Here is a 144,179-nt window from a genome sequence, read left to right on the forward strand (position 1 = left end):
ATTGCCGAAATGCACTCCAAACCTAAAAAATGACCAAAATATCCCTGAAACATAAAAAAAATGACCAAAACACCCCCAAAACCTAAAATATGACCAAAATACCCCCGAAAACTAAAAATTACCAAAATACCCCATAAACCTAAAAAATGACCAAAAGACCACTGAAACCTAAAAATTACCAAAATACCCTCTAAACCTAAAAAATGACCGAAATACCCTCAAAATATAAAAAATTACCGAAATACTCTCTAAACCTAAAAAATGACCGAAATACCTCCGAAACTTAAAAATTAGCAAAAAACCCCCGAAACATTAAAAAAAATGATTGAAACACCCATGAAACCTAAAAATGACCAAAATACCCCCGAAACTAAAAATTACCAAAATAACCCCTAAACCTAAAAAATGACTGAAAGGCCACTGAAACCTAAAAAATGACCAAAATACCCCCCGAAATGAGAAGCTTCAACCAATATAATTTGGTCCTTTCAATTATAACCGGTTACTTTTTTGTTATTTATAATGAGAAGCTTCAACCAATATAATTTATTGCTTTTTAATTTATATGTGGCAGAAATTTAAGAGATCTTTTTTCCTAACGTGGCAGCACCTCCTTTAGGCTGTGTTTGGTTGGGAGGATTATAGGGAGGATGGAAAACTTTGGATGGAAAATGGGATGGAAAACAGTGTTTTCCACTGTTTGGGAAGCAAAGGAAAACTGGGACGGATGGAAAATGGGATGGATTATTTTTCACCCGGACCCACAATTATTTTCCTCCCAAATCGGGAGGAAAACTGTGGAGAGAAAACGTTCTCACTGTGCAATTACTGGACTGCCCTCTCCCAACGTCTACAAATTCATCAACAGCACACCCATATTCATCAACAGCACACCCATATCAAACCCAGAAAATCAACAGCACACCCATATTCATCAAACCCATATAAAAATTCATCAAACCCATATACAAATTCATATAAATAATCAATCCGAAATTGAAAAAGAAGAAGAAAGAAAGAAGAAGATGCTGAAGAAAATGCCAAAATCACCATTTTCTCCACCCAAAATTTTTTCTACACTATTGGTCCCTTATTTTGGTATTAATAGGTTATGATGTGTAAAATAATTTTTGTAATTTTTTTTATTAAAAAATGACACATCATTAAAAAAATTACAAGTCATTTTTTTCGTTAGTCACATAAGTAATACCATTAATAGTAGTTAATAGAAGGATTAATATTACTCATTTTTAAAACTTGAGGGATTAATAGCATTCATTTGAAATTTAAGGGACCAATTGTACTTACAAGGTAAACTTTAAAGACCAATAATGTAGTTTCGCCTAATAAAACTTTAGTACTCACACAATCACGTAACATACTTGAAACCTCATTTTGATAATTTAATTGTCAAAATAGGGAGGTGGCATTCAAATTTTGGATGTTTTCGAAACTTCAAGAGATGCCAAACATTTGATCTACAAGACTCTTGGCTCCTTCTTGAAGCCTCTTAGTTCTCATATATCTTGGAACATAGGTTCATTCGATAAGTATATAAAATGCATCTGTGAGTTCTAGAATACATAAATAGGGATACTCATTTCTCCTTCAACTCATTATTTTCTATTTTCCTTGTTCTCTTAAAGCTAATGTCTAACTTTTCTTAAGCTGTGAGAGCTCTATCTAGCATTTTTTTTTTTTTGTCACATTGGTTGCATGATTGAAAAAGACACCATTAGCCTTCCTCATCCCTTGTGTGGATGCAAGTAGTGGATTTGACTCCCCAAACTTAATTCAGGGCCATTAAAAAAAGTTTATTAATTTGTAATGTGTGAAGCATAAAAGACTTCAAACACTAACCATTTTATTTACGAGTGTCATATGAGCACGCGTTAATGAATAATAAATTTTCAATATTTAATTATAGTGCATATTTTCTTTTTAAATGCCAATAATTCTTTTTTCAAAAACAAAAAAAGGGTCAAAAATTCATTGGCTTGCACGCCCAAATTAATTGCGGTTGTTTTTGTTTTTATTTTTATTTTTTATTTTAACTTTATTTTTTAGAAAATGATAAAAAGCCTATTTAATTGAACATTAAAAAAAAAAAAAAAAAAAGAGTAAAAGAAAAAGGAGGAGTAGAGAGTACCCTAGAAAGTAGAAACGGCCGGTAAATTTTAGGAAGGCGGCCACCCAAACGGAGCTGCCAAAAAAGCATCGATATTTCATATTGATGGGTGAATTCTCTCCTCCATTACCTTAGCAAAATTAAGGTAATTTTTCATTATAAGTAGTCTGTATGTATTAAGCTGTGCTCATAAATTTTAACACAGTCCAGTGCTTTTGGGTCCTAAATTTGCCTTTTCATGATTGTACTTTTTCATTTTTTTTCAGCTACAATTATGGGTACCTGAGAATTCAAGATTACGCCAAAAAATCTCATTGCAGAGATTATTTTTTATCATAATGGGTTCTTTTTATTGTTTATGTTTCTGATTCTGTTAACAGTATATGAGGGTTTTGATTTGATATGCATTTATTTATCATGCAATTTATGCTCACTAGTTTTGACTTAACCAGTTTTCCATACCCCCTATTTGTTGTTATTCTTCTCTGGTGCACTCAACTTTCACTCTTGGAGCTTCTATTAGAGAGCATTAATGTCTTTGATGTGCTGTTATTATTGGGCTGGAGCTAAGTAGATGTTTTGGTCTATGGTTTGGCTTTTGAAATAAGTCCAATCTTGTATTTTCTACAGCAGCTTATTAGTTCTTTGTTTCCTTTTTTATTTATTATATAATTTTTTTAAAGTGATGCTAAAGATACTACAAATTTGACTTTAACTTATAAATTCTAATGCTGTTGAAGTTAACAATCATGTTCATTGCAGTTTTATAGTAAACTTGGTAGTAATTCTAGCATTACCTTTTAAAATATTTGTTGGAAACTAATTGGTTGAAGCATGTCTAGATCAAGGTGTTTTCCTGATCTTTATGCAGTTATGCTTACCTTCAATGTTCACCATGCCATAAAGAAGTAAAACTTCGTGTTTATTTTTGTCAGGCATTCTCTTGCTAATCTCTAGTTATCTGCAAAGAATTCTTACTTTCTTAGATGGTGAACTAAACCAACCTCACCATCCTCCCGTTTCTGTAGAAGAAGGAATTGCAATTTGAGCTAGAGCTCATGCGGTAGTGTGGGGGAAATTGTATATCTTTGTATATTAGGGGAATAAAACTTTGTTGCAATGGAAATTATCTTATAAAGGTAATTTTGGTGTATATTTTTCTAATTTTTATATGTATTCTTATGTCATGTTTACTTTGCTCCTTACTGAGGAATTATGGAAAAATACCATTGATATTATGTATATGGTTGCAATTGTGAAAAAAGGTTTTATTTCTCGTCAAAAACCCAATCTTTAGCTCTGAGACAAGTAGTGTCTCTCAAGTTCTGAAATGACTTTCTGGAAAGGTTACTAGTTGATGCATCATACTCTGGTTTCTTTATGATGAAATGATTGGTCATTGTCATTTAAAATTTTGCTGGGTTTAACTTTTGATTCTCTTTTGAAGTGTTATCAGTTAATAGGAAATTAATCTCAAGACTTTAGCTGACTTGTTGCAACAATGTGATTTCAGGCAGATCATATTTCATCATTTTCTATCCTGGCCTTTTATTCTCTCTCTCCTATAGGATGGATTAATCTGTGAACTAACCAAATTTCATCTATTGTGTTGAGAATTAAGAACTATATGATTGCTTACTTATTGAAAAAAAAGCTATACGATTGCTTAAATGTCTCATCTTTTTGGTTCCATTGCCCATTTTAAAGTATATCAAGTCTAGTTAAGATGCTTTTTAGACTCCAAATCTCCACAGGTTTCAGTGATACTCCTATATGTTTTGATTTCCATTATTTCCATAGCAGAAAATACCTTCTCCTAGCTTCTTAATCTTAAGTAATTTTTATGTGATGAAAATGTGGGGCCTTACTTGAAAATTTGATGTCTTATTCATTCTATATTTGACTAAATATGAAGCATTAAGCAATTCTCGTGCTGCATTATTTATTGCTGTTGGTTATATCCAAATTTTCACATTCATTATGAATCCTAATTTCCAGGATTGATAACTGGAGCACTGGATGTACTTATCTCCTATTGGACCTAGATGTAAAGTTGGTTTTTAGTAACTAATATCTATTGTGTGGAGCCATGTGCTTGATACTTTTTATTTTTTATTTTTCATCTAGGATTTAATTTCTATGTGGCGAAAGGAAAACAGAATACAAATTCAGGTCTCCAAGTTATGTTCTGTATATGTAAGTAAAAATTATGGTGCTACTTTTCTGTTAGCCTTACTTTTGCTTTTATATCATCATGCGAATGGCAGACCATGAGGAAACAAAGTGGCAGATCGTTGTCTCATGACTGCCCAGCTTACTGCTGCAGGTGGTTATGTGGCTGTATATGATGTTTGCCTTACTCATCTGAGTGTCTTCCTTGCTAGATCTTTATCCATTTCAGTTATTGTAAATTGGAGAAATTGGATAAAATTGTTTTTACTTGTACCATAACCTTAAAAATTCGTTAGATTATATTTATATGTATATAGGATATGATATTGGATGCAATGTCAGTATGGAAATAAGATGTGGGGTTTATGAGATTAGGTTTAGCATCATTGTATGCGGTAAAAACTGCATTATGAGTTTTTTGTTGTATTGATAGTTGCTAATGATGAATATAGATAACTGACTCATCATAAGAATTGAGTTGGAATGTGATCTGCCCCTGTTGTTTTTGTAAGGAATGTAGACTATGCAGTCAATTCAAGATGACCAATTTTCAAGAACGAAGAAGGAAACAGAAATTTATGGGAACTGAAAATCAAATTCAAATCAGCCGTAACAGTTGTCTGGATAGATAGGATAACAATTATCCTTCCTAAATGCTAAGCTAAATTCAAATAACAATAGACGATAAAAGATAACAATTAACCAATCTCCTAGCTAAAAGGGCCCTCCACTCGGATGCCTCAGCAGTAAGGGAGAGTGTCTGGACTAACTATAAACCTAGAAGTCTATGGTTTGACTCCTAATTGATGCATTTTGTGATTTACCTAATTTATCATATTCTACTTTATTCTTCCTCCTTTTCTCTCCATCCAAACGGACCACTAGACTTTTGGTCTATCAACCGGTGGTAGTAATTCTGTCCTGGGACACATCAGAATGCTTCACGTTCGTCTCTTTATGAGCACTCACAGATGGTACCACAATCGCAACTAAAAGTCATAATATCCTGCTCCAATAATGCCCCACTGTACTAAGTACTAACCCACGTTTGTGTCCCTTGGATATGATTATCTGTAGAGCGAAAGGGACATGTGGTTGTAATATTTCCTCAGTCATACAAAGATCTTTCTCTCTCCTCTTCTGTGCTGCACGCTGGTTTTCATCTAGATAGGATGAAATATATTTGATTTTTTTTTTTTTTACTCTAAACGGATTTAAAAATATTCATTGTGAAAAAAAAAACATTAGACATATAACGGTAGTTTCAATTTTCAAACCGGCAACTGCCCCTAAAACCTATTTTCTTCATATTAAGAATAAGATTTTTTCAGGAAAAATTCATAGCAGCGGTTAGCAAAAGTGCCAATATAGCCCAATCACCAAAAAATAAATAAATAAATTTGTCACTTGAAAGGTGGTTCTACTAATCGCTAGCATAGTCCAATTGGCTCCATACCAACGTTTTTGGGTGCTGTAGCATAGCCAACATTTATAACGCTGGTATAGTTCAAATTTTTTATGGCAATTAGCAGGAATACGACATTATTTTACTCCCAAAATATTATATAATTACTCTTCGTATAACAATGCCAGATATAATAATGCTAAGAAATCATATATAGTTTTGACTTTTGAAACAAAATAGTACGGACAATGCACTTATTAGAGCATCCACAACAGTGGAGCTAAAAATTTAGCTATTTAGCTCTACCAAAAGTTGTTTTATCTATTTTACCTACACATATGCTACAGTAGTAATTCAATTTTAGCTTTTAACACAATAAAATAATATAAACATCACAATAAAATAATATATCTACTACAATAAAATAATCCATCTCACTACAATAAAATAATATATTCACTACATACAACCATCACAACCACAACCACAACCACAACCACCACCACCACCACCACAGCCCACAACAAAGAAAGAAAAAAAAAAAATTCAACCAAGCCCACACCCACCACCACGAAACCCACCCGAGCCACCACCACGAATACACTGATCTACCCACAAACCCACCCACAGCCCAGCCACCCATCGACGCCAATCTACCCACACAACCACAACCACCGACGCCGATCTACTTCATTCCTTACTAGGTAATATATCCACTGATGTTGATGAACCCAGCCACCCACTGACGCCAATCTACCCACACAATCACAACCACCACCACACCACAGCCCACAACAGGAAAAAAAAAAAAAAGTTAGGGTGAAATGGGTTGGCAGTGTGGATCGGCGGCGTGGGTTTGCAGCATAGATCGGCGGCGTGGGTTTGCAGCGTGGATCGGCGGCATGGGTTTGCGGCGTGTTGGTGGCATGGGTTAGCAGCGTGGGGGTGGGCTGGCAGCGGTGCAGCAGATCGGCGAAGCAGAGAATAGATGAGGGAGAGAAAAAAAAAATGAAGGAAAAAGGAAGAAAGAAGAGAAGCTGGAGAGAGAAAAAGAAAGAAAGAGAAAATATTTTTTAAATGAAAGAGGAGAGAGAAATTTAATAAAATAAATATATATATATATATATATATATATATATATATATTTTAGCTTTCAGTTACAGTGCACATCTATCTATAGATGTGCATTGTAGCAATGAAACTAAAAAAAATAGTTATAGCTCCACTGCTGTGAGTGCTCTTAGAAGTGAATAATGAGTTGTTAGAGTTGACTAATGTAATGAGTTGAAATTTTTGCCGTCTCTCTTTTTGAGCGCTCATAGGTATCATAAGAGTATTTTAGGATTACAACTTTTGCTATTGTCTTTTCCTCCAACTATCATATAAGGTAGATTATTACTAAATATTTGACACTTTCATATAAATCCACTACTTTTTTTTTAGGACTTAAATCACAATCAACTAGATAGGATGATTGTGACAAAAGATGTGTAAAAGTTTGTGGGCTCAGAATTTTTGGTACCACAATCTCCTCCACTATCTCACATCACTAGAGCAAGATCAACATGTGGTTGTACTATTTCTTCACTCATATAATGATCTCTCTCCCCCTCTCTCTTTCACTCTCTCTCTCTCTCTCCTTGCAGCACCTTGGCTTCGTCTTATAAATTTTCAACCTGCCATTCAAGTTTGTCCAATTGGTTGTGCTAAATTTTTGGAGCTGTCACAGTAATTATTGGCCTTTTGGGACACTGGAATTTGCACTGTACAATACCGCCAGCATTCCTCAACAGCTAAGTCACTCTTGCATCTAATTAATTTCGTCTCTTTGATTCTATGATTTGTTCCAAAGCCTAGTGTGGTTATTTATTTGCTTTGATGAAAGAAAATTAGCACCAAGTATTGTACTACATATCCAACTTTATATCAAACAAACTTCATATAGCTCCATTACTCCAACTTAGATGGGAACACCTGCAGTGATCATCATAGGCGTCTTGGCAGGGACTCTAGTAGTGTATCTATTTGCTTGTATTTTCTTTAGAAAAAGAAAAATAAGGGAGAAGGAAACTAATCATTCCACTGCCAAGAGAGATGTGAGTGCTGCTTCCCAGCAACTAGATTTTACTAATGCAGCAGGAAGTGGTGGAAAAGACGGTGGGATGGTTGTTTTGGGGGGAGCTGCTGTTGCTACAGCTGCAGTTGTAGCTAGTACATATGGTGCTGGTGATGATGGCCATCACGGTGGTGGAGGGTGTGGTGGTGGTGGAGGGGGTTGTGGAACTTCATAAGAAGACATTAATATAGAAGTCTTCTCTTGTATCTAGTTATGTTACTACCAGCAGTTGAAATTAACTGGTACCTTTCCTATTTTATTCTACCTCATTTTAGATAAATCCCATTTGTCTTCTGCTGGGCTTTGAATAAAATAAGAGTGAATTGTAAGTTGTTATAAAGCATGTGAATTTGTTAGTTGTTAATAGAAGATTGTATTTCTTTTTTTAATTTGGAAATCTATTTTTGGGTTTGATGTTGGAAATGTATTAGTGGTTCTATGAAATAACAAAAATTTCACCTTAGTTATTATAATTCTTTATTACCAAAAGTGTTATTAATGGATAAAAGTTACCATGATTAGTGGATTTTGTAACGTACCTCTGTGTTAAAATTTCATTCTCTCTCAATGTGTGTTTATTTCTCACAAAAAAAGAAAAAAAAAAGTAGCTTATATATGGAGTGCTGCTTCCAAACATAGAATGGCTTCTCATTTTCTTTTTTCTTTTTTTTAATTTTATATTTCATTGTCATTTAGAAAAGAAATTTTTTGAGGGAAAAAAAAGGAGAGAATTTTTGTGTAATAATACTGAAAAAAAGAGACAATTAGCAGACATGTGCTCAAGGAACTAATAGCAAAAAGCTTTCATAAACTTAAAAGAGAAATTTCAAACTTATCATTATGGATAAACAAAGTTAAGCAAAACCAGAAAAATAGACAAGGGGTCATGAATTCTGAAGTCATTCCACCATTAAGGATTGTTTGCTCTTACTCCCAACTACACGGTGATATAATTTTGGGATATAAACACAATTGATTACTATTTTCTTGGTGTAGTTTTAAAATTTTGGATGTTATTAACGCCACATTTTAATTCAGGACTGAAACTCAGGGTGAAGACAGAAATCCGATTTTCATCTTCTTGTATGTATGCAAACACACATGCATATATAGATAGTATTTTCATCCTTGTTGAAGGATACAGATTACAGAGGTCCTTGTGTGAGGTCAGGCTCCAACTGATCCACTAGGAAGGTCCTGAGATCTAGATGAAATGCTGAGGCTAATGGTGTTGTAGCTATATAGTTAAAAACCTGCTACCTTTTCAGTCTCCATTTTTACACTCTGAAGCAGGAAACAGATAAAAGTTTCAGGTGTCCAAGAAGCTTTGTTTGTTCTAATTTTCAACTCTACTGCATGTTGTGTGTTTTTTTTTCCTAATTGCATTCCAAGTTTCTCAATAAGTAAAATTTTCATTTTCAACCAGCACTAACTGATGAACTATGATCTGAATGTCAACTAAAGCCTTTGATCTGGCCGGCATCCAGTTCCTATGCTGTTCCTGAATGACACTTGACACTCTAGTACACAAACTGCTTCCAGCATTGTTTATTGAATCCAAAAGTTTATCCACCAGAAGGATAATGTGTTCATTCAATCACACGTGATGAAGTTATTATCAATTTGGGATATTGGTAAAAAAGATCTCCATAGTTAAAATTAAGTTAAACTAAAAGCTTAATATATCCAAAATTTGGCTCAACACAGAGTATGCCCTAACCTCTATACATATTCAGTTACTTTTATCACAAAATTGTTAGAACTATTTCCATTTTTGCATCTCTAATATTAAAAATGCTAGTCTGAACCAGGTCCAACCACTAATTTTCTATCCTTTCCCAATTTGATAGAAGCTTACTATATCCAAAATTCATCTATTTTCCTACGATTTCTTGGTAACCAAACAGATTCTGAATGAATGAAAGAAATATAATCAGGCTCAAATTCTAGCAAAAGTTAACAATTTAATTGGCGCTAGAAATTTAAGCAATGAAAAAAAACAACACTAAAAAGTTTGAATGAAGAAAAAAATCCCAGATAAAACAGATTCATTCCAAACTCATATTTTCCTAGGATTTCTTGGCAACCAAACATATTCTTAATGAGTCCAAAGAAATGTAATCGAGTTCAACTTCCAGCACAAGTTTAACCATTTGAGCTAGAATTTCAAACAGTTGAAAATAATAACTACCAGAAAATAAATAAAGTTCAAATTAGAAGTAAAAGAAGCATATAGAGTGAATTACAAAACATATAAATCACATTTACTAGCATCTAGCTAATAAAGATTAACAAAAACCCTCATGTACACAAACGGATTCAACAAAAGCTAAAACCAACAAAGATCTATCTAGTGCTTCAAAAAACGAATAAAAAACACGGATAGCAAATTTTTTGTTTGGAAAGCCAAGTATTTCAATCCAATTCTCCACCATTAATGTCACAGACATACTCGTGTAGATAAAGAAAGAGCGAGACACGGAGTACCAGAGAAATGTGCAGAGAGTAATCTGCAAAATAGTGTAGCTCAGACTACACTCTCTATTTAAAAAAGTGAAGGATTTATATGTAAGAGAGAGAACGTAATACATATGTGTGTGAAATAATGGACGTAACCAGAGTTAAAGAATATTTAGCCAAAACAAAAATTTCAAACTCTTTTACTGGGCTGATGCCGACTCCTTTTTGAGCAAAAGGTGGAGTTGCAGAAACTTCTAATCGTGGTGGCCCAATAACATGCACCCCACTATACCAACACAAGTTAGATATTTTTGCTCCTATATCTGTTTGTTTCTTTTGGATAAGTATCTCTAAAGAACAGGATCATGGGGTTGTAAAATTTTCCACAAGTCATAAAAAGATCTGTGTGTCTCTCCTATTGTATGTGCTAAACCTTGGAATTGTCACAACAAGTGCACTGACACTGAGAGCTATTGATGATTCTTTCAAAGACAATGTCACCAGCATTCATTATATATAACAGCTAAGTGATTCTTGCATCTAAATTCTAAATTTCGTTTCTGTGCTTTTATTTGCTTTGATGATAGACAGTTAGCACCAAGTATTTGTACTCTTTATATCAGACAAAAATTTATATAGCTCCATTTCTCCAACGTGGATGGGAACACCTTTGGAAATCGTCTTGGCCGTCTATCTAGTTTCTTGTATTTTCTTTAGAACAAGAAATAAGAAGAAGGAGGAAACTCAGCATTCCACTTATGATAATACAGCTGCAGTAGTAGCTAGTGCAGGTGGTGGTGGAGGAGGTGGTGGTGATGGTGGCCATCACGGTGGTGGAGGGTGTGGTGGTGGCGGTGGCCATCTTGGTGGTGGTGGTGGTGATGGTGGCCATCACGGTGGTGGAGGGTGTGGTGGTGGCGGTGGCCATCTTGGTGGTGGTGGTGGGTGTGGTGGAACTTAATAAGAAGATATCAATATAGAAGGCTTCTCTTGCATCTAGTTATGTTACTACCAGCAGTTGACATCAACTCAATTGGTAGCTTGCCTCTTTATTCTAGTGCTTTAAATAAATCCATTTGCTTTCTGTTGGGCTTTGAATAAAATCTGAGTGATATGTAAGTTGGAAATCTATTTTCTGGGTTTTGGGTATGGTGTTGGTCCTGTTTGATAATTGCATGGATTAATGTACCATCGGTTCAATAAAATAACAAAATTCACTAGTTATTATAATTCTTTATTCCCAGAAGTCTTACAAACATTACAAACTACCCACAGCTAATATAGAATGCTAAGTCATTTTCTCTCTTCTTTTTTTATTTTATTTTATTTATTTATTTCATTCTCATGAAGAAAAGAAAATTGCTAACCAAAAAAAAAAAAAAAAAAAAAACCCTGAAAAAAAGAAAAAACAATCTAATGTTGAGGAAATGACACGGCGAAGGGATTCATAGGTCTTCTTGTAAGCCCCAACCCATATCAAGTTTTTGAACATCTTAGCTATGTTTTTCTACATTCTGCGATGCTTTAGAGTATAAAATGCATGATTGCCCACAAGAACGTCTATCTAAGATTCTCTTGTGGTGGAGTCAAAATGACAATCATGACTCACGAACACAAGCGACGAGCCACAATGAATGTATTTTTTTACTAATCCTTTAAAGCTTGTATAGGGTTGGAAACTTGGGTGGTGACGTTATCATATTTAAAGGTAAGAAAGAGATAACAAGATATCAAATTTAAAGGGTATTATATTAATTAACAGACATTCAAAAATTAATAGTAATCTTCAAGAGAAACCCTACACTCACAAAGCCATTGAACCAAAAAGAAAATCGAAGAACACATTTGTCAAAAGAAAAATTCTACCATTACATGATCTGAGTCTAGATCCAACTAAGAAGATCTTGTGATGCCTTCAATTGCTCTTTAAGGCGATATAAAGTTCATATGCTTGGATAAGAGCTTTTATTACCTCAGTTCCCTGTTCAATGGAATTCGTACTTTCAATGTAAGAAGCATTAGAAGCTGTAAATTCCTCTATTTCAAGTTCCATCCTCTTACACTCCTTCTTGAGAGCCTCAGCCTCCTCTTGGAGTTGTTTTAATTTAATCTACGTTGTAAAAAAGTACAAAATAAGAAACCAAATAAGAATAGGAAACGAATATTGAATAATTTGTGCAAGATATATAAACTTACATCTAGTTCATGCTCTTCAATCTCATCAAGCTCATAATCATCATCAGACTCAATCTCAACATCGGACAATTTTTTTCCTGTTGCCATTGAGCGTTTGCTTTCACCGTTGGATCCTTGGAAGAAATAAGGGTAACTTTTATATATAATGATATATGAATATAATTACAGAACACATGAAATTGTTTTTTCAAAAAAATGGCTTCAAATGACAACAAATTATTTTATATGTTCCAAAGACAATATCAAGAAGTTCTTTGTGGTAGTTATCTAATACGTACACACATGTACTAAATTGCATCTACGTAGAGAAGTGTGTGATTTCCCATGTTATGTCTTCCATGCCCTTTTCCCTTTTTATTTTTTTATTATTCTTAAATCAACTAAAAAAAAAAAAAAAAAAAAACAAAGTGAAGTAAATTTTATAAACAACACAAATTTATTTAAATGATAAGCAAAATCAACAAGTACTTCCTTTATTTCAACCATGGCAATTAGCGTTGAGTAGGGATAGATGAGATTAGTTAATTAAGATCTCAATGTTCAAATTTTGCCTAAAACAAAAACACCCGCAAGTACTATTTTGATTTTCAGTGCAATTAGTTTAGAGATGAGAGAAATGATTAGACATAATGATCATTTAGGAGAGTTTGTCTTCTACTCACATGTTGGCGATTCCATCTATAGATATAGTGCACACAATTTACCATGTGAAAGCTTATAGAAAGACATGTATGACTTGTGTTAAAAAGAATAAAAGGTGTTCGGAAATACGAAACTTAACCTAAGATTTTTGAAATGCGAAGAGCATAAATGTCAAATACAAAGCATAGACATACAAAGACATATACCCATAAGCAAAACATTAAATATTGTAAATCTAATGAGCACAGATGACAAGAGTACCCGTTTTATAAACTAATATTTTAGCATGATACCCAAGGAAGTACCCAATTTATAGCAACATTCACAAATCTTTTTAATTTTATGATTTAAATATCATTAATTTGTTATGAAAAAAAAATCCATTAAATTTTCAGCCAAACTCACGCTAAATTTACTTTAATGAAACACATGTATTTGTCTTATCTTCAATGGTTGACATGAGATAATTGAAAATCAAAACATGAGGAAGCTATCTAATAATGCGATGATCTAGACCTTCAACAAATTTGAAAACCTAATTAATTCCATGACCTAGCTACAAACATGTCTTAGGGCATATTGTAAAATTAACATAACTTAGATTTCAAACATAAGCCAATTTAGAGCCGCACAAAATAAAAGAACAAAAATAACTTATATCTAATTTAACATTAATTCATGATGTCCCTTCAAAATTAAGACCCACCAAAGGTCAATGTTTTTATCCAATGAAGGTATGAAAGGAAAGGAAACCCCTGGTGAAAGCAATTGAAATATCTTTGCTACTAAACTAATATTGTTTTTATGTGAATATGAATTTTTGTACCACAAAAACAAAGGCTTGTTGCTCTCAAAAGAACGTAAGAATACAAAAGATAGAAAAACAGGAACTCACAACCGAACTAGTTTACAATAAATTTTATAGTAATTAAAACGCTATACAGGCAAATTAAATTAAAAAAAAAAAGAAAAAAGAAAAAAAAAAAAACTACCTTAAATCAAGTATGCTGCTTCCACAGCAAAGAAGATCTCATAGGAAAACAAATAAATACATAAAAACTGTGGTTTATGAGAAATTGAAGAGTTTGTAATACTAGGAAAGCATCATTGTGAAAAAGAAATAAGGAAAAGAATGAGACATGTTGAATTATGTGCTTTACACACACACACACAAAATCCAAGTCCGAGACCACCAATAATTAATCTGAGAATTAATAGAACTGTTTTAAGTTGAAGATGAAGAAAACCTTTGGGCTTTGGCCTTGCTATGATCTGATTGCTGGGTTTGTGAGAAAGAGAGCCATGGTTTGAGACTTGTTATATAGAAAAACCTTTCTTTAACTACAAGGCAACTAGGTCGGTGTTTCTCAGTCGAACCAAAACCGCCTTTAAGTCATTAATTCCACGGTGGGATTAAGTCACATTGTTATCTTTCACAATAATTATATCTCTGTGGATCCAACGTAGGATTAAGTCACATCGCTATCTTACATTAAATTAATCCTTAGTCAAACCGGTAGTTATTATCCTCCTTTTTTATTATTATTTTTTTTTCAAAGAATACTCATGGAATTAGCTTGCGTCCATTATTGAATTCAAAGTTTTAATTATGATATTATTTTTTGTTTAAAATAAATGATAAATGTGGATTTTTTTTGACAAATGAAAGTGTTCAGACTTCTTTGAGTATCTCATTATTCCCCTCGGGTGTATACAGTCCCCCTATCCTACACACCGGGTTATTATAGGGAAGAATCCTATGGAGTGGCCCCAAGATGCTGGCAAGAGGTTTTAAATTTAGGATCTTATGAATATTATGAAACATTAGGAACCACTAAACTAAAGGGTTAAATGTGGATTTAAATATGTAAATGAATTTCAAAACATCTTTCATTTCTAAATTTGACATATCAAGATTGTATCTGAATAGCCCCGGATGTTGACATTTGGTATCATAGAAAAAAAAAGGTGGAAATATCAATCCTAGTTCTCATATTTCATAAATAATTTCTTTCTTCTCTTTATTGTTTTAAGATTCACACTTTCTCCCATAAAAAATGAAAAGAAAAAAAAAAAAAAAAGACTCACACATTCTCTATTTGTTTTTGTTTTGATAAGAGTATATACAAGGATATGAACCAAAAAATAAGAAAAAAAAAAATTGTTGCACATGGATGAGGAAATCATGTCCATGAATCATTTAGGGTCCGTTTGGTTGGGATGAAAATGGGTAGAAAAAATAATTAAAAAAAGAGTTTTTTGGATTGTTTGGTTAAGGTGGAAAATTTGAGAGATTTTGGTGGGGGCCAGTCATTTTCTCCCTAGCCCACCAAAATTTTATTTTCCCAATTTGGGGTGATTTGAGGAGAGAAAACTGGGAGGCGGGTAGATGAGAAAACACTGAATATGTTGCTCCCTCCAATATATATATAATGTGTTTTCTTTCTTTTAATCAAATATTGGCTTTTGTTTCTGGTTCTTTTTGTTTTTGTTTTTTATAAAATCAAACGTTGGCTTTCACCTGTAATTGTTATATACAAATACAAATTTATAATAATAATAATAACAACAAAGAAAAAAAAAAAATATATATATATATATATTTTTTTTTTTTTGATAAACACACATAGATATATTATTAGGATATTAATATCCACATACATCTTGGATAAGAGCTTGCTGAATACAACAAGGAGTCTCCTCAATCCAAATTACATCATTAACACGGCTTAGAGCTTATCTTGCTAGAATGTGGGCCGGCTGATTGCCATTTCTTCTCACATGAAAATAATGGACAACACCAAGAATTGATCCTAAAGCATGAATTCCTTCCATAACAGCAGCGACCGAGGTAGGAGGTTTTGTAACTCGCTTAAGGGCATTGGAAATAATCAAAGAATCCCCTTCAAACACCCCATTCATTAGCCCCAAATGTCTTGCCAATAACACACGAGCTTCGTAGGCTTTTGCTTCAACTTCAAGAACCCCTAATTGAGCTCTAATTTTTCTGCATAATGCAGCCAATATTCGGCCTCTATGATCTCTAATTACTACCCCAATTCTAGCCAACTTCTTTGTGCAAGAAAGGGCCCCATCTACATTGATTTTACATAAACCCAATGAAGGAGGAACCCAGGCCGAAGGCATAGCAACATCTCTGTCAACTGGCTACTGCATTAAATTTGAACTAGCAACTGCTACTCTTTCCACGGGCTGCTGCAACATATTAGAAACAACATCTTTGTCAACAGGCTACTGCATTAAATCCGAACCAGCAACTGCTACTCTTTCCACGGGCTGCTGTAACATATTAGAAACCACACCTCTGTCATCAAGTTGCTGCAAAAAACTGAACCAGCAACTACTTCTCTGTCCATGGGCTGTTGCACTATATCAAAACCAACCATTTCGTGCACTTCAATTGCAAACCAATATTCTTGAAGGTAATTTGCTGCCCACCGAGCTATCTCCATTCCATTTTTGGCTTCACCTCAATGATAAACCTCATTCCTATTACACCATAATGCCTAAGCTATCATAACCACTTGTGAACACTTCTCATCCCCAGCAACTTTAGTCATCATTTCAATTTGTAAAAGGTCCTGCAAAGAGTTAATATTAGTATCCAGAGGCAGTAAATGTATCTTTGAAGCAGCCCAAGCCTTTTGTGCTCTCGGACAACCCCAAAAAATGTGGTCATTCATTTCTGCCTCACCCTGATAGCACACACACACATCTTCAGCTATAACATTACGTCGCTTCAATTTGGCCTTTGTTGGTAAAATATCACGACAAGCATGCCAACAAAAATGTCGAACCTTATGAGGAATAGGCAATGACCAAACTTTCTTCCAAAATTTCCTTAACAAACTACCATTAGAAGCAATACCATGGTTCCTTGATTTCAACAAAGTAACTGCTAATTTATATGCACTCCCAACAGTAAATTTTCCATTATTAGTTTCAGCCCAAACCAGTTTGTCCGGCGGTAATGCAGCACTCAAAGGAATACTTTTAATTAAATCAGCTTCATAATCAATAAAAAGACTATCAATTACCTCATTCTTCCTCCTAGTAGTACTTGAATCAATTAAATCAGCAACCATTGTATCACCACTCAGAAACTTCCTTGGAGAAATTACACTATAAGTTGAACCCTGTGGCAGCCACCTATCTTGTCAAACCTAATATTTTCTCCATTTCCAACCCTCTATCGCATACCTTCAATAATTAAGCTTTGGGCAGAGATTAGACTCGTCCATGTATAAGAAGGATTATGTCCAATGGAAGAATGAATAAAATCAGTTATTGGGAAATAGTTAGCCTTAAGGACCTTGTACACAAGAAAATCACCACCCATTTGAAGATGCCAATCCTTTTTTGCAAGCAAAGCCTTGTTGAATAATTTAAAATTTTTGAAACCCATTCCTCCAACACACTTAGGCTCACACATTTTCTCCGAACTAAGCCATGCAATTTTCCTTTCCTCCTTTCGTTGTCCCCACCAAAAATTTTGAATCATTCCCCTTAGTTCATCACAAAGCAAGTCTGGAAGTTTGAAACAACTCATAGTATAGGTCGGAATTGCTTGAGCCACTGCTTTGATTAGAACTTTTTTCCCCGCCTTTGAAAGTAATTTATCTTTCCAACCTGCCAAAACTTTCCCCAATTTCTCCTTGATAGCATTGAAGGTAGTTCTTTTATTTTTTCCACACCAATGAAGGCAAGCCAAGATACTTCTCATGTTGCTTAATTATTTGGGCACCAAACCGATTCTTTATCTCCTCTTGAACATCTCTTGAAGTGTTACTACTAAAGAACAACGATGTATTTGCATGGTTTAGTTGTTGACCATAAGCTTTCTCATACACAACAAGCAATCTTTGTAGTTCATCACACTGCTTTAACATCGCCTTACAAAAAATTAGACTATCATTTGCAAAAAACAAACGAGACAATCTTGGACCACCTCTACAAATTTTCACACCCTCCATTTGACCCCTATCCACAACTGGTTGAATCAAAGCTGATAAACCTTTTTGCACAAAAAAGAAAGAGATAAGGTGATAAAGGGTCTCCTTGACGGATCCCCCAAGATGGAGTAATGTGCCCCCTCAGTATCCCATTAATTTTAATTGAATAAGTTACTGAAGAGACACATCTCATGATCAAAGCTCTCATCCTACCAGCAAAGCCCATATAAGCTTTTCTCCATAACCTTTTCTAACCATACCCACTCAAGCCTATTATAAGCTTTACTCATATCTAATTTAAGAGCCATTTCCCCTACCTTACCCCCATTTTTCTGACAAATATGGTGCATTGTTTCAAAAGCCACCAAAACATTATCAGTAATCAACCTTCCATGGACAAAAGCACTCTGTGTATCACTAATAATCGAAGGTAAGATTCATTTCAGCCTATTAGCAATAGCTTTGGAAGCAATCTTATACACAACATTACATAAACTAATAGGCCTATAATCAGTTATCTTCTTAGGCTCTTTTATTTTTGGGATAAGAGTAATGTGAGTGTCATTAAAGTTTGGTGGAGAAATTCCAAAGTTAAGAAAATCAAGTACCGTTTGGTGACCACCATGCTACTAGTACTCCAAAAATGTTAGAAGAAAAGAGGAGGCATCCCATCAAGTCCCGGTGCCTTTAGTGGGTACATTTGTTTCAAGGCTCCTTTCACTTCGCTCTCCACAAAAGGTTGAACCATCCACTCATTCATTGCTTGGGTCACTTTAGGTTGCATAGCCAAAAGCAAATCAAAAAATTCCACCAGATTACTAGTAGAGAAGAGATCCCCAAAGTATCCAATTGCTATCTCTCTCATTTTATCCTCATCAACTTGCCAAACCCCATCTTCATCTAACAACCCATTCATGAAATTCTTTCTTTGTTTAGCCGAGGCCTTAGCATGAAAGAAGTTTGTATTTCTATCTCCATTTTGAAACCAATTAATCCTTGATCTTTGTCGCCACATGTCATCCTCTCTATCCAACCAGTAGTTCAACTCAATTCGAGTATGCCTCAATTCTTCCATTATTTCCTTGGACCCAGGTTGCACTTCTAGCCATTCCAATTTTGTTTGAAGCTCCATAATATTCCTTCCCACATGACCAAATTCAGTAGCATTCCAAGCACATAAATCTACCTTTCACCGTTCTAAATATTCTTGAAGAACCCACTCCAATCCAACCATCTGACCATGCTTCCATGCTTCCTTGACAACCTATTCACATCTCAAATCCTTCAACCACATTGATTCAAATCTGAAAATTTTTCTATGTCTTCTTTTCTTCCCTCTTTGAGACAAATGAAGCCATAATGGAGAATGATCCGAAACCAAAGAGAACAACTGATGAAAAGTAATATTTTTTTGATGATTATAAGGAGGATAAATTACATTTGATCCCTAACCTTTATAATGCGTGTCAATTTGGTCCTTGATATTTTAACTGTGTCATAATGATCCCTGCCATTAAATGTTGCATGGCTAACGGCCAAAATAGTATATATATTATTACCACATAAATTGCCACTTGGACTGCCACTGGGCCTTAAAAAAAAAAGAAAAAGAAAGCCAAGTGTACTTGTAAACACATTTTTAATCTCATTTTTTCCTTTTCACCTATCTTTCCAGTAAACTTTTCTTGGAAACAAACCATACAAAAGAATGTCAAAACCAAAAATATTATAAAAACATGTTACCAAACACATTTTTTTTTATTATGAGTACTCAAAAGATGTGTTTTTAACACATTTTTTAAATCATAGTTTTCACATTATTTTGAAAACCAAAACCACAATACTCCTACCAAACGTGCCCTAAGCCTCATCCACCAAGAAAAAAATGGCATTTTCTTGACATCCCAATAGAAAATCATCATAGTCATAGTAGGGAGGGAGGGGGTTAGGGGAAAACTTTTCAAAAATCCTCCATCTCACAAAATTCAAAAGACTCTTTGATACAACCATGCACTTTTTCCTTCTAGCCCATAAATCAGCCCCCTATTTTCAAATTATCCATAATATATTTTGTTAAACAATCCCTAATTTAATTTCAACAATTTTTGGGTTTCACAAAATCTCAATATATTTTCTCAACTAGTCATTGTGAACACATTAAGCAATAACAAAAGTCTAGCAACTACATTCAAGAAAAGTAAAGAATTTCGAAACTAAACATGACTATATGGTGGAGCTTGAATCTAGGAGTATTTTCTTGAAATTTCATTGGGAATGGTGACTTCATTGGGCCAAAATGGGCATTTGCCCATTTTTTACAAACTTTCTAGCATTTTGCCCCATATTTCAAACTATTTAGGGATATGCCCTTGTTTTGAAACTCAATATTACTAGCATTGTACTGATTTTTTTTTTTTTTTGGTTGAATAAGTGTTATGTGAGTACATTGGTGTGATTTTGGTTGTTTGTTGTAGTAAATTTTAATCTCAAAAGAATGAGAATCTTTACCATAGCAAGAAGTAATCAACTATATAACTTATTTTTCTTAGATTGTTATAAGATGGTTATTGAATTGAAGGATAACACATAATTATAAGAATATGATAAGTAGCATTTATGGTCATGTTGATAACTCTAGAAAGCTTTTATTAACAAATCAGCAATGTAAAAGCAAAAAAAGTGGTTACTATAGAGGAAATTGTATGCTGGTCTCCCTATCTATTATTTGTTAATATGCATCGATAGGTGGTGGGACTCACATATCATGCATTAATGAATTCTATACTTTAGTTAAACGTACATAATCATCATTGTTAGACATTGACAACAACACTACATGTTGCATAGAATGTCTAGACATTAACAACGTCTAATTTTCGTTGGTAGGAATTTTTGGAAATCATCATTGCTTGAATCTGAGAACTCTGAAATATCTTTATCATTGACTAAATTAGTAATTTCATTAATAGACTTGATAGCTCGCTCTTATGCCTTCCCTGATAGATGTTTGCTAGCCTTTTGGATTGCATGAAAACGGTCTAGTCACCTTTGCATTTAATTGTTCTCCCGTTCGAGACGAGCAAGTATGTAGGTAGGTTTGCCTCTAGGTAACTCGGCTGACCATGCCTTAGGAACTCGTAATCTATGCCATCGATAGTACACTTCCAACTCACACCTCTTCTCGTATAGCTCCGACCATGGTTGTTCTGTTGTGGTGAACTCTGTTGTGGTGGTATCTGTACTCAGTTGTACAGGTCAGCTAACCATGATGTGTCTGACGCTTCCTAGACTCTAGTACGTGTATATTGGAATATTAACAAAATCTCTTTTCTTTCCAACCCATTTCCCTCCATAGTGGTCTGTGTATATCTGTAGTTGTTGCTCTGCTGGAACTTGTGATGATGCATTTGTTGAAATAGATCCAAACTTGTTTTGCACCATAGGTTTTGAGCTTAAGGCATTGCGACTCATAGCTTAGTCAATTGAAGAAGTTAGTGGGATAGAAATAATCCATTCAGTATTGTGGTGCATTTATAAGCTCATCTCATCTCATCGTCCAAATATCATAAAATTTTTATATATGAGTATTAGGGCTTGTCATGTCAGTACAGGCTGGAAAAATGGTACATGAACGGGAGTACCCATGCTCCCATTGTTATAGTGTATTTCCACATGTGTACAGTAGTATAAGTCAATTATATTTGCATAGTTGCAGTGTGCTTGACCAGATCCTCATCTTTGATTCACACAGTGCCATGCATTATGCATCATTGTACGATTATTCTTTTATTTATGTTACGGGCCATATGATCGATCTAGCATGTAAAACTACATCAATTTAGAATTGTCTTAGTTGTGTACCATATTATGCAGCTATATATTATTTACTAACAGTTGATGCACATTGTTAACTCGATTTTTTGATGTAATTGTAGTCAGCGTCAATGGGTGACCCTTATCGCTACAAGCCACATGATGTGTTCACCGCGATTGGTTATTATTGGGTACTAGAAGATGAAGTTAGCTATCCAATCAATCCCAACCTGCGAAATAGTGCATAGGTCCACAATGCCATGAAGGCGGAGTGGGACTGGTTACTTTGTGAACATGAGATGTTTTATGATGAGATGGTCAGCTATAAGCTACCAGTGCCTCGGTGACTCGCATTGTAGATGCCAAGAGACACTATAGATGAACTTCGTAGAGCATTGTGCCACATAAGAGAAGAAAATAATCAAATGAAGATACGTCTTAATCGATATTGGACCTAAGTGGAGATTCGAGAATCAGTGGAGTGTAAGTTATATGAGCATGCACGATGCATGCAATCACTTCTTGCAACAGACATGTATCAGTCGGACGTGGAGATGTCAGATGAAGAGTAATCGTGTTGTGGTCCACTTGCACTTTGATGTATAATTATTATCCTTAATTATGTTTTAGATGTATGTGTGTTGCTGCTGTTGTATTCGTATTGTATAGGAAACATTGTTTATGGTTAGGGGTTTATGTAAACCTTATCATCATTTGCACAAATATGCATGTCTAATACGTAATCTTGAATGACTACTTACAGCAAAGAGGTAGGCAAATTATTAAATGCATAACACATACATAATACCTAAATTTTCCTAAACATGATGTTGGTCAATATGCATGACCTGCATATCGACCAACTAACACATACATGCATAACACATACAACGTATATATTCTTACACAGGATACCATCAATATGCATGACCTTCATATCGACCAACTGACATTACCAACATTGATAACATAATTCTAGAGATAATACGCACCCCACATAGAACCTAGCTAGGCGATGCAGTGCATAGATATTCATTCAAACAAGTAGTCCTCGTAATTGAGGACATTATTACGTTTCGCTTGAGTGAGCTCCTGTTGGTAGCAGCACCCTGCTCTTTTGCAAGTTACAGCAGGTGATACCTGCACCTACGAAGGAACATTAGGTTGTTTTCCTTTCAAATTTTGGCAACGGCCCGCCTACATTGCTCCTTGTTAGAAGGAGATCATTATGTAGAGAGTTGGACTTGTTCATGTGGTACTCCCATTTTCGGCACAGTCTTGCATAATATTCTCTTTCATCGTTACGCATTAGCATTGCAAAAGGTGAATTAGACTAAGGTATATCTAGATGCGATGGGCAACTGTATAGTGTGGTGTGGTAGTATGGTGTAAGGATTGACTGAGGTATATATAAAAGTATTGCATGGGCAACTATATGGTGTGGTAGTGTCGGCCATGTGCAAATTGTTCAGTTAATAGTAATTGGTAAATGAGTCAGCTTGATTGATTGATATGACTACACTGGGTGTAGCAGTTCATAATTGGTATAGGAGTAAGCTTAACTGCATAATAGTAATTGGTACATGTAGGTTGTTCACTTGATATAACTAGACTTGGTGCAGCAATTTCGAGCTGATGCAGTGAAGCGCATCAAGTAACAAAAGAATACACGTGAGAACAATAGTAGGGCTTGTGTTTGATCTGGCTGGATAGGGCGGAACAGTGATGGGATGTCAGGATTTGCACACATAATTGAGAAAATGACTCAACTCAACTGTAACATTTGTCGGCGTGTGTGGTGTATCTGATGTGGTTGACATGACTGGTCTTGGTGCAACAGCGATAGGTCCATGTAGTGTAGTGCAGAAGCGTGCGTAATGAATCACGTGAATGTGTTTCTATCTTAATGAGCATGGTGAAACTGTCAGAAGGTGTCGCGTGGAAAAGTTGGCCGTATTAGTCATTTGAACTGTATTCATGTAATTCAGTTTGATATGACTGGAATCAAGGCAATAGTAACGGGCTGATGAGGGTACTATTAGAAAGTTTGCATACATATTCACGTGAAGCAGTTTGATAGGACTAGACTTGGTGCAAAAGTAGCTGGCGTATCGAGTTACTCTATTTTTTGTTTTGGGAATGACTTGGCGCCTGTTGTAGTTATTATTACTATTTTAGTTATTATGACTATTACTAGTCGTTAACCCGTGTGATGCATGGACCAATTGAACAACACGATAAAGAAATGATAATGAATAACACTATAAGACTTTTATAAGATTAACATTCGTATACTCCATTCTAGTAGCGCAAAAGCAAAACAATCAATATTTCATAAAAAAAAAAAAAAAAAGAACTGTTAGACCTAATGCGGGAGTGCACGAGGTTGTACCGAGTGTCTCTCTACTTTTATTAATTTTTTTTTTATTGTTACGCAAAGCATGACCTAAACATATTTTACTGTTATCTCATTAATTGTGTAAACTGACTGCACTGCAAGGGTTCATCAATAAATTTCGTAATGAAAATATGATGCATGAGGTATAGTCCACATGGCGACCAAATTCAAAATAATATAAATGCTGATTTAAGAGAGACAACAATATCCAATATTAAACTCATACATAAAAAAGAAGAGGTTAATTAGTGGAAAATACATGACTGAAAAGCAAAACCTGCAATAAAAATAGTTGCCTGAAGTCAAGATATAGCTTGATCCATTGCTCTAAGGAAAATCTCCTAGGTGGTTCATCAGCAATATCAAACTCTGTAAACCAACTGTGCTTTCACAAACCTTTAATTTATATTAATAATTACTATAATCTAATAACACGTGAACGCTGTAAAGAATTATGAAATAAATTTTATTTACATTTTTGGATCTACTTGATATTATATAGAATCACATAATAACATAAAAAATTCTTACAGATAGAACCATTTCAATAATACTAATAATAATAATGATGGGCATGAAACTAACCATCATATTAATATATCAATTTACTTTTCACAGATACCATATTCTTCAAACTGCCACTAAATAACAAAATATACAACTGGCTGAAAGTCACTACACAGAACTGTCATACAATTCTCCAAATATGTTACAGAAACTACAAAAACTTCATCTCCCCTTTGGGTACAATGGCCAATGGCAATCATCAAGAGTCAGATGGTGGAGTAGGACGTCTATAGTCAGCTAAGTCTGCTCGCAGAGCTGCCACCTCAGCAAGAAGACCATCTAAAAGCTGCCCATGGGCTGCCTAAGTCGTCATAACGGTCTCCATTATAGCACGAAAAGAGGGAGGAGGGCCTGTATGCACTGCAGCAGCAATGTCAACATCTACCTCATCATCACCATCCTTGGCAACAGCAGTTGTGGGATCCCCATGCATGTCCTCATTTGGAACATCTCCAATAGTAGACCGTACTCATGGTCTCTTGGATGAACCAACTCTAGGGTCGACAATTTTCTTTTGGGCACTTCGCTGTTTCAGAAATTTGGCTCCTATGGGGGTAAGGATGTGGACCAACTCTTAGGAAGGAAAGTTCTCTAATCCTAAGTATTTGAGGAACCTATGGATGAAAACTGGAAAGAACAAACCATGCCTCTTATACTTGCTCCTAGCACCTCCGCAATGGTTTCAATGAAGAGGGAAGGAAAACAAATGGAACTATTGGTGACGAGAGCATAAAGAAAGAAACACCTGTCTGTAGGAATTGTATGAACATGAGAGATAGGAAAGATGTTGTGACAAGCTATCCTAAAGAAGATATAATTAAGTTCAGTTAACTCGAACTAATACCTGGGTTAGAACCCTGAGTGACTGATCTTCCACAAAGAACATCCATAACATCATCAATACGAGGAGACTCAGAGTATTGATAAGTAGGTCAACAAATTATAGGTACATCAAGAGCATGTGATAGGTCGTCCCAAGTTATTGTAAAGCATGCAACATGTATCCACGATGTTAATCTGTGACCATAGCAAATATCCTTATACACTGATAGATTTGAATAGAATTTTCTAATCAAGTCAGCTGGAGGGGTTGTAAATTTGTACATAAAGACAGCCAATGCCTAAACTGTAGATTCCCATAGATAGAAGGATGCAATTCATTTAGATTGATTTGCCTTTCTCCCCAAATAGACCTATGCTTATTCAAGATTTCAAAGGTTTGCTCATTTGCATGCATGTGAAACCTTAATCGATCAAACACCACTTCAGGTTCAGATGCAGCTTTGGATTTTCCCCTCTTAGCCCTCCTCGGAGCCATAACTAACTAATGGTCAATAGTGGAAACACGATCAGCTCATAAAAAAAGAGAATAAAAAACCGCATTACGAAGAGATAAACACAACACCCACATTCTAATCATCCTACTGCATAAGATGTATAGACACGCATTATGCATGAAGTACTACTTTGGTAGACCCTAAATATATTCCGCAGTCATCTTGATTAGGAAGCAATACTAATCAAAGTCTTAAACAATTATTAACAATAGCTTAAAGGGGGAAAACTACTTCCAAAAATACTTATCAAAGTGACTATGAATGTTTCAGCACTAAATACTCATTTCCCAACTTCGTTTAAATTTGTTCATACTTTCTCACCCACCAACACACAAACAGCCACGGGGACAAATATATACACACAAACACATACTCATTTCCCAATTGTACCTTCATATATTATATATATAAATATATATATATATATATATATATTTTTTTCGTCTTGGTTTTCCTAATCCATCAACAGTACATAATATGCTGAACCAAACCCAACTATTAAAGCCATGAAAGGTATAGAACCTATCAACAACTATGTTTGCAATGACCCATATAGAACAAAACTCCCAAGTTCATGAAAATCCCCAATTTTGCATGCAAACCCACATTCTAATCCTCTAACTTCTGTATTTCATTAGAGCTCATGACATTTTTCAATGAGATGTATAAAACCTGTTGACAAAATGCACACACAATGGCCCATTAACCAATTTTGACATTTACACACACAATCATGAGATCCCCAAATTGCCAAGCATGCATTATCAGCCCTAGATTTTTAGCTTTCAACAAAATCTAATGTACTTTTTGCAACTACAGAGTATTAAACAGGCAAACAACATTGATTCTACCTAACCCATTAAGCATTTCAGAGCCAAACACCCAATTTCATCACAATCTACATAGATAATGAAGTTTGAAATTAAGAACAAAACTTGGAGAACAACGCACCACCACATGTAATTTTAAAGACAATAACGGTTAAAAGAGTCTTACTGCATAAAATCTTCAAAGAATTTGCGTGGGAAATTTTTGATTCTAGCCGAATGTGTCGAGAGCAATTGAAAATGTCAACAACAAATTGTTGCAGATTCTGCAGAACTGGTGAACTTATCATTGTGGGTTAGGCCATAACTCGATTTATAGGTAATCGAGTTATATGTAACTCAATGATGTAGGAATCGAGTTACTAAGCACCTCGATAACCACAAAATCGAGTTATGCCCTTTGGTTCCAGGTCCAGTCTAGAACTTTGGACCAATCCAGATGCAATCTAGGAGGAATCCAATTGTCTAGAAGGGTCTTCTGAATAACTCAATTTCCTAATAATCGACTTAAGTGCAAAGTAACTCGATTACATTAAAAAAGTTACACCCTTTGGTTCCAGCTCCAGTCCAGGACTTTGGACTGATCCAGATGCAATCCAAGAGGAATCCAAGTGTCCAGGAGGGTTTTCTGAATAACTCGATTTCCACATAAGCGGCTTACGTGCAATGTAACTAGATGACATAAAAATCAAGTTACACCCTTTGGTTCTAGGTCCAGTCCAGGACTTTGGACTAATCTAGAACTAATCCAGATGCAATCTAGGAGGAATCCAAGTGTCCAAAAGGGTCTTCTGAATAACTCGATTTCCTTATAATCGGGTTACGTATAACGTAACTCGATATCTTATATATATCGAGTTATTTGAAGCTTGCATATAACCTTAACTTGAGAACTCATGCAGAATTGTTCATAACCATGATAATTTTACCTGTTTATTCATCATAAAATTTTACTAGTTCACAACCACTTCCATAAACAAATCATCCATACAATTCCAACCACATCCATAAACAAATCATCCCTTCATTTCCAACCACATGAATAAAAAAAATCATCCATACAATCTACAAAGGAAATAAAGAGCCATTATACTTTTAAAACCATTGAACCAAGTTGTTCACAATGTAAGTACAACCATTTATATATAAATGATGTCTTCTCATAGTTTACAAAAAGAGATTTGAGTTCAAGTAGCGCCACAAAAACTGTCTCTTTGCCACGAATCCCATATCTACACAAGTACAAAAAAAATACATCAATACCGCATCTACTAGAAGAAGCAACTACTTGAACAACTAATTACAAGATTGCCCAAAGTTAAGCTAAATTTGATACATTAATATTACTATCATGGTTCCAATCTAAAAATTACTCCTGGAATCTTAATTACAACTTATATAATTTAATATCTACAAATGCAGGGGAACACTAAATTTGCCAATTAAAAATCAACTCCTTTGTCCATTATTAACCAGTACATATATCATCGTAGTTTAGACCTCTAGCATCATGCATACCTAAACATGTGAATTCATAATGTCTGCACAATGCTAGTAACAAGACTAATTGACAACAGATGATGAGAATAACTTATGATATATCCCCCTTTGTTACTACTTGTAATTGTTACCTGCTATGTAGCACCACGGCTTGTTGATTCCACATTTCGAGTCGAACATCTACGACGGTTATGACCTTGGCGACACAACCCATACTTTGACTTTGGTCCGTTCTTAATCCACAAAGAGGTTGGCAACTCCTTATCCTCATCATCCATCTCATTGCGGATTCTCGTGGACTTAGGCCGACCTTTCTCTCGGATCAATCGTGGGTTTGGCATCACTGTTCTCCTTTCTTTCAGATTCAGCCATTCTAACCTATCTTTCAATGGTTGGAATATCGACTCATAGTTGTGGTTCCATTTGGACATGCATTAGAAACGATCCATAAACTCCGTCGCATCATGGTTATACTTAGCACCAACTACTATTAAGTGTGAACAGGGGATCTTGTAAGCTTCCCATTTCCCGCTTGTGCACATCATCTCTATGAGATCAACCTTATGGGTGTGAGCTCCCTCGTCAGTAGCCAAAAGATTAGACTATGTCTCCACTGTATATAATCGTTGTTGCCTGCTCATCCTTCTAATGATATGGAGCTTCGCCTTCTCTTGATTTGCCTCGAACTTGTCATAGGCATATTTTCACCATTCTTGCCCTTCATCCATTTGCTCTAGGGTTTTGTTATGACAATCATCAAAGTATGAGTTCACCTTGTAAAATGTGAACTTTACCATTGTGGTTATGCGCAAGCTGCGTGCACCCTTAAGTACCCCATTGAAGCACTTTGACAGGTTGGTTGTCATTGCCCCATATCGGTGCCCATGGTCATGTGCAAGTGTCCACTTTTCCTTCCCTACAGCCTTAAGATAGTCGTACACCGCCGGATTGACATTCTTGATTAAATCCATTGTGTTTTCAAACTTCCTAACTTGATTCACAGTTGCTGCCTTCCATACCAAGTTCTTCAACGCCAGACTATTGAAGTTAGTGTTAAAATTGCTTACTAAATGGTGAAGGCAATACCGGTGATGGGTTAAGAGCGCTTGCAAATAGCCCTTAGTGTTGTCATTGAAGCATGATTGTATCCCATGATGCGTGTCTGAGATTATACATAAATTGGTTTGATCCGTAACATAGGTCAGCAAGTATGCCAAGAACCATCCCCATGTCTCTGTGCTTTCAACAACGACAAATGTGAGTAGATAAACCTAGTTGTTACCATCTGTTGCCATTGCTATCCACAGCTTTCCTTTGTACTTGCCATAGAGGTGCGTTGCATCTATGCTTATCATTGGCCTGCAATGCTTGAACCCTCTAATACACGGATTGAATCGAAAGCCCAAAACGCAGAGTTGAATATACAAGTCCCCAGGACACGGGGGTCGCACTTTAACAAAGTTACAGTGTCCAGCTCTGCATAGTCCAATGCCGCTAGAAATCATGGCAATTCTACGTACGACTGATCAAAATCCCCTTAAATACGCGTAACTGCCTTCTGTTTGGCTTCCCAAACCTTGTACATAGTTACTTCATGCCCGTGCTTCACATGTGGCATACTACGTAGGTCCTTTATGGATCTTCCAATGTCCTCCCATATATACTGCTCAAGTGCAATGGAAATGAACCTTGAATCCATCATCCGTCCATCAGTCACTCCCTGGAGGGATGTACAACTGTGGGGACCCTTACATTTACTGATTAGCCACATCCTGTGCTTCTTGCTGCAAATAGCCCGAATTGACCACGGACATGCATCATGTATGCACTGCACTACCAGCCTATTGGTGTTAGACTTGATGACCTTGTATTGCTTATTATTCTCCACAAAGTAGAAGGTCAACACATACTGAACAGAGGCTTTATTCTTGAATAGCATCCCCTTCGTCGGCTGGTCACCTTTATGCCAACTTGTAAGCTGTCCTGTACCCAATAAAGGTGATGGGTCATTAATATTGTCCTATGTGTTTGATGTGAACCATTCTGGGATAGGAATTGTATTAGGGAAAGCCTCCTTGTTGTGTTCAACCTGTAGGTCATATAAGACCTCCGGATTGTCCACCGATCCATCTTTATCAATGAACTCTTCATAAACATCTTGGCCGGCATCAATATCAAGTCCTTCGTCCATATAGGCTTGGACATGTTCATATGCATGACTAGACCTTCCCATGTCATGTGTCTGGGTGGCGCCCAACACTTCGGCTTCTTCAGTGTTGTCCAAATCATCAACCACACTGCATGGTTGAGTGTTGTGGGGCAAATACGTGGCATTGGCAACAGAAGGATACACATCAAATGGAGATGAGTGTGGCTCTTCCACCCCACTGGTATGCTATGAACTTGCACCAGCATGGAACCCAACAACCTTAATAGTTACATACAAGTCGGACGCTATGAACTGGAGGGTCCGCTTAATCACTGTCCACATCATGTCCACGTCAGCATCGCAATCCAACGAATTTGAGTTGTAGAAAACTTGAGTATTCACAAGTAGTTGAGGGGCACGGTACACGATGGATATCTTATGTGACTCCTTGTCCAACCTTAGAGCTGCCAGTATCTTTCAGTGCATTTTTCTCAAGTGTGTTCCGCATGTCAACTTAATGAACTTCTGCTTCAGTGACTCGCCTCTATTAGGACAGCCCATGCAAGTCATGGTAATACTGCTCCCCATCGTAGTAAACGTAGAAATAATGATGACCCATGATAGACCTGGATAAGGATAATTAATTGTGGTTATCATGCAGAAGATAGGGGGTTATGTTAACGCAACTGTAATTAATCTTTATACACGTGAACGTATAATGAAACTTTTACAGACGCACTATAATGATATCCTAAGTATTCTTAAAAAACTTGATTCGTTAGTACACAAACATGCACTCAAACCAGACAATTGAAACCCATGATTGTTTGTTACATCATTGTTGATACCTATGTAGGAATGTAGAAGTATATAAATATATATATATATATATATATATATATATTTATATGATCATAAGAATTCACAAGTATGTTTGTTTATATATAGATATATCTATACATATATGTGTGTGTATACATACATATATATATATATATATATATATATGATCATATATGGGTAAGTATGTTTGTTTATATATATATATATATATATATATATACATACATATATAAGGATAGAAAACTTTTAGGAATTAATTTGTATATGTCAATCGGTGATACAATTAAAGGTGGCATATCATAATGTTTATGGTGGAGCACAAGGAAAAGAGAAGTGTTTTAGTTATAACACCACAAATGGAAGAGAGTAATAGATGAAAGAGATAAAGATTTTTGAAAAAAATGTAAGTGATATGATTGAAAAGCCAAATCCAACAAAGAAGTTCATGAATTACTTTGTACTCATTAATTGTTCCACTTGTTGAGGACATTGTAAAGCAGTTCTATGGTTGAAATTTGTTGAGCCCAATTCATGAAAGGATAAGTGTTAATATGCATAGGCTTGTTGGTTTTGAAAATCTCACATTGATTAGAAAGAAATAGTACAGAGGTATAATGATTTTTATTGAAAATAGTAATCCCATATTGAGAAGAAAAAGAACCAAAGGTTTAGAAGGATAGTGCAACTTTGATTTGCTTTGCTCATGTAAAGAGTTTAAAGACAAAAAGTTTCTTTTCCTGTATCATTGATATTGGATATATTGTGAACATAAGCATTTGATCAAACAAACTTCTATTTTATGTCTTGTGGCACTTACAATTTTATTGTGTATATATATTATCACTTACAAAAACTAGTAATTTTTGTGCGGGACCTTTCTCCCTTATTTTTATTTTTATTTTTTATTTTTTTTTCCATGTTAAGATATGAGGGCGTTTAGAGTTCTTTGAGCATTAAACTAATCTCTTGTAGTAGTCTCTCGGTCTCACAAATGCCAAGTTATTATAGGGAGAAATTCCTTGGAAGTGGCTCTAATATGCTAGCTAGAACCTCATGGATATCATGAGATCTTAAAAACTATTAAACCAACCCTTAACAAGTTAATTTTTACACACTATACCCAATATTTAAAAAAAAACAATCACATTACATTTATAATGTCATTTTAGATCAATTTTCATTACGATTGGATAAGCATCTATTTGTGGGTTTTGGCATTTCAATCAGTCCATTGATTTGATACACAATGTCCTTAGAACCCAATAAAATGTCTTGTTGATTAGTAAATTTACTAATTTTAACTAAGATTCAAGAAAATCATCAAAATCTCGCACAAAACACAACCCCATATTAACCAAAATCGGATAAGACACATTTTACACAAACTTGGAGATATCACCACAACACCACCAATCAATTTGCCAAAGCCCCCCATCAAACCACAATTCCAACAATATCACAAGCACATTTAAACTCATTAATGAGAAAATAACACAAACATAACCATATTACAAAAAATACTTTAGATCATCATCATTGCAGCATATAAAAGACAACAAAATTCTCATCTTTTACTACTTTAAAGTAAGTTTCAACAAAATAATCAAAATCTCATATAAAACACAACCTAATATTACCCAAAATTAGAAAAGATATCAGAGGAGAGCAATGTACCTGTAATTAATGGCAGCGGGTACAGTGAGGGTTTGACGGAAGCACCAGGGTTTCGGCAACAACGACTGATCGAAGAGGGTGAGGGAGACTAGATAGGGAGAGTGAGACTGATGGAGAGTGGGGGAGAGTGGGGAGGAGTGATTGCAAAGCAGAGAGTGAGGGAGAGTGTAGAGGGAGAGTGATGGTAAAGAGCAAGGGAGAGTGTACATGGAGAGAGTGAATAGGCGTTGTGAGACATTAGAGATTCAACTTGTTAAGGCAAACTAGATTTTCTACTTATCGAGTTATGCATGTTCAGACGAGCATTTTTTTATTGGAAAAAGCCATGTTTGCTTTGCTAGCATGGCACAACGCTCAGACTAACTCGACCATATGAATATCGAGTTTTTTAGTAACTCGCTTATAGGATAATCGAGTTTCATATGAAAAATCGACCCTCACATTATCGAGTTTCAAAATAGGGGTATTTCTCTAAATAGTTTGAGAAAATAGGTAAAATACTGGAAAGTTTGTGAGAAACAGGCAAATGCCCATTTTGGCTGACTTCACTGTGAGTAAAAGAAGAGTTGAATGTGGACGGGGAATCAGGAGGGTTTAAGGCTTTAAGCAAATTCACTAAAATTCCCTTCTTAAATTATTAAAAAAAAAAAAAAACAAAATACTTCAATTTAAAAAAAAAAAGGTCATATCTTGAAAAAGATCATAAAAAAATTATTTTCTTTCTCTTGTTATAGAAATAATAATGTTAATAAAGTAAGAAAGATTAATAAGAATTTCTTGTGTTATAGCCTTATAGATCAAAATGTTGGGACAAAATGGGCTTCTGCCCTTTTTGGGCAAAGTAATTAGCCTTTTGCCCTTCTTCCCAAACTAAATAGGGAAATGCCCCTCTTTTGAAAATCGAGTTTCTCAAAATCAAGTTAAAAAAAAAAAAAAAATTCTGGAGCCCTATAGTGACGTTTTATAACTTGATATCCATAAAATCGAGTTATAGACAATTAAATTGACTATAACTCGATTTCATGGATATCAAGTTACAAAACGCCACTATAGGTCTTTATAAACGTCACTATAGGTCCTTGAAAACGTCATTATAGGGCTTAAATCGATTTTGAGAAACTCGATTTTCAAAAGAGGGGCATTTCCCAATTTAGTTTGGGAAAAAGGGCAAAAGGCTAATTACTTTGCCCAAAAAGGGCAGAAGCCCATTTTGTCCCAAAATGTTGAGAACAATAATATGATGGGTTAGCATCCTAAGAGCAACTCCAGCAGATTAGGCAAATTTTTGTACTGTTTGGAGAATGAACAGTGACTTTTACCTTTTAGCTACCCACTTTTTCAAATACACTTTCCAACAGATTTTCTATCTCATTTTCTATCTTATTTAAATATTATTTCTTCATTCATTATTTATTCTTTTTTTAACAACTACACATCTTCCAACATTTTTTTATTCAATACCTGATTATTATAATAGAAAAAAAAAACATTTGAAGAATGAACAGTAGCCCATTAGACTTGATGAGCTACTGTTCATGAGCCAAAAAAAATTTCCGGGTATAGAGAGTCCATTGGAGATCTATTTTGTGGGTTTACTCTCTATAGTAGAGAGGATTTTGTGTTTAGCTCTCCTGTTGGTGATACTCTAAAGTTGTAAGCAATTTCCCTTTAGAACAAGTTCAGTAAAGAAACTATAAAAAGGAGGACAAAGGAGAATCAATGGAAAAGATAATCTTGGACATGCTGATCCCAATGTGCAAGATAATTCTAAGCAAGACTTGGACAAGTTGAATATGGTTAGAGCGAGAGCTTGGTTGAAGAAGATGGGAGCGAAGAAAGCATTGATCAATTGCCCAAGTTCCTACTTGAAATCAGAGGATAATCCCTAAAATGATATAATTTGGAACCATTGGACTATTGGAGTACGAATTATGGATAGGAAACACGTCCCAAACTTCTTTAGAATCATCAGTTTTCAATTACTTCAAGATGGAACTAGATAAATAATCTAGTGATGCTTACGGTCTTAACCAATGAGGTGCGCGTTGTGGGCATCATATGATATGACTTAGTTGGTCCTTAGATGAGCCTTTTTGAGGTCCCTGGTGATGTATAATCAAAGATTTTAAAGTTTAGAACAATTTAAATGTGATGAGAAACATTTCTTTTGTCCATTTAGCGATGTCAATGGTAGAAATTAAACCAAAATTTGAAACTAGAGATAAACGACAAAGAAGGCAAAGACTTGGTTCTTCTCTCTGCTAATAGGGACAATTCACGCCATGTCGATAAAAATTATGATTGTGAGGGGTTACACAAATTGGTAAGGTAGAAAGATCACAAGATATTAATTTTAACATATTTATTGGACAAATAAACGAAAACAAAATTAAAAGACTGAAATAAATTTTGGTGAAACTTAAAGGCATGGTTTTGAAATCCAGACTGTTCAGTGAACCATAAAAGTAAGATGTTCAAGGTTTTTAAGGTTGGACCGAGGTTGAACCGAGGTCGAATAGTGATGATGTCATAATTAATTTAATAATTAAATAAAATAAAAATGTAACAAATTTATAAAAATAAACAATATTGATCTGAAAATATAGAATAGTAAATCTCTTTCAAATATATTTTCACAACTTTTATATTTTAATACTTTTAGGCCAAAAAAATGTAACAAACTGAATGAAAAAAAAAATAATAATAAATAAAAAAAATAAAACGAAAACCTACTGCCATAATGCCATGAGACAACAAATGTCATGTCTCTTTTTTTTTTTTTTTTTAATAACGAAAAAAAAAAACACTTTACCCCAAATCAGGGAACTAATACTGTCACTTTTTATAACCCCTTCAAATTCAAATTTTAAATTTCAAACAAAAAACAAAAAACAAACAAAAAAAATCTATAGCCACTTATGTACTTCATCTTATTTAATTAAAAAAAAAAAATCTATTTCCAAAGCAACCCACTCATATGTCATATCACCCTCTCTTCAATACAACATCAGACCCAACTTGCCCCCACTTACCACTCTCTCCTCTTCCCTTTTCCTCTTCTTTTCTCTTTCACCCCAGGATTCTCTCTATCCCCATAGTCTCTCTTTACAAACACAAATTTATCCTCCCTCCGATAGAAACTAAACAGCAAGAACTAGCGATAATAGAGAAAGATCTAGTGACGGTGAAGCATTTTGGCTAAACAAGATGTCAAGCTTTGGCTTCCAGTGAAGAAAAACGAGATAGACCACGGCAAATTTTTTTTCAAAGTATTTGTTATCCAACCGGTAAAACCGTGTCCGGTCTTGCAAACCTGGAGGTTTGACCGTGGTCCAAACGGTTTGCTGCAAATTAAAAATTTTCGGTTTTATACTTCTAAAGAATTGGACAAATGACCGGTTTTCGATTATCGCGGTCCAACTAGTCGGTTCGGTTTGGATTTTAAAAACATCTAGTTAAAAGGTGAGTTTTGCATTTTGACCAAAACATTATATTAATTAAAAGACATAAAAAAGTTAGTTGTTATCGTCAAGAGAAATCCTACACACACAAAGCCATTAAACTGAAATGAAAACAAGGACACATTTATGCTCATTTTTCTCAAGATCTATAAAGCCCAGAAGGTATCTCTTAAGAAAAATTCTACTATTACATGATTCTAGTCTAGATCCAACTAAGAAGATCTTGTGATGCCTTCAATTTCTGTTAAAGTAGATCCAGAGTTGATGTGCTTGAAGAAGATATTTTAATGCCCTAGTTTCCAGTTCAATGGAGTTCTTATTGATGATTCCTTGGAAGTCAGTAGGTTGATAAGTCTCGGGCGCTGATGATCTTAGGGTTTGATCTTGAAAACAAATACTAAGTCAGAGGGGACCGGTCAAAAGTCCTCCGATGATGAAGTCAATGAATTTGTAATTCCCAGTAAGAAGGAAGTGATTTTTGAAATAAATGTCTAAATGAATCCTTACCTTCTCATCGAAGAATGCTTATATAGCATGTGTGAAACGGTTATCTGTTTAATAACCATTCCTATTGTCGAGGAGTCCAGAGGATTTGGAGGTAACTTCCATAACCGCCATGGAAGTTACCTCAGTTGGACTTGTGTTCCATAGTAGTTAATGGAGAACTTGGCACATAGCAGTTCAACCCAATGAACTTGTCCATCCTTCATTAAGGACGAACGAGGCTATTAGGGATGACTTTTCCTTGTGTATTTACTTTTTCCAAATTTCGTGTAGAGCTCGTCTGTCCAAATGATTCTGAGGATGGACAAGCTTCTCATGGGACCTTGTCCGTCCAAAGACGAACGAGGTCATCAAGGACGCTTGGGATGACCACCTCATGTGCTTGATTCGTCCTAATTGGTCTTTCATTGGACGAGCCATATGGACGAGTTTAGGAGTTGGTGTTTTTTTGTAACACCATCACTTACTTTCAAGGATTTTAGCATCTATAGCTTTAACTTTCTCCATTTAATGAAGTACCAACCTTACAGTACCTTTTGAGAATCTTAGCCTGCTCTTTGAGTTTTTTATTTTATTTTATTTATTTAATCTTAATGTAGAATAGACAGTATAGTTAGGGGTTGACCTAGAATTTCAAGCTAGGGGGGCCAAAGCACATGGAAAAAAAAAAAAATCTAAATAGGTATCCATATAGCGCTAACAAAATATCAATCAAGATAAATACATAAAATCATTGTTTCTTAATACATTAAAATGCAATCATCTACCAACAAAGACAAATAAACCCAAAGAAATATTGTTTCTTAAGAGCATTAACTATTGCAAAAAAAAATTATTTTCACAAACCAAAACTTACTTTTGCTACTTTAATAGCATTTGAAATGTCTCGTATAGTAGTGTTTTTGATATTTGGTGTTCTAAATACTAAATATTTAGCATTTAGAACACCTTATGCTAGTACTCTAATACTGGGTTGACTAAGATTTTTTATTTTTTATTTTAAAGTTTTGTTTTTGTTAATTTTTTGAGTTTGATAGTTTCTAGTTGGGTTAGGCTAATTAAAAGGGAGGGGGTCTAAGTTTTTGGAAGAGGGAGGCGCAACTCTAGAAAAAAAATATATATATAACCAATAAAAAAAAAATCTTTTTATCTTTAGGCCAAGGGGGGCCCAAAATTTTTTTTCTTTGGGCCAGGGGGGGCCCGGGCCCCCTTAGCCTCCCCCCGGGTTTGTCCCTGAGTACAAACCTTCCTAGAGCAATAAGAGTGCCAGAAATCATGGCACAAGATCAAGGGGGGTGCCAGTAGAGGCTATCGGGGCAACAATATCAAAATTGCATGAAGTTTGGCAGGTTAAAGGGAAACAACATTCTAATCCAGACTCAATTCTCAAGGGTCGCCTAAATTTAGACTTCGTTAAGGCCCCAAAAATAGTGTTTTTCCTATTTTTAGTAATATTTGTTTTTCCTTTAATAACGTTTAGTTTAAAAGTCAGAATAAATTCTTGTCTGTTTTGGGATGTCTCTAAGAGACAGTATTTTCAATTTTCGCAACTATCTCAATTTTGCTATTTTTAGCAAAAATTACTATTTGCCACCTAATGTGATTAGCGTGAATTAAGATTTCTGGGCATTTTCCTAGCTACCCTAGGTTTTCTTTTTACTATTTAAACATATTGTAACCTCTAGGGCAATTTAGTTTTTAGATTTATAAAAAATATAGACTTTTTCTATTTCTCTCTAGTGGATTCCAGAATCCTATCATCTTGTAGATTCAAGGGACTTCTTGTGGATTCAGGGTTTTCATTCAGAAGCTAACGTGTTTAGTTTCTTTTTTTCCATTCAGAAAGTAATGTGTTTATTTTCTTGTAGCTTCCGCAACATCAAATCTAAATTGTAAAAAGTACAAAATAATAAACCAAATATGAATAGGAAAAGATATAATGGAGCATTTGTGCAAGATATAGAATTACTTCTAGTTCAAGTTCTTCATGCTCATCAAGCTCATCATCATCATACTCAATCTCAAGATCTAATAAATTACTTTCTGTTTCCATTCAATGTTTGCTACCTCCTTTTGATTCTTCAAAGAATTAAGCAAAGTTGTTGTTTATAATGATGTTTGAATATAATGGTAGAACACATGAAATCGTATTTTGAAATCTTAAAACCAAGAATGGCTTCAATGTTAATTAATTATTCTAAATGTTCAGTATGAAAACATTCACAAGGAAAAAAACTCACTGGGTGATTTTTAGGTCACCACTCCTAAGAATCACTAATCAAAATCAAAAGATTAAATGTACAAGGAATCTTACCCTCTTGGCTTATCCCAAAAAAAGTACATGATTAACTCCCAGTAACTTAAAGCTTGTTGTTGGATGCAAAGTTCTTCAATACACTTAAAGAAGACGAAGCAACTTGGTCACAAAACCTTAAGACATATAAGAATGCAGTAACTTCACAATAAGTGTATAAATTCTCTGTGTGAGTCTTTGTGTATATTGAAGGCTATAATATAATCCTTTTATATCATCTAGTAGGTTAGAGAATGAAACCCTAGAAAGTTAAGTCATCATGGGTCGATAATTAGATCTAAAAATTTTGGATCTGCGAAACTCGATAACTTGACCTTAATTCTCGATAGCAACTTGTCTTGAGCTAGGTGTCGAGGTTCACAATTTTTAGTTTTTCACACTTGTTTCTTTGTGCAGTCTTCATGTCTTCAGTCTTCAATAGCACCACTTCAACATACTGTATGATATTCTTGAATCTACTTAAAACTATCCAAATACAAGTTAAGTGCATTTTGTCAAAGGATATGCCAACTACCTAAAAATATGACCCTAACAATCTCCCCTTTGGCAATCCATGACAAAACCACAGCAGTACATGAATGTTCTAGAATATATTATACTCATGAATTACACAGAAAAATAAGTCTACTCTAATACTTGAACTCTTGAAAAAATTTGCAAGAAGAGAGATCAATGTATGAATAAGACTTTGCAATCTGTCTTAAAACTGAATCACTAAACAAGATACATCAAGACATCATGTGTGAAAAATAGACAAGGTATATAAATCAAGAAACAAGTGTAAGAGAGAAGAGAAGAAACAACACATGTGAAAAGATAGATAAGAAACATATATCATCATATATATCAATAAGCCCAATGTATATAAAATCCTATACTATACATCAAAATCCTCACTCGACATCCCTCAAAATTAACTCTCTAACTCTCCCCCTATCAAGTAGGTCCAACTACTCTCAAACCACTCCCCCCTTTTTGCCACAATAGACAAAGGTGGATCACTGTGAGGTAGTCATCTCATCACTGGAAGAGCCAGAAGCATTATCATCATCTCCACTCTCTAAAGAGGCATCAGAAGAGTCACACTCTGGAGAGGGTGGAAAGCCACCAAGTCTAGACTGATGGCGAACAATTCGTCCAATCTTACTGTTCATCTGACACATTCCATCAATAAGATGGTAAAGACGATCACTATTAATAGCCTGAGTCTCCCGGATGTCACCAAGGTCACTACGTACAAGCTGGAGCTGATCAAGAATGGCAGCTAGAGTGGCCTCTACTCTAGAAAAAGAAGATGGAGGTGGAGCAGATGAAGATGAGGGTTGGCTAGAGTCCAAGCTCTTACAGTCCCTTTTGAGAAAGTCAGCTTGCTCTTTGAGTTGTTTTGATTTTTTCTACATTGTAAAAATTACAAAATAAGAAACCGAATATGAATAGGAAAAGATATAATGAAGCATTTATGCAAGATATAGACTTACTTCTAGTTCAAGTTCTTCATGCTCATCAAGCTCATCATCATCATACTCAATCTCAAGATCTAACAAATTACTTTCTGTTGCCATTGAGCGTTTGCTGTCTCTTTTGATTCTTCAAAGAAATAAGCAAAGCTGTTGGTTATAATGATGTTTGAATATAATGGAAGAACACACGAAATCTTAAAACCAAAAATGGCTTCAATGTTAATTAATTATTCTAAATGTTAAATATGAAAATCAGACCAATATCAAGGAGTTCTTCGTAGTGAATTTAATGAATTTCATACATATTTGTACTGAATTGCATCTAAATGCAGAAATCAAGGAGTTGGTAATGCCATTGTGAAAAGAAATAAAGAAAAGAATGAGACATGTTGAAATATGTACTGTACACACTCTCTAACAAATAAGAAAAAAAGAAAGAAAAAAGAACCCAAGGTTTGGGAAAAGATAAAAGAAGTAGTTATTTGGCTTGGCTCTTATTGCTGTTTTTCTGAGAAAGAGAGCCGACATCCAATGTTTGAGACTTAAATAGAAATTTTTTTCTTGAACTACATTAAGTCAGTCTCTTTCTCTTTTTTTTTTTTTTTTTTTTTTTTTTTTTTTTTTTTTTTTATAATTTTATTATATATATATATATATTTATATTTATTTATTTATTTTTAAAAATTATTTATGATAGGGACGTTTTTTGCCTATGTAAGCTGATGACCCTATGAAGTCGTTCATCAAGTGGCAGGCATCTCTCTCTCCAGGGACCGACAGGTGCACCAACCAACGGGGACCTTTGAAGTAGTAGACGACCTTAGACCAATGGGAGAAAAAGTCGACGGGTCTAGTGTGACCTTGTGTGATTCTCATGATTACTCATATAAGGAAATATCTTGCGTAACATGCATGAAAACCCACTACTGATCCATATCTTCCTTATACGGAAAGACACCCTAAAATCTTGATAACCCTAAGTATCAAATCTCCCATACTAGGAAAGATCCCTACTTTGAAGGGATCCTCATTCGCCACTCATCACTATATAAACACCAGATCTCCTCCTTTCTCAGATAAGGAGAAAATCCTTAGTTCTCTTATTATAGAGTTCTTAAAGATTTCTTATTTGTTAACTTGACCTTTGAAGGGTTCTTGGCCGATACCATACCAGTGTTTTTTGTTTGGTCCTTGTGTCTTTATTCTATAGGTACTCATTGGTGTGATTTGGAGCCTACAACTCACTAAGGATTTCAGCACATCATCAATTTATTTAATTTTGCCACAGTTCGGAGATTGTAACGTAGATTTCAAACATATTCAAGGCTTCAACAAAATGCATGGATGCCTTGAACACCTGAAATTTCGTATCCTAGCTAATAAACATATTTTAAGGCATTGTGTGTGTATATATATATATGTTTTTTTTTTGAACAAGGCATTGTATAATTAACATAACATATCTTTTAAAGATAAGCTACCTAGGGCCAATTTGGAGCCGCACAAAATTAGAAACAAAAATAACATATCTTTGATTTACTATATATTCAACAAGATGCTAGCTAATTCGTCAAGGTCTTTATACTACGAAGGTATGAATGGAAGGAAACCCTAGTGAAATCAATTGAAATATCTTTATACAAAAGAGCAAGATCGCAAGAAAAACATTGCAGAGAACAAAAAACAATTGCTTCAAGTTTAGTAAGACACAAGGTTTGTGAGTAAGAAAGAAAGAGGGAGGTCTGAGAATATACCTGTTCAAAGTTGAAGATCAAAGAAAACTGGTGGGGTCTCGGCTTCGCTCTCTCTGCTGTGTTTTTGAGAGAGAGAAACAAGGTTTGACGCTTTGACCTTTTGCCTTCTAGGATATATATAGCTGTGTTGTGTGTGACCAGTAGAATTAGAATTTGGAAAACCTTTCTTCAACTCCAAGCCAACAAGTCATTGGTGCCAAATTGGAGTCATAATGGTACCAGAATTGTAGTCATATTGGTACCAGTTGGGAAGAATTGTGGGACAAGCAGAAACCGCTACAAAAAATTCAAAACAAAAATAAAATATCTTTGTTTTATTTTACTAAACACGATGTGGCCCCTTGAATATTATGAATTAAGACCCAAAAAGGGGTTCCTAATTATATTATACTAGCCTCATCACACATGCTTCGCACATGCGGAGAGGTTCCTTTTTTTTTTTTTTTAGATTTATTAGCGCTTGTGATGAGGCTTTTTTTTTTAATTTTTTTTTTATAGATTTATTATCATAATTTTTCTTTCATCACAATTTGAAAAAAATAGAAAGGATTTTTTTTTTTTTTTTTTCCGAAGAGAATAGGATTCCTTTTTTCAATTAGAAGCTTTTACGTGTTTATCCAAATCCAATTGATAATATAATAGTTATAAAAAAATGATAATCTAATAAATAAAAAATGATAATGTAATAGTTAAAAAAAATAAATAAATAAAACACGTGGGATAGTGTCTGACACTTTTTTTTTTTTTTTTTTAATTTTTAACGTGGGATAGTTTTTCCTTATTTTATGGGAAGGGTAATTATTTTCTTTCAAATGTGGGTAGTGGGAAGGTTTTTTTATTTATTTTATTTTTATTATCAACGTTGACTATTTAGTGGGGAGTTAATAATCAGTAGGTTTTTTTTTTTAAAATTTTTATCTATTTACGATTTTAACCTCATTTCTTATTTTTAGGAATAATGATAAATTAATTAAATTAGGGGTAATTTTGGAAGTGAAAAAGGTAGTAACTAACTTTATGAATCCTCTTAATGTAAAATGAGTGTGCGATGAGGTTTTTATTTTTTTAGTGGTCCTATTTTGTAAAAAAAAAAAAAAAAAAAAAAAAAAACAGTGTTTTTTATTATATATATATAATTTTTATTTTGAAAATCTAATTTATAAGTGAATAAATTAATTTGAAAATTAATAGGAGAGTTGTCCTATTTTTTAGGCAATGTTTTAGTAGGAGTTAGAGTTGCATTTTTACCGGATTGTCCTTTAATTTTGTCTCTACTTAAACATATAAATATGTGGGCATTTTTGAACTAAAAAATAAAGAATCCAAACAAGGAAAGCCCCTTAAATAATAGTATAAATTATATTATATTATATTATTATATAATAAAAGTTGGGTTTAGTCGCCGTGGTTGCACCACGCGGCTTCACCAAATTGCAGAAATTTTATTAAATTTTCAGATTTTTAAAGAACTAAAAAGGAATAGTATACTACCAGGATTCTAATTTATTCTTATCATTAAATAAAACTAGATTAACATTAATTTTTTTTGTTAGGATATTTCTTAAATTAAGGGATAATATTTAACATACAAAAATTTAATTTAGATAATAATTATCATCTAATTAACATTATTTTTTTATTTGTTAGGATATATTTCTTAAATTAGGGGATAATATTTAACATACAAAAATTTAATTTAGATAATATTTATCATCTAAATTTTCAAAATTTTAATATTATTAAATTAATATTATTTTATCAGAATATCAAGTTACAAAACTTGATTATTAAGGGATAAACACAATCCAAATTCTTCAAGAGGTGAATAATATAAATTTATCCCAAAAAACAGTATATATCTCTAATAATTTGATAATTTCTATCTATCCCAAAAAATAGTATATATCTCCATTAATTTGATAATTTCTACGTTGATGACATTTAAAATATATATATATATATATATATATATATATATATATATATATATATATATATATCAAAATTCCTTATAACTATCAACCAAGTTCTCTTCCTCTTTTTTTTTTTTTTTTTTTTTCATATGACCTTTTTTTTTAATTCCAATAAGATTTAAATGAATTATATTTCCAATGGAACTTTACCAATATATATAACCCTATATATCTTTTTTGGAGTGAAACTTATTTCAATATGTGAATGTCTAAATCCCATGACAATGCAGGTATGCATTCTTTCTTCTTTTATTATTATTATTATTATTATTTTCATTTTTTTTATTTTCTTTAGTGTTATTATTGGTATTTTTTGTCTTCATGTGATTTTAATTAACAAATTCAAAACATTCGAAAACATTGTCAAGTTTCTAAAGGCTCCTTCTTTGTTTTTGTATTTTGTTTTTATTAAATTGATTAGGTTTTATGTATTGTAAGGACCTGATTTAGACTCCTAGCCCAAAGGGTATATGAACTTAAGCCCAAAACAATAAATTTGTAGAGAATGGATTGGAAAACTGGGCTTTCGTGAACCAGACAACAGAAAAACAGGTTTTGATGCGAAAAAGAGAAAGATAACAGAAGTTTGTTAAGGAATAACGTTCTCGGATTGGTCCGAGGACACTGATTCTTAAATATTTACTCTTAAAGCTTTATTACAGATTTGTTTACAATTTTTTCTCCCCCTTTTTCATGGAGGGTCTTTCACGTTATATAGCTCCATCTGAACCATCTTGATCCTACACTTATTAATCATCTGAGCCCTTACTTGAGTACCTGTCCCATCAAACACCCTCTTTGGCTTCCTGTGAGTTGTGTTTACCAAGGCAGCACTATTCAAAGGTCTTCTCCACATAAATGTGGCCAGAAAAGTAGTTGTAGTTCATTTAATGCAGTGGTAGCAGCTTTTCCATAGATATTTTTGAATCTTTTTCCTTCTTGCATATTCATGAGACACGTTCTTATCGCTGGAGCTTTTTGGAGGTTTACCTTAGTTGCTGGAATACGTACTTAAGCTATCTTCATCATATCCGAAGAGAAGCTTCTCCTCGGATCACCTTCCGTTCGTCCCTCATTTATAAATCTTTCATTGGGGACTCCTGATAACTACTTGCTTCTCTTTGGACAATTCAATTTTCTCGGACAAAAGCCCAAGGCCCAACATGTCATTCTAGGCCTTTATCCCTACAATAGCCCCCCAAAATTTCGGTTTTTCTCTCTCATCCGAGGAGAAAAGTGGGATTTTGATTCCCAAAAGATGAAGTCAATTGGCCCCTTGATTTACATGTGTGGGAGTACGGTTTAACGTGCCTTATAATTGCTACTGTTGTTTCGAAGTTTGTGAGGCACCATTGATTGCTCTAGGCGGCGCCTTGTTCCCCAGATCTAACGGTGAGGTGCATATCCAACGGTGGATCTTTTTCTTCGAAGTTCGAGCAGGATAATTCCCATTTAATCTCTGCCTTTATAAAAGGCGCCTGAATGACTTCTCTCTCCTCATTTTGCAAAAGCTTTCAAATTTTCAAGAACTCTCAACTTCTATAGAACTCTCTACAGTGTCGCTCATTCGTTTTTCGTAAGTTTTCACTTTTCCCTTAGATTGTTTTCTCCTCGGCCAGCCTCCTTGGCTCTCTTTTCTTTCGAAAGACTTTTTAGTGCCCCTTGCATTTGCTTAGATTGGTAGGTTCAAGTACTTAGTAGACTCCCCGGTTGCTATGGAGGGTTTCATGGCCAAGTACCATATTTCGTAGGGAGTAGCCCTGCAATATTGTGCCCCAGACCAAATTCTTACTGATAGAGAAGTAGGTGAAGTCGTCATTCCGATGATTGCCTTCTTGGAGGGAGGAATGACATTGCCCATGGGTAGGGTAACTAGGGACTACCTGATTAACCACAGGCTGACTCCCCACCAGTGCGCCCCCAACCTCTTTAGGGTCTTGGGTTACGTAAATGCTCTCAATGAGCAGATGAGCTTGGGGCTCACGTGGCTTGATGTGGTCCACATGTACGAGTGCCATAAGCTCGCTGATGTAGGGTATTACTTAAAGTCCCTGTCCGACATCGTCAGACTGATATCGTGCCTTCCCAAGTCAAACAAGGGTATGAAGGACAATCACCTCCTCGTCTCCGGGGAGTGGCATGACGGTCTTCACTGCCCAACTCGGGCAGGGGATCCAGGTGGGGTGCATTAGGATTAGGTCCCGTAGTTTAGTTTCCTTAATATTCCATCTTCTCGAATGATAGTTTTGTTGACCTAACCATCATTTCCTCCTCAGGTGAATTTTTTGCAGACAAAAACCACGTCGCTTCGAGGCTAAGTTTGGTGAACATACTGGCCCTTAACAAACTACTAAGATCCGAGGTATTCATAAGCGAGGATGGACAACTACGGGCTGCTCCTTTAATTTTGGATTACGAGCCTCTATCTCGTATATTCTAGGACGCAGGTCAGGCAATAAAGGCTGGCGATCCTCGGTTGAACCGGATAGACGTCTCTAAGCCAAGATTCCTAGCTTAGAAAGATCTTCCACCCATCTAGTTGCCCATCCAGTGTGTTCCCCAGAAAGTAGCTGTCCAAGAGAAGGGACAGATTTTGCACATTTGTCCCTCTCGGCCGAGATAAACCAGTTTCGCCTTGAGGACAAAGGTGAAGCTCCAGGCGGGCTGATAGTACTCTCGGAGTCTGAGGTTGATATTGACAGGCTTTCGGCAGCCAATACTTTGGGCTTGGTGGTTGTTCAGATTAACTCCGATTCCGAGGAAGAAGAGATGACTCTAAACCAGAAGAAAAGCCTGTGAGACCTTATGGCCTCCAGGAACAAGGGGCAACTTCACAAGAAGTACCCAAGTCCCAAGTTCCTGCAATTCTTTCTCCCCCTCTCGCTCCTCTCCCTACTGCTCTAGGCCTGCATGTGATGAAGGACCTAAAGAAGGAAAGGCTGCTACAAGAGATTAAGGAGGGAGAGTTGCTCCCCCAGAAGGGCACGAAGCAACAAAAGACTGCCAAGGATTCAAAGGATAAGAGGTCCTCATCTATTGACAGTCGAGAAGAGCAGAACCTGGCTGAGGTGCACCTACTACAGCGTGTGTGGTCGCCTCGGCTAAAGGTTGACAAGGCTGTGATTCCGTGGAATGCCTCTGTTAGGGAGTATCAGAGAGGTCATTCTGCGCATGTGGCTGAGTCCTTGGAGCAACCACTTCTCCTGCCCAAGGATATGGATGCCTTGAGGAAGCTGAAGCAGCACGACCCTTTCCTGTCCCTAAAAAGGGACCTTGCTCTGGTAAGTCCACATTCTCATTCTTTTTATTTATTTTAGCACTAGTAGCTTTCTCGTCTGTTTACAAGGGATTACAATATTGTTCTTATGCAGATTACCCATGAGGTTTATATGGTCGAGGAGTGGGTCAACAGAGCTAGGAATGATGCCAGGAATGAAGCTAACCTCCGTCTTGATGTCGAGAAGGCTTTGGGGGCCACAAAGGAGGAGAATAAAGATCTGGCCACCAAGCTGACCGCCTCGGAGAGGGATCGGAATAGCACCTTGGCTGGCCTAAAGAATGCTGAGACTCAAGCCGAGGATCAATATAAGTTGCTTTATCAAACAGAGATAGAGCTAGCCACTTCTAAGCAACTTGCGCTGGATCTAAAGGTAGAGCTACAGAAGGCCAGAGAGGCAGCTCAGTTGGCAAAGGAGGCACTGGAGGCCGAGAAGCAAGCAACATATACTCTTGGCGTAGAGGAGACACAAGACAAGCTGATTGAGGAGCTGGCTGAGGCATGCAGGGACTACTGCGATGCCATATGGGATGAAGCCCTTAACATTGCAGGAGTTCTTGCAGACTCAGAGTGGAGGCAGCAAGGAAAGACCTATTACCACCCTGATATCCGTGCGATCCCGAGTGGTCTTCCACTTCCTTCTACCCTTGCCCCTAAGTTCTTGGAGCAGCCTATAACTACTCAAGCTGCAATCCTTCTTCCCGATGTTCCACAGGGATCCAACCTTGCTGGTGACCAAGTACAAGGGGCCGAGGGGCCCAAAGATTAGGGCAAGGGTAAGGAGATAAAGCCCTTCTCCGAAGTCAAAGATGTCGCCAAGGACAAGGATGCCGCAACTAAGGCAAAAGAAGCAGAGGCCGGGACTAAGGAGGAAGCTAATAATAAGGCCAAGGATGCTCCTTCCTCTCGGCCAAGCCAGCAAGAAGATCCTCCTGCTCCTAAGGTGAAGGCTTAGAACTTAGGAACTTTCTTTAGTACTTAGAGATTTTGTGGTGACACTTTATCTGAATGTAATGTACTCATCTTATTTAATAGAAATGTCTTTCTCTTTTTTTTTTCTTTTTTTTTTTTTTTTTCTCGGAAATCCCTTGTACTTTTATTTTATATGCTTTGAGGATTATCACCATCATGAATAGCATTGTGTTATTGCTACCTTATACTTAAAAATAGATAACAATACGTTGGTAACTATTGGATCAATCTAATTGAGTACCAGCCATATACGAGTTGACCACATCTCCTGTTTAAACACTTATAAAAAATGTAATAGTGTATTAATTTCCCCAAAGCATTTGGTCCGAGGACTTCAGACATGACTAAGGTTTTGTTTAAACACTTATAAAAAATGTAATAGTGTATTTTCCCCAAAGTATCTGGTCCGAGGACTTCAGGCATGACTAAGGTTCTGTTTAAACACTTATAAAAAATGTAACAATGTATTAATTTCCCCAAAGCATCTGATCCGAGGACTTCAGGCATGACTAAGGTTTTGTTTAAACACTTATAAAGGAAGAAAAATGCACTTATACAATGAATGGACATATTGACAAAGAAAACTTTCATTAATAATAGTACATTTTCAGGTTGTTTACATTCCAAGGGTGTGGTATTACATTCTCATCTAAGTCTTCTAAGAAATACGCTCCTATACCAGCCATTGAGGTGATGTGGTACAGTCCTTCCCAATTGGGCCTTAACTTTCCTCATGCTGGGTTCTTTGTAGTATCTAGGACCTTTCTTAATACCAAGTCACCAGGTGCTAATGGCCTTAGCTTCACGTTGGCATCGTAACCTTACTTGAGCTTGTGTTGGTAGTATGCCAATTGAACCATTGCATTCTCCCTTCTTTCTTCAATAAAGTCTAAACTCTTTTCAAGTAATTCACTATTATCGCTCAGATTGAAAGAGCTAGTCCTTAGTGTAGGGAAGCTATTCTCCAGAGGAATAACCACCTCGACGCCGTATGTCATCAAAAAGGGAGTTTCCCCGGTGGATCTGCGAGGCGTGGTTCGGTATGTCTAGAGGACATGTGGCAGTTCTTCTACCCATTTCCCCTTAGCATCGTCCAATCTCTTCTTGAGTCCATTCACTATAACCTTGTTAACGGCCTCGACTTGACCATTCCTTTGGGGATAGGCTGGGGTAGAGTATCTGTTCTTGATTCCCAAGTCACAGCAGTATCTCCTAAAAGATTTGCTATCGAATTGAAGGCCGTTGTCCGAGATGAAGGTATGAGGGACTCCGAATCGGGTGACAATATTTTTCCACACAAACTTCTTAGCGTCCACGTCCCTGATGTTTGCCAAGGGCTCGGCTTCAACCCATTTGGTGAAGTAGTCTGTGCCAACTAGCAAGTATCTCTTATTTCCTGTTGCTTTAGGGAAATGGCCTAAAATGTCTAAGCCCCATTGCGCGAACGACCAAGGGCTGGACAGAGAATTAAGGACTCCTCCCGATTGATGCATGTTTTACGCGAACCTTTGACATTGATTGCATTTCGTTACGTATTCTTGTGCTTCCTTTTGCATTTTTGGCCACCAGTAGCCTTAAGTGATGGCCTTGTGTGCCAAAGATCTACCTCCGGTGTGGCTCCCGCAGATCCCCTCGTGTAACTCCTCTAGTAGTAATTCTGTTGCCTCAGGGTGTATACACAGCAATTAGGGCTCGGAAAACGAGCGTTTGTATAACTTTTAGTCCTCAGACAACCAGAATCGAGGAGCCTTCCTACGCACCTTTACTGCTTCTGATTTTTCCTCAGGCAGGATGTTGTCCTTCAAGAATGATATTATGAGGTCCATCTAGCTAGGCCCCACCCTGACCTGGTGAACATGGACCATTTCTTCTCCACCCTTGCGGGTTTGTACAAATCTTCCACAAGGATGACCCGAGGAAGACCTTGTGCCGAGGAGGTAGCAAGTGTGGCTAGGGAGTCAGTATGGGTGTTTCCACTTCTAAGGATGTGCAACAAGTTGAAAGATTCGAATCCTGATCGTAGGTGTCCTACCTGACTTAAGTACCTCTGCATTCTTTCTTCCCTCGCCTCAAATTCTTCTTTCATTTGGCCAACGACTAATCTTGAGTCCGAGAACATCTCTAACACCTTCCCACCCATTTTCTGAACCATTGTCATTCCCATTAGCAGGGCCTCATATTCAGCCTTCTTATTTGTGGCCGAGAATCCTAGTCTTAACGACTTCTCAATAGTGATTTTCTCGGGGGATATTAATACTATCCCCACCCCGAACCCCTTTTGGTTTCCTGCGCCATCGATGTACACTTTCCAGGATAGGGGTTCCTGTTGGAAGATCATGCCAACCGATTTTTCATCCATGTGTTGTGCTTCTGTCACTTCTTCTAATGGGGGTTCGGCGAACTCGGCCACCAAGTCCGCGAGGACCTGGCCCTTGACAGATGTACAAGGCATGTACTTGATATCAAAAGCCTTTAGGATTGTGCCCCATTTAGCAATCCTTCCCATGTAATCAACACTTCGAAGTATAGCTTTGAGTGGGAGCTAAGTCAGGACGACAACTGTATGTGCTTGGAAGTAATGGGGAAGCTTTCGTGTGCCAAGCACCACCGCCAAGACGGCCTTTTCTAGTGGTAGATACCGAACCTCGGCCTCATGTAGTGATTTACTTACATAGTAAACTGGCCGTTGTACGCCATTGTCAACTCGTAGCAATACCAAACTTACAGCGTGAGGGGCCACGACAATGTATGCGAACAAGACCTCATCCACCTCAGGACTAGACATGATAGGTGGCCACGATAGATATTTTTTAAGTTGTTGGAAAGCCAACGCACACTCTTCGGTCCATTCAAATCATTTCCACCTTTTCATCAAGAGGAAGAAAGGTCTGCACTTATCTGCCGATCGAGAAATAAACCGGTTCAGAGCGGCAGTTATTCCGGTAAGCTTCTGAACCTCTTTAGGATCCTGGGGTGGTTGTAAACTGTTAATGGCTTTGATTTGATCAGGGTTGACCTTAATACCCCTGTGAGTCACCATGTATTCTAGGAACTTGCCTGATCCGACACCAAACAAGCACTTGGAAGCTTTTAGGCACAACCTATGTTTCCTCAGGATTTCAAAGATGCTTCCGAGGTCTGTAATGTGCTCAGACACCACCATGTCGTCTATGTAGACCTCAATACTTTTTCCCAACTGGAGTTCAAACACTCTTGTCATCATCCTTTGATAGGTTGACCTTGTGTTCTTTAAGCCAAATGGCATCACCTTATAGTGGTAGTTTCCAGTGGGAGTGACAAATGCTGTCTTTTCTTGATCATCCAAGGCAAGTGGTATCTAATGATACCCTTGAAAGGCGTCTAAGAAACTCATCCGAGGATGGCCTACCGTTGCATCTACCAATTGGTCTATTCGAGGCATAGGGAAGGGATCTTTTGGGTAGGCCTTATTCAAATTCGTGAAGTTCACGCATACTCGCCACTTCTCGCTCTTCTTCTTCACTACTACAGTATTGGCCAACCATTCGGGGTAAAAGACCTCCTTGATAGCCCCTGCCTTTTTTAGCTTCATCACCTCTTCCTTGATAGTGTTTGCATGTTCTTTGGATGGGCGCTGAGGCGGTTGCTTCTTAGGAATGATGGATGGGTTAACGTTCAAATGATGGCAGATAAAATCTGGGTCCACCCTCGGAGCCTCATAAGCGTCCCATGAAAACACATCAATGTTTCTTTTGAGGAATACCAACAGCTCCTCCTTCTCTTGAGGGGGTAGTTGAGACCCGACCTGAAAGAACTTCTCTGGATCACCACCTATGACAAAATTTTCCAAATCCTTGCATTTGGGCTCTTTGGCTGGTCCATGGGATGGCGACTCCGGAGTTTTTGATTTCTATAAGTCCCTTTCGGCAGTGGCTGAGAAGCTAGTTTTGTGTTGCCATGAGATGGCGACCACAAGGCATTGCCGAGCCACAGGTTGATTCCCCACAATTTCTTCGACGCGGCCCCCTGAGGGATATTTTATTTTTGGTGCAGGGTAGATGAAACGGCTTCTAGAGCATGGAGCCATGGTCTGGCCATAATAGCCGTGTAGGGGGAATAGGCATCCACCACGATGAAGTTTACCTTCACCACTTCCGAACCAGTCTATATGGGTAATCTGGTCTAACCCTTTGGAATAACAGTCTTCCCCTCGAAACTAATCAGAGGGGAATTGTAGGTTGTCAGGTCCTCGGGTTTTAACCCTAGCCCCTTATACAGGTCGGGGTACATGACCTCGACAGCGCTACCCTGGTCCACTAACACTCTCTTCACATCATACCCTCCTATCCTGAGTGTGACCACCACAGCATCATCGTGGGGTTGAATGGTTCTGATCTTGTCCTCATCCGAGAAGCTCAAAACTGGTCGGATTTCCACTCTAGCTCTTTTAGGCTTCGGATTATTGCTTTTGGCAGGAAGCCAAGCTACGGACATTACTCTGGAGGGATAAGAACCGATCCTACCAAGAGCAGCAAAGATGACATTGATCGTTCCCAAAGGCGATCTTGAAGAATCATTCCTCTTGGGTTCCAAATTCGTTTGCCCCCTCAGCTATTGGTTTGATGCAACAGATGTTTCAGCTTCCCTTCTCAGACCAGCTGGTCCAAATGGTCCCACAAATTCCTGCAATCCTCTGTAGTGTGCCCTTTGTCCTTATGGTATTGGCAATAAAGGTTCTGGTTTCATCTTAAAAGGTTCCCAACCATCTTGTTTGGCCATTTGAAGAACGATTCGTTCTTAACCTTCTCTAGAACCTGGTGCACCGGTTCTCGGAACACTGCATTGACCGCCTGAGTGTTGGTAGGTCCTCACTGACCAGTAAAATCTCTCAGTGGCCGACTGCTATTGTATCGGTCCGACCTGAAATTCCTCATTTCCTGAGGGATAACCTTATCCTTTCCTTTACCCATTTGCTGGTCTTCCTCGACCCTTTTATACTTGTCAATACGGTCCATGAGTTGGCGCAGATTGGTGACAAGTTTTCCCGTTAGGGACTTCCTTAAGCCATGCTCGGTTGGGAGGCCACTCTTGAAGGTACTGATGGTGACGTCTTCAAAGTTACCGTCCATCTCATTGTACATCTCCCAATATCTGTCCGAGTATGTTTTTAGGGTCTCTCCCTCTTTCATACTCAAGGATAGTAGGGAAGATAGGGGTCAAGGGACTCTGCTGCAGGTGATGAAACGAGAACCAAATGCCTAGGTGAGCTCCTTAAAGGAGTTTATGGAATTGGCCTTTAAGCTATCAAACCATCTCATTGCTACGGGTCCTAGGTTGGATGGGAAGACCTTGCACATCAGGGCTTCGTCTCTAGAATGGACGGTCATTCTCTGATTGAAGTAGCTCACATGCTCTACAGGGTTTGTCTTGCCATTATATATGGTAAACGCGGGCTGAGTGAACTACCGGGGGAGTTCTAGTTGCTCAATTCTTCGCGTGAAAGGCGACTTGGAGATTTGATCCAACGCCTTGCCCATAGCATCGTTTCCCACACCCTTTTGAGGGGGGCTCTTATGCCTATGTTTATGGTGGTGCTCCTCTTCGCAGGAGAAAGACTCACTGGGTGGGGTCTTTGACCTTCGTCTGTAGCTACCATCCTCTTCACCGTTAGGGGAGGCGTCCAGGCTAGAGGAGGCTCGCCTTCATTGTGCATGGCGCAACTTTCTCTTCAGTTGGTCGACTTCCAGTTGCAATGCTCAGGTATTCTCTTCTTGAGAGAGATGTCCCTTTCCCTATGACTGGCTTCTTCCGGTCCGGGCACTATGCACATTCCCCTCTTGATCCCTTCTTCGCACAAGGTTGACGAAAGGATTTTGACGTTGGGATCCTATGGATTCTGCCTGTCGTAGATTTGAACCTGCCATGGTTGAATGTTGACCTCACTAACATCCAAGTATTCTTCCCTACAGATGGCGCCAATTGTAAGGACCTGATTTAGACTCCTAACCCAATGGGTATATGGACTTAAGCCTAAAACAGCCCAAAACAATAAATTTGTAGAGAATGGGTTGGAAAACTGGGCTTTTGTGAACCAGACAACAGAAAAAACAGGTTTTGATGCTAAAAAGAGAAAGATAACAGAAGTTTGTTAAGGAATAACATTCTCGGATTGGTCCGAGGACACTGATTCTGAAATATTTACTCTTAAAGCTTTATTATAGATTTGTTTACAGTTTGTTCTCCCCCTTTTTCATGGAGGGTCTTTCACGTTATATAGCTCCCTCTAGACCATCGTGATCTTACACTTGTTGATCATCTGAGCCCTTACTTGAGTACTTGTCCCATCAGACACCCTCTTTGGCTTCCTGTGAGTTGCATTCACTAAGGCAACACTATTCAGAGGTCTTCTCTACATAAATGCGGCCAAAAAAGTAGCTGTAGTGCATTTAATGTGGTGGTAGCAGCTTTCCTATAGATATTTTTGAATCTCTTTCCTTCTTGCACGTTCATGAGACACGTTCTTATTGCTGGAGCTTTTTGGAGGTTTACCTTAGTTACTGGAATATGTGCTTGAGCTGTCTTCATCATATCCAAGGAGGAGCTTCTCCTCAGATCACCTTCCATTCATCCCTCATTTATAAGTCTTTCACTGGGGGCTCCTGATAACTACTCACTTCTCCTCGGACAATTCAGTTTTCCCGGACAAAAGCCCAAGGCCCAACATGTCATTTTGGGCCTTTATCCCTACAATATTAATTTTAGATTTATCAATTGTTTAGTACGTTTTTTTTATTATAAATAATTATCAATTTAAAATTAAATTTGGAATTATCAATTTAATTTAGTTTTAGGAAGAAATCTTACCCCTTATTTTAATGAGATAATTATTTACACTTCATAATTTTTGCTTTTATCTTTATTGAATCTATTAAAATATATAATTATTTATATATTTATTTTATAAGCTTTTTCATAAAACCATGCAACGCACGGACTTATAACTAGTAATAAATAAAGTTCACAGGATGCTAACTTTTTAGAGTAATGCGACAAACTTATACTATTTTACAACTTTTTTACAATAAAAAATTGTCCATGACAGTTTGTAAAAATGTTGTGAAATAGTTTGTAATTGTAGTATTACTCAATTTTTTTATCCAAAAAGAAATATGTTAATTAATTAAGTCAATATCTATCTTTATCTTACAAATTTATCATCCATGAAAGGATGGTGTAGACCGCGTATAAAATATACAGCGGGTTATTATCTTAATTTATTTATTATTATCAATTATTCTGATTGAACAATTAAGTTATAAAAATTAGCATAATGCAATCAGTGATTACAAAGTCATAAACAATAAACAAATAAAGCAAACATATGATATGCTGACAAAGCAGAAAACGAATGAAAAACCCTTCCACCAAAGGAAAAACCACTACAAAGGGTAAGGTACCCTAACAAAACAATCCGTCATATCAAAGCTCCAAAACTTCAAAACTTGTCCATAAATGAGTGTCTTCACGAATTATGCATCCGTGTTCAACATTAGAATTTTTAACCAACTCTAAGAACCTCTTTAAGATTTGATTTACCATAGTGACCCACTGGGTCTATGGTTTCAGTTTCTTGATCACCATTCGTTACACATCCGAAGGAATATGACTTTCTATGCACTTAAGTTTTCCAGGATGGAGACTATATTTTTCCTTTCTGTTTGCTTTAAAATTTTACCTCTCAACCTTTGAAAAACCATGTTTATGAGGATTTATATAGGTTTTATCAGTAGCGTTTCAATAAAGCTCCAAAATTCAATCAAAATTAATTTTGTGTTGCCCAATGGCAAATAGGGCCGTTTTCCTGTTCACTGCTCCCACCCCATTCTCTCTTTGGAGCAGGTTTTCTTCCCCCCGCCCTGCTCTAGTGGATACCCGTGGGTACCCATCTCACCCTACTCAAAATATATATACATACATATATATATATATATATATATATATATATATATTTATATAATTTATTAAAAGTTTATTTTGATTACATTAGAGTAAACTCAAAAAAAAATTAAAAAGAAAACTAATTCTAACATTACAAAACCATCTCAAAACATAACAATACAATAATTCAAGTATTAAGAAATACAAAAATAATTCAAACATAACAATAGTTACAATACAACAATTAAAAAATATAAACAGTTTAAATCTTATAACATAAAAATATAAATTCAATAATACAACATCAGAGAATCATAAATTTAAATTTAAAAAATCGCTCACTCTCACACACACGCATCCCATATAAAAAATCTATAAGAAAATTGTTTTAATTGTTTAAAAATAAACATGGTGGGCGTAGGTAAGGGAAAATATTAACCCCTGTCCCCACCCCCATTCCATATATGAAGTGGGTAAAAGTAAAACATGTCCATTATGGGCAAGTGAGGTGGGAACCAACGGTGCAGGTTTAAATTTCCACCCCAATTTCACCCAAAATAGGTCTCTGATTCTAAATCAATCAAGAGTCAGTTGAGAATGACTCAAGCACAATCAAGAATCGATCAAAAATTTTGAACTAATGATTATTCAATACAAAATCAATATTACAAGTCTTGGAATTTGCCAAAACTAAAACAAACAATCTCACCGTTGTAATATTCTTTTTAAATTCATTTTAAACACTTTCTCACATGGTAACTTAGCCCTAGAACTTAGTCTTTGGGACATGGTTTAGTATTTTCCAATGCAATTTTCCTTTTAAATTCATTCTAAGATGTAGCTAGAAAATAAAATAGTTTCCCCCTTTAGATTGTATATATATAGGATCAAGGCCTTGTAATCATTTTCTTTCAAACAATAAATATAATTTTATTATCCATCAATGAATTTTTAATTCCTTTAATGTAAATTAATTAAGTGATGATTTCATTGTAAGACCCTTAGATTAGGGGGAATCAATATCAATAGTAGAATACCTACCTTGAGATTCACAGTCGTTGGATTTTTTCTCTTTGTCCATGAAAGAGGATAATTTAGAAGCAGTTTTCCTGGATTGTGATTCTCACAATATTCTTCAATAACAAAATTTTTATTAATTATATCATTATGATTTGTCACTTTGTGAATCAGTGAGCATTTTGATTTGTCACTTTGGCATTTGTAACATATTCTTAAATATCCTATCATTTGGAAAAGAAAATTCTATTGACAGTTAGTTAAACACAACATTTAGTAAATGAGAAATTGTGGATGTAAAATTAATAATTCTATTAGTTTATAGGCCCTCATTTTGATTTCTTAAAATAAAAATACAAACCTTCGAATATTAAATATACAATAAATTTGTGAAGAAACTCCTTCGCCAAATTAAAGTCAAAAGAAAAAAAATTAAAAATAAAAAATAAAACATATATAACTCCTACGCTGTAAATTAAACTTCGAGTGTACCTCAAAAAAAAAAAAAAATCAAGAAATTATTAATTATTGTTGATTGGATTAATTATGTTAGGTGAACTTTAATTATTATTACTCAGAATACTTTAATTTACTATTTATTACTCCATCCGTACTATTTTTTTTGTCCTGTTTGAAAAGTCAAACTTTTTAAGGGAACATCATTTATTGTCTTGTCTACCTTTTAAAAATGTATAAGTTTCCAAAACTACCCTAAAAAAATTTTATCAAAAAATTGAATTAGTAAATTAATAGAGGTATAATAGAAACATCAGTAAATTAATAATTTTTATTTTTAGAAACAGGAAAATATTTTGGGACATCTCAAAATGGAATAGATGACAAAAAAAGTGGTACGGAGGGAGTACCTTTTTTCTTTACTCTTTTCTATTATTTTATTGAACATTTCAACTCAATTTTGAAAACTTATTGGTCGCAATAATTCATTAAAAATTCAACATAATAATACTATCATTAAAAAATTTAAAAAAAGAAAAAAGAAAAAAAAAACATTGTCTTCACTCTATTATCGCTCTGTTTGTTTCAGCATTAACGTTTTTTGGAAAATGGTTTATTTTCCAAAGAGCATTTTCTAGAAAACTGTCTTATTTTCCAGTGTTTGGTAATAACTTTGAAAATGCGCTTGATAATGTTTTCTGATGTTTGGTATGCAATTTTTTTAAAATATTTCTTGTATAATTTAAAACATGTATATTATGTAAACTAACTAATGTAATCATTATAAATAAAAAACCAAGAAAGAATTTGGTTTTCATACTAATTAATCTAAAATTTTGACAATAGATACAATCAAAATTAATTAGTTGTCAAATTTTCATGATCTCTACCACTCATCTTGCTCATATATATAGATAATAACGTACGTACACACACACACACACACATCAACCATTTGTCTACTATGGTCAACTACAAGTCTTCAATATTACTCTAAATTATGTATTTACATAATGTACTGCATAATATATCATCACTACATAGTATCTGCTAACAAAAAATGTATTTGCCAACGAATGCAATTCTCCTAAACAATTATCATTCATTATATAATAATATTATTAGTTCACGGTAAAGATTGTCCCATGTAAAAGCAATTTAGAGCAATATAGTTACTATGTTTAAAATTTTCATCTTTTACTTCTTTCATTCTTTCTTCTTCTTCTTCTATTATTTTTTTTTTAATTTTATTTTTTTGCACTTTATGTACGAAAAAGAGGTAACTTCTGCCTGGAATCTATCAAACTGAAAATTTCTTAGAGAAAAAAGAAAATCAAGCTTGAAATTCAAAGCAAAGAATTGGGATTTTGGTAGAGAAGAATGAAATAATTACCGCTGCAAATTTGTTCTCCTTTGCAAGTTGGAGCTATTGATCGATCAGTGAAGTAAAGAAAAATCTAATCAGAGAATTGTGTTACAGAAGGGAAGAGAAACATGGAGAAAAGAGAGAATAGAGACAGTTAAAAAGAGAGATTTATGGGAAGAGGAGAGACCAGAGTTAGTGGCGGTGAGGGTGTGAGGAGAGAGAAAGTAAAGGGAAAAGAGAAAAAGTGAGAAAACTTACCATGAGAGAGAGAAGACGCCAAAAAATTATGTTTCTCACGACTATAGACGAAGATAATATCTATAGGAGATACAACGCATGAGAGAGAGATTGTTTTTCAAAAAAAAATTTTGGAAAACAGCTTATAGAAAATAAGCCTTATTTTTATTAGAGTTTTCCATTGACCAAAGATAGTTTTCCATTGACCAGGTTTTTTTTGTGCTACCAAACATTGGGAAATGTGGAAAACTATCTTTACAGAAGGTTTTCCAACGAAACAAACAGAGCGTATATCCCACGCCCATCTTCCACCACCTCGGCCTTTTTTTGTTTCTCTTATTTTATTTATTTTTTGAGATAAAAGGTAGAAATTTGTATTGAATTATAAGAATAGTAGACATTGGTAGGCCTGAAGATAAAACTTCCAGACCAGAAATACAAATTAGTAAAAGACTTCAACCAGGCCAAAGGACTATAATTCACTACAAAAAACGGGGTCTATAGCCGCGTTTAAAAAACACGGCTATAGACCCAAAAAACGCGGTAATAGGGTAGAGTTGTGTTTCCTATAGCCGTGTTTACAAACACGGCTTAAACAGCACAGCAATAGGCATATAGCCACGTTTTCCAAAAACGCGGCTAAAGGTCTGACCTATAGCTACGTTTTTAGAAACGCGGCTATAGGCCCCAACCTATAGTCACATTTTTTGAAAACACAACTATATCCCAACTTTGAGCTCCGTTTATAACCATGACTAAGGCTTCGGATATATAGCCGCGGTTTTAAAACACGGCTATAGGTTGTCCCATGTAGTTGAAAAAATGGTATATAGTCGCGTTTTAAAAACGCGGCTCTAGGTTTTTTTTTCTTTTTTTTTTTTTTTTTAATTTTTTCCCTGCTATCACAACTTCCTGTTACATCCCAACATAACAAGTTCCATAAACAATCAAGAAGTTCCATAAACAATCAAGAAGGAGATATGCAAGTTCCCAACAACAAATCAAGAAGGATATATACAAGTTCCCAACACAAATTTGCCAAAAGATATATACAAGTTTTGTACAAACGTAGCTTTGAGCAATCTTGAAAAAAAAAAAAAAAAAAAATCCGCAAATGGATCTGTAGCCGCATTTTTAAAAACACGGCTTCAGCCTTACCCCCAAAAACGCAGCTTCAACAGCTTAAAATGCGGCTTCAGGGCTAGTCTATAGCCACGTTTAGTAAACGCGGCTATAGCTCCATGGTGGGCGAATGGGTCTGTAGCTGCATTTTTAAAAACGCGGCTTCAGCCTTACCCCCAAAAACACAGCTTCAACAGCTTAAAATGCGACTTCAGAGCTAGTCTATAGCCACATTTAGTAAACGCGGCTATAACTCCATGGTGGAGCTGCATTTTTCATAAACGCAGCTCAAAGTCTCATTTTTTAGCTGCGTTTTTGTAAAACATGGCTTAAAGTCGCGTTTTTGTAGTGTAAGCCGAGGGACAGACAATAGAACTAGAGGGACACCTAGGATTGTCTTTGTGCCGCAACGAACCACTGATATGTATTACGTGCAATATTCCAAAGCCCATGCAATGACTTCCCATTATTCAAGCTCCAGTAAGTCCAATTTCTCCATCATAAACCGAAACAAAAGGAGGTGCTCTTGTGGTGCATGCGAACATTTTTGTATTCTTCCCTGGACCTGTTTCTTGCAAAAGGGCATTCCCACAGTATATATATGGCAAATTGTCTCTGGTTGTTGATGGCGCCGGCATAGATTACTTATCAATTCCACCCTCACCTTTTTGCCTTGTAAATTCACCCTCATGGGCAAAATTGTCTTTTACATTTAATTGTTTTTTAGTGTTTACATTTTACTACATACTTAATTTTTTTTTTTTTTTTTTTTTTTGAGTTTTAAGATCAATAATGTATTCTTAGCGATCTTAGCTAATTTGCTGTTTACTAAAATCTATCAGTCTTGTTGCTCAAAAAATAATAATAATTTTTGTTGTTGGGCTTGTTATTTTCTTTTTTCAAATTTTAGATCAAATTGGTTAGCTGTTGGATTTTTTTTTTTTTCTTTTGTTTAAAAAGGCCAAGATAGAGGTTGGTGTTGAATTGGTTTGTTATTTCAGGGTGGTCAAAACAAAATTTAAAAAAAATATTATATGTAAATTTTTTATTTTTTATTTTCCAAGCCAGAGGGTTTAGTGAACTCCCGGATACAATGTGGCACTGGCACTACTTGGGACATAACGTATTTGGCTAAAATGCAAATTACACCCTTTACGTTTGAATAAAATTTATTTCAGTCATTTTACTTTATTTTCGTTTAATTAAGTCCTCTAAATTTCAAATTTATTTTTATTCAAGCATTCCGTCCAATTTCCTTAAAAATTTACCTTTTAAAATTTTTTTTTTCCTCACATGAAAAAATTATATAAAATTAATAAAAATATTTTATTGATTTTTAATGTGACAATTTTTTTATTAGTTAATTGCATACTGCAATTTTTTAAACATAATTTCTCAAAAGGCATGAACTGATTAAATTTAAAACGTAGAGGACTTAATTGAACAAAAGTAAAGTCAAAAAACTGAAATGAATTTCATTCAAACTTAAATGGTGTAATTTGCATTTTGACCTAATTTTTTTCTTTACATATAAATGCAATAGTTTGAACCCTATTATGATCAGGACTAATTAAATTTAGTAGCTAATTAAATTAAATTTTTTATTCAAGAAGAAAAAAAAAATCCACATTCTTTTAATGGAATGTAATTTTATAAACACAGAAAGATGCAAAGCAAGTAATATTTTTTTGGTCTTTCTCATTTTGCACAGTTTATTTAAATTCTTATATTTGACTCATAACAAAAAATAAAGAAGAATTCTTTCATTTCAATAACCCAAAAAACCATTAAAAAAATAACATTATTAGATTTCATTTTTATTTTTCCTTTCACATTTTTCGAGAGCCGAATAGAGATTCAATTTGACCATAATCCTCTCATACAAGAAGTAACATGAATTGTTCTGAGCCTTCTCAAAGGTAGATAGGAAACGGCCTTATCGCAGTCAAGTAACAACCATCAATCAAACTAGCCTCAAATTTAAAATTACCAATCTTATAAAATAGTATATGCGCCAACCAAACAGTGCCTGCAATATTTTAATATCTCTGACTAAAATCTGACATTATATTATTCTCATAAACTTCCTCAGAAAAAAACTCTTCCATTTGAAAATTACATCCTCCAAAGTCCAACCATAGCTTGTGGATATATAAGAATTTTTGATACTTCGTTTCCATAAATTCATATCTTCTTATACAAGATGAAAAAATATGCTATTATTGCACTCAAAACATGTGGTTCTGTGATTGGTTCAGTCATAGTATCGTGTTGTCTATGCAAGATGACAGGCCGCAAAAGGAAACAAACAACACGTCCCGCATCCAAGGTGAATGTAACCACTACTTCAGTTCCCCAACAAGCTCATCATGATGTCAAAAAAGGTCAAAGTATTACCAAGAGCAGTGGAAGTGGAACCAAAGATGGTGGGATGGTCTTCTTGGCAGGAGCTGGAGCTGCTATAGCTACTGCAGCTGTTGTAGCTAGCGTAAATGATGGTGGTGGTGGCAGCGGCCGTGGTAGCAACAGCAGTTCTGATGGTGGAGGTCGTGGAGGAGCAGGTTGTGGTGGAGTTTGTGGCGGAGGAGGTTGTGGTGGAGATTGATTAAAGCCTCTGGGATATTTATGTATATGTTATCTATATACATAAACTGTTGTTTTTCTCCCAATTCCTTTTTCTTGTGTTATCTTATCTGTCTTCTGGTGTGTGTTGACATTGTGAATGAATAAATTCTAGTATGTACTCATTTGTTTGTCTTATTTGAAAAGTCAAACTTTTTGAGGAAATATCATTTATTATCTTGTATGCCTTATAAAAATATATAAGTTTACAAAACTACCTTAATTAAATTTATCAATTTTTTTTTTTTAAAGCTATTCTTAATGAGGCAACTAAGAAGGTGCTCCAATTAAATTGATTTTTTTAATATTTGTTAGTTTTCTTTACAAATAGTTTTGAAAATAAAATAAGGGTATAATAGAAATATTAGTAAATTAATGACTTTTATTTTTAAAAACCGTACAATATTTTGGGACATCTTAAAATAAAATAGAGGATAAACAAATTGGAAAGGGAATATCTAAATGTCAGATAGGATTATATTCTTTTTCCTTGGCATCTCTCTGGCGTGAATGAGTCCAATAGTTCTGAACAATAATTTTAAAGTTTTAAGTCCAAGTTGTCCAACCCCATCCATTGTAATTTATTAAGGTTCATATTTAGTTGAACAGTTTGGATTCCTTAACACTAAGACCATTTGCTACCGCGTGGCAACATGACTTCGTGCCTGCCTTATGGCAACGTCACTTAAAATCACATGTCAGGTCCATTTCTCACGCATTCTATACCCAAAAGTTACACGCGCGAAATTTAAGTAACAGCTCAGCGCTAATGGCATCTTTTATGAGAAAACATTCTGTCCGGAGGTGGCGTAAAAGAGCTGCTTTACGCCACCAATAATAAAGCGCCACATCACACAACAATTTTAAATTTAATACATCCTGTTACACACGATTATAACCCACATAATATCCCAAAACCCAGCGATGTTCTTCTCTCTGATCCGTTCTTCTTTCTGATCCCTCTCATCTCTGTTTCTCTCTCCCTCTCATCAAAACCCAGCGACGGTCTTCTCCTTGCACCCACACCACCTCCGATCTGCCATCACCCAACGATGATGCTCCAACAACCGGCTGTGCATTTCAGCCACCCACCTATTTTTATTAGATAAGGTAAAATTTTGATATCCCTTTCTATAATTGAATTTTTTTTCCCCCTTCCTTGCTATAGATCTCTGGTAACTGTAGTTGGGTATGGGCCTCTCTCATTTTCGATTTCTCTCTCTAATGTCTTTTTTTTTTTTTTTCCTTGAAACCTTTTGTCTTGTTTTGTTTCATAACTGGGTTTTATTATGGAGTGTGAAGCTTGATAATTTTTCTTGGGTTTGAAAATTGGGGTTGTTTGGTATGGCCAAATGTGCTGTGATTGAATGGAAAGTGCCCTGCAGTTGACAAAATTACTATTTTCAAAATAAAGCAAACTATACACTAGGAGCAAACTTGCTCAGTACAATATAAGACACCTCCGACTGAAAGGCTTTTGAAACAATATCAAATCTCTAGCATACAAGACATGTTCTAGAGCATATACAATATCTGTTATTTGCAGGAAGCCATCTACAATACAAGGTACAATTTGTATGGGTAAATCAAGAGGATGACGCAGAGGTGGGAGTATAGGACTAATCTATCAATTTTCAAATTTCTGTTCTGCCTTTCATTTCTAGTTGTCAGTACATCCCTCCACCGTTCAGTGGAATTGATGTTTTTATATGGATCAATACTTTTGAACGTATTTTTATTCCCAATAGTCTTCAATGGTTTAGGGAAATTTTGTTTCATCTGGTAAGAAAATACTATACCAATTAAATTTCTCCTTATGTGATGGTTGGTCTTTCAAGCTTGGAGGCTGCTTATTCATTTTAATTTTTTTTCTCTTCCTTGCCATAGATTTGTGGTAACTATAGTTGGTGTTAAGTATTCTACTAAAATATTTATTTTTGTTGTAATTGTATAAGTATTCTACTAGATTTTGTGGTGTTTGTATCCCTTCCTTTGTAGACTTTGTTAATAATTTGAATTTTAGCTTGTAATTATTTAGTAATTTTGTCAACTGCAGGGCACTTTCCATTCAATCACAGCACATTCGGCCATACCAAACAACCCCAATTTTAAAACCCAAGAAAAATTATAAAGCTTCACACTCCATAATAAAACCCAGTTATGAAACAAAACAAGACAAAGGGTTTCAAGGAAAAAAAAAAAAGACATTAGAGAGAGAAATCGAAAATGAGAGAGGCTCATACCCAACTACAGTTACTAGAGATCTATAGCAAGGAAGGGGGAAAAAATTCAATTATAGAAAGGGATATCAAAATTTTACCTTATCTAATAAAAATAGGTGGGTGGCTGAAATGCACAGCCGGTTGTTGGAGCATCATTGTTGGGTGATGGCAGATCGGAGGTGGTGTGGGTGCAGGGAGAAGACCGTCGCTGGGTTTTGATGAGAGGGAGAGAGAAACAGAGATGAGAGGGATCAGAAAGAAGAACAGATCAGAGAAGAACATCGCTGGGTTTTGGGATATTATGTGAGTTATAATCGCGTGTAACAAGGTGTATTAAATTTAAAGTTGTTGTGTGATGTGGCGCTTTGTTATTTGTGGCGTAAAGCAGCTCTTCTACGCCACCTCCGGACAGAATGTATTCTCATCTTTTATAGTATCTCAAGATTACACAGTTCGCACCCTCAAAAAATTAAAAGAAAAAAAAAAGATTACATAGTTCGAACGTCACCTCTCCCTCACTATGTGTCTATCGAGGAAAATAAAAGTTGCACACATTCACGCACACTTATGTGTGCGCACACACATATGCATATGCGTATATACATATAAAGAACTTAAAGGCCTGTTTGGTAAGATAGTTTAAATAGTAGTTTTTAGCACTGTTATTAATACCGTTTCGGACCCTGTTCCGGTTTGTCCAGTGGAATGGAATATTTTGATACCGGCCAATTTCGGCGTACCGTTTCAAGGTGTTTCGGGGTTTCTACAAAATAATTTATATATATTCTTGTAGAACATAAAATTGTCAATTCTAATAAATAAATAACTAAATATCAAATAATACAAATCATTTAGTCTTAACTCTTAAGTCTTAAACATCAATTTAAAATCACACAATAAAAAAATTTATAAGACAATAACTAAATATCAAATAATACAAAACATTTAACATCAATTTAACATTTATGTAAAAATATTATATTAATAATTGTGCAACTTTAATTTAATTTTTATTTCTATACATTGTCTTACATGACAGCTGACACACATAAACACTTCCCTTTTTTTTGTCCTTCTCTTTTTTCTCATCCACTCATTTCTTTCACAAGTCCTCTGTCAAACTCTTCTCCTTCTCCCTTTCCTATTTTCCACCAACGCCTTGTCTTCTTCTTCTTTGACCTCTCTTTCTTTCTCCATGTATCTCCAAAGCGGCTTTAGATCCAGTAACTGAGGTCTATGGCTATTTGATACAAACACCTCTCTCTCTATCTGTAGACCCAAAACCAAATCCAATCTCCCTTTCAGAAACCCAAAAACCAATTTTAATTCCTAAACCTTACATGAGCCAGATCATTTTATCTTCGGAGGATTTTTTGTAAGTATTTTGGACCTTTACTGTTTTTTTTAAAAAAATAATAGGCCAAATCCTGTTCCGTCCAAAATTTGCATATTAGCCGAAATTGACCAGAATGACCCGAAACTTCCCGAAATTTGACCCGAGGTGGAATGGGGGGGTATTCTAGTACCGGTTTGCATACCGGAACGAAAAATTCCGACCGTTCCAGCCGGAACAGAACGGTATCAATAACAATGGTTTTTAATATTTAAACATTGAAAACTGTAGGAAGGAAAAAAGAAAAAAGAAAAAAAGAAAAAAAGAAAGCGTTTGGTTAGAGATTTCATTTAGGAGTGTTTAAGTCACGTTTCCCATTTTAGGGTGTTTAAACATTGAATTTAGAGAGTCCATTCTACTAGTTTTCAGTTTTCAAATAAAATTACTCAATGACACTTTTGTAAATATTTAGAAAAAGTGTGGGACCCATTTGATAAGACTTAACATAACTACAACTCTCTCTCTCTCTCATGCACACCAAGGTTTTGAAACCCAGACCGGACCATATAGTCCGACCGGGAAAACCTCGAACCGCTCATTGGGTCTTGGGCCTTGTCTGAGGATATTGATAAGTCCGAGGAGGAGCAAATAGTTGTTAAAAGTTCCTAATTAAAATCTCAAAGATGGGGAACAAGTGAAAGGTTGTCTGAGAGGGAACTCCTCCTCAGATATGATGAATGTAGTTCACAATATGTACTCCATCAGTTAGCATAATCCTCCAAAAAGCTCCAATGATAGAGACATGCCTCATAAACATACGAAAAGGAAGGAAACCTAAAAATATCTAAGGGAAAGCTGCCACCACTGCATTAAATGCACTGCAGCTACTTTTTTGGCCATATTTATATGGAGAAAACCCCTGAACAGTGTTACCTTGGCTACCACAATTCACAAAAAATCAGAAAGGGTATCTGATGGGATAGGTACTCAAGTAAGGGCTCAGATGATCAACAGGTGTAGGGTGAAGATGGTCCAAAGGAGGATATATAAGGTGAAATACTCTTCATGGAGAAAGGATGGGAAAAAGAAAGAGAGAACACTGTAGCAATCTAAATTGTCTCTATATCCAACTGTGATCAATATATACAATCGTGATCTCTTCGGGCTGGAAGTCCATTGACATCAAAAACTTATTATTTGTGTTTGATTGTCATTTAATTCAATATTAGCCATTGTTCAACTCATTAGGACCTAGTTCTTTGACCCACTCTCTACAAATTTATTGTATTGGGATCATTGGGCCGAGATCCTATACATTTTGGGCTTGGGCCACAAATCGGGACCCTACAATTATCAAAGTCGAACACTTGTGGGGGAAATACACAATTATCGATCCAATTAAATAATACATTGTTGGATAAAAGTAGAAAAAGATACATTAGCAAGGACACCTTGACCAAGTCCAAACTATTGAGCAAATCTATTTAATAATATGGTTGGTATCCTAACATGGAGCGGGGCGGGGTTGAAGGATGGGGTCTTTGTCCCCGCCCCACATGGTTTTGTCTTGCCCCATCCCCGCCCTGCCCCGCATGACGGGGAAAACTTTCTCACCCCATTCTCGCCCCGTGGGGCCCCACCCCGTAAAACTCTACTTTTTGTTAATTTTCCCAACAACTAGAACAATTTTTTTAATGAAACCTATTTCATTAATAAAATATATACTTGAAATTACAACTAAATTTATCCCATCAAATAAAATCAATTTTTAGAAAAAATTGAATAATATATCTAAGTTTTTAACAAGACAATCATAAAAAATAAAAAATAAAAATCTTATAGTATAACACATAACAAAATAAAGGTAGATAATCACATTGGGTAGAATAAAATAAGCTAATATTGAAATGTTTGTTTAAATAATAGAGTTTTAGATTATGAAAAATTTACAATTATAACCCTTATCAACGCAGGGCAGGGCGGGGACGGGGAGAGGCAGGACCGGATGGGTCTAAAAAGTTTAAACCCATCCCCACCCCACCTTGTGGTGCGGGGTTAAAATCTTGCCCTATTCCCGCCCTATAACCTTTGCAAGACGAGGAAAACCTGCACGGGGCGAAGCGGGAAGGGCCGGATTAAGCGGGGCAGGGAAAAATTACCATCCCTAACGTCAATCATGTGGAATAGAACTTTAGAATACAATTGTTCAGAGATTCTTAACAAATCATTAGCCAACGTAATGTTAAATATGCAATATGCTACTTAGTAAACCAAAAGTTTTAATTCATAATTTAATTATAAGCTACTTAGTTGGTGTGATAATTGGTGTCTTGCTGTTCATATAGACAAATATTAGAATGAAAATCCTGTTTTAGAACCAAAATGACCATAGTTGCAACGCTTTTGCTAATATTAAAAGCATTTCAATGCTTAATCTAATATAAACTCAAAGACCAAAATGCAAAATTTACCTTCTAAGTTTCACAATTTTTCATTTTAGTCACATAAGTTTAGGTTTTGTCATTTCAATGCCCTAAATTTTATATCTTCCCAATTAAGTTGTCCATTAGTGTGCTATTAGTTTATGCCGTTAACTTTTATTTTTTATATATTTATTTCTTAATTTTAGAAAAATCATTAATTAAAAAAAAATACCAAAAAGCTAGGGAATGTCGTCTCGAGAACAGTGCCACCTTTATTGTGCCAGCTATGCACTAGTTTAGGATTGAGCTCCACAAGTTCAGAGTAGAACCCTCTATAACCAGCTTTAACACCAAATATCTAACTTACACCATAGAGGTCCCAAAAAACCACCACGAGCTCGCTGATTACAATGTTGAGACCAGGGCATGAGAGTCTACCACAGGTAATAATAGCAACCAGAATTTGATACAGGTTGAAGAAGATACGATCACATGGACCCACACGGTGGTAAGCTATGGAGGAAGCAAAGAAGAAGGAAAGGAATTGGAGAGGCCGAAGACTATAGAAGCCATGAGAAGGGTGGTAGAATGGGTTTTGGTCTAATCGGTTGGGTTGGGTTTTGAGGGCCTGTTATGGAATGTAGTCTTTGAAGTGTGGTATTTTTTTGTAAGATTACTGGTGTATCGGTGATAATAAAAAGGTAGTGGTGATGTTGGTTTCACTTTTGTTATTCAGTGTGGGAGGGATTGGAACGACTTCGTTCCTCTAATTGGCTTTTTTTTTTAATTAGTTTTTTTAAATTAAGAAATAAATATAAAAAATAAAAGTTAACGGCAGAAACTAACAGCACATTAACAGAAGACTTAATTGAAAATGAATGAAATTTAGAAAACTGAAATGACAGAACCTAAACTTATAAGACTGAAATAAAAAATTGCGAAATTTAGAGGCTGAGTTTTATATTTTGGCCAAACTTAAATTAAAAATTTCTAATAATTATACCATAACTAAAATTATGGTATTTAAGACATCATAAAGAACATACTTATTTAAGACATCATAAAGAACATACTTTTAGTCTTTTAGCTCTCTAAATCATGATCAACAAAACTACTCTAATGAAAGAGGCAAATTAGGATGAATGTGGAAAATCTTCATGCTCGGAAAACAGTTTAGAGCCTTAAGTCAACAAAGATTAGGGATGAACGTGGAAAATCTATACATCCATGATGGGTTTGTTTAATATATATATATATATATATATATATATATGTATATTTATAGAAAGCTTGATAAATGCTAAATTAGCTATTTATTTTCTTATACAAAATTAATATAAAAGGACTACTCATATATTAATTAAGAATTATCTTCTTGAATAAAACACTTAAATTGTTTCTCAAAAAAAAAAAAAAAAAACACTTAAATAAAAATATCATAAAAATAAACATAAACATGAAATTTATATTTTTGTTTTATTTGAATCCACAACATATGTTATTCTTTATTCAAATAGAAGCATAGGAAAATATGGAAATTTCAATGTCAACATTTGAATTTTTAGGCTATTTAAAGCCCTTTCTCCTTCTCTTTTCACATAAAAATCATTTTTTTTTTTATTTATACGAAAGAAGTTTAAGTTTTAGAGTTTCTAACCTCTAAATAAATTTCACTATGTAAAGATAATCTAATTTTATTTTTGTGTGACATTTCTCTAATTAGTAATTTCATTGATTATGATTTTAAAGATACCATCATAGTCGAAGCATGTTTCGTAGGGCCTCCAACATATTTTCAAAAGAAAGCTCTCATAAGTAATTCTCAAAGTTTTTGAAAATCCAAATCATTACTGCCATGTAAAACATGTGTAAGAAAGAAATAACTCATCGTTTAGTGTTTGCTTAGTTTTGAAAGAAATAACTCATCATTTAATGTTTACTTAATTTCAAATAACTAGGGATTTAGGGAGCAAGTCCAAACACTCATTAGAATTGGTGGATTAAAATTATTGGGGTTGGGATCATTGTTATGAAATTTAATAATATTCGCAAGTGCACGAACGATACCGAAGTATAGTTTGGCAAGAATGAGTTCGAACCTATAGGAACTTGTATAAACATAGGAAAAGTAATCAAACCTTAACCAAATTAATCCTAATCTAGTTTAATAAAAATTGGTTTTTAAAATTAAATAAATTAAGAAAATAATTAAACTAAGCAAACATGTAATATAAAATGGTATAGAGATTAAAAAATCTAGAGAAAAGGATTAAGGTTTTCAATCCACTTTATTAATTCATATCAGCAAATCTATACTTCTATTTAAGGGGCTTTCTTAGTTTGGAATCCTCATTTTCATTGTTCAAAAATACCTCTAAATCATAGGTTTAAGTAGAAACAAAATTTAGGGAAATCTTGGTAAAAATACATTTCTTACTCCCACATAAAACACTTCATACAACCACTCCACTAATCCATGTCTTCAAAACTACCTACCTTTTTTTTTTTCTTCATTTTATTATTATTTAAAAATAAATAAAAAAAATCTCACATTCCCTTTTTAAAAACCAAATCACACCTTAATAAGTGTCTCTCCTCATATTTCTTTCTCAAACTTAAAAAAAAAAAAAAAAAAGGCCCTGAAAATTCTCAAGCATACAACTTCAAACTTACACCCAACAATTTGAAATTCCCCATTATCATCAACCAGTTATATTGTTATCCAATCTCTCCTCATTCTTTTCAACCAGTTATAATGTTGTCCTATCTCTCCTCATTCTTATCTTCAAGTTCTCTCTTTTATACTGAGAGAAAAAAACCATTTTTCACATTTTGGTAAAAGGTGATTATGTACTAGCTAGTACATAATAGCTGCGTTTTAACTAAGCCTTACCCACATAAACGCAGCTGAAACATCAAAAAACGCAACTACAGAGCTGATCTATAGTCGCCTTTAGTAAACGGGGCTATACGTCTAGCGGTGTAGCTGCATTTTACCAAACGCGGCTCAAAGCCGCTCTACAGCCGCGTTTTCTGTAAACGCGGTTGAAAAAAATGCGGCTAAAGCCCGCATTTTTTGTAGTGTCTTTCTCTCTCTCATATAAATAATGTTTCTTGTGTTTACCATCTAGCTATTGTAACTAGGTGTTAAAAAATTATAAGTTTGACACCTTTGATGTAGTGGGTTTTTTAGTCTTTTGGGTGCTAAAATAGCATTTTAGCTATTTTAGCACATTTGATGTAAATCCTCTAACAAAATAATTTGATCTAGAATTTAGAAAATAAATAAATAAAAAGCCCAACAACAAAGGTAGAAATTTTTTAATCTTAAACCTAAAAGCTCATTTAGATATTAAAAAACTTGAAATAAATCAATCAAATGAGAGATTAGTGGATGGATAATTGCTTGGCTATGTATATTGAAAGAGATGTAGTTCGTAAAATTGATAATGAATATGTCATGCAACAATTTCAAAATATGAAACATTGAATAACGCAATTGTAAAACTTCATGTATTTGAGTTTTTGTTTTTATTTTTTTATTTTTGTGTTATTGATATATTCAAATTTTCTTTTGTTTTAGATTTTGTATAATTTATATTTCTTATTGACCCCCCTAGAAGATAATCCTAAAGCCACCACTACCCAAAGCACAACTTATTAGGTTGTCAGGTTACCTACCTTACTCCTTCCCACCCTAGAAACTTAACCCAAAACTTAGTTTTTGAGACGTGGGCTAGTACTTTCCAATGTAAGTTTCTCTTTCATATACTATACTAGTCGTTAATTCGTTCGATGCATTAGATAGTTAACGATTGTTAAATATCTTTTCTATTCAATATTTATAATATGAAACAAAGATATAAATATTTTGAAAAAATAACTGTATTGTGTCTATTTTATAAGATGAAACAAATGCACAATACTTATGTTTCTATCATGTTTAAACTTTTATGAAAAATGGAACAACAAAATACAAGGACTTAGTGATAAAAGAAAATTTTCTAAATTCCTCTAAGTTTTTTATGGGGAAAAAATAGAGTGATAAAAAAAATAACATTCTATGACACAAAGTATATATCCAACCTGTGGCAAAACCAGAATTTTTTGTTTGGGGCGAGGGGATGGGGGGGCTGGGGGGGAACTCTAGTACTCAAATATTAGACAAGAGCCAAGACAAATCATCGCATACATGTGTAAACACACATGTATAAACATTAATATTTTAATATTATAGTAGGTCATAATTTATAAATATATTGTATACAAAAATATCAACTTTGACATGCATATTGAAGATAATTTTTTAGGAGAATTTATCATCTTTTAAACTCCAATGAGTTTATAAAATTTTTCTAATTTGATATTTGATAGGTACAAAAAATGAAATTGAGAAAACAAAAACTACCATGTCTCTATAACTATTAGACCAATTGAAAAATTCCTTTTTTTTTTTTTTAAGGGCATCATTGAATAACTGATATATATATATATATATATATATATATATTTTTTTTTTTTTTTGGGGGGGGGGGGGGGGGGGGAAGGGCTCCACCCCACGCACCAACGAGAGAGAGATAGAGCTCCACCCCACACTCCGACGCTAGTCTAAGGTCCACCCCATATTCCGACGAGCAGCACCGCCATGTTCCCCTTCGCATCGGTGAGAAGAAAGGAGAACACTTACAATGGAGCACGGAGAGAGCAGGAGCCATTGGAAAATAGATCGAACCACCGTGAGTCCATGACCCAGTGAACGACCCACCCCTGAGTTAATTTGTCCACCATGTGAGCAACCCACTCCTAGATCGAACCACCCAGTGAGCGACCCACTCCTAGATCAAGCCGCAACCTTTAGATCGACCCACCATGTCCATGTCGCCATTACCTTCGCCACCACCAAGTCACCCAAGAACTCTCTCTCTCTCTCTCTCTCTCTCTCTCTCTCTCTCTCTCTCTCTCAATTGGTCTTATGATTTTGATTTTTTTTTTTTTTTTTTTGATTTTTGTTTCTTTGTGTTTATATATTTTGATTCTCTGTAATAATATTTGTTTGGATCCTAGGAAAATGTGAGAAACATGATAAAAATGGGTTTTCTAGAGCATTTTTAGGAACACAACCAAACACTAGAAAATATTTTCCAAAGCATTTTTTGGATTGCAACCAAACACCTGAACATGTTTTCACTTCTGAAAAATATTTTCACCTGAAAATATTTTACACTCAGAAAACATTTTACCTTCAGCCAAACGCAGCCTAAGATGTCAAGCATGAGAATAAAAAAAATCAATATACTTTAGCGGCATCCATTACATCTAGTTTTCTTTTAGCATTTACTCCAATTGTAAAAACCTCTAGAATCAAACATGGTGTCTAGAAGTTTGATTTTTAATAAAATATTACACAAACACATGAACAATAGAAGTAAAAATACGAAAAAAGAAAAAAAGATAAATTGTACACAAACACAAATATTAAAAAATATATGAAAAGCAAAAATAATTACGAAGAGAAATTCATGTAAAAGATACCTTAAGGCTTGAGGACAAAGAGGGGGTAAACCAAATAGGGTCTTGGTGTGGTCCTTTATATATAGTAGGTTGGTTTGGTTTAAAACTCTCCATATTACTAAGTAATAGTTGATTTAAAACTCTTCAGTTTGCTAAATAGTAGCAAGTTTAAAACTTTCCTTTTGACATAATAAAAAAAAAAAAAAAAAAAATTGTCTAGAACTTCTGTAGCAAAATATTAGAAGGTCAACTAATAGTAAAACGACTTCAGTTTGGTCTAAAACTCTACATGTTGCTGAGTAGTAGTTGGTTTAAAAACTCTACTTTTGACATAATAACGGTTTGGTTTAAAATGCTTCATGTTGTCGAGTAGTAGATAATTTAAAATTTAAAACTCTTCTTTTAACATAATAATAATAATAAAATAATGTGTAAAATTGTGGGATTACTAAAGCGTATGTGGAAAAATATTATAAGTTTAGCTAATAGTCAAATCGACTATTATATATATATATATACACACACACACACACATATATATATATATATATATATATATATATAGCTATAAAAGCGGAACCTTTAATACCAATTTGTTGAGAATAGCGGAAACATAAATATCTATTTGTTGTGTGTATCCAAATAACATTGGGTTTATAGAAAACAGAATAAACAATTACACAGAAAACACAAAAATATAGAAAACAGAATAAACAATCACATAGAGAACACAAAAATTTACGTGGTTTAGCTTTTGGCCTAGGTCCACGGGTGGTGTCGGGGAGAAAGTTTCACTAACAAAAGAAAGAGATTACAAATGTGGTACCAAAACACTCACAAACCATCGAATCAATAGGTTAAGTTATAATGATCAACATGATGTCCTAAAAGCTTCAATCATACCACTGAATCAATAGGTTAAGTTATATAAAGTTTCAACGGTTGATATGTATTCTTGCATATTAAGGCTTAAACCATGTAATTATGATTAGTCATTAATTGAATTAATTGTAATTAATGTGTCAAAATCTCATCGTGCAAGATAAATCTTATAAGACAATTATAATTCTTTATTTTGATTTTTCCTCGGAAAAATAGAGGAAAGTTTAAAATTTAATATTAAAAATTACTTGGAGAGCATTCTAATCATTAAAGTAGTTGAAAAAGAGCTTTTAAATTTGTAATCATCCTCAAAAAAATTAAAGTATCAAGCTAAAGTCGTATGAAATTTGAAAGCAACTCTCAGACTCACGTTGAGGGGAAATTTTGTGAGAATTAGGGAAAAAAAAGGTAATGGCCAAAATATTAAGACATACGCAAATGAGGAAATTCAGTGAAATCGACACTTGTACACATAATTTTTCAAATTTAGATGCCGATTTTTGGCTCCAACTAAGGCTGGGATTGTTTCACCTGAAAATATATTTTGACCATAAAATTTTATCAGGTGAAAAAAAAATTCAGAAAAGAAAATATTTCAAGTATTTGGTTGCTTTCCAAAAATTGTTCCAGGAAACATTTTAAAGTGTTTGGTTGTATTCCAAAAACATATTTTTCTACTACTTTTTCCCATTTTCTCATCTCCCAATTAGATATAAATAAACAAATTCCAACCCAAAATCCAAAATAACAAAAAAATTGTGTGAAATAAAAACATTAAAAAAAATAGAAGAAACGAAGGTTATACTTGGTAACAGTTTTTGTTTTCTATTTTCAAAATTTTGTTTTTGGGAATATAAAGAAAAAACAATTTTGTTGTATTTTTTAAATAAAAAATATGTTTGGTTAGTTAAAATTAAAATAAATAAATAAATAAAATAGTTTTTTGAAGAAAAAAATAGAAAATACTAAAATATTTTGTTACTTGGATTTGAACTCTAGTGCTAACTCATTAAATGAGACAGATTCATTAAATTAAATACGTATTTTCATTGACTTTTGAAAATTAGAAACTGAAAACAACTTTTTGCATGTTTTCAGTTTCCTTCGCAAATTAAGTTTTAAGAACAATTTTTGTTTTTAGTCCATTTTAGGTTTCCAAACAAGTTTTTTAGTTTCAAAAATAGAAAATTGTTTTCGGAAACAGAAAATAAGATGAAAACAGTTACCAAACATACCCTAAAGTGTTTCACACACACAGACTAAGATCGGCTAAGGTGGAGCTACGACGCAAGAGAGACTTGTATTGGGCAAGTAGTGTCTACTGGACAAGATCAATAATGGAATATTAGACAAATAAGAGCCACGCATACATATCACACCGAAAGTTCTGAAGAATTGGCAAGAGTCAACAAATTAGTGAAATTACACATGAAACTGCAATTCATGTGCTCTGGTCCTGTCCTTTTGCAAGAAACGTTTGGGCACTAAGCAGGGTACGGGTGCAGAAATGCAGAAATGAGGCAGATTACTTCTTCCTTCTCTTCAAGCACATGCAGTGCATCCTGGATGGAGTAGACCTGGATCGATGGGCAGTCACTGCGTGGTGCATATGGAACGCAAGGAGTAAATATTTACTTTGAGCACTTTCAGCAGGAGCCACGGTTTATCATAGAGAGAGCTACTGCCTTGCTAACCGAACACCACACATTCATGGCAGCTTAGCAGGTGTGAGAAGCCATATACCTTAAGGTTTAGATGGATTTTGTACTTGAAATTCCTGGGGATACGACTGAGATGTGGTCTGTATCTCCCCCAAGACCAAACTGATTAGTTTGGCATCATCTGTATACATTGAGCATGTTTTAATAAAATTCTCTACCGTTCGTTCAAAAAAAAGAAACAAATTCACATGAAAATTGGAATCTTCACGGTGTAGCCATACAGAGTAAGAAGTAGTGTATTAAATTCAAACATCCCTTGACCTACCAATGAAGGTTGGTACCTACAGAATCAGTTTTATTACTGATTGGCACTATGATTGTTTTTGCCTAGTTGCAATAACAGATATGAAGTGATCACCTAAGTAGAGAAAAAAGAATGCTGAAATTACAGTGTTTTATATATGCTTGCTAGAAATATGAAAGTCTCCAGTCTCTATAACCAAAATCACAATGACAAATTTCTCAGAAATATTTTTATCTGTGATGCCGGTAGAAGAAATAATGTGCACATCCTTTTTCATTAATAAGTAACACACACATACCCTATGTGTTCTGAACCCATAACCATACCCTCCACCCTTTTTTGTGGGAGAACGAAGTACCATTTGAGCTAGAGCTTTTTTTTTTTTTTTTGGATAAGGTAATGTAAAATTTCTTTGATATCAAAAAATAGAGTCACCCAAGTACACAGGAAGTATACAATAAAGGACCATACAATCAACCACTCAAATCACATAAATCTATCAAATCAATAACAGACCATAAGGACTGACATCCAATCCAACAAAGCTTTACAGAAAAATAAGTTGAGATCAGACATAGTTTTTTCAATTTATCTTCAAAGCTCTGGTTATTCCTCTCCCTCCACAGACACCACATCTAACAATGCGGGGCAGCCATCCATGACAATTCTGGAGCTAGAGCTCATTAATATCAATGTGCACTTTATAAGAATGTATTTCCCTTGACATTTTTTTTTTTTTCATAATTTATTACAATGGGGGAGTAGAGATTTAAACTTTGGACGTTTTCATTGGAAACACCAAGGGTGCCAATTAAGCTACAATGCTCTTGGCATGAAATCCCTTGTCATGTAGTAGGATAAATCATAACCCTTGAAAACATCATATATTTGTTGTTATTCACCACAAATCTACCACAAAAGTTTGTAGGAGATACAGGATGATGCACTGAGTTTGTATCTGAGGTCTAGCAAACAATTATTGGAAATACTTTCAATCAAAGGGTATGCTATTTTTACTTCTTGTAGTTCAGAAAATTCACACTCAAAATAAAAAGAAGATAATTATGGTTTCATGTGAATAGGTTACAACTCTTTTTCCTTTTATTTTCCCTTTGACAAAACAAATAATATTTTCCACAAGAACCCTGACCCTGATGATTTAAGTCATAGTTGCAGTTGTTCTTAATAACATAGATCAGAGATGTTAGAAATCACCTTGTAATCTTCTAGGTGTGATCATCAACAACAGCAAAGCAGTAATTGAAGAGAGGACTAATTGCCAAATGTGATGTAAGACTGCTTGGGAGCTTGAGAAACCACAAAACTATGGAATTGAGTATGCTCATCTCCAATGAAACTCAGGGCAGAATATATGCACAACGTTCCAAAACAGTTTCTGGCAACCCTATCTCCAGAAATGAAATGGGAAGAGGGCAGAGGAAGCAAAGAAATGGTTTTGAAGGTGTGGTGTCAAGAATTCTGAAGGAGGGAGACCCTTTGTGCAACAATATAAAGATGTAGAGTCCTTATAAATAGAGGTCAATACAAGCATTCTGAAGGACTCTTAAAATAGTGACAATTATTGTCATCGAGCAGAATCCTGAGCTTAAAAAGAATGATGAACTGGTCTACAAAGAACACACAACAACGACAAGAACCTGTTATGGTCATTTAGTAGAACAAGCTCCTGTATGCTTAACTGAGAGTCCAAAAGGATTACAGCCTTCACATGCTAGGCAAATTTTTATCCCATCAGCACAAAGTGAGATGCCTTCATCAAACTTTTAGCAAACGTCCAGCCCCTACAAGTTTCCACAAGATGTTGGCTGCATATTAAACCATCATTACCCATTGAAAGAATGATGGCTTTTCTTTTAATTCTTTTCAGGAAAAGCATCCTAAGAAGCTGTGTTTCCTTCCAAACAAAGCCTTGAGACCAGCCTCAAATAATCAACCATAAGAAACAGAAGAAACTCAAACCATATATGAGATGATAGCTCCCACAGATATCTACAAAAAACACTGGTGGTAGTTACCTCTTCTGACATGTACATCATTTTAAAGAAAGGAAACCAGTCATTATCTGCTGTACTCCAACTGATTCATTTCCATTGACATGGTCCAAAGCATAACATATATCCTTTCAAAGTCCATATGTGATTGATATCCTGCATGAAACATATGAACCTTATCTTTCACTATTATCCAACTGCACCCTGGATTCTTCCTAATCCCTTTTGACTTTTTGGTCATTCTGACTTCATCACCATCCTCCTTTTTCCCCTCAACAGAATATAAGTTGGATAAGACCACATAAGGGGTTGCATTATCAGGCTCCAATTTGACAAGTTGCTCAGCTGCAAGCTTTGCAATATCAATACGTACGTGGGTCTTGCTTGCACCAAGAAGAGCCCCCCAAACTCCAGAATGGGGTTCAAAAGGCATTGAACGGATCAAATCAATCGCTTTGTCTAGAAATCCAGCTCTGCCAAGGAGATCAACCATGCATGCATAGTGGTCAGGCCCCGGTTCAATACCATATAATGAAATCATTGATGTAAAGTAGTTCCATCCTTCTTTCACAAGTCCCACATGGGTGCAGGCTGAAAGAATGCCAAGAAATGTGATTTGATTTGGTTCATGGCCTTCATTCTGCATTTTTTGAAATAAATTAAGTGCTTCTTCCCCAACCCCATTTTGGGCAAATCCAGTAATCATTGAGTTAAAGGATACAATATTGGGTGCATTGATATTTTTGAAAATCAGGTAGGCATCATCCACATTTCCACATTTTGAATACATTGAAACCAAAGAGTTTTGAATGGACAAATCAAATTCCAAATCCATCTTTACTATGTGCGCATGGATTTGCAACCCTTGGTTAAGTGTTGCCAAACCAGCTGAAGCACTAAGCACACCACTCAAAGTAAGAGGATTTGGCCTGACTGCTTTCCGAAGCATCTTGATAAACCAACAAAAGGCCTCCTCATACTCCCCATTATTCACAAAACCAGAAATGACAGCCGTCCAAGCAATATCATCTTTCTGAGGCATCAATTCAAACAATTGGATGCATTTTTCAGTTATCCCTTTGCTTGAGAATCCGGTAATCATGGTTGTCCAGGAAATTACATCTTTTCTGGGCATCATCTCAAAAAGTGTAAAGGCTTCTTCAATTGAACCACATTGGACATAACCCGCAATCAAGGAATTCCAAGAAACCACATCTTTCCTACTCATCTGATGAAATATCTTTGTAGCTACATATGTACAACCAAATCTGCAATACATGGTAATAATAGAATTGCATAAGAAGACATCAAAATCAAATCCCATGCGAGAAGCCAATCCATGCATTTGAATCCCTTCTCTATACCTACCAAGACTACCACAACCATCAAACAGCACAGTCAAGGTAGTAGAATTAACCATCACTGATCCTTCCCTTCTCATACTCGAAAACAATTCAAACCCATCTTTGAAACTCTCTATCCTCATATACCCATCAATCATTGCTGTCCAAGTAACTACATTCCTCTCTGGCATGATATCAAACAAATTTCTAGCATCACCTACCCTTTCCTCTTTGCAATACCCATCAACCATAGAGCTCCAAGAAACCACATCTCTCTCCATCATACCCTCAAAAATTTGACCCGCCTCTTCCAACCTTCCCATCTTCAAATACCCATTTATTAGAGCATTCGAACAAACCGGATCCCGCCACTTCACCGGCATATCAGAGTAAAGCTTCTCAGCCTTGTTGAACATCCCTGCCCGTACATAACCAGTGATCATGGCAGCATAAGAGATAGCATTACGCTCGGGTATCTCATCAAACAGCTTAACAGCTTCTTCTATCACGCATTTATTCCGAATATATGCTGTGATCATGGCATTATACGAAGCAGTGTTTCGCTCAGGCATTTCATCGAACAGTTTCCGAGCTTTGACGGTATGGCCACTCTGGCCATAGGCAGTTAGCATGGCAGTCCAAGAAATGGTATTCTTGTGGGGCATATGACTGAAGACAGACTCAGCTTCTTTGATATTACCATTTTTTCCATGTTTTGTGATCTGGGTGTTGCAGTAAACAAGAAATTTGCTGGTTTTGTGGCTTGAAGCAGAGTGGAGAATGGGTTTTGATAGAATAAGGGTGGAGAAGCACGAGTAATGAAACTTCAAATATGAACAGTTTGAGAGGGAAAAGTGTCTATGGACAACGGTAATAACTCGTGTTCCGTGCATGAGTAATGGTAACAAGTAAAGCCATATCCAGAAGCAGAGTCAAAGTTCTGTGAATGAACTTACATTAGCTGTTTGCCCATGCTTAGGTTACAAAGTTCCCGCCTAGCTTGATAAACGGTTTAGGTCGGGTTGGGTCGGACTATTTAGGTTGGATCCGATTAGGTGTTGGGCCACTGGTCTTTTTATTAATTTTTTAATTTTTTATTTTTTATTATTATACAATATAAAAATTCTACTCTAATTTAATCTAAATGTATATACCTGTGAAGTTCCTTTATGGAAACTTAAATCCTGGTCTTTGCTCTCCATACCCCACAAACATTAATATTTGTGGAGTGATAATCGCGCCAAGGGTACATAATGGTAGGTCACTGCTTTTTGTCAGATTAAAACATGTTATTCCTATTACCTTAATTCGGTTATTCATGGGTTGAGGTAACCCATCATCACCCAAACTTTTTTCATGTAAAAAATAAATAAATAAGAAAAAAAAACTTTTAACATTTATTTAAAATCTTTTGTTTTTAGTATTTATTAGATGCAAATAAAATGAAAAAAAAAATAATAATTCAAAGATGAAAGTGAAATAATTTTTGAATCTTTGATTTTATAGTAAATAATTAATACTAGTCTAATTCTACAAATGAAAAAAAAAAAATATATATATATATATATATATATGTTATACATGAAACATGAAATAGAATTCAATTGCCTATAAAAATAACTAAGTCTGCATTTAGTTTTGCTTTTTAATAAAAAAAAAAAAATTCCTAAAATTCGATAAAAATATAGTTGTATTTAAAATATTGAGGTTTTAGAAGTTGAATATTATAGGGGTCTTTTTGTACTGTTGAGCTTCAACCCTTTCTGTTGTGCTATGACTTGTTAGTTTGAGGTAAGAGAGTAGGGACTGGCTTTGCTGGGACTGCGCCTCAAGCTAGCTTGTGCAAAAGTCAGGCTTACCCAATGTAGACGCGTCCGGACATAAGCACTATGGGCTGAATGTATGGTATGGTCACAACAGGAGTAACTGTTACAAGTGTTATAGTAGGAACATACTACAACAGGATAACTATGACAATAAAGCTAACATCATGAAGAAAATTAACAAAGTTATGGCAGAATAATACAACAAGTGGAAATAACACTACAACAGAAAAGAGTAAATAACTTAGTAACTTCTAGCCAAACAATAAGAATATCATCCAATAAACATAACCAACGAAATAACTTGTCTGTTGGATTATGGGTTGAGCTTTTCAGCAAAAGCAAACCCAAGAAGGGAACCAATCTCTAATGTGGGTAACCTCAACAAAGGGCTCCTGCCATAGAAGTTACTCGCTCTGGAGAAAGGGCCTAAGTGGTTTGAGCCTTTATTTACAATCTTCAGAGAATGAGTATGTCATGAGGAAGAGAAAATGTGGTCTATTGATGTATGCCTCTACTCCTATTGCTTTGCTTTCTCTCTGGTTTTCTTTTCTCACTTAGTCTTTCTACCTTTTCTTTCTCTCTCCGTGTTTTCTCTTCTCTATTTTTTCCTACTTCTTGCTTTCTTTCCTCCCTTTTACTGTTCATGGTTACCCCCTTTATACCGTCTATCATTGTGGATTTACCCCTTTTATCTCTCAACCATTTCTAGCTTCTTGTGGGCATCTCTCCAAGACTGCCCACTCACCTACTAGTTGTCCAGCCATTACCTCTACCTAGAGTGTGTTGGTTGCACCACTCTCCATTTCTAAACAAAATTACTTGTCTTGTTTCTTACCTCTCTCTGTTTTTGTTTTACCTCAATGGATAAGAATTAAGCTACCTCACCACCTACCTCTATAGCATGCATCAAGTGGTCTCAACCCACACTTATCTCTTTTGGGTGAAAAGTCATCCCAGCAGAACATTCCCCCCAAAGAAGCTTGGGTGGGAACCCTAGAATAGACCCCTATTTTCTCCTCACCGCCAAACCACACCCTCTGAACACCTTGACCCGGGTCCCACCTCCCCTATATTGGCTGGGTACAAGTAGGTGGTGCCCTGATCCGTTGTGCATGCTTCACTCTATTTGTGTTTGTTTCTTTCTAGCCTTCACACCATTTCTATTACTCTTGCGTTGTTTGGTTCTGCTATGTGTACTAGTTTGTGTTTGTCCTTTGTGGCATGGAGGATACGTGGGCTTGGCATGGAGGATACGTGGGCTTTTGAGCTCATGTCTTCTTCCTTTTATCCCTTCTTAGGTTGGGTACTGTTCAGGCGAAGGCCTTTGTCCCCATAACCTGCTAGGCCTTCGTCTTGTCTCTCTTCTTCATGGTCATGGGCCTTTTAGCCATTAATCCTGCCATATTGCTTCATTGTGTCTACCATGACCTTGTCTTGCCTTTACTTCCCATTGTCCCCGTGGGCTTGCTGGTTGGTGTTCCTGCCATATTAGCCCATTGATCCATTAACTCTTTCTGTTAGGCTTCCTCGTCCCATTTACTATATTTTTACCTCTTATCATTCTTTATGGGTTTGTTGGCCGTTATGCCATGTCAACCCATTGGATTTGCCGTTTTATTCCTTGGGCTTCCTTGGCCCATTTACTACATCTTTACCTCTTTATTGCTCTTATGGGCTTATTGGCCATCATTCCTATCATATCAGCTCATTGAGTTTACCACTTTATTTCCTAGGCTTCCTTGGTCCATTTACTTCTTCTTTACTTCTCATTATTCCCATGAGTTTACTACTTCATTTCTTGGGTTTTCTTGGCCCATTTACTTTTTCTTTATCTCTTGTTAGCTTCATGGGTCTGCTGGCTATCAATCCTGCCACTTCAACCCATTAGACTTGTGACCTCATTTTTTTTACCATTTTGCCCCTCTTTTTTTCTCATCTCCTTTATTGTTGGGTTTCTTCTACTGTTGGGCCCTTTGTTGAAAATAGGCATCAACAAATATAAGTAAATAAGATAGGGAAAAAAAAAAAAGAAAAAAAAAAAAAGAAGAAGAAAAAAAAAGAAGCTAATCCAAACTCACGTTTATATTACACTTTATGAATAGGCTGGCTACCATTCGATCTTTGCCATTTTACATGGTGGGGGTGTGATAGAAGGTGTGGAGTCAATGTTAGCAAAATTTCCGAAGTTCGTGCTCATAATTTGAGAATATGGGTTGCTAGGTGGATATCTCTTGCTTAGATCCTAAGGTCTTTATGAGTAGTGTTCTTATGGTTGCATAGTTGTCTGAATAGTTGGATGACTGAAAGGAGTGTTAGGATGAGCCAAGCTTAGGAATGCTGTGGCCTTAGTTGGTTGAACGAGTTTTTCGTGATGTTGAAAGAGACTTGATGACGGGTTGAAGGACCATTCCCATCTTATGTGTGTGAATTAAAATAAATAGACAGATAAGGGAAATAAGGTGATGAGGTTCGAACTACAAACATAAAACACCATAAAATAGACACAAAAAAATACATAGATGGATGGTTTAAGATTATAATAATTTAAATGAATGGTAGAAAACCTCTAAAAAAATCATCGAATTACTTTTAGTTTTCGATATAAGTATCATTTTCCTTTCAAATTTATCCAACTTCTCATTAAATAAATAAAAATAAATAAAACCTTTTAAGGGGGAAAAAAAGATCCGAAGAGATGCCAATTTCTCGACCCATAATTATGTCAGTGGGCCAGTATTTGTGTAGAGTCGATGCTCAAATTAAAAACTTTAGACCCCAATGTTGGCTTCAACTCGGTTGAATAAGAATCATGGATTCCCTCTGTTGTCCCATTAATTCTTATTCATTTAGGGTGCTTGGCTGGTGCTCCTTTCTATTGCAAACGAAATAAATATCTGTATTCACAAAAATTCTACAATTGTCAATATGCAATTGCCAGTTATTAATAAACAAAAAAGTTATATATCAACAAAATTGTTGTTAGTGTTTGGACTTTCGAGTAACGAGTAACTCAACTAAAATTTGAGATATATATATAGGGTGTAACTTGAAGCAATATTAAATCACTTAATATTTTTAAATTTGTTGCAAATTTTAATATTAAATCACTTAATATTTTTAAATTTGTTGCAAATTTTAACAAATCCAACGTTAAATCACATTGCTTTGCATATTTTTTATTCTTGCAAAATTTTAAGATGATAATAAATTAATATTCATGTCATCAATTAATTGTTTAAATTCAAGTATTTATAGTTTAAAAATAAGACTATTTTATGGATCAAATTGTAAATAATATCCAATTGATATGAAAATAGGCATACATGTTAAAAACATGTAATTCAATACAAATTCAATAACGAGTTATTAGGTGATATAAGTGTGTAATATTACTTAGAGTTGTATCAGATATAACTTAAACCGAACCATATATATATATAGAGAGAGAGGATCCATCCCATCCCTTCTTTTGTGTTCGGTGTTCCTTTGTTTTAGTGTGCGCACTACAAAGTCATATTTGAAGTAATATACTTGAAAACACTTGAAGCATTGTACTAATATTTTTTTTTTTAATATTATGTACTAATATTTAAGCCAATACAATTAAACTAAATTTGATGATTCTGTCTCCAGACACCCATGTACCTCATACTGAAGACAAATTTCTCAATTATCAACCTCCACCATTAATCAACACCTTTTAGACTATCAAATTATACCAGCAGTATAGATTCAACCCCCACAAAAGAAATGCCTCAAATCAGTACTTTAGTCCTATCCTTTATGCTTTTAGACTTTTAGTCTAATAGCAAGATTGGACCGTATTTGTAAAGATATATATCGATGTCCAATCATTATCAAATCCAAACCCAAATCCAATTCTAATCAATGCAACCAAAGGCATCCTAATTCTAGTAGTATTGTAAGCATTGTAATCCTAATTTAATATATGGTTAATTTAGCAAAATCACATAGATTTTTTATACGATTTATATATTAAAGATGTAGCTATTGAGAACTTTTTTATAAATAGCGAAGACAAATCACATTGATTCTCTATTGTTTTCTCTCTTTTCACTTTGTTTTCGTTTGGTTTATATATATATATAAATTTTTTTTTTCACTTAGTATTAGAACTATATTTTATTTTTTCAAATTGTATTTATTCTCTCTCTAATTATTATTCCCTTGCCAAATGGAGAATCACTAATATATTGTATTGGCAAGCACTATGATGACCACAATAACTTATAAAAGGGAGGAGCATTACTTTAAGCAAAATGCTAGATTGTTAATTCCAGAGAAGAATTGGGTTGGAGTTGGGCCATATAAAAGAGAACACATCACATGGTGCAGATACATTCACCCTCCATTTAGATGGGACAATAAGATCTAAATCTAAATCTAAATCTAAATCGTTTACCTAAACTAAGCACAACATGTGCACCAAAGCGTGCGTTGAGTGGTTTGCACATATTTGGGTATATCAAGTATCAATCCCTCATTATTTAATCAATTAGGAGCCACTTGTTTCTGGGTCTCACGTATGTTAAAGCATATCTTCTCAACACCCTACATAAACATGTGACAGATGTTGATATATACTAATTGATAGCATATATTCAATCAAGCCCCACTTTCATGATTCTCTGTATCATACTCTTATCAAAATATTTTTAGCAAACTCACTACAAGAAACCTCCATTTTTTGTTAGGTCTTTTGACATATCTGATTTAATATTCTAAAATCAATGGTCCAAAATTATTCCACCCTTTTGATACCAAGTCTCTTGCATAATGATCAACCACTAGTTAAATTTTGATACCTACAGACCACAGTTCTAATTTTGAATAATCTAACAACTATAACTGAAATTTAATTAAGCTCCACCATAACATATCAAAATTTGTGGAATGTCACGTATAGGAGATCCTTAAGTTATGTATATAATTGGTGCTATCATATGAATAATAATCTTTTCCCTCTATAAATTAAAAATTACTATATTCCCATTTTGAAATTCAAAGGAACAAAGTGATGCACAAGGTTAAGGTATCATACTTTCTAAAAGAAAATTAAATTAAAAAAAAAAAAAAAAAAGTTAAGGTATCATAAAATGGGTCCTTACCATACTGCGCAGCTAGCAGTCACAATGGACTCTCTCTCTCCTTGCTTTATTGATGCTTAATGTTTCATTTGGTGGATGATAATGATATTGTCTGGTCCTGCTCTATCCTCTTTGGGTCAACAATCCTGGCATTAATTCTGGATCTTGCTTAGTTGTGAAGACATTTGATAGAGTGGACATTTTCAGATTTATATAATAGTCTTTCCAAGATTTCTTCAATCATGGAATTCCAAACTTGATAATGGTCCCATGACGTTTATCTGTATCAAGTTGATATGATTTCATGCACATCATTCATATATTATCCCATTATTTGGTGGTGCACATGTGTGCATAATTGGCTGGTCCATATTTTGCCTATATAAAGGCCTACTTCCCTTGAGAAAGTCATTGTGACTTCTACATACTCAAAGCTTTATACTTGCTATAAACTTTCATTTTCTTTAGCTTCTTTCTTCGTTTCAATTTGTCAAAGAAGATAATTTTCTTCTTCCATATGGCTTCCCCAGTACCTGAAAATTGTGCAGGCAACATAGTTGGTAGTGACATCCAAGGGATTGAAGTTTCAGAAATTGATAGTGCAATCCTAATGTCCTTGTTAGAAGAATCACAAGGCGAAGAACGTGACGAGGATCGATTAAATAGCTTAATCAGGTCATTAGAAGAAGAGATCAATTCCAATGCAATGGACAGTCAAAATTCAAGCATGAAACCAGATTTCATTGTGGAAGATGGTCAGTTGTGCATTGTTGGAAACAAGGAGGGTCACGATTGCATGGTCTCACAAGATCAACTTGAATTTGGATTGATTGATATGGAGCCAGAGACTTCATCTCCTAGTGATGATATGAATTGGTACATGGACCTCTGTGAAAATGAGATGGATGGTATAATTGAAGTTGGAGGACTTAGTGATTATTCTCATATGTATTATGGTGTTTCCTTAGAGGAACAAGGATACAGGTCATTGTGGCAAGAAACATATGATACTGTTATTTACAATTAAGCACTGCTGGGGCATGTACATTTTGACTTTAAAGCTTTGGAAAGCACTTTGTTTTATTATGTTGTTTTCCCCAACCTATTCCAAAATAGCCATTGATTATGAAATTTTTCATAACCTCATCTTCTCTTCTATTTTGATTTCTCCCTGCTCATGTGTTATAGAAGCAGAAGGATCAAGTCAACGTTTTAACTGCAAGTATTCTAAAAACGTAAAAGAAAAAATTAAAATAATAAAATAATAAAAAAAAAAAACCTACGTAATTCACATTAAAATATTCCGTGTACACGGATGCACCCTCCTATTATAAATGAGTGGATCCCACTTGTGGGTCTTATATATTAAACCTACCTTATATGAGAGGCAAATATACAGTTCACATGATGTATACAATAATTTCTCGAGGATCATTAATCGAGAAAGTGCACTTTGTAACCTTTTGTAGAAATGGAAAAAACTTAAGTAGTTTTAGTGCTGAACTTTGGACTCTCACATAGAAGGTGGGCTCCACACTTGGGACCTATCATAGGACCACCCCATACGTTAATGTCAAATAACCCATTGCATCAACTTAAATTGGACAACCACACAAGATACGGATGATCTCACTAAATCTCAACCCAATGACCCACACCATTTTGATTGTGAAGGTCTAAAAAACTGAATGTTAAACCGTGTAATAAATTACAAAGGTCAGTCTTATATATAGGTAAACAATGTGTATTGTACAAATAACCTGCAACTATAGACCTAAGCTCATTAAGCTTTAACTCTAACAATATTCTATCACCAATGAACTAAGGTTCATTGAACGAAGTGACAAGCCCTGAGCATGGAGCTCGAGCACAACACCTTGACTTTTGAGGATGAGACGAACCATGGAGGATATGATCTTCCACCTTGAAAAGGAAGCATGAAAACTAGAACACATGGTCTCTGTTCACATAAATAAACGATCAAAATACTTGAATCTTGCCCATAACATAAGTAATCCTATAAACATTGCCCATGACAGTGATATCAACGTCGATTAAGGCCATAATTGGGGTGATAGCTATAATTAAGGGAAACGCACCAACAGCAAGCCTATAAATCTTGAACTCCTTAACCAGAGGCAGGTATGAGAAAATGAGTGCATAACATTTCCTAAAAAATATCAAGGTCAACCTCAACATGGAACCCACTGGGAAAGAATTAATAGATTAGATTTTTTTTTGGTTGAGAGGGAATATATTAGTTTTTAATTTTTAATTTTTTTTACAGGATAGAAATTATATTTTAGTTTAATTTAAGTGTATATGTGTGTGAAATTCATTCCTGAAGACTTGAACCTTGGCCCTTACTCCTTACACCCCACAACCACATGCACTTATACTTGTAGGCAGTGATATAGATTAGTAGTTAGTGATCTATATATATATATATATATATATATATATATATATATAAAAAGGTCCGCATATATAAGCCTCTTGAATAGGTGTTGAATATATGAGATAATTTATTGCCTATTTATATATAAGAGAAACATTCTATATATCCATCAATTAAAATAATTGTTTATTTAAGAATGTCCCTCATATTGTACAAATAAAAAAGAAGATTTAATGGATTAGTAGTATAGTGAAATTAAATGATTATGAAGTTATTTATTTATTTATTTTATTGTTCTATATTTGTGAATATATGTGTCGTTGTAATATGTTGGTGATCTTACTTTGAAAGTAATAGAATCAGGAAAAAAAAAAATTAAAGTAGAAGAAAACAAGATTTTAGTGGCTCGCTCAAGGGAGCTCACGACCTATTTGAGCGAGACCTTATTGTAACATGTGTAATGTTTAGGGAACCACTAAATAGCATGGTTTTTAAAACTGTATAGAACTGGTCGGTTGAACTAGTTCAACCGGGAATCAGATATGAAACCGGTTTAGTAAAAACAGAAAAACTGATGGTTCAATTGTGAAAATCACCAGTTCAACTAGTAAAAACCGAAACCGGACTAATTTTTAGTTCTTTGACCGTTTCGGATGTTAAAACCATGCTAAATAGAAAACAGAATTGATTTATCGGCACTTAGTAGTGCTTAGTCAAGCGAGATCAAACAGATGACAGGCATGAACATGCAGGGACAAGAGAGCATGACTAAAGGCTCACTCACTCGAAGACCGCTCAAGCAAGTTCATGAAGCTCACGCGAGCAAGATAGTTACAAAATGTTATTTTTGCATACCAAACAATGGAATCTGAGTCATTTGGGTTCTTAATAGCTAGCAACAACATTTTTGAGGGCTTGTATTAATCAAAGTGACCTTTTAAATGTGCCTTTTCATTTGCAACCCTTCATTGATTATAAATAGTAATCTGTACTCAATTAGTTATAGATTTTTGAGAGATTTTATTGCTTTTAAAAGCATAAAAAGTTTTGCCCCACCATAAGAGATAAATTTACAAGATTCTCCAAGATAGTTACGTGTAGAATCTAGACTTGGTTGTATCCCTGAGTTGATTTACTTGGAATCCATTAAACTCAATTGAGTAGGGGAAAATATCATCTTAAGAAAAACAATTGATTGTACCTTTAAGCCTACTTCAACTTTTTGGTTTTTCCATTAATTTCTCCTAAAATTCTCAACAAGCTTAAGAATATACTTATGAAGAATTGGAACTAATGATTTCAAGAGGCTTTCAATAAAATCTAAATCAAAATCACACCTAAACACACCATGTGCACCAAAGCGTGCGTTGGGTGGTCATACATTTGGGTATCACATTATCAACCCCTCATTATTTAATTACTTGAGAGCCCACTTGTTTCTGGGTCTCATGTATGTTAGAGCATATCTTCTCAACACCCTACATAAACATGCGACACAGATGTTTATACTTTGTTTTTTTTTCTTTATTTTTAAAGAGATGTTTATACTAATTGATAGCATATATTCAATCAAGCCCCACTTTCATGATTCTCAGTATCATATTGTGTTCAAAAGACTTTTAACCAGCTCACTTTAAGAAACCTGCATTTAGTAAGATCTTTGATATATCTGATTTAATATTGTAAACTCAGATGGTCCAAAATTACTCTTCCTTTTTTAATTAGAGTTTTACTGATCTATAAGGACCGCACAAAAAGTGATAATTCTTTTCTATCCACTATACCCTATCCCTTGTAATGCTTTTTCACAAGATATCTTTCTTAATGTACATTGAAAATGTATTATCACCACTCTTTCACATAAAAATCAAGGGTGTAGCCGTGTAGGTATTATGAATACATTGTGAAAGTGACACGAATATTTCTAGTATAGGTATGATTTAATCCCAAGTCACTACAAAAATGTTGATTTTCTTAATTGGGTCGAAACCAATGAAAAACGTATGAAAAAAAATCCACAAAAAAAAGATTATTTTGAAATTCAATATGAACCTCAATGACCTTTGAAGCATACACCATCGAAAAAGAAATTTAAGAAATTTCTACGGTCTTCATGACCCTTAAAACAAGTACTTTATCTTTATTGAGTATCTTTAAAGCTTGAAAAAGTTAAAAATAACCCTTAATAGATATCTCGAAAGGTCAAAAGATTTAAAAGTATAACCCTTGATAAATGATGTTATTTAAGGGTCTCCCAACCCTCAAAATAAGGGTTTTCTTTTTTAAAAAAAACAACAAACATACACAAATACTTTTAAGGAACCACATATACTTCAGAGATCTCTTGCATATTGATCAAGGACTTTACAAGTTAAATCTTAATACCGTCTACCTTTTAAGTCCAAAAAAAAAAAAAAAAAAAACTTAATACCCACAGTTCTAATTTTTAAAAATCTAATGACGATAACTGAAATTAAATTAAGCCTTACCATATGAGAAATTATTTAGACAAAATATATTTTCAAGATAATTCATTTATTGATTCACACAAACCCCACAAATGATATGGGTTTTAATAAAAAATTTTCTTGCTTCTAAGATTCAAGGTTCAACTTATCATGAGTCATAGAGAATCTTTTATAGTTCAATTAGTACCTCTCGGTATTTCTAATAGACACATTATGGGGGGTTCAAACCTCTCTCCCCATTATGGTAAGTATAAAAAAATAAAATAAAAACCTCATCATGAGCATGAGATTAATGAAGTTAGGCTATATTTACATAATAATAATAATAAAATCTCTTATTCAAATCTTATTAAAAAATTTAAGCAAAATTGAAGGGGGGAAAATCCTACATTTGCCAGGAGGGAATGGAATGAAAAAGAAATGAATGAAAATAATAATTTTATAATATTCTTCTATTCCCTTGTTTGGGAGTTTAATGGAGAGAATGGAAAGTACATTATTTTATTTTGGAGTTTAAGTAGGAGGGAATGGAATAGGTAGGAATGAATACTCATTCTTCTTTATTTTTTTAAAATCTCAAATTTTCATTCCCCCCAAAATTGGAAGGAATTAGAGTGAATGAAATTAGATTTAATGATTTTTTTTACACTAAAACTCTCAAAATACATTTATATATTCAACTCTTTATTTTAAAATAGGTCAGGTATAATAATAATATTGTCATAAAATGATTTCATTTTTATTTTTTATTTTTATATTACTCCCAAATAAGGTTACATACATTTCATTCATTTTCATTCCTTTATTTTAAAACATTCAAACAATATTATTTAATTCTATTTCATTCCTTTATTTTTTATTCTTTTTCCTTACTTAAATACATTCAATTTCATTCTATTCATTTTCATTCTTTTACGATTATTCATTTCCATTCCACTCCACTCTTTTATAAACTCGCAAACGAAACCTCAAAAAGTGGAGGCAAATAGCACAGGCATTAATGAATATATGATGAACCTCCGTCTTTTATTCTATCTTATATTAATGCATGGGAGATATTTAAGCTATGTATAAAATTGTTGCTATGTAAATACAACTATCATGTTGAATAATAGTATTTTCCCTTTATTAAGAACAATACCATATTCCCATTCTTGAAAAATAAAATAAAATTATGGGTTCTTTTTCTTCCTTGGATTCAACGGCTCAAAGTGATGTCCACTCTCTGGTATGATTAAGGTATCATAATTGGAATTGGGTCCTCACACGTGGCCATACTGGCAGCGACAAGTCACAAACTAACAATGGACTATCTCTTCTTGCTTTATTGATACTTTTTTTTTTAGCTAAACCCTTGCTTTATTGATGTTTCATTTGGTGGAGGATATATTGTCGGCACTCTTTGCCGTATCCTCTTTGGGTCAACAATCCCTTGCATTAATTCTGGATCTTGCTTACTTGTGAAGACGTAGTTGATAGCTAGAGTGGACAATTTGAGATTTTTATAATATTATTGCCAAGATGTCTTCAATCATGGAATTCCAAAATTGCTTGCGGTCCCATTATGTTTTTCTGTATCAAGTTGATATGATTTTATGCATATCATTCATATATTATTCCATTATTTGGTGCACATGTGTGCATAATTGGCTGGTCCATTTTGCCTATATAAAGGCCTACTTCCCTTGAGAAAAGTCATTGTGACTCATACATACACAAAGCTTTATACTTGCTATAAACTTTCATTTTCTTTAGCTTCTTTCTTCGCTCCAATTTTCTTCTTCCATATGGCTTCCCCAGTACCTGCTTGTGAATCCAACATAGTTGGTAGTGACATCCAAGAGATTCAAGTTTCAGAAGTTGATGGTGCAATCCTAATGTCCTTATTGGAAGAACCACAAGCCGAAGAGCGTGACGAGGATCGATTAAATAGCTTAATCAGGTCATTAGAAGCAGAGATCAAATCCAATGCAATGGACAGTCACGATTTTAGCATGGATCCTGATTTCCTTGCGGAAGATGGTCAAGTTTGCAGTGTAGGACAGGATGTCGGTCATGATTGCTTGGTCTCACACGATCAACACGGCTTTGGACGGATAGGTACGGTGCCAGAGACTTCATCACCCAGTGATGATATGAATTGGTACATGGACCTTTGTGAAAATGAGATGGAGGGTATTGCTGAAGTTGGACTCAGTGATTATTCTCATATGTATTATGGTGTTTCCTTAGAGGAACAAGGATACAGATCATTGTGGCAAGAAACATATGATACAGTTATGTTCAATTAGGCAGTGCTATGACATGTACATTTTGATTTTAAAGCTTTGGAAAGCACTTTCCTTTCTTTTTTCCCAATCTATTCCAATTTAGCTATTGATGATGAAAATTTTCACACCCCATTTTCTCTTCTATTTTGATTTCTCTCTGCTTATGTGTTATGGAAGCAGAAAGGTCAAGTCAACAACTTAACTACAAGTATGCTAAAACACCCATGTAATTCACATGAAAAATTCATCTGCTTGCTTTAATATAACCCTCTTTTATATAAGAATGGATCCCACTTATGAGTCTCGTATATGGAACCTACCATATATGAGAGAGACTACACCTAACAAACTAAATAATTTCTCATAATTCATCATTAGATTGCAACTTGTACAAATCACAAAATTCCAATGAACTAATGTTCATTGAACAAAGTGACAAGTTAACACATGGAGCTTGAGAACAACTAGGGAGCCATGGTCCGGGTTTGGGTCAAGTATATCCAAACCCGACCCGAAACTTTTATCCATGGATACCCTGATTCCATTACTTGTTAAGTACCGGTATCCGATTATCACCCAGATGTTTACCCATGAATAACCAGACCTAACCCAAACCCAATTTTTAAAATTTTTTTTTTTTAAAGTTAAAAACATCATTTTCCATCCAAACCTTTTTAACTAAAATCCAATTTTTCTTAATATTTTTTTTAATGGATGTATGAAAATAAAAAATTTTCACCATGGAATCAATGCTTAAAGCCATATCAAATGCATAATCCAGAATAAAAATAAAAATAATAATAATACTTACAACCTCTACCTTTTAAGTTGAAGACCCTATGACTATAATAGTTAGGGGGGGGGGGGGGGGTGGTGGGGGGAAGCAAGTTCTAAAGACCATGTGGAATAGAAAAAATGAACAAATTTAAGATGCCTTATCCCAACTAATACATTATAACCACAGGTCTATATATAAAAATTGTTTAAAGGCAATAAATATACCTTATGCTCTGGTATGTAAACAATAATTGGTTGCTTCCCATAAAATAATAATAATAATTGGTAACCCACTCAACTTTAACTGCACCGACACTAGTGGGAGAATAAAAGTCTTGACCAAAAGCCTGGAATTTGGAAATAGTCCTTTTTCACCTCATTTTTTTTTTCATTGTCTTGGTAATTAAAGTCTCAAATATATCTTTCTCAAACAGACTAATTAAAGTATCTACCAAACTGATTTAAAATTTCCATACAAGTGAAAGTCAAATTCATGTTATAATTGCAAACAAAAATTCAATTAAGCAAAAGACATTTATGTAATTAGTAGACATGGCAAACGGTTCGGGTTAGGTCAATCGGGTTGCGGGTCAGGTGGGTTAATCCGTATTTTTCACATAATTTTTTTTTCTAAAAAACAACATGTATTTGCCATTTGGAAAGTCATGCAACAAATTACTTGATGTAAAATGCGTTATTTTGAATTCACCACTTATATCAACAATGAACTCAGTTAAACTAATTAGTACTTATTCAATAGTTTTAAAATTATATAAATCCCAACATTGCTAATTAAAACAAAATAACACAAAGATAAGTAAAATAAATACACAAATTTTATTTCTACACAATATCAACATCCCAAAATATAAAACAAAATTCAAATGACTTATTGAATAACTCATTTGACAAAGATAAAAAACATATAAGTAAAGCAAATAATTAGTACTTATTCAATAGTTTTAAAATTATATAAATCCCAACATTGCTAACTAAAACAAAATAACACAAAGATAAGTAAAACAAATACACAAATTTTATTTCTACATAATATCAACATCCCAAAATATAAAACAAAATTACAAATGACTTATTGAATAACTCATTTGACAAAGATAAAAAACATATAAGTAAAACAAATAATTAGTACTTATTCAATAGTTTTAAAATTATACAAATCCCAACATTGCTAACTAAAACAAAATAACACAAAGATAAGTAAAACAAATACACAAATTTTATTTCTACACGATATCAACATCCCAAAATATAAAACAAAATTACAAATGACTTATTGAATAACTCATTTGACAAAGATAAAAAATATATAAGAAATTTACAATCTTAAAAATTAATTATATAATTTATTATCAAATGTGGTTGGTACTCTATTTTAATTTGAGAATATACATTAAAGTTTGATTGTTTACTTATTTATACATGGTCTTTTTTATAAATATCATATCATTGTTAAGCAACACACACTATAGGAAATATCATAATTTATTTTGAAAAGTCGTTTATTTTGAACATAAATTGTTAAAAAATAGGTCTAAGCATTCATAATTTATGCTAATTTGATACTTTGGCTTCATTATTTTCACACTTATGAGTATTTTTCACACATGTCTACAATTTTAAATCTATGTTTTTAACTCTATTGTAACCAGATTATCTTGGCATGTATTTTGCCATTTGGTATCTAAAAATCTTTATTTATTACAGAATGCTCAACTATTTATCTTTCAATTCATTTGCATGCAATTATGTAAATGTCTCAATTGTTTCCTTAAAACTCACAACAAACAATTAAACCAATATTGTCTTAATTTTATTTTTTTTTACCCAAAAAAAAAAAAAGTCTTTAAAAATGGTTTAGGTCATGAGTCGGGTCGCGAGTCGGGTCACAAGTCAACCCATTTTTGCTTCGGGTAAAAAAAAATCGGGCTCGGGTCGAGTATTTTCGGGCTAGGTCGAGTCAGGTCAAAAAATTTTAATCCATTTTGCCATGTTTAGTAATTTTTTTATAGTAAACAGTAATATTTATTAGAACACACACGAAAATAGTAATACTAGTGTTTTAAACTGGGTTTATAATATATTACTTAACCATTATACAACTACAAAATAGCCTAACCTTTGTAATTGTAGACTGGAGTTATAAATAGCGAATATTAGACATACACAACCAATATGGGATAAATATGTCTAGTAAACAGTAATACTTATTAAAACACTAATTTATGTCTTGCTATTAGTTAGACATAAATTTAAGGATTTTTTTGGTTAATTAATTTATTAGAAGGAGAAGATGGTCCATTAAAATTTCCTATACCATTGACTCCATCTCGTTATACTAAATTATAGTTTTGGCAAGATAATAAATATTGACTTTATACTTTTCTTTTTTTTTTCCTTTCAATCACTACATTTTTGTAGAAAATTTATGCATGTATAGAGGCTTAAAAAAAAATATGTAATACAAATAATATTTAATGATGTTTTAAATGTTATTAATTAATTTATTTTCTTATTGATTTTTTTTTAGGATATTTTCTTATTGATTTGACTAGCAAATCAAATGGATAGTAAATAGCCTATAACAATAACGTATATTTTAATCATGGTAAAAAAAATTGTAATATAATTAGTAACCTATTAAAGGAATTTAAAAGTAATTGTTGATAACATTTTTTATGGAAATATTTTCTTTAATAAATATTTTGGTTTCCGTATAAGAGAGAGAAAAACAAGTTTTGGTTTTTATTTTTCCAAAAAAAAAAAAAAAAAACACAGGTCAAGTTGGGTAATACCCGTACTCGATCCAAAAAATTTGGGCAAACAAGGATGCCCGCACCCAGTACTCGAATACCCTAATGGATTGGTTAATACCCATACTAAGTGGGTTGAGTCGGGTATCCATTGCCCAATGGGTATGGTCATTCCTAAATGCACTACACCTTGAGTTCTAAGGATGTGGCAGGGCATGGAGAATGAACTTTAACCTATAAAAGGAATTGTAAAAACTAGAACTCATGGTTTCCATTTATAGAAAGAAAAAAAAAAAAAAACTATCAAAACCCTAAAATGTCAATACTCCCATTGACTTATCATCCATTTAACCATGGGAACATCATCAGCTGGTGCCAATTGTAAGAAGCAACAATTGTGGCTTCCCTTAAAGAAAAAAGTTATATGGTTTTGACCTAGTCCACAATTGGAAACTTTCATTGGAACAAAGGACCCCCTCAAGCACCAAGATGACTTACAAGAAACCTTTTACTCTTTAAAAAGATTCCAAATGAAGTTGATCCCAAATATGTGCTCTTTCAGAGTATTGTCAGGAACGTTTCTAAGATTAATGAGATCCTAGAGAGGAGTTAAAGCCAACATTAAAAAATCAAGGTCAACAGTGGCGACACCACATTTGGCTCAGGGTGTTCACAGGAACACCCTGGCCTGAAAAAAAAAAAATATATATATATATATATATAATAATTAAAATCTTTTTATTTGTTTACCCTTAAAAAAAATTAGGAGCACCCTCCAATTAAAAAAAAAAATTATTTGTTCTACTTTCAAGAAAAAAAAAAAAAAAAAAAAAAAAAACCCAAAAAAAAAAAAAACCCAAAAAAAAAAAATTTGAACTAAAATCTAAAAATAAATAAAAATAAATTGTAACAGACCAAGCGGCAAGCCCACGGATTCTCAAAAAAAAAAAAAAAAGGACGGCAAGCCCAACAAATTACAAAAGTAGCAAACTCACGGATTCTTAAAAAAAAACAAAAAAACCAAACAAACCAAAACCCAATATACTTAAATCAGAAACCAACGAACAGCCAAACACTAATAGATGTTGAAGAAAGAAAGAAACCTAACCTAAAGAAAAAAACCTAACCCAACAGATGGAGAAGGAGATCGGCAGATCGGGCCTCAAACTCGACTCGACTCAATGGAGAAGGAGATCGCCAGATCGAGTTACTCGAGCTCTATAACAGGAACGACATACGGCATTGCCCCTCAGCCTCGACGTGCTACCCTCCCTCAACCTCAAGGTATTTCATTTTCATCTCTATCTCAGTCTCTTTGCTCTTTATCTGAAGAGTGAAGAATGAAAGTGAAATTTTTGCCTTTTGCTATGATTGTCTGTTTTTGCCTTTTGTTTTTGCTTAGCTTTATAAATTTTTATTAATATTTGCCCTGTTTTAGGAGTTATCCGTTGGTGTTGGTGTTGGTGTTGGTGTTGGTGAGATAAGTTAATTGTCTTTTAGTGTTGGTGTTGGTGTTTGTTGGTGAGATACAATTAATTGGCTTTATCTTATTGGCTCTAGTCTTGTGATTGGGAGCCATGGGGCATTGGGGCTTGTCTATTGAATTGGGGGGTGGATGGAGGCATGGGGCCGGGGTAAATGCACATGGGGATGAGGTGTGTGGCTCAGTGGCTATGTGCTAGTGTAGTACTGCAACATTAAAAGACAATTATTTAATTAATAAACAATCATTTGTTAAATTATGTTACTATGTTAGGCTAAAAAATAATTAATAATTTTAATTGGGGGAAGCAATTAATAATTTAATTAACAAATATATTATAAAAGACAAACAAATTAAATTATGTTAGGCTAAACAACAATTAATAATTTTATAATTAATGAAACAATAATATAACAAATTATAGTTTATAAAAGAAAAACAAATTAATGAAACAACTAAACAACAATAATTAATAATTTTATTAATATTTCAAATGAACTTATAGTTTATTGTTTATTCTTTTGCTAGAATTATGGACAAATATTTAATAAGAAAACCACGTAGAAGGCAATTGTAAATTTTATGTATTTGCGTGTTTGTTTTTTATTGTTGTTGTTGTCAATATACAAAATTTTCTTTTTATTAAATTATATAATTTATGCTTGTTGAGGAACACTCTTAAAAAAAATTTTGGAGTCGCCACTGAAGGCCAACCTTAATATGGAATCCCCTTGAATGACCAAAGAAGTTTAAAGTCTTATTGGATATGTAGCCAAACTGAATAAATTTTTCTCTCAAGCAACTCAAAATCATTTGAAGAATGTGTAAAAGCATTTGAAGAACTCAAAATCCACCTCTCTTGTTTAATCCAACCTAGCCAAGTGAAGAACTACACCTCTACTTGGCTTAATTCCCATTTGCAATAAGCTTAGCCCTGATCCAAGAAGAGCAAGAGATACAAAAGTTAGTGTACTTCACCAACAAAGCCTTAAGGTGAGTATAAGAGTGATATTGTGGCATTGAGAATCTCACCTTTCTGCTCATGAAAGAAAAGCGAAAGGTCCCAAAATACTTTCAAGCCACTGATTGATCAACCAATCAAGAAATCCCAATATAATCCAAACATAGTTTGTCACCATAAGCAGTGGTTGATTGAGTTGAAAGAATTCGATCGATATCTAATATTGCCCTCGACCTACTCTCAAAGGGAAAGCTTGGCCGATTTCGTGGCAAAGTTCACAGGTCATGTTGAAGCAAGACCGAGGAGGACAAAATGCATCCCCGATAGGTATAAAATATCAACAGTGGGTAGTCAACATGGCCTAAGGACAAGCGAAGTATGTCCTCAAAATTGGGTTTTTATATATATATTTTTTCTCCATTGCCCTTTTGATTAGAAGGTGGAAAATTGAAGTAAATCATTCATGTTGATAGCATGTTGGTTATAATTGGGTACTAATACCCTTCTATGGGTAGTTTTACTACCTTTCGTTTTTTCTTTTTTCCTTTTTTTTTTTTTTTTTTTTTTTTTTGTGTGTTTGTAAAACAATTGGGGTTCGCTAGGTTACGCTAGCTCCCGGGCAGGGTGCTAAGGTTAAAGCCCTTAGGCCAACCCATGTGGATGCCCACCAACAGATTCCTATTGACAATGAGACTTAAATCTAAGTGAGTTAGACGAAGTGTCCGAGTCTTACCAGCTAAGCCAAGCCCGTGTTAGCGTAGCTTTATTACTTAATTAGAGGTCACTAATTGTTAAGAAAATAAAATGAGTTTCACTTACATTATTGAAAAGCAGCAAAAGTAATATAAGTTTATAAAAAGTTGGTAATTCTTTTATTGAAAGTGGCTCAATCAATTGCCTTAAAAAAAGGTGGTTTAATATCAGGCATCTAACATATGGTTAAATATAAAGCTAATAGGACATTAAATAAATGAATGGATCCGTGGCGCAATGGTAGTGCGTCTGACTCCAGATCAGAAGGTTGCGTGTTCGATTCACGTCGGGTTCAACTTTTTGGTTTTTTCCCACCTATTCGGAACAGATTTGTAGTCCAATTACTCTTGCGTCTAGACCCGACCCAAAACAAAACCAGGCCCAAATAGTTGCCAACCCAAAGGATTGATAGAAAGCTCTCACTGTCCCAAGCCCATTTAAACCAAAATTGGGCTAGTGTGTACGATGGGCGGGAAGTGACCAAGGACCCAAAAATCTTAGAACACTATTTGAGCTACATAATCTCTCACACAAAATCCACTCACCCACTGCAAGGCTTTGGCTATAAATTTTCAATGAGTTCATTCCAGGTCTCGCATACATGTTTATATTTTGATAAACCTAAAGTATGTGGGAATTGGAGTCTCTCTTGCAGCCATAACGTGAAAATATCCATTTCTCTCACTAAAATTCCTTTTATTAAAGTAATCACTAATTGTGCTCCTTTTTGTTCTTTTTAAAAATTAAAAATTTAATCTCTATCTCTATCTCTTCTCATCAATGCAACATCATACAAAAACCACTTCATTCTGATGTCTTATTAATTATATTTGCATGTCTAACTCCATTGTCAAATAGTTAGAAACTTAAAAAAAAAAAATAAAAAAAAATAAAAAAAATAAAAAAAACCACCCACACACACACACACATTATTTAATCCACATGGGTTTCTTTATTTGTATGTAATCCATGGGAATGATTTGTTTGGGGTTGCAATGTTGGTGTTTACACCGTTTAGCAAAATTTTAGACATTTTAATATATATTAACTAAATCATTTATATACTTTCTTAATATACTTCTATATATGATTGATTACCATTTGAATTTTGAATTATTCATCTAATAGAATTTCTTTTATCTTTAATTTATAAATTTTTTATTGACAGTTTATTAATACATGGTCACACAATTTTTTTTTTCTTCTTATCAACTTTTCATTAACCGGCTTTCTCTTTTAATAGTTATTTAATGCATGACTGTGTATATGATATTTTCCTAAAAAGGAAAATTTGTAACATTATCATATGATTATGGATTCAGACTTTCTAGAGTTACTAAGGTACTCTACCAAGTAGATTTCTTTAAATCCTCACCTCTCATTTAAAATTAATAGTTTAAGATGTTGCCACTTCATCAATACACTAACTTACTCTTTTAAAAACACAAAAAATATGGATTAAGCTTAGGTAAGCTGTAAACGTTAACGTTAGGCAAACGGTTCTCAATTTTTGTTTTTGTTTTAAAAACAGGTATTTTGTTTCCCAAAGCTCTATCAAAGATGTTCATTGAATGTGCAAAGCAGTCATGGGGGTTCTAAATTTCTCTCTAATTTTTTACTGGTTCATTTTTTTAGCACAGTTTGAGTATATATATATATATATATATATATATTAAAAGATATTAGGTTTTAAGTATATTAGTAATGGGACCTTAGTATATTTGGTTAAGTTGTTGGACCTTGAACCCCAAGTAAAAATGAAGCATGACACCAGTACTTTGATTTGCTGCGTTTGATTATTATTTATTTATTTCAAGTTGTCAATTTGCTTTGTGTTTTTGCTAATTTTTCTGATGATTTGAAAGTTGTTGGATTTGGTAATCTATACTTTGGTGCTTGTCTTTCATGTCTCTTGGGTATCTTTCATGAACAAACAGAAAAAAACAGTGACGCAGTAGTGAAATTGCAAAACAACAAAAAGCTAAGATCAAGCATAAGGCTGAAAAAAAATATATATATATATATAAAATATAAAAAATATAAAAAAAAATAATAATAAAAGAGGAAGAAACTTAGCAGACAATAGAGTTGACAGAGAACAAAGACTATAAAGAGTCTAATTTGAAGGTGAAAGCTCAAATTAGTGTGAAACACTAATACTTGTTTAGACTTCCAATTTTAAAAATACAGCTTAATTGTTTTTACTTTAACTTATCTAAGTGCGGAATAAGAGTAAATGAAGCGCAATCACCAAAACTACTCTCTAAACCATAAGCAAGCAAGCAACAATAAATATAAAGCTTAAAGTGTAAGGGAAGAGAGTTGTAAACACAAGATAACACCAAGACATGTTATCGAAGAGGAAACCGAAGAACTTGGCAAAAAAACCTCTAGTCAAAATCTATCCACTAATGAATAAGTTGGAATACACGAATATCAAAAAGACCCTCCAAGCCTAATCTATCCAATGTACTTGAGCCCTCCAAGCTTCTGCTACCAACGGACTTCTTAAACTCTTGTTTTCACTAGCTTTCCAGATCTCGCAATATCGCCCGATTACATCCGCCAAACCTCACCAGCTTCTTTTAGCAAATCCCCAAAGTTTTCCAAGCTCCAAAACACTCTCTACACTCTGAAAAAGGTGTGGGTTGTGTTTGGGTACAAATCTCCTCTTAATGTATAACAATGAGAGAGAGAAGGGAGAAAAGACTACAATGATTTCTCACTAAAGGATGAGTAGCTCTCTCTCTAAAATGGTGGGTGTGTTGTGTTGTAAAAACCTATCTAAGGTTTTCTCTCTGAATTAGCCTCCTTTTTACTTTTGTGGATAATGAGGGTATATATAGTATGGGTGAAAGGTAAGAAAGTCACGTTTAAAATCCTTCAAGCATAAGTTTATAAGTTGATTTATGTTATTCATTTCTTTATGAACATTTGTGAGATTCATTTATCAACCATGGGTTCTTTTACGAGATTCCTTTTATTGATTATTGCTTTCTCATTATTTAGTTAGCCCTCATTTACTATCTATCTTGTATATGATGGAAAATCACTATCTATCAATCTATATTCTATAAGTTATAATTTCTATACTAATATAATAAAACTCGGGTCCAGTAGTCTTTTAATCATTGATTTGTAATTATATTGTTCTATCAAATTATCAAGATATCCTACACGTGTATTACTTGAATTATCTATTTTAATTTTAAATATCATCAAGATTTTATTAAATTTGGACTTATCGATATCAATTGCTTAGTACGATTTTTTCAAAGAATTATCAATTTAATATTTAATTTGGAATTATCACTTTCTCAAAAAAATTGGAATTACCATATATCATTCTAAGATTGATTCTAGGCAAAACTCTTACTCTTTATTTTAGTGAGATAAATATTTACACTTGATCACTTCTTCTTTAATCTTTATTGAACTTTTAACTCTTTTAGGTAGTTTTTATGAACATTACATCGATTCTTTATCTCAAAAATGAGGCTTTGATAATTCCATTGCTACTACGACAAAAGTGGGTAGCCAACAAGTACGTCTCATGCAAGCATACATAAACTTAAACTGTCTTTCAATATTTGCATGCTTTATTATTTTGCTAGATGTAATTAGACTGAAAAGTATATGCTTTAATATTATTTTGGATCATTTAAATACACACATTAAGTCTTGGTTAAGTTTTTACTCAAAAAAAGTCTTGGTTAAGTTAATAATTATAAGCCTAACTATTTTTTCTCAAATAAATTATATATGATTTTTTTAGTAGGATTTATTCATGTTGTTCCCTTTTTCCTATTTTTTTGAATTTATATTTGAATATTAGTAGTTTATTTATACTAATTTATGTAAAGCATGCATAGAATTATGTATATGTTTGTAACATTAATTAATATATTTTTGTCAATTATTAGTTTATTTTTACTCACATCGTAAGCAATTCATCACATGGAAATAATACTAGTGTGTGTATTTAAAATCAAAGCTTAGAAAAAAAAAATTGGATTCTCAATTGGATTTGAAAAACTAAGAGACTACAATAATAACATTAACTTTGGATTGGCTATTTTGTACCGATGAAATGCACTGATATAAAGAGAGACGAGGAGAGAGAGTTGTAAGGCACTGTGAGGGAGAGATGGATGACCGCCACCTTGTCAAACCATCACCCACCTTCAACCCAGCTTCCTGCCACTGCTATATATTGCTTGATCAACTACTACCATTACCGGTATCTTTAAACAATAAAAATTGGTATCAAATATGATTTAGGTTTTGTTATTTTGGGTTGATTGTTATTAATTTAGGTATTTGGGTTATTGGTTTTGATTAAGGTTGAATGATGAAGAAAGGAAGGGCACAATAAAAGACATTTGGAACACATTTAGCTTAGAGTTGACAGCCATTTCTTTCTATCTCTCTTGCCTTCATTTTCTTGATCTAATAGTTGGATTTAAGATCAGGGAAAATACTCTCTTTCTTGGCATTATTCTGCTCTTTTTTCATTTGGTTAGGTTTTGTTTGGTTGCCAGGAAAAAAAGAATTTTCTTTTGCTTAAACGTTATTTGGTTGTCATGAAAACAAGATGAGGAAAAAAAGCAAACGTTTATATTTTTTGTTTGGGTGATATTAGAGCTTTCTCCTATTGGTTAAAATCCAGTTGGCTGGCTGCAGAGAAAACAAAAAGAAAAGGTACTTTTTTTTCTTTTCTTTTTTTTTTTCGGTTAACTTTTGCTTGGTTGTTGGGAAAATGGTGAGGGAAAAAAAAACACTCCTTTATGTTTAGATTTTGTGTGGTATTTGTGCATTCTTCTTTTGGTTACTTTTTCTGGCTATTGATCCACATTTTACCCTTTCTCATGCTATTTATGTCCAAATTCAAGGGCTTTTCTCCTTCTGGTGCATCAAAATGTGTTTATAAGGTTTCAACTTCAAGTGACGTAAACTTTCTAAAGATTTCGAATAAACTTGAGAACATTCCTAAATAGCATAAAGAAGGAAAAAAAAATTGTGTAACCTTTATATTTGATCAACAATTATTGTTTCCGTACCACTATGAACTTTCGCATCCACTTAACTAATTAGATAGAATAGTTATCAAAATTACCATTGTAGACACTGCATTTTATACCTCTTACGACTAGGGCCCCTGTTCCCTAATGATGCCGAAATTATAAGGCTAAGGGTTGGTTTAGAGCCCAATCAAATCACAAATTGACTTGAGAGGTATTAAAATGAAAAATATAACTTTTATGGGCAAATATATCTATTTTTTTAAAATTAAAGGCCAAGGAAACCTTCGGCCTACATACACTGCTAGGGTTTCAAAAACCTATGAAAGACAAGTTTTTTGCACTAATGTTGAGGTTTGGAACGAATCTCACATCGTCTAGGAGTCATTCCAAACCCTTATTTTCTTATTATAAAAAGCTATACATGACACATTTTCAAAACACACAAAAAATCTTAAGAAAAAACCTAAGATTCATTAGAAATAGTGAATCAAAGAGGAAGTTTTTCACAAAACATCCTCAAGTCAATTTTATTTTGATTGATATCTTTTTATGGTCTTGATTCTCGAATTCTGAAGTTTACTAATCATTTTTCTTTGGTTGTGAATAGATTTGACTGAGAGGAACGGTCAAAATCAACCTAAAAGAGCTTTTGTTTTGAGGTATATATTCTAACCTTTTTCCTTTCATTTCTTAGTTTTAATTCCATTTTCTTCTTATTTTCTTGCTTAGTTTATGTTTTAACATGTCTAGGAAGCCTAGGGTTTAGTAGTTTTTGTTTTAAAGCATGCTAGGTTATTAGAATTTTCATTTTGAGTTCTGCTCTGTTTTTGTGTTCTTGAATTCTAGGTTAGATTTCTTCAAGACGTTTGCATGCGTACGCCTACAATTGGCCTGCATACATAGGCCTATGTATGTGCACTCATACTCATACCCAGAAACCTTAATCTGAGTTTTTTTGCTTCTGTTTTTTTATTTCTTTCATATCAAATGCCTCTATATGGTCCCTTTTTATGCTTTCCAAGTTTCTGTTCCTTTACTTGTTTGTTTTAACATGCCAGATTAGAGTTTTATTCCTTTTATTGCTTTAATGCCATGAACATGCATTCACATGATCATATATTAATGACATAGGTGCTGTGATGTAGTAAGGTAAGTGAGGTAAGTCATGCATTTACATGAACATGCATTTTTGGTGATGAACATGCTTGTTTGTTGTTTCGATATTATGCTTATATGATTGGGTTATGTTCAATGTCAATATCTTGCCACCAAGCCTTTTGGTTTTTGCCATGTTTGTTTGATATTTTGGATAGATGTATGCTAGGATTTGTGATGTGGTGATAAGCATGATAGATGTATGTTAGGTTCGGGATGAAATGTCATGTTGTATACTTAGATGTATGCTAGTGTGTGTGTGTGTGTGTGTGTGTGTGTGTGTGTGTGTTAAGATGAAATGTTGACTGTGCCTTTAATAGGAAAAATATGTACGGTACAATGAGTGGAAGCCGACCCATCGATCAGACGGTTTTGGATGCCTAACTTCTTCCCAAAATCATACCTAAACTCCAAACCCATACTCTAGAAGTAAGATCAATCCTTCCATGTAAAGGTGCGGTATTCATGATTCCTAGACCATGAAATTAAATGTCGACTCCTCGTTTCTCTGCCCCAATGCACTCAACTAAGGCGTACTCCCCATGCCAACCACGCGTTGTGCCCACAACCATTTGTGCTTATTCCATTGTTAATAGGTTGTTGTTGCACTAATGTGAAACGACCTAGGCACAATTTGACAACATGGCCACTAGGTGATGCCTTAGGCCATGCAATATGTCATTTCCTCCATAATAGTGAATTGAAAAATTACATGAGTTCAGCCTTTGTCTTCTTTGGCTCCCTTATCTTCTTAATTGGCAAAAGATAATGGTTTAGCATTTATTAGAATATTACATCTACAATTTTAAATTTAGCTTTCTATTAAGCTTTTCACCTCAGCATTTGGATGTTATACTTATTTCTTATTTTCTTCAATGTCTTTGTAGTGAAGTAATTATTGCTCCTTTGAGTGTGTTCTATATTCAGAAATTATTGCTCCTTTTTTCTCCTCTAATCTAGGTGATCCTAGAACTCTTTTTGGTCTAAATTTTTATAACTATTACTTGAACCATGTATGAGATAGAAAATGCTTTGCTGGATTGTGGAGCTTGGGTGATTTAGCTATTGTCAAAAAGACAATTGAAAGGCTTAAGTTGTTTGTTATGAAACTAACAAACAATCCATATACCATCTAGAGTCACAAAACTAACAAAATAGATAACACTGCCATAAAACATTTTTATGTTCTTTAAGTATCAACTTAAAAATAAAAAAATTCTGATGATAAGTGTAGGAAATTAAATTATGAGAATAAGAAAAAAAAATTCACAATAGGCTATTTAGGCAGCATACTGGGAAGGTCTAATTGCTCTAGAAGGAACCGAATAATAAACTTTTCAATTATCCCCATTTTTTATCAGTAATATAATTTACACAAATTGTTGCATTGTAGATTCAGAAGGTATCCCAAATGCCCAAAAGTCGCTTGGGATGGGACAAAGAGAATGCTCATGGCGTTCACTAAAAAAGAAGACATTATTGGGAATTTTAAGTTTAACTTATTTGCATTATGACATTGTCTATAACTATTTTATGTGGTTTATTATATTGTGAAGAACTATTTTATGTGGTTTATGATATTTGAATATTGAAAAGGTAATTTGAAAAATTAGTTTATTAAAATTTATGACTTTTGTTAATGGATATGTCACATGACCTATGAGCAAGGTTTTAGTAAGTTCACTAATGAGCTTGTGTAATATTTGATAGTGTGCACATCCTCTATTACTAGTTTTGGTATACTAAACTTTGGTTGAAACAAAAAGGCTTAGGTTATGTAGCACAACAAAGGTTCACTATAATATGCTTGAAAAGAATTGATGATTATTGAATTTGTTTTATGGGTGATTATTAAAACTTAATTGATGATTGGCAATTTCAATATTTCATTAAATAGTAATGAAAATAAGAGTAATAAAAAACAATGTTGGTGTGACTCCAAATTTTTTTTTTTTTTTGGGAAGTAGATAATGGGGGGGAGAGGGGGGGGGGGGTGTTTGAATTACAGACATGAAATTTCATAAATGATGTCAGTATCACTAAACTATCATTTAAATCCATTGGTCACTCCAAATTGTAAAAAATATCGTACACACCAAGTTTAATTTGTGGATCATTCTTTGTTGCTTGCAAAAGAAATCATAGGTAACAAATTTGGTCAAGCCTCTAGGAAAGCGATTGTGAAATATTACAAATTTTTTCTAATTGTGAAAAATCAACAACGATTTAGAATTATGTTCATGCGTCATTTGTTTGGCAATGCAAATTTCTGGGAATGTAACTATCTATATGTTTGGTTTTGATTTGGAATCTAATAAAGGAATCTTGAGAATATGAAATGCCTATATTTATTTTATTTCTAAGAATCTTATCAGAATTATTTATTTTTTCTAAAATACCATTTGATTTGTAAATACAATATGCCAAGGGTGCTTTTTAAAATTATCCTCCAATTAAATTATGAGAAACAAAATACAAACTATAAATCATATAAAATTCAATGAAACTATAATATAACATTTTTTAAATGACATGTATGATAAAATAAAATTATTCAAATTGTTAATTTATAATTGGACAAAGTTTGGTGACAAAATTGGTTACTTTATATCTTTTTATTGGAGGTGAATTTTGACAAATCCACCATTGGATTACATCTTCTTTTTTATATCCTACATGCTTGTAAAATTTATAGAAAATTAAAGATTAATAGCTATGTCATCAATAAATTGTTTAAATTACAAGTTTTTGTAGTTTAAAATTATGCATAAAATACAAACTTATAAATCATATAATAAATAATATAAAAATGGACACAAAATTTGATGTGTATTAAGAGCGTAAAAAACATACAATTCAACGATTAGATTTTCAAAATATGTAGTAATAATTATTTTATTGAGTAAGATCGTAGTTTTAGGTTACAACTAATTTTGTGGCTAAACTTTGTCCTCAATAATCATAATTAATTAAAAAAAAAATCTATTGGTTAATGGGTAGGAAAAATGGGTAAAGTTGTCAGTTTATACAAAATATAACTTTATCTATGCATGGGAATGTCAATACTCACCTTTTTAAAAAAGAATCCACATTCCCACCAAAAAAGTATTAAGTGGTATATGATTCTGTGATTTGCAACCACAAGAGAATTTTTAACATTCCTAAGAAAATTTTTAAAATATTATCTTCTTTTCTCATATCAGTCATAGCATAAGCATAAATGCTAATGCAACTTGCAATTTTGCAACTTGCCAGAAGGTATTATCTGTTCAAGTAATGCCCACAAGATGACTTACACGGCACGTGTGTATTGCTGAAAACATATAACTATAGAATACCCACACTTGAGGAAAAACACAAATGGAGTAGTTGCCCTATACATTAAACAATTCATGAACTAGTGGCAAATTACCAAACATGGATCAATATTTCATTTTGGAACTTGATCTGGTCAACTGAACAGCTTCCAAACCTGCTTCTATTTTCAACCTTACCCCTTCATTTTTGAGGTTGTATATTCAACCCATTCGAAAACATGAAAGTTTTCTTCCGGACTTAACACAAAAAAATACCACCCAAAACTTTTCAGCAGACCAGAAACAATCCCCCAATTCCAAGCCCAGCGTTTGCAGCTAGAAAAGATCTCAAGGTGCTGACAGTTAGTTGGTGTTGTTAAACTTCGAAGTACAAGATCTAAACTATAAGCCCGATCACAGTCAAAGATTCTTCGAAGAGAAAAACCAAACGGTTAAATTGTTAAGAAGAGACACGATATGGCAGAAACCGCGGTATTATTTCTCATAGACAAATTGATCCCATTACTGACCCAAGAAGCAACATTATTGCAAGGCATCCATGGAGAAGTAGCTGACATCAAAGATGAATTGGAGAGCATTCAGTCTTTCCTCAAGGATGCAGATGCAAGGGCAGCAACTGAAGAAGAAATGAGCGAGGGTATCAAAACCTGGGTCAAACAAGTAAGAGAAGCAGCTTTTCACATAGAAGTTGCAATTGACCGATACTTGCTTCACATGGCACAACAATCTCATCAGCGTGGCTTCACTGGTTTCCTCCATAAAATCATTCGCTTACCAAAATCATTAAAACCCCGTCACAATATAGCCAGTGAAATTCAGGGGTTCAAAGCATCAGTGCAGAAAATTAAGGAAAGAAGTGAAAAGTATAGCTTCAAATCAACTAGTCAAGGATCAAGCAGTGGTGCACAGAACGTTAGGTGGAACGACCCTCGAAAGGATTCCCTTTATCTTGAGGATGCAGATGTTGTAGGCATTGAAGCTCCTAGAGATGAATTGATTAACTGGTTGGTAGAAGGACCGTCTGATCGTATTGTGGTTTCAGTGGTCGGAATGGGGGGACGAGGCAAGACTACTCTTGTAAAAAAAGTCTATGACCACCAAATAGTAAGAGGACACTTTGACTGCCATGCTTGGATCTTTGTCTCTCAATCTTACAACACAGAAGATCTACTAAAGAGCATAATAAAGCAATTTTGTGAGGCCAGAAGGGAGTTCCCATTGCCAGGAATTGACACAATGGACGAACAGTCATTGATCAATATATTAAGAGACTATTTACGGCAAAAGAGGTATGTGGTCGTATTTGATGATGTATGGAAAATAGACTTTTGGGATGATATAAAACATGCTTTACTTGATAATCATTTGGGTGGTAGAATTGCAATCACAACACGTAATTGGGAGGTTGCTAATTTTTGTAGAAAATCTTCACCTATTCATGTTTACGAGTTGCAACCATTGCCTCCCAATGAGGCATGGGAGCTTTTTTGCAAAAGGGGGTTCCAATTTGATTTTGGAGGACATTGTCCCCGAGTGTTGGAGAAATTGTCTCATGAGCTTGTGGAAAAGTGTGAAGGATTACCATTAGCAATTGTTGCTATAGGTGGTCTTTTGTCAACCAAAGACAAAACTATCTTGGAATGGCAAAACTTGCAAAATAGCCTTGGCATTGAGTTGCAAAGAAATCCACATCTTTCAGCTGTCAACAAAATTCTATCCCTAAGTTTTGAAGACCTACCATACAACCTTAAGTCTTGCTTCTTATATCTTGGTATGTATCCAGAGGACTACTATATTAATTGCATAAAGTTGATTCGACAATGGATAGCTGAAGGCTTTGTGAAAGAAATTGAGGGTAAAACATTAGAAGAGGTTGGACGAGAATATTTGACCGAACTAATCCATAGAAGCTTGGTTCAAGTAACAAGGGTCGACTTTGATGGAAAAGTTAGACTATGCCGACTCCATGATCTCTTCCGTGAGATCGTCCTCCAAAAGATGAAGGGTTTGAGTTTTGTTCATGTTTTATCAAAACAAGAGTCCAAGTTTGAGGGACTAACTTGTCGTATGGCTGTAAATAGAGTTTCATACAGTGTATTGAAGCTATTTAAGGACACACACATTTTTTCACTTTTATTGTTCAATCTTGATGAATTGCCGAAGTCATTTATGCGTGATTTTTTTGCTAATTTCAAACTTTTGAAAGTAATGGATTTCGAAGATGCTCCATTGGATTTCATTCCAGAAGATGTGGGAAGCTTATTTCACTTAAGGTATTTAAGTTTGAGAAATACCAAAGTAAAATTGCTTCCAAAATCCATAGGAAAGTTGCAAAATCTAGAGACTCTAGATTTGAAGCAATCTCATGTTTATGAAATACCAGTTGAGATCAACAATCTTCGTAAGTTGCGGCATTTCATAGCCTACAATCGTAACTTCAAAATAGATTTCAGTTTGACTTAAGAAAAAGGTGTAAAGTTACAAAAGGGTATTGGGTGCTTAAAGGACTTGCAAAAATTGTACATGTGGAGGCGAATCATGAAGGGGCAATTGATCTTATTACTGAGTTGGAAAGCTTGAGACAATTGAGGAAGCTAGGCATGAAAAATCTTACAAGAGAAACCGGAAGGGCTTTGTGTGCCTCTATTGAAAAGATGAACCACCTTGAATCTCTAGATGTAACCTCAATAAGCAAAGACGAGATATTAGATTTGCAATCTATTTCATCTCCACCTCAATTTCTCCAACGCCTCTACATACAGGGGCGGTTGGACCAGTTACCTAACTGGATTCCAAAACTTCAACATCTAAGTAGATTACTAATTTGTTGGTCAAGGTTGAGTGATGATCCTATGAAAGCCTTCCAAAATCTGCCAAATTTATTGGAGCTCAGAATCTTTAATCAGTCATACAATGGAGAGCAATTACAATTTGAGATAGGAGGGTTTCCAAAACTCAGATTACTATGGCTTAGGCACTTGGATAAGTTGAATTCATTATAAACGAAGGAGCATTGCCCATTCTTGAAAAGCTTTTGATTGGGCCCAGTCCGCAGTTGAAGGAAGTACCCTCTGGAATCAAACATGTAAGAAGCCTCAAAAGCATTGAATTTTGGGATATGCCCAAAGAATTTGAAGAAAGTTTGGATCCTGAGCAAGGATCATGTCATTGGATCATAGAGCATGTACCAATCATTTATCTCTGTCACATGGTTGGCAAAGGATATTATGACTTTGACACTCGCATTCTCCATTCCAAGCACTTGGAGAGGTCAAGAGGGCTAACAATAAACCATATTGATAATCACAAAGACAATAATAGCAACAATATCAATGCTTCCGTTGAGCAAGGTTAGTGCAATTTTGCCAAAAATTGGCTTTAGAGTCGATAGCAGATTTTTTGTATTGGTATTTTCTTTTTGGGTGAACAGTGTGAAGGAATTGCGATGTTGATTTGTATTGTAAATGCAATGATTTTCCTTTTGTTATTATCATTTTTTTTTCTTGTCGTTAGTAGAAATATTTGATTCAAAACCGACCATTTTTATATTATTGTGGCATTCAAAAGAATCAAAACTTGCTTATTTTGTTAGAACCCATTTTCCTCTTACTTGTGTGTGTTTGTTTGTTTGTTTGTTTGTTTGTTTTTTTTAAATGGCTTATTTTGATATTTTTCTTAGATTGCAATCTGTGAAAATTACTTTGCTAGCATATTGGATGGGTGTTGGGAATAGTACTAGACAATAGTTGTACCATTTACAAAAGAAGTGAGAGATGCGAAGACAGTCAAAAAAAAGTAGCTCCAAAGATTGTACGAAGTTGCACTTTGACCCTTATTCAGTGGAAATTAGGAGATCTGTTTGGACAAGATGTATATCACGAAACTCTGGGAGCCTGTGTATTAGTCACGCGATGAAGCTTGATTAGCCATTTGAAAATCTTGTCGAAACCGGGTCCAAATAGCGACAAGTCCATTAATAGCTGATGAGGAATATTTATATGATTAAGAGAGCCACAATTGAACTTGAAGACAGTTAACAAGTCAGAAGTACTTAAGTTAGGGACGTTGTGAGGGAAGAGCACTGTTTTCTTTTTCTAATTTGAGGAGCTTGGCAAGTGTGACATACAATTGGCTTCAATGCCTTGTGGCTTGCTTCCTTCTATAACGCCCTCTTTTGTGATTTTACTGCAATTTAAGCTTCTGGGTCTTCCAAATTTTGTTATTATGATGCTTGTAGTTGTATATGGTTTAGGATTGGGTTTATCTGTATAGTGAATATTGAATAGTGTATAGTGTATACTCATTGTAGGTTTCTTTTCGTTATAAATTCAAGTCCAGCTCAATCACTAGGCAAGTTAGTCAATCCCCTAAGTGGGGAGAGAGAGCTGTTGGTTCCACCCAGGGGCGGAGGGAAGGGGGGGCAAGGGGGGGGGCATATGCCCCCCCTGATGCTCCAAAAATTCTCAAGTAATATAGTACAATGTCTTATTTGCATACACAAAGACAATCAGCTTTTTTACATACATATTGTGCTTATACTATGTATTAGTTCATTGTAGGAAAACAATTTCACATTGGGGCACTGCAACTCTTTTTTAAAAAGTAATGGGTCCTCCCTTATAATAATATTATAATAAAATAGAACTACTTGTACAGCCTACTCCTCTACCACTATTTTGTTGAATAGAATTATGAAAATAATAAAATAAAATAAAATAAAATAAAAACCTACTTTCACTCACTAGTCATTATAGCACCTCAAAAAAGTTAAGGACCATAAAATTTTTCACAACTTTTTGTTACAATTTGCATGGTAGAGTGTGATTGTTGAAAAAAAAAATTGTGAGTTTATATGTTAGTATTTGTTAATTACTCATAGTTTGTCATATCAAAGTTTTGGCAAAAACATTGTGAAATAATTTATGGTCTAGAACTACTCATAGTACCTCTATTACATATAACAATTTTTTCTTTCCACACCAACATTTTTCAGTCTCAAACCCAAGTTTTTTTTTTTTTTAGCAAACCCAAATTTTAATTGTATATGAAAATTACATTTGCATATAGTTGTTAATTTATTTTATTATTAATGTCACTTAATACTTTTTCAAATTAATTTTACTTTCTTTTGATCTTCCCCCCAACCTAAAATCCTGACTCCGCCACTGGTTCCACCTTCCATCCATAATGCACTCCTGCCCTCCCTGCTCTCTTCCTTCTTGCATTCTCTCTGTCTAGAAACAAACCAGACTAATTTTGGACTCGGTCTGTTAACAGAACCTTGAAAATGAAGGTGACATTGGAAAGCAGCTCCTCTGTTTTCCATGTGACAACCAAAATAAGCTCTTATAAACAAAATCCACTAGTGCGTACTGTCCCAGACATTTCTCATCAATAAACTAAAATCTTTTAGAGACTGGGGATGATTTGATATCGACGAGATGGTAGTGTTGAGAGGCAACAACTGAAGTTTGGTTCCTAGTTCTAGGTGACAGTGTTTTGCTGGTGATCACAATTACCAGCAAACAGTGAAGGCAAAATTTTGGTTGCACTTGCTTTTTCTCAGATTGATTGGGGAGGTTTTGGAACACATTCCAAAGAAGGAAGTTCAATTAGATGGCTACGATTTTAACTTTTATTTTCATGTTGGTCAAATTTTAAACTATATTTTTCTTTGGTTAGTGCTGTTAAAAATTAAAATCTGCTTAGGGTCCTCATATCTGTTGAATGATTGCAGGACAATAATGCTCAGCTCAGATGCCACTGGAAGACTTGCACAGAAAAACCAATTGTTTTGTTGGTAAAATTAATCAGCAAAATGGGACATCTCAATTGGTTTTATGTTGTGCTAATTATGTCGTTGTTTCATAATCAATGGTAGCACTACTAGTCTAGATGGACAAGGTGCTGCTTTTATGTGTTTTACAATGTTTATAATTCACTAGAATTTGTTTCATATGCTGAATTATTCAAGAAAAATATTTGTGATCTGTATATCCAGTAACACGATAATGAAATGTTCAGGGTAAGTTGCTCAAATAAAATTTTGAATTTGTTTTATTTGATATTTCATTCATCACTATTCACCAACCGTTAAGAGGTAATTCAAATATTAATTCATGAAGTGATAAAAACGCACCAATCAGAACCATTGTCACAACACTTTGTAAGCTTTACTTAGTAAAACTTGTAATACCTTTAGTATTTTCTTTAAAAATAAAAAATAAAATTTGGCACATTATTCACATCAATTTAAAATAGAAATCTTTGACATTTGCTAATAAGTAGACTGTAAAGTACTCATTTTGAGATGAGCTTGGGATTTTATAAGGCTTTCATTTATTCACCTCCTTATCCTTCTATAAGTCAAAAGAGTCTAGAGCATTATGCTTGATAAGAATTGTGCTCTGGCTCATTCAAGCAATTCACCACATCTAGGGTATCTAGATGCGCCAAAAATGACTTTGGCAATTTCAATATATCATTAAACTGTCATGAAAATTAGAGGAAAAAAAAAGTGTGGGTTTCACTTTAGGAGTGTTTTTTTTTTTAGATGCCGATAGTGGAGTAGGGAAAGGAGAATGTTAAAACTACACATATGAAACATCATAAAGGATGTCATTACCACTAGACTATCATTTGAATCTTGAGTTCACACCAAATTGAAAAAAATATCTCATACACCAAGTTTAATTTATGGACCATTATTTGTTGCAGTGAAATGTTACACCAATCGCAATGAAATGTTACAATTTTTTTTTTTTTTAATTTTTTTATTTAGAAAAATCAACCATAATTTGGAAATATGTTCATGCCTCATTTTTCTCTGGGCCTCAAATGGCCCAAGTCTAAAGATCCAAATACGTAAACCAGCAAAGCTTTGATAAAATGGTCTAGGTTATGCACTCATTCTGCCAACAAGAAAAGCCTAATGTAGTAGAACCAAAGAAACGTCACGTGGGCAGCCGATATTACGAAGTTCATGCCCACTTACAAATGGGAACCTAAAATCGCTCTTAAAGGGTGGCCCAACTCATGGCCTAAGCCCATAATGGGTCCAACCCATTAAAAAACGTCACCCTGGAAAATGCAAATTTCTTGGAAGGGAGAAGGTATTTGGTATCAAATGATACCATATTAGCAATATCAAAATTCAATAAGTATAAAACACATTAGAAAAAAATAACTAACTCATTAATAAATGAAAGAAATGTGTTAGTAAGTAGTTGTATTTGCACATATGTCTCTTGTTTATTGAATTTTGATATGGATAAAGTGATATCATTTGATATAAAATACTTTTTCCATAGAAGGAGAGTAGTATCATTTGATATAAAATATTTTTTCCATGGAAGGAGAGTAACGTTTGAATAAGTGGATGTCACATTAGTGTAACCTGCTTTTTTATTATCTTATCAACCCTTTTCCCATCTCCTCCTACAGGAGAAATTATCTTGGCTTTGAATGCAATTTACCCATCAGGTTGAGTTTGAGAATGATTCCTTTATGCAAAATTCCAACTAAAGTTGTTTGTGGGCATTCTGAAAATTTCAAGTCCAGATGCTTGGTAATGGTTGATTTCGTTATAAAAAATTAAGGTATAATTCGTGCATATGTATGGTATAATTAAAAATAATCACAATTACAAATATAAAGGAGTTCAAATTATACTTAGGGTAAGAGTTATACATTTTTTAAGTCATAGATATATACATGAGTTTTACTAACTTTTTTTATTTTTTTTGGGATATACACTTGATTTTACTCTCTTTTTTTATTGGATTTTTTTTTTAGATTATTTATATTGGACTTTTCATCATTTGCACAACATTAACTCACCTAACTATATATATATATATATATATATATATATATATATAATGATTCATTTATGCAAAGTGATTTCATACTACCAACTCTTAGTAGTGAGACTAAGGCTTTTCATGCCCTCATAAAAATGCAAATCAAGGAGATGGGTGTTTGATTTGTAGTGATTAGTAGGTATCAGCCAATGGCATGTCTTGATGCTTTGGTAACATTGCATCAACATACAAGAGCGGTTTTAATATACACACCTAATGAGTCTTAAACTCATGAACTCATCCTTAGCCTAAAACTTATAAGAAAATGAGGTACTAGTTGAATTAGAGCACTCGTACAGTTTTTAAGTTCAATCATTTTCACTATACTATAATTCAAAATAAGGGATCCCATATTTTAAACTCAAGTAACTATTTAAAAAAAAAAATTCAACACTAAATTTTTATTGCCTCCATCCTTTCATTAATCTTTTTTTTTTTTTTTTTTTTTTTTTTTTTTTTTTTTTGTCTATCTCGACTTTTTATAAATTCAAACTCTAGGTATTTGCTATAAACTCATATATTAAATAATAAGATAAATAGAGAAAGAAAGTGTAATTCTAAATATTTTTTAAAAGCAATCAAATAAGTAAGGCAATATACTTTTTTTAGATAATTGTTATGCTTGTAATACTTTTACATTAATTTACTTTATCGATTTATTTTGAGTAATCAACTTACACGGTTGAATTCAATTTAGTTAGATTAATCTCAATTGGTCATTATTAGTTTTTAATTAAGTATTTTTATTTTGTTATTTATATGTATTGAGTCCGAATCAAATTTTAGGTATAAAAATTAAATTATATTGGCGAATACATTATTATATTATTGTTTATTTATCTTTGTTATTTTCGATTAATATTTTTGAGATTTTTTTTTAAAAAAATCTTGACTTTTAATTTTACCCTTTTAAACTGAAATCGTATCTTTGCACACTAAAATAGAGCATTGGCTAAATGATTCCATCGTCATTGCTACAATGACATGGATACATTCAAATGGTCTTGAGCTTGCCAGTATCTGCATATTCTTGAACTACGTTGAATGCTAAAATGAAGCCAATCATAGCAAATTGAAGCCAATCAAACCTCCTCTGATTCTGCACATCAGAACAAAAATAAGAGAGAATAATCAAGGTTTATGAACACATTGGTCCCCAATGCAGTGTTGACAACATGAACATGGATGAGTTATCAGCCAATCAAACCTCCTCTGATTCTGCACATTTCATACTTTTCGGAGTCATGAGTTATCAGTCATCCCAGAGACCTGTTGTGTTGACACTTTTGAGCCGAAAGGCCAAGAACCTCTCTTTTATTATTTGCAAGTCCAACAACGCAACCAAATTTCAACCTGTCATTTAGGATCTCCAAAGCCATTGCGTTACACCTCAAACAAAAGCCCAAACTTCCTTAACAAAATTTAACTACAAAATTGGTTATAATCTAATATTACAATCTTACTCAATATCTTTTTATTAGAGGTAAGTTTTGACAAATCCACAATTAGATTACATCTTTTTTTTATATCCTCCATACTTGCAAAATTTCAAGAAAATTAAAAATCAACAACTATGTCATTGTTGATGCTCATTTTGGAAAAGCACAATGGCAGGAAGAAGCCCAACAATATGGATAGAAAAAAGTTAGTAAATTGAGAGAAAAACTATTAAACCCGAATTACAGGAATGATGAATCAAGGGCCCCATGAAATGATAAACGGGTCTCGAAGGAAGCAAGTGGGCCTAAAGGAGTCCAGAGAAAAAAGTAGTAAACCCATGAGTAGTAAACCCATGAGTAGTATGAAAGTAAGAATGTGCCGAGGCAAGCCCCAGGTGATGAAGTAAATGAGTAAAGAGTTGATAGAAAGCCCATGAACTCCAAAGGTAAAGGATATGGTAATTGGATCGGAGAAGCCCAAAAGAGTTAGCAAAAGCCCATGGAAATGCAGAGTTGGAATGGGCTAAGGATGCCCAAGGAAAGAAAATGGGCCGAGGATGCCCAAGGAGGAAGTAAAGGGCCAAGGAAGCCCGTAAGTAAGGGAATGGATCAAGAAAGTCCAAGTAGCATGAATGCAGACCCAATGACACTGTTGGGTCACTGTAATCAAGTGAAAGAAGAGCATACAGCAGGCCCAAAAGAAGCCCAGCAAACACGGATCAAATAACATCATAACAGGAATAGCAAGATAGCATGGCAGGAATACTAGCAAGCCAACGGATGGAACAAAGAGTGGGCTAAAGAGAGGAAAGCCCACAATCAAGCAAGGTCAAGCCCTTGAAGGAAGCAAACCATAAAGAGGATCAAGAAGCCAATTCACACCACAAGAAGTCAAGAATGAGCAGCAAAACACATAGATGAACCTTCAAGCCAAGGCAAACGCATGAGCAGCAAATAAGTTTTGGACACACACAGAAGGGGAGTACACACAAGGCTCAGACACCACCAACCTGTACCCAGCCAATACAGGAGTGGTGGGTCATGGGTCAGAGGTAAGAGATGATATGGGCCAGCAGTAAGGAAAAGGAGGGAGCCTATTCTAGAGTTCCCGCTCAAACTCTTTTAGGGAAAATGTCCTGCTGGGATGATGTACCATCCAAAAGAGGGAAGGATGAGTTGAAACCACTAGGTGCATGCCACGAGAGATAGCAAGAGAGAATACTCACTCTGTTGCGGATAGGAATGCCATAGCAAACAGGCAAACAAAATAGATTTCTTTGTTTGGTAATGGGGAGTGGCACGGCCAGTACAGGTAAGTAGTAGTGGCTGGGCAACTGACAAACCAGTGGGTGATCTAGAAGGAAACTCACACCCAGACAAAAGTGGTTAAGGGGTAAAATGGTAAAAATTAGTCACGACAAGCAGTATATAAGGAACCTCCGCCGTGCACAGTAGGGGGATCAAGACAACAACAATAATAACGAGAGATTCACAACAACAACAACAATCACCACTATAACACAAGAGTAAAAACTAGAAAGGAAAGAGGGGGAAAAGCAAAATAACAAAACGGAGAAGAAAGAAAGAGAAAGTGAGAAAGAAAAACAGATAGAGAATAGAATGGCAGCCATGCACCAATAGACTAATCCCTCCCTCTAAAAGCCTATCATCTGTTAAGGATTAAAAATTTTCTGGGCATAAGCCATTTAGGCCCATTCTCTCAAAGTGGGTAATTTCTACAGCAAGATCTTCCTAAGGTTATTCACATTGAGGAAGTGGTTCCCTCCTTGGTCTTAGTTCTGTGATGCAACTGAGTATGACATACTAGCCATTCCTTCCTTGCTTTTATTGATTAAGTACCAATATTATTTCTCTTTTGCCTTTGCCATTTCATTTATAATGTATTTCTTGGTGTTCTTCCGTTTTCTTTCTTTATTTTGATTGAGAATCCTTTACTTATTCTATCTAATAGCAAGTATATTTCTTTATTGTTGTCATATTGCATTTGTCTGCCATAACTCTTTTGTAATAGCCTCGTCTACCATGGGCATGTGACCAAAGTTTCAACAAAAGGGATTTAGTTTGCGCACAAGCCTATCTGAGGTGAGTTATAATTAGATCGGTCCTAACTTTCTTACCCAGAACCTTTGGACCCTAGTGTGGCAAGAGGCAGCCTAGCCCACAATCTCAGAAAGGCCCACCACAGTCATTAATAAATTGTTTAAATTGCAAGTTTTTATAATTTAAAATTATGCATAAAATATAATCTTATAGATCATATAGTAAATAATATCTGATTGTTACAAAATTTAACATATGTATTAAAAACGTAAAGAACATTCAATCCAATAGTTAGATTTTCAAATATATAGTAGTGATAATAATATTGAGTAATACCACTACGTTGGGCCACACGTGCAAGCCAGGGGGTTGTGCAAGCCAGGGGGTTCACGAATCTACCAAGGACCATGGCCGCGGTGGCGCATAATATGACACGTGGTGGCGCATGGACTAGTAAGGGAGCGCGTGAACAAACACCAGACAGTGGTTAAGGTGCTAGTTTTATGTGTGCTTGGTGTTTGGTTATGCATATAACAGAGAGTGCATACACAAAAATATGAAATATAAGTTTTCAGATTTTTTACCATTCTTTTTGAGATATTGTCTCTATCTCCACTGCTTGTTGCTTTTATGATTCCTTTGTGATATATCCTGCATCCTTTCTGTGGTTGCTCCAGTTGATGCTTATCAGCAAAGAAAATATAGCAAACAAGTTAGGATGCATGTTAACACAAAAAAGTAAACAGAAATAGACAAAGGAATAGCACCTCATGTCATGGTTTTGTGATTTGGTTCTCTGTAGATGCCATGGTAGCTCTGTGCTTACTGTTTCTCCTTTCTCTCTTTTCTTTTGTCTGTATTGGAGTTTATTTTCTGGGATTTTGGGTCTATTTGAAATATTTGCAGAGGGTCTTTGGGATGCTTTTTTGGTTTGGTGATGGAGGAGAAGGGAAGAAATGAGAAAGGAGTAGAGAGGATTTTCTCTCTGCCTGTAGGAATGAAAGATGGGAGGTTCTGAGAAAATGAGGTATGTCCTCTATATGAGGTGAGGAATGTGTATACATGGTACTGAAGGTGAAAGTGTGGGAGTGAGGCTAGGGGTGTGTGTTGGCAGATGATGACAAAATCTGTTATTGGGGAATTCTCTAGAATATTGTTACAAGTGGATTCCATCAGATGCAATCATGCAACTACAACCATTTTTCATCAATCCAATTCCATCCCTTTTGGACACTCGCCCAATTCTAGACCTTAAATTAAAATTAGACACACTTAAATAAAAACGCTAGAACAATTAGACAAATTCTTTAAGAGATAAACATCATGGACCATAAATGTTGAACTTTTGTGCCCAATCAAAAATAGTGACAAGCATATCCTGACAGATCTAAATAATTTCCTTAATCGAACTGTGGTTTTCAGCATGCACAAGATAAATTTTGGGTTCGTCAAAGCAATCCTAAAAACTCTTGTAACTCATCAGAAATGACCTTTAATGACCTTTAAGGGAAAACAATGGTTAGTTTAAGAATTAAAAGACATTTTTTTTATGGTAAACTCTAATTGGTGAATTTCATATTTCCATGATAATTCAAAAAATTCAAACCTAGTTTTTGTCCTTAAATGTTCAAAATAAAGGGAATTTTACAACCATTAATGCAAGACTAAAATAAGTCTGTGAGAACATTAATTTAAAACTTGGGTTTCCAACAATATTTAAGGCTAGACAAAATACGGTATCAACACTTACATCTTCAGGAACTCATCTCTTTGGATCTAGTACCCCTCTTGGTAACTCTAACCCTAACTCTACCTCTCGTGGCACGCCTTCTCGAAGGGGATGAACTTGGGTGAGGAGAGATTTTCAATCTTGAGTCTTTATGTTCTTGTTTTTATATATTGGTTCTACGTCGTTTGTCATTATTTGATTTGTTCTTTGTTGACAAATTGTTTTTTTCTTTTTGTTAAATCTTTCAAACCCAAGAGAAATCATGTTCTTTGAACTTGATATATGTTTACAATCTTGTTCAGATTAGTTTCTCTTTGTTTCTCTCTTGACTATTTGCACTACTATGCTCTATCTTGATCTCTATGTATTTATTGTGATTTGTGTGTAGACACTTCTATGGCTACATGTTGTGGAAAAAAGATAATGTTCATGATGTTTATACTTTGCATGTGACATGTTTAGTTTTAACTTTGTCTACTAAGTAAAGTTTCTCATATGTGTATACACTACATTTCGTACCCCATAGGACTTTGGTCTCTGTTTTCCAATGATGCTAGAACTCAAAAGCTCAAGGTTGGTTTAGGGCCTGATTAAATAAAAATTTACTTGAGGAAAGTATTTATGGAAAATATAACTTATTTTTGGAAGCATAAAACTGTTTTTGGAAAAGAAGGGCCACAAAAACCCTAGATTGTACACATGCATACATGCGTATGCATATGCACACCCAAGCTATGCGTATGCATGCTCAATGCATGTGCACGCATACACGCTCGACCAAAAACTATATAAGGAAAGCATTTTCTACATTAAACATAGTTTGGAATGAATTCCACGTTGTTTGGGAGATGAAAAGGGCGGGAAAACATACAAGATTTGCTAGAAAATAGTGAATCAAAGAGGGAGTTTTTTACAAAACATCCTTAAGTCAAGTTTCATTTGATTGGGACCTTTTCTGGTCTTGATCTTCAGGTCCTAAAATTTATTAACTCATTTTGAACTTGTTGTGAAGAGATTAACTAAGGGACATAGTCAAAATTAAAACTTTAAAGAGTTCTAGTGTTGAGGTTGTAGACATTCGATTTTGCACCCATAATTTAATCTTGGATGGCTAGAGTGACCATTCATATACCCAAAATTTGGAGTTACTTTACATGCATTAATTCATTTATTGCATAACATAAAAATGATCTTGAGAATCCAAAGGTCGCAACGGTATGCCGGATTCTCAAATCGGACTATCATATTGAAAGATATCATATGATCAAGTTTTCATGGTTTGCATGCATTTTGTTTGGGTGGAACTGATCACGCATGATTAATTTAAATTAATTCTGATTGGTTAAATAATTAAAATTAATTAAATAATTTTGTGATTGGTTGTTGGTTAGTGTTAAAAATAAGCCTGCTTGCATGAGAATAAAGTGTGATGACCAAATAACAAAGAAGTTATGGATAATCAAGTCTTTTCTAACTTCTTTGCTCTCCTTACATTAAAGATGTTCAGGAGGCTTTTGCTTCAAGAACTTATTTTTTGTAAGTAAAGTATTTTAGGCCTCAAAGAAGTGAAAACTTCTTTGATTTCTAAAATATTCTTCTACTGAAGAGCACGCTCATGTAAGAGGTATCTAGTTTCATTCTTCTATTTGTTTTTCTTTCCCATTAATTAATATGTTATGATTGTTCATTGCATGAATTTGGTTAATATGTTTGATCTTTATTGTGCCTTTTTCTTAATTCATGTTTGCCATGCTTAGGTACTTAGTTGGAATTTTCTTTGACATGTTCTTTAGTTGATTGTATATATATATATTTTTTTTCTTTGATTTCAAAATCTGCTAATGATCATTAAAACCTTTAAAAAAAAAATGGTCTGTATTTTCATTAAATACAAATCTGTATTTTTTTCTGGTCACAAAACTGATATGTATTTTCATTAAATACAGATCTATATTATTTTCGGTCATAAAACTGGTCTGTATTTTCATTAAAATACAGATCTGTATTTTTTTGGTCACAAAACTGATCTGTATTTTTTCTGGCCATAAAACTAGTCTGTATTTTCAAATACAGATCTGTATTTTTTTGTCACAAAACTTATCTGTATTTTCATTAAATACATATCTGAAAATTTTTCTGAAAAAAAAGTTTTTTTCTTTATAAAATTGTAGTTTTTGAAATTTCAAAGAAGGAATTAAGAGTTAGGTTAAAGTCTTTCTTTTCAATATATGATGCATGCATAATAAGTTTCTCATGAATATGAATCCTCCTTTAAAAAAATCTCATTTTTAATATTTTCAAAACAAATCTGATATTTTACAAACCAAATCTTTTTTTTTTTTTTTTTTTAACTTTTCAAAATAGATATGATTTTTCTTAACAAAATCTTTCTTTTTACCCTTTACAAAACAGATTTGATTTTTCTTAACAAGATCTTTCTTTTTACCCTCTACAAAAAACAGATATGATTTTCACAAATCAAATCTCATTTTTTAAACTTTTCGAAATAGATCTTATTTTTCTTTACAAAATCTCTCTCTGTTTTTTTTTCCCTCTTATCCTTTCCAAAAACGGATTTGATTTTTACAAATCAAATCTTTTTTTTTTTTTTTTAAACAGATCTATTTTTCTTTAGAAAGAGGACATATTCATAAACATAAATTTGTTTAAATTAATTTTGTCAAGTGTTTGTTACATGTGTGTCATAACATATCATTCAACATCATACAATAGGGTATATAATGGTCATTAGAGTTTAGAAGACCAAACTCTGTTTGGGTTAAATGGATGCCTAACACCTTCTCATTCTGTAACCTAGCCCCTGAATTTAGGATTTTGGTTAGTAGATTAGTGTTTTGTCTTTATTTTGGCAGATTGTAACTAGGATCAAAGTTTTGTATTTTTTGCATAGATTGTAATTAGGACCAAAGCCTTGTAAGGTTATGCTACCAAAATTGTATTCTTCTTCTTCTTCTTCTTTTTATTTTTTTTTTATTTTTTTATTTTTTTTATCAATGACATTTGAGGTATTTTGGACAGGTGATGGTATTATCTTTTATCTTTTTTTTTTTTTGGTATAAAAAAATAAGTGGTGACTGCACATAATTACCCAAAAGAGAGGTGCTTTAAAGTGCCCATATCTCTTTTCTGAGGGCACCCCCTTTCGTTGTCTCTCATAGAGGTAAAGGTTCTTTCTTTGACTCTTCACTTTCCTTTGTTTTTATTGTTTATCTCTCTCTCTCTCTCTCTCTCTCTCTCTCTCTCTCTCTCTATATATATATATATATTTATATTTATATATGTTTCAATGCTTTGTAATGTTTGTTTAGTTTAGTTTTATTTAGTTTCTGTTTCTAAAGCATATTAGGTTGTTAGATTTATTGTTTTCTAAATTTTTATGTTCTGAGTTTCTGGGTTAGGGTTTCAAGTATGTATGCATACACATACTCGAAGTATGCATACGCCTACAGTTGGGATACGCACGTATGCCTTATGTATACGCACGCATACTCTTGTCCAAAAACTCTAATTCAGTCATATTTGTTTTTTCTTTGTTTTATTTACATGTTTTAGCCTCTATTTAAACTGGTTTTCATATCCCCAAGTCTTCGTTTTTCTGTTCTTGCTTTGTTTTGTTTGTTTTGATTTCTTTAGTGCTTATTAGGGTTTTAGATTGCTTGAATATCATGAACATGCATTTAAATATGATCATGCATTGATGCATAGATGCTATGATGCAACAAGGTAAGTCACGCATAATTCTATGAGCATGCATTTGATTTGGTTGATGGATATGATGTGGTTGTTGAACATGATATGCTTGGTTGAATCCCATGATCTTGAGGTTTAGATGTTATAACATGCTTTGCTTGGATCTATTTTGTGATGTTTCTACCTTTGATGGTATATGTTTAATATCATGAAAGATGAATGCTAGGATTAGGGATGATTATACCATGTTGTTTGCTTTAGATGCATGATAGAATGTGTGTAAGTTAGAAATACATGTTAAACATGCCTTTAACGAGATTAAAACTTAGAACACAATGAGTGGAAGTTGACCCAAAAGTCAAGTGGGGTTGGGTACCTAACACCTTCCCATCCCTATACCTAGACTCTGAACATGTGCTCTAGTAAAGATCAGTCCTTCCATGAAGGACACCATATTTATAGTTCCTAGACCTAAACTAGGTGGCGACTCTATTTACACCCTCCGTCATGGTCCACCCTAGGCCAGGGTTTAGTCTCCCAAAAATTTACCAAAAATTTATCAAAACCCATTAGATGCACTGCCGACGCCACTAGATTTGATATTTTTCCTTCTCTCTCAATCTCTCTCTTTCATATATGTTCTCTAAGGAGTTTAGAGACTCAGTCTCTTTTATTCTCTTTTTAGAGAGTGAAGTTTAAGTAAATAGACTAGACAGGGTTAAGTCACTTCGTAGAGTAAATAAGGTAACTATAGTAGAAACTAGACGATTTAAATAAAGTTAATTAGTTACTAGATTGCTAATAGAAGGCTGAGCATTAGATTTTGATTGCCTTAATCTAATGGTTGCTGACTTGCTGAATATAATAATAAAGTTATTTGAGCATTTGTATTTAATTTAGCATCTTTATATTAAAGAGAGAAAGACCATTGTAAGGCAGAAATATTCAATTTTTTTTTTGATGAACAAAATATTCAAGTTAGTAATAATAATTAATCTTAACAACAATCTTAATCATAGCAACAATTGACTTTGCATTTTTTATTATCTTGTATTCTTTTTTACCTAACAACCATAATTAATCTAAGCAACAATAAATGTATTCTTTTTTTTTCTTTTTGTTCATTTATAGATTGTTTTTTTTTTTTTTTTTTTTAGAAAGTTCATTTATAGATTGTTAATAATAAATGGATGTTATTTCGGATTTTCATGAATTTATTTTATTCACATACTTAGGTCCTGCCTCAATCAAAATCCTGACTTCGTCTTTGGTTGAGATCCTCTATTTATAGAGTGATTTACAACCCAAAAAAAAATATATATATATATATATCTTATATCATCTAATTAACTACCAACTAACTCATATATAACAGCTCGCAACCTTCATTATGCATGCGACAGTTGCAGAAAGCTAAAGCTTTTAAACAAATAACTCAATTGCCTTGAAACGAAAGGTGATAGATCAGTTCCAAAACGTTATATCATTTTATATCACTATGGAGGGGATTCTCCTCCTTGTCTCCCTGTTGCTAAGAAAATGGGGATTTTCCTCCTTGTCTTTAACAGTAGAAGTTGTTTGTCCCTTCTACACGAAGGAGTGTTTTGTTTTGGGATTGTCCTTTTGTCTCTCTAGGGATATCAGGAGTATCCATGGAGCTAGTGGGGTGTTTTTGTTGTGGGGTCGGGGAAACACTTTCTTTTTGTGAGGAGCCTACTACTCATTCGACGTCGACTAATATGGACGAAACCACTGATACCTGGGTATTATGAGCGAAATCAGCATTGCCCAACAGGGAGGAAGACGGCGGAGACTGAGAACGTAGGGAGGAGCACAGTAAGATCGATGGAGGAAGGTCGTGCTGACGTGGTGCACATGAACGTTACTTCAGTTACAACTCCTGAAGTAACGCCCTCATTAATGCTGCCCTCAGCCACACAGCTGGATTGGGCTTCAATGCCTGCAATTATTGAGGATTTAGTGCTGCCAAAAGTCCATGCCAATTAGCAATTAGTCCAACTTAATTAATACACCTTCTATTTCGGAGGAGGTATTACAGGAGGATACGTTTTTGGCAAATATAAATAATAATGAAGAGTTATTATTGGCAAGGATTGTTACACTCAATTTGGAGTCTACCAGCCAGCTAGCACGTACAATTGGAGTTAATCCAATTAATGCCTTGAAAAAATATTCCAAGGGAAATCAATTTCAAGTGGCGGAATTAGTGGTAATTTGGGATAATAATGGAGTTGTGCTGGCTTCTTGTTCAGAAAAAATTCATCAAGCTTACAAGCCTGACGAGGTTGAGGCACTGGCTACTCTGAAGGCAGTGACATTTGCATGTGAATTGGGTTTTCGAAGAGCTACTCTTGATGGAGATTCTCTCGATCAGATTAAAGCTTTGAAGTCAATAGAGTGTAGCCTATCTCCAACAGGTTTGCTGGTATACAACGTAAAAAGGGTTGCTAATAGTTTTGAATGATTGTTGTATTCTCATGTTAAGAGAAACGGCAATAGGGTTGCTCATAATCTGGCGAAAAATGCATTACGCATAACATATTTTCATGTATGGATGAAGATGTCTCATCGCATATTGTTTTGATTTTAGATTTGGATGTAATTGTTTCAAGTTAATAAAATAAGTCAGCTTCTTTCTCAAAAAAAACCCTTTTCTTCACTCTGCTGTTTATGAAACAAGTTGCCAAGAATGAACCTTGTCCAGTAGGACACCACACAATGGTTGGATCTGTTATTAGGAGGTCTAAGTTGCAAGAAGAGAAATGCAAATATTTTGTCCCAGTTTTTTTGTTCTGCTTTTTACTCCATTAATCACAACTTCTCATGTATTCTTTGACTTTTGTTAAAAAAAATAATTAAATGGTATATCATGATCAATGGAACACAAAAACTACAACAAAGGATTTGTGTAAGGACCAGATTTGAACTCCTGGCCTAAAAGGTATATGGACTTAGGCCCAAAAAGTCCAAAACAATAAATATGTAGAGAATGGGTTGGAAAACAGGGTTTTAATGAATTAAGCAGCAAGTAAACAGATCTTGATGACAAAGAAAGGAAGATAACAAATTTACACTAAGGAAAAATATCATCGGTAATGTCCGAGGAGACTGGTTTCTATAAATTGCTTTTGAAGCTCTATTACAAGTTTGATTCCTAATTGCTACAATGTTTCTCTTCTTTTTTCCGATCCCTTTTCCATTGAGGGTCTCTTACATTATATAGTCCCCTTTTGAAGATCTTGACCCTACACTTGTTGATCATCTAAGCCACTACTTGAGTGCTTGTCTCATCGCACACCCTCTCTAGCCCTCTGTGAGTTAGGATGGCCAAGGCAGCACTATTCAGGAGTCTTCTCCACATCATGGTTTTCAGACCTGGACCATTCATTGAACCGTAAAAGGGAGAAATTCAAGATTTTTAAGGTCGAACAGGGATCGAACTGTGATGACGTCATAATTAATTTAATAATTATTTTAAATATATATAAAAACATTAAATTAATAAAAAAATATAAAAATTAACTAAAATAGTCTAATTTACTTTCAAGACAGCCAACAGATATACAAAAAATGCATTCACAGGCTGAGAAAAAGGCAAGGCTTAATAAATTACTAGTTTGAAATATCTATATATAATATATTCATCTTCATAGCCCTAGCTAGATCTCAAGAGAGTGGGCTTGCAATGAAATCTTCATCCAAGTACTTTCATGCACATGCATTACAGATATATCCAGATTCCTGCTCAGACATGCACGAGCTACAAAGTACTATTACAGCTTCTATTACAAAAGCACAAAAAGACCTTACTATTACTAATTAACTATACTAACACAAAGGTAAAACATGCATAAATAATAATTAATTAAGCAGCCATAGATGGAGTACTGGTACTAGTACTGCTTCTATTACCAAAATTCACACCCCAATGTAGTCCAAACTAGCCAATGTAGTCCATAAAACTTAAAAGGACAAAGTAAAAATGCATAAACAAGCCTCCAAGTTACAGTACACAACTACACATCGTTTCTTACAAAAATACATAAAACTTATTTCTAAAAAATAATAATAAAACTTCAAACTCCAAGTTACACACTGTGTCTTACAAAAAGACATAGAAATTATCTATAAAATACAAAATAGAACTTCAAAGTTCAAATAGAATTATTATGATCATAAATCATCAATGTCATGAAAGTTATTATGCTTGTCATCATTCCCTGGAAATCTAGGAGGAGGGCGAATAGGTTGTCCAAATGTTCCTAAATCAATTCCTTCAACCTTACTGCTATCATCTATAGATTCTACACACAAGTTTGAACAAAAGAAAAAGAAAAATTATTATAATGTTTATACAAGTTTGAAAAAAATAAAAGAAAAATCACTATAGGTTATCAAATTGTTTACATATAAACTAACCTTTAATATTAGAAGAAGCCTCTACACTTGCTGGATATGCACCCTCTTCATAAATTACATTCTCCAACTCTTCATAATTAAGATATGAGTCTTCCTCTTCCACAAATACCCAAAAATCAGTTTTGTCGATACTTGCTTAATCAATGGGGTCAAAATTAAACTTTTTGTTGTAAAGCCTGCATAAAATGTCATGCTCATTATTGGAATTTGAACATAATTAGTAACTAACAATTACATTATATAAATGATTTCTTAAAAATTAATATAATCACAAGATATAGCATTTAGTTACCTATGTCTCAATCGCAAGTTATGATTAACAAACACAAGGTCATTGAGCCTTTGATGCTCCAACCTATTTCTCCTCTTAGAATGTATTTGGTCAAATAAACTCTAACAACGCTCACATCCGGAAGAGGCGGAAGTTTGGCTAAGGATTCTAATTGCCAATTTTTGCAAGTTTGGAGCATCAGCACCCCATAACTTCCACCATTCATCTAATTTTCATAACACAACGTAATCTAATATTAATCAACATAAACAAACAAACTTTCAATTGAATAATCACTTCAGTTATTCCAACTATAGTATCAAAACTAACTTTCAACATGAACAAAAAAACTAAGATTTGTTTATAATATTAAAGTAAACTAATTACTTCTCACTTGGATGAGTGGTCTTGCTTGTTGACAACGGTCTCGAAAATATTGGGTTTCTTTAATTACATTTTCTTGATCACCATCATATTTTGTCCCAATGTAGTCCGTAATAGCCATATTTACTGCTGGTTTCCGACAAAAATTCTCCTCATCATATTGAAAAGCGGGATTTAACCAATATGCAGTAGCATGAAGATCTTTACGCAAATGTTTGTCCCAACGATTTTTTATAATTGAGGTGTATGGCTTGTACAAGTGCTTTTTCATTCGGAAGATCTTCTTGATTCCCAACCGTGCTCTATGCATGCCCTTATACACATATTCTATTGCAGGCCTTTGATCAGAATCAACAATCCGTAACAAATGAATGAGTGGCGATGAAATCTTGACAAGAACATTAATATCATCCCAAAAAGAATTATCCAAAATGATAGAAACTACTTCTTTTGTCTTTGACTCTCTTGCCAATCTATTGTCCACAAAGAATTTGCTAGTCACTAAGGCTTGCAAGTCATGCTTATGCACATGAAAGCTTCCAAATGAAAGGAAAGTAGTAGCAAATCTTGTTGCTCCTACACGTACAATATTTGTCCAACCAGGTCTCTTCCTCAACGAAGCAATCAAAGCCACATGATTATAAATAAAAACTGTAACTTTGGTTGCATGATTTTTTAGTCTCTCCACATGAGGCATGTCTCCCATATCCTGCAACACAAGATTCAGGCAATGTGCTACACAAGGAGACCAACTAATAGTTTTATACTTTTCACACAACAATTTACCAGCAGATACATAATTCGAAGCATTATCAGTAACCATGTGAACTATGTTTTTTGGACCAACCCATATAACTACTTCATCAAACAATTTAAACAAGTTTCTAGTATTCTTCACAATATCTGAGGCATCAACTGATTTTACAAATACCATTCTCCTAGGACAATAAACAAGGAAATTAGTCAATGACCTATGTCTAGTATCTGTCCAACCATCAGTCATAAGTATACATCCAACTTCTGCCCAATGCCTACGTTGTGACTCAACCAACAACTGAACCTCCTTCTTACTATCCCTCAACAAAGGGACCCGTACAGCATGATAAGATGGACCTTTGTAACCAGGACCAGCCGCAGCTATGGCATCAATCATCAGTTGGTAGTACACTGAATTCACTACATTAAAAGGAATGCAATTGTCATACAGAAACCTTGCAATAGCCATATCAGCTTGCCTCACCCCTCGCCCTTTCTTTGCTTTGGAACACACTTTTAAGACCAGGTTGAACTCCTGGAGTAGTTCTTGGAGCAAAGTAATTATCTACTGGCTTTGTACCCTTTCTTTTACCTAAAACAAGTTTTTTAGGCAACCCACTAGTAAATACTTCTTGAACATCTTCATCTTCTTGCATATCACTATTTGTGGAAGGCACACTAAACATTTCTTCTTGACGTTGTTTCTCAGCTTTTTTCTTCAACTCAAACTCCTTCACATATTCCAGCATTTGGTATCTCACATCATGAGAAACCTTTTTACACGATCCAATATCACCTTTTATCTTCGAAAGGTGTTTTTTCATCCTATTAATACCCCCACCTTTATATGTTTGCCTACAATACACACATGTAAAAGTATTCTGTCCCTTCTCATCTGCCTCAAGGCTAAAATGTTCCCAAGCCGGATCAACCTTTTCCCTTACTCTTGAGCTAGACTCCACTACATTGGAATCAACTTCATGTGATGGAGTAGACTTGGTCTCTGTTTCCATTTTAATATAAAAGACTAATCAACCAGTCAAACACGCATAGACCCATCAATTTTTGAAATACAGATATTCAAAGAATCACAACTTCATGCACATTAAAACACTACCAACCGTAAAAAAGAGTAATGTCAAAACACTACCAACGGTAAAAAAGAGTAAAGACACTACAAATTAAAACATAACAATAGACTCTATCCACATAAATACACCAAGTAATGTCAATCAATTCTATTCCTATTCATAAAATATAAATTGCTATAAAAGAAAGAAGAATTAAAAAGGATAAAGCTTCCATGGATAAATCTCAGTAAGAAGAATAAACTCTATCAATTAATTCTCCCTAAATCTCAAAATCTATATTCAGAAAGTTCCCATAATGTTGTCAAAGCTTCCACAGATAAATCTCAGTAAGCTTAAATACATATCCGGAATTTTACTCCAAATTTTAGCTAAACCAAACACACACACACACACACATATGTTTCACTCACTCCCACAGTGGATAGACAAACATAATTTCCTTTTCCTTTCTTTTTCTGCTCTGACCATAAATTCTTAAATCCGATCACATTAAAAAACCAAGCACAATTTAAAGTAACAAAATTAAGTGTCCAAAAAACAACCTTAAAAAACAATCAAAATACAGACACAATCTAATCTAAATCTACAGCTTGGATCTAACACTCACCAAATAAAGTCAAACACAACCAAATCTAGTACCTCTAGAACACAACATTAAAATTTAAAAAAAAAAAAAAAAATTGACAAAAATTGATTATTGTACCAAACGACGGCGACGACGAGGAGGCAGAGAGTGAGCTACGACGGCTGAGCTATGATGAGCGTGAGAGAGAGGCAGAGAGTGAGTTGCGACGGCTAAGCTACGATGAGCGTGAGAAAGATGAGCATGAGAGAGAGGTAGAGAGTAAGCTGCGATCTGGGATGAGCTACGACGGCGACGAGGGAAAGAGGCAGAGACGAGAGAGTGATTGAGAGAGTGAGGAAGAGGCAGAGAGTGATTGAGAGAGTGAGGGATCTGAGGGTTTCGTTTTAGGGAATTAGGGTTATTCAATCAGAATGCCCCAAACGACGCTGTATTAAGGAAAAAAAAAAAAAGGACGAAACGACGCCATTTTAAGCTAAAACAAGGCAGCCCATTTGAACCGTGTGAACCGATCACAGTTCACAGAACCAGATGGTCAGACTACGGTCCGGACGGTTCCATGCTTTTTTCGCATGGAACAGTTCTTCACCTTAAATGGACCGTAGATGTGAACGGTTCGAGGGTTTTACGATCCGACTGTACGGTCCGGTACGGGTTTAAATTCAATGCTCCACATAAATGCAGCCAGAAAGTTAGCTGCAAAGCATTCAATGCTGTGGCAGCAGCTTTCCCTTAGATATTTCTGAGCTCCCCTCCCTCTTGTACGTTCACGATGATCATGCCCATCACTGAAACTTTTTGGAAGGTCACCTTGAATACTATGATACACATCTAGCTCGTGCTTAGCTTATCTATGGAGATATGCCTCCTTGGCATGCCTTCCCAATTTTAACTTACTCATGGAACTCTGAACTTAACACCCTCATCACTGTTTATTCTTTCTTGGACCGATCAATGTCCTAGGACAAAGCCCAAGGCCCAATATATGATTTTGGGCCCTTATCCCTACAATTTGTATTCATAAGAAAATTCCCTAAACTGCCTTCAAGATACATATATCAAGTTTCGATTTGAATCAAGTTCTAGAAATGAGTTCAATAAATGGGTTTGGATCTAAATTTTTATCCATGTAATTTTTAAAAAATGAAGTGGCTATCATGTTACAAAAAAATTCACTTTATTACTCCATTAGCTAGACACATAGACAATAAAACTAATTATGGAAGTAGATGGAGGGACCAATAGTACTCTCTCTTTTTTTAAAAATAAAAATAAAAATTTAGGGACTTTTTTTTTTTTTTTTTGAGGAACCAATTTTAGGAACTAAAGCTCTCATTTGAAATTTTAGGGACTAAAACAATCGACAAGTAAATTTTAGAGACTAACAGTCAGTAATCAATAAATTACTTAATTGCATTTTTGTTGTGTGTTTAACACATCAAAATTTGTAGTATTTTTAGTATCACCCTTTTTTTTTAAGTAACATTTCAATCAAATATCATTTAATTCATTTTCTTTCAAATTAAAATGTACTACTAGTTAGCAACAAGTGCAATGCATGGAAAAGTTTAATAAGTAATGCAATAAATACAAACTAATTTACAACATTTTTATAAACTGTTGATGTGGCTTTAGCATTTCTCAAATAGTTTTTGTAAGTAAAAATGCGATGTTAGGGATGAACCCATATTAGAACTAGTAAAAATTTGCTACATCAGCAATTTGTAAAAATATTGTAAAATAGTTTGTGTCGGTAGTATTATTCAATTATTTATTTATTATATATATAAGATAAAAATTCTACTCTAGCCTAATCTAAGTGTATATGTGTGAGAAACTCCCTTTTGGAAACTTAAACCTTGGCCCTTGCTTCCCACACCCTACAAACACTTATAATTATATAAGAATTTGAAAAATATTCTAATAATTATATATTAAATATAAAATTTAATAATTATGATAGTTGTTAATAGGTATTTATTATGATTGTGCTTTTATAGATATTTTAATTAATAGGTATTTATTATGATTGTGCTTTTATAGATATTTTAATATTTGTTAATATATATGATTATGGTAATTATTAACAGTATTTTTATAATTTTCAAGATTATAAAACTATTGATTATGTTAATTAAAGAAAAGAACATGTCAAGATTCTAATTGAAAGTCTAAATATAAAATAAAATTTAATCTCAATTAAAAATTATATATCATAATTTTTTTGATATATATATTAATTATAGATTATAGATAAGTAAATATCATTCCTTAATTAAAATTAAAATAAAGTCAGTGAAAAAGTCTCATTAAAATTTTAAATTATTTTCATTGAATATTCAAATAAAGGTTAAGCTTGGAAATTTATTAATACTATCTTCATTGAATTTCCATTGAAAATCATATAAAATGTACATTTTGAGAGCAACCCAATGCTTTCTCGAAACATTGGAAAAATGAATCAAAGAACAATATCCCATTTATCTTCTTTTTGGCTTGTCCTTGTGTTAGCCTTTGGCTTAAGCAGTGCATTTACAGTGATACCCAAACCATTTAGAAATAACTATGTACGAATTGTCAACAACCTTAACAACAAATTGCTTTACTACCATTGTAAATCTAGAGATACTGATTTCCACCTTAAGAATCTTCAGCCCAACACATATTGGGAATTCTCTTTTCACCAAAATGTTATAGGTACAACGCTCTACTATTGCAAGTTTTGGCAAGATAAGTTCCATGCTGTTTTTGATGTATTTACATCAAATGAGAAATTCCAAAAGAAATGCGGCGGAGATCATTGTATATGGATAGCACAAGAGGATGGACTATACTTATATGAACTAAAAAAGCAGACATCTGTGAAGATGCATGATTGGGAAATAAATATGAACGTGACAAATCATGTATGAGGGAAAATCTTGTTCTCTGTGTGAACTTAAAGCCATGCTTAATTTCTCTCCATAAGTAATTAATAAATGAAGGGAAATAAACTTCTTAATTTCCTAATCATACAGTTTCTGTTATTTTATTAATCTCTTTTCACGTGCTCAATTTCGAAACTCGTGCTAGTTTATATTTATGGATTGTTTGAGTTTTATTGGAAATTATTTATATAGATGATTGTTGATGCTGTATTTTGTCTTACGTACCTTGATTTGCTTGCCAAAATGCCAATTTAAGCCTTAAAGAGCCAAAAATTGCATTTTTAATATTAAAAAAAAAAGAAGAGAAAATACTTGAAATAATTTAATTTGTACCAATCAGACGTTAGATAAATCATTTTTATGGTCCAAGAGCTTAGAATACAAAATTACCATATTTTACTTAGTCTGACCAAGTTTAACCAACCTAAATAGGGCTTAGTCAAGATTTGACTAAAAGTCCAGTTATCCGTATAAATTTGTGCTCTTCTAAAAAATCATGAATTTCCCATTAAATTGACATTTCATGGGCCAAGATTGGAGTTGAAACAAATAACATATTACAAACATCAAATCTTTGTTAAAAAAAAAGCATTAGTCATTTTGGTGACGTTTGATTATAGTTTATTTTCTATTAGATTATAATTATACGACCACCAATTGGCTGAAGTGAATAATTGTTGAAAATTTCTCATGATGAACTTCAATTTAATAGGGTTGCTTTAGCATCTTTCACATATTTTTTCATATTTATAATATGTTATTTAAAATATGGTACTAAACACTTTTCTTTTCATTTTTTGCATTATAACTTATTAAGTACTTTGAACACATATTTTTACAAAAAATTTTAAATCACAATTTCTACGTTATTTTGAATCACAATTTCTACAAAAAAATTTTAAATCTCAAATTGCTTAGGGCTTGTTATTTGGTAGCTCATTTTGAATACATTTTTAAGCATTTTAAATAACTTTACACATATTTTATACATTTTTTTTCTTTATATATATATCAAAAACATTCAAACAACATTATTCAAACTCATCTACCGAGCCCCTTCGATCTGGCAAAGAAATTTACTTGAATGGAGTCCATATATTAACAATAAAGTACGACATCAGACAAGAAAAATACTTTTCAAGTGCAGTACAATGCATGTGCATGTGATTCAGTTATTGGAGGGAGTTCACTTACTTTTTTGACCTTATCGTCCTCTCCTTTGTTAAACTGACCTTTTTATCCAACTATATAAATGATATATCACTCTGTCTCTAGGTGGACAGTGTATGTGAACGAATTGAGGAGAGGGAGATCATTTGGTAGTGAAATGGAAGCTTATAATCTTCTGGCATTCTTAGCGATGCTTATTCTCAGCGCATATTGTTGCAGTTCGGCTGTCCTTGTTGAAAGCAACTCCACTCCGCCGTGCAATGGCGGCCTTGGCGAATGCCAGCTGCTTGAGGACGACGTGGAGTTCCCGATGAACCCTTACATACGCCGGAGGCTTTATGAGCTAGCTAGGTCCTGCAAATAAGGCTTTGAAACCCAGTGAAGCAGCTTTACCTCCTTGCGAGAGACCTAACGACCCCAGTCGTTAACTCGTTATTGCCACCAGGAAAATTGTAAAGAACGTTCAAGTCCGTACAACCGCGTCAACCAGTGCCAATAATCTCACTGCACCGTTCAATCTTGGAAATGTGTTCCCCTTCAGCTGCACACTTGTTCTCTTCTATGGAATTCTTCTCGTTTTTCGTTTTTTGTTTTTTGTTTTCTTTTTCGTTCTATCAAGGATATGCTATATTACAACCCCATTTCCACTCTAAGCATTATATCTGAACATATAATCTTCTCTATTCTCTATATATTAAGAGAGGAGGGATTTTCATGTTCAAGTTTGAGAGGAAGAACGGTTGGAGATGAATAATAACAAAAGGAAAAACATTTGTTAAAGGAAATGACTAATGAGCATTTTGGAAGGGTTAATTTGTGGGTTTTCTTTTTTGAGCGGATTTTAAACTATTTCTAAGTGTTTTGAGTTGAAGGTGATGGGGGGTAGGGGAGCTAGGGTTAGGTTTCTAGGCAATAAGAGACTGAGGATTTTATTTTATTTTTTATTTTATTTATTTTTTTTTTTTTTAAGTAAAAAATGTAAGATTCATGGTCAACTTGTGTGGGGAGCAAGTTAAATCAAAAAAGTTAAGGAAGAAAATATGGAGGCTCTAACCCAAGTGTCGATCGGCACTTGGTCCTCAAATCCTCCAGATCTTTCCTATTTCGTTTTGTCTGTTTCCATTTCCAATTCAAACCTAATTTCTTATGAATTTTGATTTTTTTTTTTTTTTTTTTTTTTTTTTTTTTTTTTTTTTATGGTTCTCAAGTTCAGCAGATTAAATCCAAATATGTCTAATTAATTAATTAATCAATTTTTACCTATTTTTTAATGAATCAATAAATGCTTTCACCTGAACTAGATTTGGTGCATGCAACCTTACAATAAACCATACCTTTAGTTAATAGGATCACGACATATCACCCAATTTAAATTGGACTAAAAATAGGCCAATCAAAATTAAGATATTATAATCACCTATGGTAAGAATCTGATTTATGCAAGCGTACCTTACTGTTATTTTTTTTTTTTTGAGAAAATGAAACTTGTTTATTTGATATCTTTTAATTCGATAGTCTGATTAAAGCTCATGAATTGTTGTTTTTTATTGTTATGACCTTAAGATTTGTTTTACAAAAAATATTTGGAGATCAAATGGCCAAATTTTTTATATTATCTTGGAGACATGTAATGGTGATGACATAACACTACAATGTGAGTTAGGCCAAATAGGAGTTGCAAAATGGGATATCTACACTTGCCATTGAGAAATGGCATCTTGACGTCTATCTGAAATAGAGACCACTGGAAACATGTTGTAATGGAAATAAATGATCGAATAGATGAAAGATGAGCAACTAGGCAAAGGTTTCCTCAAACTCAATCCCATACTCTAGAGTAAAACCCTTGGCAACTAGGCAGGCCTTGCAGTAATCAATACTACCATCCAAGTGAGACTTGATCTTGTATACCCACTTTCAACATATACCGGATTTGCCAGCTGGAAGATCAACCATATTCCAAGTTTGTGTCTTATATAGTGTATCCAATTCTTCTTTCACAACTTGTTTCCACAATGAGTCAGAGGAAGCCTCACGAAAGTTCTGAGGTTCATGAAGGGATGTAATGATAAATATACAATAATAGTCACAAAGGTGAGAGGGAAAAGTTGTTACCCAAATAGATTGATGAAGTTTAGGGTTAGGAGTAGCTACAAGATCTATAGGTAGGTCAAATGGTGAGGGCCTAGCAAGAATTGGAACGATTGGTTCATTAGGAAGTGAGTTGGTAGATGGGATCTCAGGGAATATGTCTGGAATAGGATCCACACTTAAAGTTGGAGAAGTAGAATCCATGAAATTTGACAAAGTGTAATACATATTGTGTTCCAAAACAACCACATGACGAGAGATCCTAAGCTGTTTGGCAACGGGATCATAACACCTATACCCCTTTTGTTCAATTCTATAACCAAGAAAACAACAAAATGGTGAGTGGGGTTGAAGTTTTATGCGTTCCTGGGCTTGAAGGGGAACAAAACATGCATAAACCAAAAACTTTAAGAAGGCTTTAATTGGGAGTTGTGTCATGCAATAATTCATATGGTATTTGGTATGGTAAGATAGGTGTGGGACACCTATTAATGGTGTAGACAACATTAAGGGAGTGGAAGCAGCAGTGGTGAGTGCCCTAATAGTGTCTAGAATGTGGTAAACACTAGAGACGAACAAATTGGGAGTAGAAATGAAACCTACTTGACTAACAATCGTGAGGGAACAACTGGCTGTGTAAATATACAAGAAAAGCCTATGAACACATACATGAGAAATCCCAATGAAATGTGACTGATTAGAAGTCAATAAAAAATTTGTCCAAAAAAAATGTATTTGAGCATGAGCATATCTATGGCATTAGTTTAAGATGCATTTAGTTTGAATATATTTTAAAAATTCTATTTCTAATTATACTATTTTTTCAAAAATAAAAAAATTGACAATCAAATTAGAAGTAATGGAAAAAGTGGATATACTAGCCTCATCACACCCACAACATGCATACTAAGAGGCTTTTTTCCTTTTTCTATTTTGGTCTAGTGTCAAAAAAGTTTCACTCATCCCAAATTGAACTTTCTTATGTATTTGTGAATTCTTGAGTATTGATATAGTCAGAAGTGTGAGGCTTGCACCAAAAAGTGAATACATCCATATATGGACATATGATTTCAATGTAATTTTGGTGTTCATTTTTTTTTGGAGCTAATCTCATCACACTATGATTATATAAGTAGTTTGCAAATGTGCAACATCAATGGTCAAACACGAAACTTCAAATTGAGATAAATAAAAAAAAATTACATTGAAAAAAAAAAGATTAAAAAAGCCTATGAGCGCGCATGTAGTGCATGCAATGTGTTTGTATAAGACTATCAAGATTCAATAAGATAATTACATAACAATGATATATGGTAATGTGATTTTTTTGGTAATTTTACATTACTGTAATTTTTTATACAAATAAATGCACCAAACATTATAATGTCAAGTATTGACATTACCATAATCATGGTTTTCAGATTCGGATCATTTAATGAACCTTAAAAGAAAGAGGTTCAAGATTTTTGAGGTCTGACTGAGGTCGAACCGAGATCGAATTGCGATGATGTCATAATTAATTTAATAGTTATTTAAAAATATATAAAAGTAGTTGTGGGGCCCGGCCCAAAACAATGGGCTACCTAAACACAGGCCCGTCCGAGAAGCATCATGTCCGAGGAGAAGTCATAGCCAAAGCATTATTCAAGCCCAGCTACGGTAAAAGAAACCTGTCCGAGGAGTAACACCTCCTCGGACGCTACGAAGTCCAGACCAAGAGCTCGCCCCTACCACTGCAGCTCATCCTCCAAGCATATAAAAAGAATAAAACCCAAAATATCTCATGGAAAGCTGCTACCGCCACATTAAATGTGTCACAACCACTCTCTTGGCCGCATTAATGGGGAAAAGACCCCTGAACAGTACTGCCTTGGCCACTGCAACTCACAAGGGGATGATAAAGGTGTCTGATAGGACAGGTGCTCAAGTGGGGGCTTAGATGATCGACAAGTGTAAGGTTCAGATAAGAATAATAGAGCTATATAATGTAATAGAGTCCCTCAAAGAAAG

At 34.3% G+C, this 144,179-nt stretch overlaps 6 protein-coding genes, 2 long non-coding RNA genes and 1 other non-coding gene across 10 annotated transcripts; 6 read left to right on the forward strand and 3 right to left on the reverse strand.

Moving 5' to 3' along the window:
* The first annotated feature begins 2,116 nt into the window (after positions 1 to 2,116).
* Positions 2,117 to 4,500, forward strand: LOC126720868 (uncharacterized). Its single transcript, XR_007653714.1, has 2 exons — positions 2,117 to 2,273; positions 2,395 to 4,500. It is a non-coding gene; the product is annotated as an uncharacterized LOC126720868 (long non-coding RNA).
* A 3,169-nt stretch (positions 4,501 to 7,669) lies between these two features.
* Positions 7,670 to 7,996, forward strand: LOC126721557 (uncharacterized). The gene has a single exon (XM_050424607.1). The coding sequence runs from the start codon at positions 7,670 to 7,672 to the stop codon at positions 7,994 to 7,996; it is 327 nt and encodes a 108-aa protein (XP_050280564.1).
* A 2,943-nt stretch (positions 7,997 to 10,939) lies between these two features.
* On the forward strand, positions 10,940 to 11,242 carry LOC126721558 (glycine-rich protein DOT1-like). Its single transcript, XM_050424608.1, has one exon. It carries the CDS (start codon positions 10,940 to 10,942, stop codon positions 11,240 to 11,242), a length of 303 nt encoding a protein of 100 aa, XP_050280565.1.
* Positions 11,243 to 77,304: 66,062 nt separating this feature from the next.
* On the reverse strand, positions 77,305 to 82,358 carry LOC126720869 (pentatricopeptide repeat-containing protein At1g53600, mitochondrial). The gene is made up of 2 exons (XM_050423707.1): positions 79,204 to 82,358; positions 77,305 to 77,865 (listed from the first exon to the last, which is right to left on the reverse strand). Exon 1 carries the CDS (start codon positions 82,234 to 82,236, stop codon positions 80,068 to 80,070), a length of 2,169 nt encoding a protein of 722 aa, XP_050279664.1. The 5' UTR covers positions 82,237 to 82,358; the 3' UTR covers positions 77,305 to 77,865; positions 79,204 to 80,067.
* A 3,323-nt stretch (positions 82,359 to 85,681) lies between these two features.
* Positions 85,682 to 88,529, reverse strand: LOC126720871 (uncharacterized). The gene is made up of 2 exons (XR_007653715.1): positions 88,299 to 88,529; positions 85,682 to 86,063 (listed from the first exon to the last, which is right to left on the reverse strand). It is a non-coding gene; the product is annotated as an uncharacterized LOC126720871 (long non-coding RNA).
* A 135-nt stretch (positions 88,530 to 88,664) lies between these two features.
* LOC126720870 (uncharacterized) lies at positions 88,665 to 89,360 on the forward strand. Its single transcript, XM_050423708.1, has one exon. The coding sequence runs from the start codon at positions 88,795 to 88,797 to the stop codon at positions 89,302 to 89,304; it is 510 nt and encodes a 169-aa protein (XP_050279665.1). The 5' UTR covers positions 88,665 to 88,794; the 3' UTR covers positions 89,305 to 89,360.
* Positions 89,361 to 102,381: 13,021 nt separating this feature from the next.
* Positions 102,382 to 102,453, forward strand: TRNAW-CCA (transfer RNA tryptophan (anticodon CCA)). Its single transcript has one exon. It is a non-coding gene; the product is annotated as a tRNA-Trp (tRNA).
* A 9,248-nt stretch (positions 102,454 to 111,701) lies between these two features.
* LOC126720872 (disease resistance protein RPM1-like) lies at positions 111,702 to 117,714 on the forward strand. Of its 2 annotated transcripts, none has more exons than XM_050423709.1 (2): positions 111,702 to 115,004; positions 117,392 to 117,714. In XM_050423709.1, exon 1 carries the CDS (start codon positions 112,111 to 112,113, stop codon positions 114,115 to 114,117), a length of 2,007 nt encoding a protein of 668 aa, XP_050279666.1. In that variant the 5' UTR covers positions 111,702 to 112,110; the 3' UTR covers positions 114,118 to 115,004; positions 117,392 to 117,714. The 2 variants fall into 2 exon arrangements, with proteins under 2 accessions (XP_050279666.1, XP_050279667.1); XM_050423710.1 differs by having other exon boundaries at positions 111,705 to 112,943.
* A 14,936-nt stretch (positions 117,715 to 132,650) lies between these two features.
* Positions 132,651 to 134,776, reverse strand: LOC126721559 (uncharacterized). Its single transcript, XM_050424609.1, has 4 exons — positions 133,636 to 134,776; positions 133,304 to 133,393; positions 132,897 to 133,031; positions 132,651 to 132,781 (listed from the first exon to the last, which is right to left on the reverse strand). Exons 1-4 carry the CDS (start codon positions 134,774 to 134,776, stop codon positions 132,651 to 132,653), a joined length of 1,497 nt encoding a protein of 498 aa, XP_050280566.1.
* Positions 134,777 to 144,179: the final 9,403 nt, after the last annotated feature.

Source organism: Quercus robur, chromosome 4 (assembly GCF_932294415.1).
Source record: "Quercus robur chromosome 4, dhQueRobu3.1, whole genome shotgun sequence".
In the NCBI taxonomy this organism is placed as follows: domain Eukaryota; kingdom Viridiplantae; phylum Streptophyta; class Magnoliopsida; order Fagales; family Fagaceae; genus Quercus; species Quercus robur.

What these genes read in the sequence shown, in the direction of transcription:
- LOC126721557 (XM_050424607.1), top strand. Translation starts at nt 7,670, where the DNA reads ATGGGAACACCTGCAGTGATCATCATAGGCGTCTTGGCAGGGACTCTA.
- LOC126721558 (XM_050424608.1), top strand. Translation starts at nt 10,940, where the DNA reads ATGGGAACACCTTTGGAAATCGTCTTGGCCGTCTATCTAGTTTCTTGT.
- LOC126720869 (XM_050423707.1), bottom strand. Translation starts at nt 82,236, where the DNA reads ATGCACGGAACACGAGTTATTACCGTTGTCCATAGACACTTTTCCCTC.
- LOC126720870 (XM_050423708.1), top strand. Translation starts at nt 88,795, where the DNA reads ATGGCTTCCCCAGTACCTGAAAATTGTGCAGGCAACATAGTTGGTAGT.
- LOC126720872 (XM_050423709.1), top strand. Translation starts at nt 112,111, where the DNA reads ATGGCAGAAACCGCGGTATTATTTCTCATAGACAAATTGATCCCATTA.
- LOC126721559 (XM_050424609.1), bottom strand. Translation starts at nt 134,776, where the DNA reads ATGGCTATTGCAAGGTTTCTGTATGACAATTGCATTCCTTTTAATGTA. An exon ending in CATTGGGACAAAATATGATG is followed by an intron (nt 133,394 to 133,635) that starts GTGATCAAGAAA and finishes TATGAAAATTAG; the next exon opens with ATGAATGGTGGAAGTTATGG. An exon ending in GGCTTCTTCTAATATTAAAG is followed by an intron (nt 132,782 to 132,896) that starts GTTAGTTTATAT and finishes ACTTGTGTGTAG; the next exon opens with AATCTATAGATGATAGCAGT.